Raw genomic sequence first — 144,179 nt, 5'->3', positions numbered from 1 at the left:
CTAGAGCTTACTGAAGAATATGTAATGCTGAGTACATAGATAATGTAACTCAGATCACAGGACACAACTGTCTTCTTAACTCAGATCACAAGACACAAGTGATATACCCAGTTAGTGACTTTTGTGCCTGAAACCAACTTCTGCTCGCTACCATATTTTGCTTGCTTCTGGTACATCCTCAGGACAATGTTTCTCTCCCCCTTTTTAGCTAAACATTTATAAATGAAACCTTCACAAAACCAGATCCAGGCGCAGTATGCCCAGATCTTAACAAACCCCATGGTTTAGAGGGAATGGAATGTCGCTCTTGTGAGAAGAGGAGTGATTATGCATCCTTTAAATAGGCCAGACCGTGCTTAGGAATTAACGGTAGAAGTAAATGCTTAGTCAAGATCCATAAATATTTGCTGAGAATCAGTCAGAGAATCACCAACAATATCTCAGACTATCTTTGAATACCTTTTATAGCTCTTGACTGTTTCTTTTCAGAAACAAAAGTTCCAATGCATTTAGACTATTCCATATATGCAGTCAGACACGTTGCACGCGATGTCTTAACATTCAACACGGCTTTTGCCTGCATTCTTCATGTATTCTCCCTATCATCATTTCCTAAGACCACTGTCGTACCTCCAGTGGTAGCTTGACATCTGGCTCCACTACAGCCAAAACCACAAACACCAGTAGATGGTTACTCCCCCTGTACCACACAACTGTAACACTCATGCTTATCATAATGGGACACACCACATCCATATTTCCTTATGACTGAAGTTTCAGAAGGAAGTAACAATATTGTCCAAGGCAATGTCATGACATCCGATCAGACATTCTTCTGCACACTCAGCCTTGACACACACCATATCATCCCAATAACTAACAAGGTGCCACATAGACCACAAGCTTGATGATTACTTGCAGCGCAAACACAGAGCTCCCCCTGTCATGAACAACCAACTCTCCTCTTGAAACTTGGAGATCACACATGAACATATCCAACACCCCAAAGTTGGACCTTCACAAACTTCCTGATTCAAAGAGAACCCATACCACTTGATGAATGGAAAACATAAGACGCATCTTCATGTCTTCAAGAGCACTCCCTCTGTTAAACCCTCTTGGCTGAACACATCCACACTCTGTGTCAATCTTTCTTCTAGCCAGAACAGAAAGCCACTTCACAAAATGTTCTAACATAAGTTAGGACATCCTTCACAGCATAACAGAGAACACCATCTGATAATCTTCAGATATCACTGAGTCACCAGCTTGATTCAAAACAACCCGGATATACATTCTCATCTCATTACAAGAGATAATCTTCCATAGATAGCTCAGAACTCCTACCACAAGCTCCAAGAGATGAGTAGAAAACACCTCCTTTTGTCTTTAACTTACCTCTTGCATCTGATGTTGGCGTTGCCATTGCCAGAAACAAGATGACAGATGAATAGAAGCACGTCTTCAAAAACCATCATAAAGCCAGAACAATTTTGCTGAATTCCATTTCCTACAATGAATATGAACAGATCACCAACAGGGAAACCACTAAAGAAATACTTGACTCCCTGAGGATGACTCACGAAGGAAATTCACAAGTCAAAGAGACAAAGGCTCTGGCTCTAATTCAGAAGTATGAAGCTTTCAAGATAGAGGACGATGAAGCTATAGAGGTAATGTTTTCTAGATTTCAAACTTTAATTGTAGGACTCAAGATTCTGGACAAAGGCTACACAACTGCAGATCATGTCAAAAAGATCGTCAGAAGCTTACCAAAGAAGTGGAGACCCATGGTCACCGTATTAAAATTGTCAAAGGATCTGCACAACATCAACCTTGAAGAACTCGTTAGATCCCTTAGAAGTCACGAGATAGAACTTGAGGAAGATGAGCCTTAAAGGAAGATCAAATTTGTAGCACTAAAGTCCATATCTAAGAGACGTAAACCATAAAGGAACAAAGTCTTCCAAGCTGAAGAGGAAGACAATGGCGACTCTGAAAAAGAAGACTTTGACGATGAAGAAGAGTTATCCATTTTAACCAGAAGAGTAAAACAACTCTGGAGAAAAAGGAATAATAACTTCAGAAGACCAAGACCCAAGGGAGATAACTCAGAATCAACTTCCAGAGGCAAATCAAACAAAGAGGTAACATACTATGAATGTAAGGAAACAGGTCATTACAGAAATGAATGCTCAAAGCTGAAGAAAGAAAGCTCCAGAAGAGAAAGTTGCAAGAAAAGCTCCTTTAAAGCCAAGAAGGGAATCATGGCCAGCTGGGACGACAGTGGATCTGATTCCTCTGAATCAGACTCTGAAGAATAGGAAAATGTTGCCTTCATGGCTATCACTTCTAGAAACACATCAGATGGAGAGTCTGACCCTGAAGAGGTATTTTCTGATCTTTCTCGCTCTAACCTTGAATCATGCCTTTCTGAATCTTTGAACTCATCTCAAAACCAATTAAGTGATAATGGTTATGATATAATCTTCAATAAAAAAACATGTAAAGCAATTAATCAGAATAATGGAACAGTTCCATTCACTGACAAGAGGAAAAACAACATTTACAAAATAAATCTTTCAGATCTAAAAGATCAAAATGCAAAATGTTTGATGATAAAAACTTTAAAATATATATATGATGACAATAAAGATAAATGACAATAATAAACATGCATGATAAGTTTATACAATGATGATGATGATTACTTGAATATAAATTACAAAGTAACAACATAAAAAATAACAAAGTAACAATGATAAAGTGACAATAACAATGGTTAGTGGTAATTAAAGTTAGTAAACTTGAGTTATGATTAGTATTATGTACAAGTTCAACACTTGAGGATTATCTATCCTTACGTCAAAAGATTCAAAATATGGCGCATCAGGGGATAACTTACAACTTTCAAAATATCACTGATATAAAGTATTGGAGATGATTAAATGATCAACTTACAACAGATTTATAATAATGAAAGTTATGCAAACCCCAAGTCCATCTATCAATAGCTTGACAAAAGGAAGACTAATCCAACTCAAGGGTTTAAGGTTAATGTTTTGATTAAAAGATTAAGTTGTACAAGTTAGAAAGATCAATATACAATATGAACAGGTTAACAATAAGGGTTAGATGGTTAGTATAACAATAATAACAAAATGGGACAAATGAAACCACAATTTAGTAAGTACATAACCAAAGTTTTATTTATGTGTAAAATGATCCAAGTTGGTTGATATAGAGGCAACCTATCTATGCTTCAAAGTACCATGAATGAAGCCTTGATCATTTGTTAGTAGGTTTGCAACATAGAAGGTTCAAACATCCCTAATCAATCCAATATCATGACAACATAGACTTCATTAGCCACTAATGTTCAAGACCTCATAACTCAATGAAAAAGTACTCAAATAAAATGAAACAGAGCATAATAAAATAGTAGAGGCAAAAATAATATGAGTCTATGTTGGAAATATTTTCAAAAAAATAAATATAAGTTAGATGAAAAATAAAATGAAATGGAAAATAAATAGGATAAAAAAAAAGTAAAAGTGAAAGATATAAAAATAGGGACATAATGCATGTGCTGGGGTTAAACCCCTGACCTTGGGGTCATGGGGGATCAACCCCCTCATCCACTGGGACAAGCGCCCACTTGTGATCAGAATGCACACTTATCAAATAAAATATTAAGTCAAACATTAAAATAACATGCGCGCTAAAATGAACCAATCAGGACAATACACGACAAATGTTTGAATTTGAAAATCATGTGTGACAACGGACCTTGTATCATCTTCAACCTCAGAAGACCAAAATCCAAACTCTGAAACTCGTGTTTTAAAAGGGATTCAAACATGGAATCAACCTTCAAACACTTCATCATTGTCCTCTCCACACCCATGAGCCATTGATTGACTCTGAGTGTGGAGTATTTTTCATGAACACACAAAAATGAAATGACCTAAAAATAAAATTAAATGGTTGATATGAAGCAATCAAAGTTTAAACCATGGGGTTAAGCTTCAGTGATTGATTTCGAGTGCAATGGTAACTCATTTGAGTGAAAGGGATGAGTGGAACTACCTGTTCGGAATCGATTTCAGAGTGGTGCTTCGATGACAATGGACTGTTGAAGGGACACCTTCCCCTATTTGGAGGGAGAAATGAGAGGGTTTTGTTCAGAAAGGTGTGAAGCTCAAAGATGACAAAATGAGAGGCTTGTAGAGGAAGCATTGCTGAGGTTCTGACCTAGTTTGCCTCCCCATTTGGTTTTTATGCACTCTAGAATGGAAATGGAGGGGCAATGGTGGTTCAAACATGGTTGTGGTCCCTTTTACTTTTAACCATTTTGGGAAATTTGAAATTTTTGCGCATGGCTCGGGTTCTTTGGTTTGTGACCCTCTTGCATCCAAGTTGACTTCTAAACATATCTCACTATGATATGCAATGTGTTAGAGGTAAAATGGAATTTGAAAAAAGTGATTTGGGGACCTGGTGGATCAAAATGCAAATTCTGGCTGACTTGGCTTGGTTTGTGCATCATGACAATTGCCTGTTTTTGAACTAAGAAATGAAATTAGCTCGTGAAATTTGCATGAAATTTGTGCCAAATGTTCCTTGCCATGTCCTTGATCAGATCCAAAATAAACCAAGTCAAAAGGAGTTGTGGTTTGGAAATGGAAATATGGTAAAGTGGTGGTCTGGTCATGTTTTAGGAAATGCTAGGCATATTGGACCAGCTTGGCCAATGTAAAAATTGAAGTCCTTGCTCAATGAGTTAGGTCTTGGACCTTGAAACAAAGTTGAAGAGGAATTAAATTTGGACATTTGGCTCAAAGAACATCTTGATATCTTGCAAGATGAAAAACTTATGGACTTTGGACCAAATCATAGGCCATTCTTGCCAAAATGTGACCAACCAACATGATCTAAAATCATAGGCCATTCTTTAAGGAACAATGGTGTATGTTTGAAGCTCATGTGATCATATCATGATGTAAAATGAGGCTTGGAGCTTTGTGGAGTGATTTTAGGTCAAGTTCATGGGTAAAATCAAGGCATTGAAAGTACAAAGTTCATGATCAAACCAAGTACTTGTGACATGAGTTGAGTGAGCGTTTGAATGGTGAATTATGGTTGAAACTAACTTAAGTTGATGTTGAATGAGTAGTGGTGCGATAGGATGATCAAATAAAGCAAAGCCAATGATCAAAGGATGCCCAAATCAGGGTTTCTTGAATCATAAGTTTCATCAAGAACCATGGTCAGACAAATTAGGGTTTGGTGATGCAAGGTATGTATTGAGATGTTTAAAAGGATTGGGATATGAACAATCTTTGGATTTTGAGGGTCCTCAATGACACGGTCAAGATTCAAGGTGAACCATGACTTGTACAAGCCAATGAGGGTCAAGAGCTAGGGTTAGGGTCATTGGATGAGTAAATGAATCTTGATATATCTTCAAAGGGGACTCACTATACAAATTGGGTTTGGAGAGTGAGTGAGATGACTTGAATGATCCTCCAAGCTTGTTGGATGCTTGAGGATAAAGATTAGGGTGAAGGTGGCTTGGGCACACCTCAACATGATTAAAGGGTCTTGAGCTTCACAGATGAATCTTATGCCTTTGGTTTGTGGGACATTGTGGATCATTAAGTACAAATTCATATGAGATGACATGTATGGGATGAAGGCTCATGAAATAGGGTTAAAGAGGACGATGTGGAGGTAAGGTAAATTTGAGGGTATGACATATACTTATTCAATATATATTCTTTCTTATAAGTATAACCATTAAAATTTGCATTACTTACCAATCACATATACATGAAAGGTAGTTAAAATATTGAATGAATTAGGATTAGGCCTTAACAAGGGGTCTTGGTTGATGTCTTTGTTCTTTCTAGTTTATCTTCGCTCGATTTGTTTACTCGAATATGTAATACCTAAAAATTTGCCCCCTCATGCATGTATTCATTTTTAGGTCATTTAACATTTCATATTGCATTTCATCATGTCAATTAGAATTAGATCCAAGAAACTTGAATATCATCCAAGACACTTTGTGGGTCCTATCTGGGTGATCAGTCAACACAAGGGAATGGCTTGAGATACTTCCAACATGTGCAAATGGGGCCTATTCATCAGTCAAAACGTTAATCTTGAAGGAGCAAAAGTTTGTTCATGAACTGTCATGTTCGCTAGGAGAAGCCCACGCGTTTCGACAAAAAAATAAATAAATAAATAAATAAATAAAATATAACAAAAAAATCTTGGACTTGGACCTCTCTCTTTTGAGCCCACAAAGTCACAAAAATCAGGTTATAAATTCTAGACTTCCATCTCCCAAAAGACCCTGGGAAAAAGATAGTGAGAGAAGAGCTAACAGAGTTCAGAGCAACCTCCAGAGACTGAAGGGAACTCATCTGCAAAGAGCCAATTCCATCTCATATAAACCCTCAGATTGCTTTGTAAACCCAACCGGGCAATTCAATTTCATTCGATCTCTCCAATCAGGTTTGCCCTATTTCCATTACTCTATGCTTTCAATTTGAATGCTCTGAATGTATGAGGTATTATCGTTAGGTTTTGCATGTGGGCACATGTTTTAGTATGTATGTCATGTCTTGATGTGTGGATCCTTGCCCCTGACTTTGAATTTTGATACCCTTTTGATGCATGTGTTTAACAAGAGGTTTAGGCCTCCTACACTTGGTGGCTTTTTGTGAGCTCTTTTTGTGAATTTTAATGGCATGATTCATGTGGTTACATTTTGATTTGGGGAAAGTCTTTATTGCGCCCCATCTTGTCACTCTAACCTGTTTGTTGAGTTTTTTGTGAGGGCTCACATGACTCTTGAAAGGATAGCTTGCTTGGCATTCCACTTTATTTGTGGGATACCATTTGGAGATTTATTCCGATTACCTGTATTGACTTGCTTTCTTTGATGGTGCCAGCTCGAGAGATCTCTGGGTTTCTTATTTCTTTAGTTGCTGTTACTTGGGATCTTTATCCGTGTGGTAGATCTCTTGATCCTTTATCTTTCCCGTATTTTACCGCTTTCTTAGCTGGAAGACCTCAATAGGAGGCAATGTTTTCTTTTGTTTGTTTACTTTTGTGCCCAAAGACCTCCAAGAAGAGGCATCAGTGCTAAAGACCTCCCTGAAGAGGCAATTGACGGATAAAAGGGATTAGTAGTCAATCCCCCGTTATTCAGTGTGTCGTTCTTTAAGATCACACTACGTGTCGATGCTTCAGAACAAAAGCCCAAGGTCTTTTGTCCGGTCAGTCAGTGGAGAGGGTTCCACCTTTCTGAATCCCCACTTTTTGTCATAAGCTCACCCTGGCCAAGGTTAAGAGCTATGAGGTCTTATCCTCATTACCCTTCTTATCTGCTCACCCTGACGTTCAATGTCAGTGGTTAAGAGCCCATTTGATTACCTATTCCATGGCTTGTTGTAACACCTCAAAATTTGCCCTCCTCTCTTGGGACTAGCATCATCATTGTACATATCATTTTGAGATCATTAGGCATTGCATATTGCATATCATGTGGTTACATTGTGCAAGCTATACTCCCAAATCTTGATCAGAAGATGAGGAAGTCAAGTGCAAGCCTAGGGTTTTGTTGATTGATCATGGGCCATCTGAGGATTGGGCTGTGAATTAGGGTTTCATGATTCTCAATGGATATTGGTCTTCATATTGATTGCAATGATACATCATCATCATCATGTTTGGTTATCATTAGAAGAATCAGGAGATTGAAGAAGATTCCTTGAGATTAGGGTTTTGACCACTGGTCAACCCTAATCAGGTGCATTGGGCCAGTCTGGGCTTGATCAGGAGATGAGGTTTCTGATGATCATTTTGTGATTATATGGTGTTTATTGAGGCTAGGGTTGCACCCTTGAGCCATTTCAGTTGAAGATTGGGGTTCAATTTGATCTGTGCATTGCCAGATTCATCTATCAGATGAAAAGTCAACTGTGGTCAACTGTACAGGATCTGATGGATTTGGAGGTGAAAATGAGTTGAAAACACTTCATTCATGTTGGAACAAGTGTTGAATGACATCTCAAAGCTTAAAAAGGAAGAAAATCAAGTCAGGACAAAAACTGCCAAAAATAGAAAGTGACTTGTAACTGAAGTTTCCAAAAATGGAAAGTTTTGGACCTCAAGGCCACGTGTCCAAGGAAGCTTCAAATGAAAATTTGTTCAATATGAAAGTTGTAGATCTTGTTCTCACCTTTCCAAAAAGTCCAAGAACTTGAAAATCCAATGTGTGGTTTGCAAAATATGGCTCAGTGAATTTCAAAAATGACCCGTAACCAGGAGGCCATAATTTCCACATACTTTGTCCAAATTGCAAGTTCTTTATATGCACAAACTCCATTTGACATGTACTTTGAGGGTGCATCATTGGATTTGTTCAAAAATGGCCAAGGCAAAAAGTCACTTTTCAACTGGACAACTGAATTGGACCAGGGGTAAAATTGTCCAACTCTCAAAATAATTGGAATTTTTGAATGGGACTTTTTCCAACACCTCAGGAATGGCATTTTAAGCTTGTTTGAATCATCACTTTGTGGCCAGAGCATTTGGTTTGGAATGTGGTTTGGAAAATGGAAATGGAAAATTGGACATTTTTGCACACACATGTGAAATTGAGAAATACACCACCAATGGGAATGGGACAAGTTGCATTGGTTCACATGTGTCATTTGGGGATTGCATGAGCTGTCAAAACAGCTGGCATGAGCTGGCATAGTGTAATTACAAATTTGCCCTTGCTTACAAAATTACAATTTCACTTAACATGCCAAATTGCTAATTAAGTGGATTAGTGGAAGATTAAGTATCCATATATATTCATAAACATCTCCTAATCATAACAGAGTCTCACATTCTCCAAAGTTGGATCTAGAACTTTGCATTCTCTCAAGTTTTCATCAAGAACACAAGAACTTCATATGCATCAATCTTCATCATTCCTCAACCAATCTTCACAATTCTTGTTGCATTGAATTCACCTCATCATCTTGTACATCTGTTTTTGGAATTCGAAGGTGGAGAAGGACTGCATCGCGACTGTTCCAAAGCTCACCATCAATGGCAAATCCGAATAGTGGACATTAGAAGCCATGGCAACCGATCTCAAGCTCGTCATTCAACTTCTTGAAGTCTCTTGCTCATCTGTTTGGAGAGAAAAAGCGCGAAGAACAGCTCCATAAGCACTGCCATTTCCAGGTTTGAGCAAAATTCGACTTTCACCATTTGCTTAATAATCATATGCGTTAGAAAGAGCATGAAATGTAGGTTCTGATGATGCTTGTGGTTTTAGAAATAGTGACCTGTAGCGTGAGATATCGTGATTTGAAATTATGAACTCAAACCCTAGATCGAGCGATTCGTGAGTTTTAGGAACTGTTAGTCAAAAGTAGGATGATATTCATGTTCCTCTTGATTAGACGAATCCAACGGTTATATGCACGGTCATTTTCATTGACGTTCGATGTTCTTCATTTTTTTCAATTTCTGGAAATGTGTGTGTTGAAGACGATGAGAGAGTTGAGTTTGATCCAGAATTCTGGTTTGAAAATTCAAACGCGGTGTTTACCGCCCCCGCCCAAACTATTTACCAAAATGCCACTGTTATTTTAATTAATTTTGTTTAAGTATTAGAAAATCATAATGACCTTTAAAAATTCATAAAAAATAGGGAAAAAATCAGAAAATTGTGAAAATAATTTTGTTGACTTTGTCTTTGAGTGTAGGATGTTTTTGACCTATTGGTCAAAGTTGTGCTTGGTGAAAATGTTGTTTGGCTTAGGGTTCTTTAATGAATGTCCATTTTTGATACATTTTGGCAATTTGATCATGAAATGCTCATATCGTAAAATAAATTTGTGCCAATTTTTGTGATGAATCTTGACTGGTTGATGTTCATTTATATGTAAATTTTGTGGATTTTTGATACCTGGCCATTGAGTTATGATTTTTGGAACATAGGTGTGACAATTTGTGTCACACCTCTTGATGTCAACTTTCTGGATTTAATTGAGTGGCTTATACATGTTGGAATTGAGTGAAATTTTGCATGGTGTTTGGTTGACATGTTAGGATACTTGGTGAATTTTTGTGGAATTTTATGCTGCATTTCCAATTTGATCATGATTTTTCATTTCTGGTGATTGAATGTGCAAGCTTGTATGACCTAGGTTGGTAGAATGATTGGGAAATGCTCATGTTGTACTGTATGGTCATGAAATTTGATATGAATGTTGTAGACACATGTTAGGACCTCCCTGTTTTGGTCTCATCCATTTCTTTTTTGTTTTCATTGAGTTATGAATTTTTGAATTGGATGTATGCATTGATGTTGTGAATTGAAGCATGTAATTGTGTCTGTTTTTGTTGATTTTCATTGACATGGTTCCATTTGCCCAATTAAGCTCAAATTTGACATGGTAGACCTTGATTGACCCCTGTTTAGGTGTAATTAATTTGAGAATTTTTGGATGTGTTTTGGTATGGATTTGAATGCAATAATTCTGTTTGTATGCTTGGTGCTTCATTTGAACCGATGTGCCTTGTTTTGTGCATGAATTGAACATAATGGATGATATAGACATGGGACCAATGATGTTTGCTCTTGTTTGATGTTAATTTGAGATTGGTTGATGAATACCTTGCTGTTTAGGTTTTTTTATTGCTTTTGGACCCTAGGCTTGGCCTAGTGGTCTAGTTGCTAATGTTTGCTTGATTTTTCAGGATCAAAAGCATAATGTACATGGAGAATGATCCAAATCAATTTTGATTGATGTAGTTGATGTTTGTACACTAACCTAGCATTGTTTTGTAGGTTGTGAAGCTTGGGCTTAAGCCTTGAGTTTGCCTTGTGTTGTGCAATAGCTTGTATAGTTTGACTGGTTAACTGCTTGTTGTTTATGGTTTGTCTGTCTGAGTATTGACTGTGTTTGATTGTTTCCAGGTACTTTAGTTGCTCAGTTCCTTGCGAACTTTTGCTTTGCTTTGCTTAAGCAACTTGCATTGAGGTAACTTCCTAAGCTTCATGTAGTCTGGAGACCCGGCTGTTACCGGGCCGGGCAAATTGTCTGAAGTCCTCCTTAAGAGGCAATGCTTGTGTATGTTTATTTTTAAGCCCAAGCAGGTAAAGTCCTTCAAGTAAGGCAATTGGTGGAAGTTAGGGACAAGCAGTCTGTCCCCCACTATTCAGTGAGTCTTCTCCTTGCTCCCATTACATGGTTGTAGCATTGAGATCAAAAGCCCAAGATCCTGTGCAGTGCACATTGAGTCAGAGTCATCGAGTATAGAAGGGTTCCCCTATTCTGGACCCATGCTCATTTGTCAGCTCTCCCTGGTTAGGGATAAGAGCTGTGAGGTCTGATCCTCACTCCACCCATCATCTGCTTCACCTTAGCCTCGTAATGGCAAGGTTAAGAGCAAACCCAGCCCGTACAGACGACTTGCTGAGGCAGTCAAACCTGATTGATTGAGCCCCCTTGTTTGGTTATAGTGGGTGCTATGTGAATATCTGATTGTTATGCTTGTGTTGATTGAGATGCCTGTTCTCATTTGATATACTTGTATGCTTGTGTGATTGCTTCTTTCCTGGTTAGGTTAGTTTGCTTATGCAAGTAGGATAGAAAACCGAACTTAGGTGAATGATGCATGACAACATTAGGCTCGAGTCTCAGCTCCCTAGTTGTGTGTCTTTCCCCGGTTTCTGGTTAGCAATTCAGTCCCTTTCAGGGGAACTACATCGCCCTGATCCTCATTCCAGACGAGGTATGTAGGCAGGTGGTCGTGCGAGACCACTCCGGGCAACCTTTTTCTTTTGTTTGTGTTAATTTGTTATCTGATTGTGTGTTCGGGTTCGGATGCTGACGTAAGCCCAGTGATTGGCAGTCGGGCTCCACGTTTGCCCTTTTGAGTGTGTTTTGGTTCGGATGCCGACGTAATTCCATCCAGTGGTTGTCGGGCTCCATGTTTGCCATCTGTTTGATTGTTTGTTTGTTGTTTGGCGTGCGTAAGCCGAACTACAGTGGCTCTGATTCTTGTTCCAGACAAGATATGTAGGCATAAGGTGCGATACCTTATCGAGCTCGTTCCTCTTAACCCCACCTGCGTTCCCCGTGTGTGTGTGATGTTTTAGCAACCTATTCTTTATTCTAGGACGTGGATCCCGTCGAGTACGACGGACGTGAGGGGTGCTAATACCTTCCCCTTGCGTAACCGACTCCCTTACCCTTTCTCTCTGGTCGCAAGACCATTTCCTTTCCAGGTTTCTCTGAGCGTTTCCTTTCCCTATCTTGGGATAAATAACGTTTAGTGGCGGCTCTGTGTGTGTTTTATTTTGAGTCTCGCCGGTTGATTTTTCGCAGGATACGACAGCTGGCGACTCTGCTGGGGACCCATGGATGTAGACCTATGCTGGTCCATCGTCCCTAAGCGAGTCCTTCCTAGCGTTTTAGGATTTGGTTTGGGTTGCTTGTTGTGTGTTATTTATTGCATTTATTATTCTAACCACCGTGTATATATTTGCATTAATGTCTGCATGCATCATACTATCATGTTGTTGCCGTCCTCTATGCAGGTGGTTCCTCTGTTTGGGGTGGGTGTTCTGAGTGGGGCTAAAACCCAGGCCCGAGTATACACCTAGGATTAGTGTGGTCTTGCGTCCCTCACATGTCGGTTGGGCATGATGTTGCGACGTGACATACCACAAGCCGGACGAGGTTCATTTGATAGTGCTTTCCATTGTGGAATATTTCACTCTGGCTTAGTTACTTCATCTGAGCTGTTGACTCTGGTGACAGATCGTTTCCCGGATCTTCGGTTTAGACGATCTTAAGGGAGCTACAATGGCACACCCGAAAGGGCAAACCCATTGAGTATCTCTGCCCGATTGTCGAGACTATTATCCGCCTTAGGATGACCTGTTTAGAATTTACCTGTGAGGGGAGGGTGATTCTTTCAGACGCATGTTCAGATGGTGACTTTTTGTTCCGTGGATCAGAGTTCTATTTATGAGTCGGATTTATGGTCATTTATTGTCGTGACGCCGGAGTGCTGTCCAATATTTATCAGTGGGGATCCGTTTATTTCAGGATTCCCCGGGCCGAGATATTTATCAGTGGGGATCCGTTTATTTCGGATTCCCTGGGCCGATTCAGATGGTGATGGTGTGTCTGCTCAGAGACCAGTGATGATGATGATGTATCTGTCTTCCGTTTATTTCGGAACCCTTGAGTTGGATCTGTGTCTACATATTCCTCAGATGGTTATGATCAGTTCAGAGACCAGATTCAGAGCAACAGATGATCAGACGACTTGGAGGATGGCACAGTGCATTCATTCATGCATCATTCTCATTTTGCATTCATCTGCACCAAACTTACGTCTAGCCATATGGGGAGTATTATGGATTGAGAATCTGGTTGAGAGACATCTGAATGTCAGAATGCTATTGGTGAAATATTATCTGTCTCGATGAAACCAGAATCAAAAGACAGAATCTTCCTCATATGGACAGACGTTGCATTCATGCATATTAACCTGTTTGCTGTTTTGCAGGAATCATTGCTCGTGCTCGCAGAGTCGTACCTTTGCACTCGACCCGTCCTCACAGATATTACACCAGACGCAATACCCCTCGACTGATGGAGCTTCCCAGCGCAGATATTCTCGAGCTAAAGGACAAAATGAATGAGCTGATCAACATCATGCAGGGTTTTGCAGTTGGTCAAAAAGCTTTGGCTGACAAAGTTGAAAAGCTCGAGCGGGCTTCAGCAGCAAACAGTGCTGTTAACCTGGATGGTGTCTCCAATCAGGGGCTGGGTGGATCCAGAGATGGTGAAAAAAGAGAAACAGTTGGTCTGGTGAACAATGCGGGTGGTCAACCTGGGCCGAGTCAGAATTCGAAAGACAATCTTTTGCCTCCGTTCTATGGATTCGATGAAGATCAGGAGGAGGATAGAGAGGCTGATCAGTTCTCGATGCAGAACGAACCGTTTGTGCCTTACAGTGCTCCACCTCAGAACAAGGAGATTCAGCTGCTGGCTGAGAAAATTAAGGTGCTTGAGAGTTATGCCACGCCTGGGGTGGTCAATATGTCTAACATGGGGCTGGTTGAGGGGATTGTGATCCCACAAAAATTCAAGGCGCCCGCATTTGACAAGTACAATGGGAGTTCTTGCCCAGAGACTCACCTCCAAGCATTCGTCCGCAAGATATCTGCATACACGACTGATCAGAAGCTATGGATGTACTTCTTCCAGGACAGTCTGTCCGGGGGATCCTTGGAGTGGTATACCAAGCTGAAATCTGCTGACATCAAGAGTTGGCAAGATCTTGGAGATGCATTCTTTAAACAGTATCAGTTCAATGCTGATATGGCTCCGAGTCGTACCCAGCTGCAGGGTATGTCTCAGAAAAACAACGAAGGGTTTAAAGAGTACGCACAAAGGTGGAGGGAGTTGGCGGCCAGAGTGCAACCTCCTCTTGTGGATAGAGAGATGTCTGATCTGTTCATGGGTACCCTGCAAGGGGTTTTTGCTGAAAGGATGGTTGGTTGTCCGGTAACCAATTTTGCCGATATTGTGGTGGCCGGAGAGAGAATCGAAAGTTGGCTGAAAATGGGGAAAATCCAGGGTGGTATCGCTTCATTATCAGGATCGAAGAAGCCATTCGGGAACGGTCAGCGCAAGAATGAGGGTAATACCAGTGCGGTCTACGCTCAGAGAGGACCCAGTAGGGATCGTTACTTCCAGCACACCGCTGCGGTAACTATTCCTGCTGACAACCAGCCTGCACAACAGCAACAGCAGCGTCAGCCATTCCAGCAAAGGTCTCAGAGGGTAGAATATCCAGTCAGGAGGAGAATGAGTGATCGGCATTTTGACAGGCCGCCTGTGACATATTCTTGCCTATTGAAGAAGTTGAAAGATATGGGGCTGGTACAAGTGAGGACTTTGGCGCCTATGAGACCCGATCAGAGGCCAGCCAATTTTGATGAAAATGTCAAATGTGAATTCCATTCGGGTGCTCCCGGGCACAGTGTAGAGGACTGCAAAGCTTTTAAGCACGTAGTCCAAGACCTGGTGGATTCAAAAGCAATCAACTTCGCTCCATCACCGAATGTCAATGCCAATCCCATGCCGGCACATGGTCAGGCGATGGTGAGTGCAATTGTTGAAGATTCGGATCACGCCTATGCGGTAGGTGAGGGGACTGACAGTAACTGCGGGTTGGATGGTTGGATAAAGCCGTGCGTGCCAGGAAGCTGGAAGGCTTAAGAAAGATCATCACTGTCACTCATCCGGAAGAGTAATGATTTCTGTTTTGGTTTTATCTGCATGAAAGCCATGCGTGTTGCCCGACACGTAATGGTCCATTGTAAGGGCCACCTCATGTTTAAATTTGCATTTTTCTGCATCATTAATAAATGGATGTTTTTCAGTCAAAAAACGGTGTTCCCTGTTTTTCATTTATTTTTGCAGTTTAAAAAACAAATAAAAATGGCAATGTTTATTTTCATTTTTCCCTTTGTGATTTGTCTCGTCCCAAATTCGAAAAATAATTCTCCGGATCTCGTTGATAACAATTTGGTTACCCCTCATATGACTTCGACGAACCGAGCAATCAGGCTGAAGAAGAAGACGAAGAAGATTGGGATCTGCTGGAATTAGCCAGGTTGTTTAAAACATGAGGAGAAGGTGATTCAGCCGCATGCGGAGCGGGTTGAGATTGTTATTCCAGGCACTGCCGAGGTCAGGAAGGAAAAATGGGGGCCATTTCAGAGGCAAACCGAGGGCAGAAGGGTAGCCCTGATACCTTCACCTGGTCATGTCAGGATACGCCAGGGTCAAACACCGATGTCGTTGCTCACAAGCTACCATAGAGAGAAGACTGTCCTCTAAAGAAGCAGAACGCCAGTGCCTATATCAGAGAGCCATGGTGATTTTGTTTCATGATATGATTCATCATGAAATCGAACGCTATGACATGATAGCAAAGTCCCAGACGGAAGAGGGGCATCTGGCAGACCGGGGCAAGTCGGTTGACTGGTTGAGGCAATTCAAACTGAGGTTGAATTCAAGTAAGTGCACTATCAGAGTGCGGTCCGGTAAGATGTTGGGGTTCATTGTAGGAGGAATTGAGGTTGCTCCTGCTTAAAAAAAAAAAAAAAAAAAAAAAAAAAAAAAAAAGTAACGCCTGAACCGAGGAAAAACAGAAAAAGAGGTTCGTGGTTTCTTAGAAAGATTGAACTACCTGTCATGGTTCACATCTCATCTAATAGTCACGGGTCAACCTATACTCAAGATGTTGAAGAGAAAAAGATCAAACGGTCAGGTGAAATAATGATTGCCAAGGGGCATTGGAAAAAATAAAAGAAAGTTGCAGGAACCTCTGATTCTGATACCTCCTGTGGGAGGAGCAATTATCAATTCTGTACTTGACGGCCTCAAGGGGTCTACGAGGTGTATGGGGTCAGCATGACGCGTCTTGTCGAAAAGAGCATGCAATTTACCTTAGCAAAAAGTTTATCGACTGTGAAACAGTACATTCACTGTTCGAAAAAACTTGATGTACTTTGGCATAGGCTGCTCGCCGACTGAGACAGTGTATGCTGGTTCATATCACTTTGTGGATTTCCAAGATGGGTCCGATCAAGTATGGGTTTGAGAAGCCAACATTGACCGGACGGGTTGCGAGAGGAGCAAAATAATGTTTACTGATTTGTGATACTCTCAGAAAGCAATCAAGGAGTGTATCGTCTGATTACGTCGCTCCGCAACCCGTTGAGAGTTATCAACCGATGAAGTTTGAATTCCCTGATGAGGACATCTCGAGGTGCTCCATTCGAAAGATTGAGAGTGACCGATCCCGGAGGAGGGGCCTGACCCCGAATCCGAACGGATTCTGATGTCTGATGGGGGGGTTAAGGTGAATAAGCTTTTGCTTCCTGGTTAGCATTCGGATGCACCGACGATGGTGACTGAATATGAAGCTTGTAGCCCGGGTACCGAATCTCGAGGCGCACATCTACTGGGGCAATTCCTTTCTCATTGGTATATGGGATGGAAGCTGTGTTACCCGTTGAGGTTCAGATTCCCTCTTTGAGAGTCCTGATGGACGTGAAGTTGCAAGAGGCTGAATGGGTAAGGACCCGATATGAAGAGTTGAGCCTAATTGAAGAAAAGAGGCTAGCAGCCATCTGTCATGGGCAGTTATACCAGCAGCGGATGAAGCGTGCTTTTGACAAGAAGGTGCGACCTCGGGTATATCACGTAGGTGATATGGTGCTGAAAAGGATCCTTCCTCCTCAAAACGATCGAAGGGGCAAATGGGCGCCGAATTATGAAGGTCCATTCGTGGTCAAGAAGGTTTTCTCTGGCGGAGCCTTGTTGTTAACGACCATGGATGGCGAAGATTTTCCATCCCCTGTGAATGCGGATGCAGTTAAAAAATACTTCGTGTAAACAGACCCGCTGGACGAAAAGAATAAAATAGTCCAGGCAAAAATGGGCATCCTGGCGAACCAAAAACAGAAAAAAGGTTCGGGCAAAAATTAGGGATATAAATGAAAAATGTACACCCGGCAAGTCGAAAACCTGAGAAGGCGACTTGGGCAAAAAGGGGTATCCCGATGGACTGAAAACCCGAAAGGGCGGTCCAGGCAAAAGAGGGATTGAAACGAACAACTGCGTCCCACATGATCGTTTGCGCTTTGGTTAAAGCATCATGGATAATACCCGGTAGGGATCAATCAGAAACGTCTTTTTCAGAAGGCAGAAAGCATGGAGAGTCTGAGGACATATGGGGTGTAACCGAGTTGGAACTCGATGAGATCACGGGTTTCACATTGCCATTAGGATATATTTTTCCTTTTGTGCGCAATTACCTCTTTTCAGGAATTGCTTCCTTTTGTATTGCTCAATTTGAGCCACACATTTTTCCAATCAATAAAATGCATATTCAGTCAAATAAGTTTGTTTTTGTCTTTCATTACCGCTTTGATTGCAAAAACATCCGGATATTTTTGATAAAGAATTTTGCATTTTAAGACATACAGGTTCCTTCCAATGCATGTTTATAAGATTGAAAGCTTGAAATCTTATTTGGAAGGTTGAGTGACCCAAGTGTTGAAATCTTGACACGCCTGGGGCACGGTTTTATCTGACGGTCTGTTTTGCAGGAATTGTTAGATATTCTTCACTCACTTGCAGGTTGTGATGTGGAAGCTTTGCAATAGATCCCCAGGGAGTTCGCTCAGGCTCAGGGACGAGAGAATATGAAAGGACGACGAAGACATTGAGGCGTACGACGATTCTTGATGATAATCAAGAAGACTCTTCAAAGTCGAAAGATTTGAAAGTTTGTAGAAATTCCCCGCAGAGTCCGACCAGGGACGGGTGCATGAAGGACGGTAGGAAGAGGCGACGAGAGACGTCCGACGACCTTTGGAATTAATCAAGAAGACTCTTCAAAGTCGGAAAATCAAATTTCTGTATAAATCCCAGGAGTACGTCTCTCGTCGAGCGCGGAGCGACTTGGAACATAAGATGATGGAGCAGAAAAGGTCCAGATGAGTCTGGGAGTTCTCAAAAGTGGAAAGCTGATACGAGACTGGAAGGTAGATCCCGTGGTTCGACGAGTCAATGGGTGTTTTGTACCAACTTTTCTCGTTTCCCAGCTAGGTCCCCGAGCAGAGTTATAGGACTAGCTCCCCAGCAGATCCAATGTATGTGGACTTCTCCAGCCGAGTCAGGGTGGTTGTCCCCGGCGGGTTTACGATGGTGTTTCCTCGGCAGCCAGGCCAGAAGGTTGCTACTCCCCGAGTGGAGCGGGTCTTTTTCAGTGAAATATATCTCCAACAGTGTTCATCCTACCAGTGGATCGAGCAAGTTCCCGTAGTGGACGAGTTTCTGCATCCCCCAACTGAGTTGATTTTACCTATGGATTGCATGGGTTGTCCCAGCGGAGTAGTATGCGGTTCCCTAGCAGGGTCAGGATGGTTATCCCCAGCAGGTGATGTATTGATGTTTCCCCAGTTGAGCCTGGAGGTTGCTATTTCCCCTAGCAGAGTCTCTGCGAGTGTTTCCCCAGTAAAGTCAACAGGTATCTGTGAGGGTTTTCTCGAAGCAGAGTCGGGATTGATATCCCTAGCAAGTCAAGACTGTTGTATCCCCACAAAGTGTTGGTGATGCTTATCCCCAGCAGTTTCTCAAGCGGATTGGGTGCAAAGGAGGTTCTTCCCCAGCAAGGGTTGCCTTATTCCCAGCAGCAGTGTTATTCCCCAGCAGGGTGGAAATCCGAGTGGTGACGAGTTCCTCAGCAGAGAGTCTCGTATTCCCCAGAAGAGTCCCTTGAGGGGGATGTTTTTGTTTTTATGCATTCATCATGAAAAAATAGCATGGCATATTGCATAGAAAAATAAATAATCGCGTAGCATTTCCATGTTTATGGAGCATTACGCAGAAAGATCAATCATGCATCATTGCAAGCATCGGCTAGTCTCAAGCCGTGGTTACCGTTTGAGAAGTGGTTTTGCCAGAAAGTGAAGGTGTTACTCCGAGTAGTATAGCCTCATGATTTGATCAAAGGTATTGTCCCAGTGGTACGACACTGGAGAAGAATTCTTCCGTCGGACAGAGATGGAAAGAGGATGCATTCAACACAACCCAAGCCGTGGTTGCCGCTTGAAGATTTGGGTTCATCAGATGGTGAAGATGTTACTCTGAGGGGTTTAGCATCACGACGTCAGATCAGCAATGTTCCCCAGTAGTGCGATATTGGAGGAAATGTTTCCGTCGGACAGAGATGGAAATAATATCAGAAGACGTTACGCGATCAGCGCGATTCAAGCCGTGGTTACCGCTTGAGGGTGTTTTCATCAGACAGTGAAGGTGTTACTCCGAGGAGTCTAGCATCATGGTTTTAATCAAGGATATTCCCCAGTAGTACGATACTGGAGGGTAAGTTTCTGTCGAGCAGAGAAGGGAATGTTAATCAAGAAAGTTTCGGGGTCCAAAAAGAAAAACAAGAAAAAAGATAATCCCCAGCTGAACGCGAGGTGTTTGTCTGCCAGGTTTGAATAGAGAGCAGTCGATTCGGGGCTTGTCATCCTCAGCATGGGTCGTTGTGGCACTCCGGCCAGTTTCTGATTCCCAGATCGAAGAAGTTTCCGATTCCCAGATCGAAGAAGTTTCCGATTTCCAGATCGAAGAGGTTCTCAGCAATCAGGACGAAGAACTTGTGACAGTTTCCGATTTCCAGATCGAAGAAGTTTCCGATTTCCAGATCGAAGAAGTTCTCAACAGTCAGGACGAAGAACTTGTGGCACTCCGGCCAGTTTCCGATTTCCAGATCGAAGAAGTTTCCGATTTCCAGATCGAAGAGGTTCTCAACAGTCAGGACGAAGAACTTGTGGCACTCCGGCCAGTTCCGATTTCCAGATCGAAGAAGCTCACGGTGGTTAGATCGATGCAGCTTGCGGCAATCCGGCCAGTTTCCCGGTATCCAGACCGAAGTGGTATCCAGACCGAAGAGGTGTTCAGACCAAAGTGGTGTTCAGGCCAAGAGAATGAAAAAAGAAGAGAAAAAGTTCTGGGGTTCAGATGCAGAGATCCGAGGATCGTTTGCGCAGAGAAAATTTCCGGGGTTCAAGAAAAGCATACAAATAAGAGAGAATAATAATCCCGAGTGGATGTGTGGTGATCAGACCCTGGTTATCCCTGAGTTACCATTTATTTTGGTATCAAGGTCGACGGTTTAGAGTTTGTTCTTCGCCGATGCTGACAGGCGTTAATTATTATCCCATCAGAGTGCAAATTGTTCGTCTGTTCTTGGTATTCAATCACTCTTCATCCTGATCATCCGAAAGCCGAGGCTATTCGTATCGACAGGTTCACAGTGGATTGAATAGGGGCAGCTGTAACACCTCAAAATTTGCCCTCCTCTCTTGGGACTAGCATCATCATTGTACATATCATTTTTAGATCATTAGGCATTGCATATTGCATATCATGTGGTTACATTGTGCAAGCTATACTCCCAAATCTTGATCAGAAGATGAGGAAGTCAAGTGCAAGCCTAGGGTTTTGTTGATTGATCATGGGCCATCTGAGGATTGGGCTGTGAATTAGGGTTTCATGATTATCAATGGATATTGGTCTTCATATTGATTGCAATGATACATCATCATCATCATGGTTGGTTATCATCAGAAGAATCAGGAGATTGAAGAAGATTCCTTGAGATTAGGGTTTTGACCACTGGTCAACCCTAATCAGGTGCATTGGGCCAGTCTGGGCTTGATCAGGAGATGAGGTTTCTGATGATCATTTTGTGATTATATGGTGTTTATTGAGGCTAGGGTTGCACCCTTGAGCCATTTCAGTTGAAGATTGGGGTTCAATTTGATCTGTGCATTGCCAGATTCATCTATTAGATGAAAAGTCAACTGTGGTCAACTGTACAGGATCTGATGGATTTGGAGGTGAAAATGAGTTGAAAACACTTCATTCATGTTGGAACAAGTGTTGAATGACATCTCAAAGCTTAAAAAGGAAGAAAATCAAGTCAGGACAAAAACTGCCAAAAATAGAAAGTGACTTGTAACTGAAGTTTCCAAAAATGGAAAGTTTTGGACCTCAAGGCCACGTGTCCAAGGAAGCTTCAAATGAAAATTTGTTCAACATGAAAGTTGTAGATCTTGTTCTCACCTTTCCAAAAAGTCCAAGAACTTGAAAATCCAATGTGTGGTTTGCAAAATATGGCTCAGTGAATTTCAAAAATGACCCGTAATCAGGAGGCCATAATTTCCACATACTTTGTCCAAATTGCAAGTTCTTTATATGCACAAACTCCATTTGACATGTACTTTGAGGGTGCATCATTGGATTTGTTCAAAAATGGCCAAGGCAAAAAGTCACTTTTCAACTGGACAGCTGAATTGGACCAGGGGTAAAATTGTCCAACTCTCAAAATAATTGGAATTTTTGAATGGGACTTTTTCCAACACCTCAGGAATGGCATTTTAAGCTTGTTTGAATCATCACTTTATGGCCAGAGCATTTGGTTTGGAATGTGGTTTGGAAAATGGAAATGGAAAATTGGACATTTTTGCACACACATGTGAAATTGAGAAATACACCACCAATGGGAATGGGACAAGTTGCATTGGTTCACATGTGTCATTTGGGGATTGCATGAGCTGTCAAAACAGCTGGCATGAGCTGGCATAGTGTAATTACAAATTTGCCCTTGCTTACAAAATTACAATTTCACTTAACATGCCAAATTGCTAATTAAGTGGATTAGTGGAAGATTAAGTATCCATATATATTCATAAACATCTCCTAATCATAACAGAGTCTCACATTCTCCAAAGTTGGATCTAGAACTTTGCATTCTCTCAAGTTTTCATCAAGAACACAAGAACTTCATATGCATCAATCTTCATCATTCCTCAACCAATCTTCACAATTCTTGTTGCATTGAATTCACCTCATCATCTTGTACATCTGTTTTTGGAATTCGAAGGTGGAGAAGGACTGCATCGCGACTGTTCCAAAGCTCACCATCAATGGCAAATCCGAATAGTGGACATTAGAAGCCATGGCAACCGATCTCAAGCTCGTCATTCAACTTCTTGAAGTCTCTTGCTCATCTGTTTGGAGAGAAAAAGCGCGAAGAACAGCTCCATAAGCACTGCCATTTCCAGGTTTGAGCAAAATTCGACTTTCACCATTTGCTTAATAATTATATGCGTTAGAAAGAGCATGAAATGTAGGTTCTGATGATGCTTGTGGTTTTAGAAATAGTGACCTGTAGCGTGAGATATCGTGATTTGAAATTATGAACTCAAACCCTAGATCGAGCGATTCGTGAGTTTTAGGAACTGTTAGTCAAAAGTAGGATGATATTCATGTTCCTCTTGATTAGACGAATCCAACGGTTATATGCACGGCCATTTTCATTGACGTTCGATGTTCTTCATTTTTTTCAATTTCTGGAAATGTGTGTGTTGAAGACGATGAGAGAGTTGAGTTTGATCCAGAATTCTGGTTTGAAAATTCAAACGCGGTGTTTACCGCCCCCGCCCAAACTATTTACCAAAATGCCACTGTTATTTTAATTAATTTTGTTTAATTATTAGAAAATCATAATGACCTTTAAAAATTCATAAAAAATAGGGAAAAAATCAGAAAATTGTGAAAATAATTTTGTTGACTTTGTCTTTGAGTGTAGGATGTTTTTGACCTATTGGTCAAAGTTGTGCTTGGTGAAAATGTTGTTTGGCTTAGGGTTCTTTAATGAATGTCCATTTTTGATACATTTTGGCAATTTGATCATGAAATGCTCATATCGTAAAATAAATTTGTGCCAATTTTTGTGATGAATCTTGACTGGTTGATGTTCATTTATATGTAAATTTTGTGGATTTTTGATACCTGGCCATTGAGTTATGATTTTTGGAACATAGGTGTGACAATTTGTGTCACACCTCTTGATGTCAACTTTCTGGATTTAATTGAGTGGCTTATACATGTTGGAATTGAGTGAAATTTTGCATGGTGTTTGGTTGACATGTTAGGATACTTGGTGAATTTTTGTGGAATTTTATGCTGCATTTCCAATTTGATCATGATTTTTCATTTCTGGTGATTGAATGTGCAAGCTTGTATGACCTAGGTTGGTAGAATGATTGGGAAATGCTCATGTTGTACTGTATGGTCATGAAATTTGATATGAATGTTGTAGACACATGTTAGGACCTCCCTGTTTTGGTCTCATCCATTTCTTTTTTGTTTTCATTGAGTTATGAATTTTTGAATTGGATGTATGCATTGATGTTGTGAATTGAAGCATGTAATTGTGTCTGTTTTTGTTGATTTTCATTGACATGGTTCCATTTGCCCAATTAAGCTCAAATTTGACATGGTAGACCTTGATTGACCCCTGTTTAGGTGTAATTAATTTGAGAATTTTTGGATGTGTTTTGGTATGGATTTGAATGCAATAATTCTGTTTGTATGCTTGGTGCTTCATTTGAACCGATGTGCCTTGTTTTGTGCATGAATTGAACATAATGGATGATATAGACATGGGACCAATGATGTTTGCTCTTGTTTGATGTTAATTTGAGATTGGTTGATGAATACCTTGCTGTTTAGGTTTTTTTATTGCTTTTGGACCCTAGGCTTGGCCTAGTGGTCTAGTTGCTAATGTTTGCTTGATTTTTCAGGATCAAAAGCATAATGTACATGGAGAATGATCCAAATCAATTTTGATTGATGTAGTTGATGTTTGTACACTAACCTAGCATTGTTTTGTAGGTTGTGAAGCTTGGGCTTAAGCCTTGAGTTTGCCTTGTGTTGTGCAATAGCTTGTATAGTTTGACTGGTTAACTGCTTGTTGTTTATGGTTTGTCTGTCTGAGTATTGACTGTGTTTGATTGTTTCCAGGTACTTTAGTTGCTCAGTTCCTTGTGAACTTTTGCTTTGCTTTGCTTAAGCAACTTGCATTGAGGTAACTTCCTAAGCTTCATGTAGTCTGGAGACCCGGCTGTTACCGGGCCGGGCAAATTGTCTGAAGTCCTCCTTAAGAGGCAATGCTTGTGTATGTTTATTTTTAAGCCCAAGCAGGTAAAGTCCTTCAAGTAAGGCAATTGGTGGAAGTTAGGGACAAGCAGTCTGTCCCCCACTATTCAGTGAGTCTTCTCCTTGCTCCCATTACATGGTTGTAGCATTGAGATCAAAAGCCCAAGATCCTGTGCAGTGCACATTGAGTCAGAGTCATCGAGTATAGAAGGGTTCCCCTATTCTGGACCCATGCTCATTTGTCAGCTCTCCCTGGTTAGGGATAAGAGCTGTGAGGTCTGATCCTCACTCCACCCATCATCTGCTTCACCTTAGCCTCGTAATGGCAAGGTTAAGAGCAAACCCAGCCCGTACAGACGACTTGCTGAGGCAGTCAAACCTGATTGATTGAGCCCCCTTGTTTGGTTATAGTGGGTGCTATGTGAATATCTGATTGTTATGCTTGTGTTGATTGAGATGCCTGTTCTCATTTGATATACTTGTATGCTTGTGTGATTGCTTCTTTCCTGGTTAGGTTAGTTTGCTTATGCAAGTAGGATAGAAAACCGAACTTAGGTGAATGATGCATGACAACATTAGGCTCGAGTCTCAGCTCCCTAGTTGTGTGTCTTTCCCCGGTTTCTGGTTAGCAATTCAGTCCCTTTCAGGGGAACTACATCGCCCTGATCCTCATTCCAGACGAGGTATGTAGGCAGGTGGTCGTGCGAGACCACTCCGGGCAACCTTTTTCTTTTGTTTGTGTTAATTTGTTATCTGATTGTGTGTTCGGGTTCGGATGCTGACGTAAGCCCAGTGATTGGCAGTCGGGCTCCACGTTTGCCCTTTTGAGTGTGTTTTGGTTCGGATGCCGACGTAATTCCATCCAGTGGTTGTCGGGCTCCATGTTTGCCATCTGTTTGATTGTTTGTTTGTTGTTTGGCGTGCGTAAGCCGAACTACAGTGGCTCTGATTCTTGTTCCAGACAAGATATGTAGGCATAAGGTGCGATACCTTATCGAGCTCGTTCCTCTTAACCCCACCTGCGTTCCCCGTGTGTGTGTGATGTTTTAGCAACCTATTCTTTATTCTAGGACGTGGATCCCGTCGAGTACGACGGACGTGAGGGGTGCTAATACCTTCCCCTTGCGTAACCGACTCCCTTACCCTTTCTCTCTGGTCGCAAGACCATTTCCTTTCCAGGTTTCTCTGAGCGTTTCCTTTCCCTATCTTGGGATAAATAACGTTTAGTGGCAGCTCTGTGTGTGTTTTATTTTGAGTCTCGCCGGTTGATTTTTCGCAGGATGCGACACTTGTCTGTCGAGGTTGATATGACCCCTCTTAACTAAAGCTCTACCCATGTATGTTTGAGCCCCCTTGTTGGCGTGTTTACTTTAAGATACATGTTTTGTGTGGTGTGATCGTCTCCCCATAGGGTTGCTAGGCTTCGTATAGTCTCCCGTTTGCATGTCAATTAAGGTAGTGCGGTTCCTTCGTCTAGGACTTCCTTTTTGCATGAGCATCCCTAAAACACCCCAACTCATTGATTTTTCTTCTCCTAAGAACACATTTACTCCTTCTACTACAGGCGAGTAAGTCTCCAAAGGTCGAGCATCCGGTAGATTGCGTAGTAACGTCGTTCACCCCAAAACACAACCCTTACCCCCCGTAGTTAGCCGAACTACGGCTTGCTCTGATTCTCATTCCATATGAGATACGTAGGCAAAAGACGCGATGTCTTAGCGAGCACACTCCTCTTTAACCCCTAGGTAGCCGAGCTACGATGACTCTGATTCTCATATTCAGATGAGATACGTATGCAGTGGATGCGACATCCGTGCGAGTCATTTTCTTTTGACCCCCCTTTTAGTAAATAGTACATTAGATAAACCTACACCCTTTAGACAAGAACAACAAAAATGGATCCCGTAGAGTACTACGGATGTGTAGGGGTGATAATACCTTCCCTTCGCATAATCGGCTCCCGAACCCAAGATTTGGTTGCGAGACCTTGTCTTTTCCTTTCCTTTCTCCCAGGTTTACTTCGAGCGTTTCCTTTCCCTCCTTTGGGATAAATAACGCACGGTGGCGACTCTTCTGTCATATCTTTTTTTCGCCGATTGTTTTTTTTTTCGCATTCTTTTTTCAGGTTGCGACAACTGGCGACTCTGCTGGGGACTTATTTTCCCTAGTGGGCCTTTCCTAGCGTTGTTTGTCTATTGTCTATTGTGTGTTATTTATTTATTGCTTTGGATACTTATCTGCTTGCATTGCATCCTATGTGCGCTTTACTGTCTCATGCATACTGTGCTGGTTGAGTATCTGTTTCACTGTTTGGTGGGAGTCACAAGAGGTAAAAGGCCCAATACATAGGCTATGAGTGAACTTTAGGACACCTAGGAATAGAGTGATTCATGGGAAACGGGTGGTATGGCGCCACTTAGCGGAACATGGTATCGCGAGCAGTTCAGATTCTGATGGGGTATTATCGATGCATACACCTGGTATGCATATGATGATATTCTTGAAAGGATTGTTTATCCTGCGTTTCTCTTGACCTTACCCTGGCCTAGATTACACCCGTGAGTGGGGAGGGAATGAATCATTTACAGGTACTGATGGTGACTTGTTCTGTTGGTGACCGTGTCCTGATAGTGACTTTTGTTTGGTCCTTGTTGGTGACCGTTGGTTCTGAAGTATGGGTTTTAAATTGATGACTGTGTTTTATGGTTCCCGGTTCCGAATTCAAGCTGAAGTTCTGATCCTGTGCCTCGTGATATACAACCAACCTGGTTTTCTGGAGCAAAGTTTTGATCTCGTAGTACATTCTTCAGTGGGTTTCTCTTCAGACAGTGCAACCCAACAGATAATCAAGCATATACAACAACCTTGATTTGCATGTCACTGCATTGCATCACATCATTTGTATTCATATCATTTAACACATGTTTATCCATTTCTGTGGGGTTTATATCTTCTTCTTGATTCTAGTCGGGGTTTTTCTGGTACTTTTTAAAAGGGATATTTTATCTGATGAGAGACTGGAATCAAGGGGGTAGAATACCTTTGGAATTGATAAACATGTCATTGCATTTGCATATTCATTAGCATGTCTTGCATAACAGGTACTGCCGCAGTGTTCTCAGTTGTTTGGTGTTCCACTAGCAGGATAGCTGACTCAGGCATTCACCGGTACGGTACCCGCAGAAACCACCAGAGAGCAATGGAAAGCGTACAAGCAGAGTTCGTCGAGATGAAGATCCGCATGAACCAATTCATGGATGTGGTTCAGGGGGTGGCTCAGGGACAGCAAGAGCTCAGGCAGATGATGCAGAGGAATCCCGCCACTACTCAACCAGAGACGTTGACTGATCCTCCAGCTGGAGAGGTTAACGGACCCAGTGGACCGTGGCCTACCCCGATCCTACATGTCACCTCCGGTCAACAACCCGTCCATGATGACCAGGAGGATCAGTTCCCCTTGCTTCAGGAAGACTTTGGTATGGGTCATGGTATGGACCCTATGTTTCGGAGACTGGAAGAGAGGTTGAAGGCAGTGGAAGGACAAAATCCTCTGGGAGTAGACGTTGCTGACTTGGGATTGGTCCCAGGTGTGAGAGTGCCACCGAAATTCAAGGTCCTGATATTTGACAAATACAGTGGCAAGTCTTGCCCGAAGACCCATGTGCAAGCCTACTTTCGAAAGATGGTTGCATACTCTGATGATGAAAAGTTGCTTATGTACTTTTTCCAGGATAGCCTAGCCGGGGCATCCTTGGAATGGTATATGAGGCAGGACAGAGCCCACATCCGCTGCTGGAGGGATTTGGCTGAAGCTTTCGTGAAGCAATATCAGTATAATACAGACATGGCTCCAGACAGAACTCAACTTCAGAATCTGTCTCTTAAAAGCAATGAGTGCTTCAGGGAATACGCTCAACGCTGGAGGGAGACAGCTTCCCGTGTTCAACCGCCTATGTTGGAAAAGGAAATGGCTAACATGTTCATGAACACTCTGCCAGGACCTTACTTGGAGCGCCTGGTGGGTTGCAATGCCTCCAACTTTGCTGATGTAGTCTCAACCGGTGAGAGGGTGGAGAATTACCTGAAGACATACAAGATCCAGAGTGGAGTTGGATCTTCATCAGGGTTGAAGAAGCCGTTCATTCAGGGATAGAAGAGGAGAGAAGGGGATGCAGATGCCATATCTTCTTATCAGAACAGGGGTAACCGGAGGAATAACTTTCAGAACTATCATCAACAACCGTATGTTGCGACTGTGACCATTCCAGCTGCAGCACCACTACAATAACAACAACCACAGTGTCAACCAGCTCAGTACCAATAGCAACAACCGGGTAACAGACCCACCTATCAACAAAGGCCAAGGACGATGGACTGGCGTTTCGACACTCTTCTAATGTCGTACGCTCAGTTGCTTTCTAGTCTTCAACAACTACAACTTGTGCAGTTATGCACTTTGGCTCCTCCCGTTGGTAGACTCCCAGTGGGTTACGACGCCAACGCTAAGTGTAGCTTCCACTCTGGGGCACCTGGCCACAATATTGAGAACTGCAAAGCTTTTAAGCACGTAGTTCAGGACCTCATAGATTCAAAGGCCATCGACCTTGCATCGGCTCAGAATGTCGTCAACAATCCCATGCCCTAGCATGGTGGTGCGAATGTTAATATGATGGAAGGGGAAGCCAGACCCGTCAAAGATGTGTTGAAGCTGAAGACTCCGTTGTTGGATATCAAGGGCTACTTGTTGAAGGCCGATGTTTTCCCCGGTTGTGGGAAGGGTTGTTTGGATTGTGCTACTCAGAGTGGAGGTTGTTTGAAGCTACAGTAGGGTATCCAGGCCTTGCTTGACAAAGGTATCCTCCAGGTTGAAGATTTGTCTGTCCAAGAGTTTGTGGAAAAGGTTGAGGAAGAAGTGTTTGAAGATGCTACTGATGAATTCGCAGATGTTGTTCCTACTGATTCTATAATCCATGATGATGTATTTAATTTTTCCAATGTGGTTGATTCTGATGTAATTGAACTTGATTCCGATGTTTCGGATGTTTATGCTTCAATGAATAAGATTTCAGAGTATGACTATGATGTTGCTACTATCACCATTTTCTACCCAACTAATTAGATCAATGTACCAGAAGCGCAGCCGGTGCCACCAGCGCGACCGTCCACTATGACTATCACAACCCCTGGTCCTTTACCTTTCACCAGCGAAAGGGCCATTCCTTGGCATTATGGGGGGAGTGTGTACGCGCACGATCATGGGGTAGAACGGCCACTGAAGGTAGAAGAGGGTCAGAAGTCTGAGCTTGAAGTTAAAGGTCCCGCAGTGGACAATGTTGGTGGAATCGAGCGATTCACCAGGAGTGGTAGACTGTTCTCACCACCCGTTACCCAAACTGATAGTGCTGATGCTGCGGCAAAAGCCAAAGGCAAGCAGGTCATGAACGAGGGTGCCTCTGCACCACAGGCTGGTTCTGAGCCTACTTTTGCGAAGGATGTGGACGAGCTTTTGAGAATTATAAAGAGAAGCGATTACAAGGTAGTCGATCAGTTGATTTAGACTCCGTCCAAGATATCCATTCTCTCACTCCTATTGTGTTCGGAGGCGCACAGGGAGGCACTGCTGAAAGTCCTAAATGCTGCATATGTGCCTCAGGCGATCTCAGTAAACCAACTAGAAGGGATCGTTGCAAATGTTCATGCAAGCAATGAGTTAGGTTTTACTGATTCTGACTTAACACCAGCTGGACGCAATCATAACAAGGCTATGCACATCTCGGTGGAATGCAGAGACACCGTGTTATCTCATGTTCTGGTGGATATAGGTTCCTCTCTCAATGTGCTACCCAAGAGAGCCCTGTCAAGGTTAGAAGTGGAGGGTTTGGTCCTGAAGCCCTCAGACCTTATTGTGAGAGCCTTTGATGGGTCTAAGAGGTCGGTGTTCGGAGAGGTAGAATTGCCAATTCTGATTAGATCATAAACTTTCAACACTATCTTCTATGTGATGGATATCAGTCCTTCCTATAGTTGCCTGCTGGGTCGTCCTTGGATCCACAATGCTGGGGCAGTCTCTTCAACTCTACATCAGAAGATTAAATTCCCAGTCAATGGAAGGATTATCACTGTCTATGGTGAGGAGGACATTCTGGTCAGTAACCTGTCTACATTCAAGTATGTAGAGGTAGAAGGTGAATTTCATGAGACCCTATGTCAGGCCTTTGAGGCAGTTCAGATCAAGGACGCAGCTTCGGTAGAAGAAGTTAAAGCGGGTGCCTCTATCTCATCCTTCAAGCAGGCACAAGCCTTGGTAGATTCAGGTGTTGCTCCCGGTTGGGGACGTCTGTTGGTGTTACCAATGAAAGAAGACAAGTTCGGGATTGGGTATCAGCCGACTCTGACTTCTACAACGCCAACACTTCAGACTCGTCAGGGGCCGATTACTTTCTCCAGCGCTGGCGTCATTCAATATGGCCAGGTCTCTGCGGTCAACGATGAAGATGGGGGATAGTGATTGCGACATCGATAACTGGTTGCGTCCGAGGATCCCGGGTGAAGTTCTCCGCAACTGGTCTTCTGAAGAGATTATCCAAGTCACTCTTCTTGAAGAGTACTTTTCTTTGTTTATTCATGCATATCCAAGTCTGACATTCCGCCCAGGGCGTAATGACTCATTATAGGGCTCATCTATGCGAATACTTGCATTTTTTATCATCAATAAAGGACATCTTTTTGCATTCAAATATTTCGTTCACTGTTTTTCCATTTTTGCTGTTTTCAAAAATCAAAAAATATTTGGCAATGTTTTGTTTAGTTTTCATTTTTTCACACTCATAACCACATACCATCACTCATGCAGATGCACATCACCGGATCCTATTGATAACGATTCTGCTATGGCTCGCTTCGACTTTGAAAATCCGATCTTTCAAGCTGAAGAAGAGGGTGATGAAGACTGTGAACTCCCTGAAGAACTTACCAGACTATTAAAACAGGAAGAAAGGGTCACTCAACCGCATCAAGAGTCTGTGGAAATGATTAATCTCGGCACCGAGGACGTCAAGAGAGAAATCAAGATAGGGGCTGCTTTGGAAGATAATATGAAGAAGGGGTTGATTGAATTGCTGCAAGAGTATGTCGACATCTTTGCTTGGTCTTATCAAGACATGCCAGGGCTTGACACAGATATTATGGTACACCGTTTGCCTCTCAAAGAAGGTTGTCCTCCGGTCAAGCAGAAGCTCAGAAGAACACGACCAGAGATGGTTGTCAAGATAAAAGAAGAAGTGCAAAAACAGTTGGATGCAGGGTTTCTAGCAGTCACAAATTATCCGCCATGGGTTGCAAATATCGTTCCAGTACTTAAGAAGGATGGAAAGGTACAGATGTGTGTTGACTATCGGGATCTGAACATAGCTAGTCCTAAAGATGATTTCCCATTACCTCACATCGACGTTTTGGTGGATAACACAGCTCAGTTCTCGGTATTCTCCTTCATGGATGGCTTTTCTGGCTATAATCAAATTAAGATGGCACCAGAAGACATGGAGAAGACAACATTCATAACCCCATGGGGCACCTTCTGCTACAAAGTGATGTCGTTTGGTCTGAAAAATGCCGAAGCAACATATCAACGAGCGGTGGTGACTCTTTTCCATGATATGATTCATCATGAAATCGAGGTTTATGTTGATGATATGATTGCCAAATCTCAGATGGAAGAAGAACATTTGGTGAATTTGCAGAAATTGTTTGAGCGTTTGAGAAAATTCAAGCTGAGGCTTAATCCGAACAAGTGTACTTTTGGGGTGAGATCTGGAAAACTACTGTCATACCCCAAAAATTACCCATCATTTTTCCTATAAAAAAAAAAAAAAACGAAAAAAAAAACGAAAAAAAAAAGAAAAAAAAAATTTAATTAATTAATTAATTAATTAATTAAATAATTAAAATAAATATATAAATAAAATATAACAAATTATTTTGGACTTGGGTCTCCCTCATTTCAAGCCCATTACCCACGAAATTAGTCTATAAATACTGAAGTTTCAGTAGGGGAGTTAGACTTGGAGTTTACACTGGGAGATTCACTGGAGAAAGAAGGAAGAGAAGCAAAACACTCTGAGGTTTCCTTGGAACAAAACCTTGAGGAAAAATAAAGAGAGAGAACAGAGAAGGACGGATAGAAACTTTGGCATAGGAACCCTGCCTACCCGGAGAATTCAGAGTAAAGAAACCCTGAAGGCAGCCCATCTGCACCGAAGCCATCGCCGTCCAATTCCCGCTGCCTAACTTATTCCGATACTACAAGGGTCAATCCCTTCAACCTTGAATTGGCAAACAGGTTTGCGTATCTCTATTGTTTATACTTTCAATTGGCCATATCTACATATATAATGCATCATGATTAAATGTTGATATATAATTTGCTTTCGTATGGGAATTTAAATATGCCTGAATACCCTGAATGTTTGACCATGTTATTCCTGTGATAAAATGCCATAAAATTCAAAGTTCCTAACGTGGGGCTGTTTTCAAATTCAAAATCCGTGGCCTATTCTGTTTTTTTTTTATGTTTTATCATAGCCATGCATTATTCATCCTATCCTATTTATTGTTGTGATATTTCTCCGGTGTAATCTTCGATTGCACCCTGATTTGGTGTTCTGACATGTTTGTTTTTTTGAGTTTCGTAAAGGTTCACATATCCCAGGAAAAGGTTATTGGCTAGGTATTCCACTTTATTTGTGGGATACCCTTGTGGAGTTTCACCCTAAATTAATTTTTAATGTATTAATTTCTAATGTATTAATTTTTTAATATATTATTTTTAATAATTTTAATGTGGAGTTTCATCCTAATTATATAATTAATTGTAAAACTTTGCCTTTGAATAAGTGATCTTGGACCTCTCTTTGTTGCTTTACGATTACGATATTACGGTCATGTCCCGCGAACGTGGGGATACCCTTAGCAAAGACCCTTCGGTTAAATCATCATAAAATAAATTATAGTCCCTCGGATGTTGCCTTCGAATATACAACTTTGTCCCTCGATGACCCTCCGATGTTGCCTACGGTTAAAAGATGATAGTCCCTTCGAATGCTAAGATATCCTCGTAACTGTTGCCTTCAATGACCTATCGATGACCCTACGATGACCCTTAAACATCCAAAGGATAAAACTACTTATTTCTCAATAATAAGGACAGTTTTACCCTCATAAGGATAGGAAATGCTCATAAAGACCTTGGGTCGGTATAACTCTTAATTGCTGGCTCACAACCTAAAACATTTTTTCACACCTCATACCTTTCAAAATACCTTCAGAAAATCACCACTTGGTATACATTCATACTAGAATCATTACCGAGTTATATTTTTCTAAACAATTTTCAAAACTAAACGAGATAATCATTTTGTATACATTCATACAAGAATCATTACAAAGTTAAATTCTCTTTCCAAAAAACAATTTTCCAAACAATTCACAAACACTTTTTTTTTAGACAAAAATAATATAAGTGATCGAGCAATTAAGAGCCCATGGATAACCATGGATACAAAGGGTGCTAACACCTTCCCTTTGTATAATGTACCTCCCGAACCCAAAATCTAAATTAAGGTCTTTCCTGTTCTTTTCCACCTTTCCTTATTGGATAAAAGAAAAGTCGGTGGCGACTCTTGCTAACCGCGACATTGCGATAAAAAACACAAAAAGTCCAGTTCACCGTATGACAGAACTGGCGACTCTGCTGGGGAGTCGGAATATTTAAAAAGAGAGGTTACCTTAAAAACAAGATCACTTATTCAATTTGTCTGATTTATTTTTAAGGGAATGCTTGGGTATGTTATGCTTGAGTGAAAGATCCTACACCCGGATCTAGTGTACCTTAGGTAAGTAGCAAGAGATCATCGCGACTATCCGGCGTATACTGGAATGGTCAAAATGATGGCTACGGTTAATGTGGCACTTTGGATGTCCTGATGTTCCTCATGTTAGTTGAGGAAATATTTGGCATTCGCGTGGTGTCATAAAAGCATTAACCAGACCTTTAGAACCCTAATTGACTCATCCTGGCCATTAGAAAGTAGTGAGATAACTGGCTTCGGTTCCGACTGGAGTTGGTTGAGACTCGATACTACACTCTTTGAGATTGGACTTTAGGGAAGCTTCGGTCAACCACTTGGTGTTGCACTGAAGTGGACTTAAGGAAAGGTCAATGATTTGAGATCCTTCTAGAACCCGGTTACTATTCTAAGACAGGTTGAACCAACCAAACTTCAGTGGGGAGGGTATTTACCTATGGAACTCACGCAAGCCTTAAAACCTAGGAATGATTGTTATGTGACTTGCTTGTGCTTGTTATTTATCTAACAACATGACATCATAACAACATAACATCATAACATCATGGCATTGTACTAACCATTTCAAGGATTTAGGGATTTAACTCTGCTAAAAAAAAAGAAAAAAACAAAACAAAAACAAAAGCAAAAACAAAAGAGAAAAAAAAAAGGCTCTTTTTGTTAGTTTATGCAAAGTTAAATCCCGAAAGTCCTTGAAAACATTTCATACATTGCATTGCATCGCATAACAGGTATTCTAAAGGATCAGTGTTCTCACGATTTTCCTATCAAACAGATTCCAGCAGATTCAAACAGATTGAACAATGGCTCTCGAACAAACTGTCAAAGATCTCCAGGCCCAGAATGCTCAATTCCAGGAAATGATGCTGAGCTTATCTAAGGGGCAGGAAGAACTGAAAGCTCTTTTGATGGAGAAGAAGAAGGACCAGAAACCTGTGGGTTACATCAACCCGGGGAGAAGGCTTAAGAGACAGGTTACAGGAGTCAAGATTAGAATTCCGAAGGATTCAGAAGAGGAGACCGAGAATGATTCGGAAGATGAGAATCCTAATCTCGTCAATTCTGAGGACGACGACGAAGATTATGAACATGAACAGTACTCTCTGAAGGATGATAAGTACAAGTTGCTGGAAGAACGTATGCTAGCTATGGAGGGGCAGAAAGTGCCCGGTCTGGATTTCGAAAACTTGGGTCTGGTCTCTGATGTGGTCATTCCCCGCAAATTCAAGGTTCCCATTTTCACTAAGTATGATGGTGCCTCTTGTCCTCAGATGCATCTAAGGGCTTATGTGAGAAAGATTCAGCCGCACACTACTGATAAGAAACTGTGGATCCATTTCTTCCAAGAGAGTCTGTCTGGCACACAGTTAGAGTGGTATTATCAACTTGAGAGCTCTAACATCCGCACATGGACTGATTTAGCAACAGCTTTCTACAAGCACTACCAGTATAATTCTGAGTTAGCGCCTACTCGGCTACAGCTACAAAATATGACTATGGGCTCTAAAGAAAGTTTCAAAGAATATGCTCAAAAGTGGAGAGATTTGGCTGGCAGAGTCAAACCCCTATGACTGATCGAGAGTTAGTGGACATGTTCATGGGTACACTGACTGGCCCATTCTACAGCCATCTACTGGGAAGTTCCTCGTCAGGTTTCACTGAACTTATCTTGACAGGTGAACGGGTTGAAAGCGGCATTCGAAGTGGAAAGATACAGGCAGCTACTTCTGCAAGCACCAAAAAGTCCTATCAGGGAAAGAATGAATCAAATGCTGTGTACAGTGAGAGGAAGCATAACAAGAAGAATCGTGACCATACTGTTGGGGCAGTTACAATTGCCGCACCGCCATCTCAGAACTTCCAACACAGACAAGACAGGTCGAGAAGACAGTTTACCAAGATCAATATGACTTTAACCCAAGCACTGCAGAGTATGTTAAAGGCCAATTTGATTACCCTCAGAGGCCCTCCTGCAAATCCCAACACTACTTCTCCTCGTTATAATCCCAACGCCAGGTGTGCCTATCACTCCGATAGCCCCGGGCATGATACGAATGATTGCTGGTTGTTGAAGAACAAGATTCAGGATATGATCGACGCTGGAGAAATTGAATTTGATTCTCCGGCGACCCCCAATGTCATCACAGCACCTATGCCTAATCATGACCAGAATGTTAATGTTGTGGACGACAATTCTCACGTTACTGACATTGCTGATTTAGCATCTCCTCTCCTGATCGTTAAGAAGAATTTATTGCAAGCTGGTTTATTTCCAGGTTGTGCTGAAGATTGCGATCTCTGTGTACTCCGACCCAATGATTGTTTGAAGTTGAAGAACGGCATTCAACGGCTGATGGATGATCGTACAATTCTATTTGAAAGGGTTCCTAAGGTGGACAACTCTATTGAAGAGGTATCTGTGATTGCTAGGTCCAAAGCTCCAGTGAAGATTACCGCTACTAGAGTGCCTGTGAAGATTACCGCTGAGCCCAAAGTGGCTCCCCTGATTATTACCGCACCTGGCCCCGTGCCATATTCCTCCAGCAAAGCTATTCCGTGGAACTATGGAGGCGACGTTTACATCCATGGCATAAAGCAAGTTGGTAGTTCTGCTAATCCTAATGATATTGTGGGGACTAGTAAAATTACTCGAAGTGGAAGGATCTTCTCTCCAGAAATCTCACCTCCCGCTCCCGAAATTCGAGGAAAAAGGCCAGTCAATCCTCCTCAGTCAGAGACATCGGTCGAAGTTACTTCTGAAGATGTTGCCAAACAGGAAATGGAAGAGATGCTGAAAATCATCCGTAAGAGCGATTTTGATGTAGTGGAACAATTGGGGCATACTCCGTCTAAAATCTCAATGTTGTCCTTGTTGTTATCCTCTGAATCCCATGCCAATGCATTGATGAAATTCTTGAAGACCGCTCATGTGCCTCAAGAAACATCCGTCGATCAATTTGAACATTATGTTGCTAATTTGACTGTTGACAATGGCCTAGGCTTTTCCGATGCTGACCTGACGCCAGCAGGAAAGAATCATAATAAAGCTCTGCATATCTCCATCGAGTGTGAGGGGATCACCCTGGCTCACGTGTTGATCGACAACGGCTCTTCCTTGAATGTGCTCCCGAAAGCTGTACTCGATAAATTTGACTACAAAGGCATTGAACTGAAACCTAGTGATGTTGTGGTGCGTGCTTACGATGGTGCGAAGAGTGTTGTCTATGGTGAAGTGGTTCTCCTTATCAAGATAGGACCTCAAGTCTTCAACACTACCTTTCACGTGATGGACATTCGTCCCGCCTACTCCTGCTTGTTGGGGCGCCCTTGGATCCATGGGGCAGGTGCGGTAGCTTCGTCGCTTCATCAAAAGCTGAAGTATCCAATAGCAGGCATGGTTGTCACTGTATGTGGAGAAGAAGAGTATATTGTCAGTAGTGTGCAAGCCTTCAAATACGTCGAGATGGATGGTGAATTCTTTGAGGCTCCTTCTCAGTCATTTGAAGTAGTTCCTCCACCCATTCCTGTCCTTAAGCCAACTCCCCTTGTGCCCAAGGTTGTTCGTGCTCCCCCTGTCATGATCTCTCTGAAAGATGCTCAAGCCGCGGTTGAAAGTGGTGATCGTATTGGTTGGGGTCGACTGATTAATGTACCGTACAAGTCTGATAAAGCTGGCCTGGGGTTTAACTCTGGAAAGGTAGTCAAAAATCAGATTAATGCTGTAGAAGATGCTGATAGCGATTGCGACTTGGATAGCTGGATTTTCCCAACAATTGGTGACGGACTCAACAATTGGAAGGCTAAAGACATTATCCCGATTTCCTTTAGTCAGGAGTAATTGTTATTGTTTATTTTAGAGTTGCAAATTTTAATTTTCTTTTACAATTAAACTTCTTAAGGCATCGTGTCTATGCCCGGGGCACGATAGCTAATTTGTTAAGGGTTTTTGTCATTTTCATAAGCATATTTATATTCAATAAATCAATGGACGTTTTGCATTCAAATATTGCGCTCTTTGTCTTTCCTATCATCTTTCAAACAAGCTATGTTTTCTTACACACACGCACGTAACGAATTGCAGATCCCTATCCACTCTGGATCCTGTTGATAATAGTTCTACTACTGTTCATTATGACTTTGAAAATCCGATCTACCGAGCCGAAGATGGAAGTGAGGAAGATCGTGAAGTACCTGAAGAACTTGCCAGACTGTTGCAAGAAGAAAGGACTATACAGCCGCATGAGGAGTCAGTTGAGACTGTAAATCTGGGTACCGAGGTGGACAAGAAAGAAGTCAAAAATAGGAGCAGGCTTGGAAAGCAGTGTCAAAGGAAGATTGATCCAGATGCTACATGACTATGTGGAGATTTTTGCTTGGTCTTACGAAGACATGCCAGGGCTGGATACCGATATAGTGGTGCATCGTTTGCCGATGAAGGAAGATTGTCGTCCTGTTAAGCAAAAGGTTCGTCGCATGCGTCCTGAAATGTCCGAGAAAATCAAAGCCGAGGTGATGAAACAATTTGACGCTGGTTTTCTGGCTGTTACTTCTTATCCTCAATGGGTTGCTAATGTGGTACCAGTGCCAAAGAAGGATGGTAAGGTGCGAATGTGTGTGGATTACAGAGATTTGAATAGAGCGAGTCCCAAAGATGATTTTCCACTGCCACATATTGATGTTCTGGTAGACAACACCGCTCAACACAAGGTATTCTCCTTCATGGATGGATTCTCAGGTTATAACCAGATCAAAATGGCACCTGAGGACATGGAGAAGACTACGTTTGTGACGCAATGGGGCACCTTCTGTTATAAAGTAATGCCATTCGGTTTAAAGAACGCAGGAGCAACATACCAGCGTGCTATGGTGGTTTTGTTCCATGACATGATCCATCACGAAATAGAAGTGTATGTGGATGACATGATAGCCAGATCTCATACTGAAGAAGAACATCTCGATCATTTATACAAACTGTTTGAGAGGCTGAAGAAATACAAGTTGAGATTGAACCCGAACAAATGCACCTTTGGAGTAAGATCTGGTAAACTCTTGGGCTTTATTGTCAGTGGTAAAGGTATTGAGGTGGACCCAGCCAAGGTGAGAGCTATTCAAGAGATGCCAGTTCCCCGTACGGATAAAGAAGTCAGAGGTTTCTTGGGACGTTTGAATTACATTGCCCGATTTATTTCCCATTTGACCGCTACTTGCAAACCCATCTTCAAGTTACTGAGAAAAAATCAAGAGATAATATGGAATGATGAATGTCAAGAAGCTTTCGACAAAATCAAGAAGTACCTCCAAGAACCTCCGATTCTGGTACCACCAGTTGAGGGAAGACCTCTAATCATGTATTTGACCGTTTTAGAAAACTCAATGGGGTGCGTGTTGGGGCAACATGACGAGTCTGGTCGAAAAGAGCATGCCATATACTACCTTAGCAAAAAGTTTACCGACTGTGAAACAAGATACTCACTGCTCGAGAAAACTTGCTGTGCTTTGGCCTGGGCTGCTCGCCGACTAAGACAGTATATGTTGAATCACACCACTTTGTTGATTTCTAAGATGGATCCTATCAAATACATATTTGAGAAACCCGCCCTCTCCGGAAGAATAGCAAGATGGCAGATGATTTTAACAGAGTATGATATCCAGTATACCACCCCAAAAGCAATCAAAGGAAGCGTGCTAGCTGATCATTTGGCTCATCAGGCAGTGAATGATTATCAGTCTATGAATTTTGAGTTCCCAGATGAGGATGTCATGCTTGTTACTGATTATGAAGAACCTGGACCAGAGGAAGGACCTGAAGTGGGATCCCGATGGACTATGGTTTTTGATGGATCGTCTAACGCATTGGGCAACGGTATTGGCGTCGTGATCATTTCCCCCAAGGGTGGCCATACGCCTTTCACCGCTAGACTATGTTTTGAGTGCACCAACAATATGGCTGAGTATGAAGCGTGTATTCTGGGACTCAGAGCTGCTATAGACCTAAGAATCAAGTTCTTGAAGGTGTACGGAGACTCAGCCTTGGTAATCAGTCAGGTCAAAGGAGAATGGGACACTAAACATCCGAATCTCATCCCTTATCGAGAACGGGTATTGACATTAATCCCATACTTTGAAGAGATCACATTCGAACATATTCCACGAGAGGAGAACCAGTTGGCAGACGCATTAGCTACCATGTCATCTATGTTCAGAGTCAGATGGGACAATGAAGCTCCCCGAATTACCATTGAACGACTAGACGAACCAGCATATTGTTATGAACTTAACGCTGATGAAGTAGAAGAGAAGCCTTGGTACCACGAGATAAAAAGATATTTAGAAGCTCAAGAATACCCTGAAGGGACATCCATCAATGACAGGAAATTTCTGAGGAAGTTCTCCGCTAAATTCTTTTTGAGTAATGGAATATTGTACAAACGTAACCATGATTCGACTTTGCTTCGCTGTGTGGATAGAAAGGAATCAGAGAAGATTATGGAAGACATGCACGACGGTATCTTTGGGACTCATTCTAGTGGACATACGATGGCCAAGAAGATTCTGAGATCAGGGTATTATTGGTCTACCATGGAAACTGATTGCCACCATCACTCCAGAACTTGTCATAAGTGCCAGATCTATGCGGATAAAGTACATGTGCCTCCTGCTCCATTAAACGTGTTGACAGTGCCTTGGCCCTTTGCAATGTGGGGCATTGATATGATTGGCGAGATTAAACCTACCGCCTCTAATGGACATCGTTTCATCCTTGTTGCTATTGATTACTTCACAAAGTGGGTGGAGGCAGCCTCATTTGCTTCTGTTACTAAGAATGTGGTGGCACGATTCATCAAGAACAGCCTCATCTGCCGATACGGCGTCCCTGAGAGAATTATCACTGACAATGGCACTAATTTGAACAACAAGATGATTACTGAACTCTGCACGCAGTTCAAAATAAAACACCATAACTCTTCTCCGTACCGGCCAAAGACGAACGGCGCTGTAGAAGCGGCTAATAAGAATATTAAGAAGATTATACACAAGATGACGGTAACATACAAAGACTGGCATGAGATGTTACCATTTGCTCTTCATGGTTATCGTACTTCGGTACGAACTTCGACAGGGGCAACTCCTTTCTCTTTAGTCTACGGAATGGAAGCCGTTTTACCAGTAGAGGTTCAGATTCCCTCTCTAAGGATCATGAAAGAGGCGGGCTTAGACGAGGACGAATGGATTCAGACTCGACTCGATCAGATACATTTGATTGATGAGAAGAGACTTGCGGCTGTATGTCACGGGCAGATATATCAGAAGCGCATGACCAGGGCATTCAACAAAAGGGTCAAGAGACAAGTGTATCAAATGGGCGACTTGGTGATAAAGCGTATCGCCCTACCACAAACTGATCCCAGAGGCAAATGGACTCCCACATACGAAGGGCCATTTGTAGTTAAGAAGGTATTCTCTGGTGGAGCCATGATACTTGCTACAATGGATGGCGAAGATTTCCCGCATCCCGTGAACGCGGACATAGTTAAAAAATACTACGCATGAAAGAGACCCGCTAGATCGACGTATCTAGGCAAAAGTAAGGGCATCCCGGCGAACCAAAAGGGTTCGGGCAAAAATTAGGGATATATAAAAAAATGTACACCCGGCAAGTCGAAAACCTGAAAAGGCGGCTTGGGCAAAAAAGGGTATCCTGGTGGACTGAAAACCTGAAAAGGCGGTCCAGGCAAAAATTAGGGATTAAAGCGTATGACTATGTCCCGTTCTCAGTCAACTTTATCCAAGTTCAAGGGATTGACCAAGCCAATCACTTCTATCCGACAGCAGGGGATGAGATGCTTGAAGACATAATGACAGTAGTAGACTTAAAATCAATAAGACTTTTCTGCATAGCTTTCTCTTTGTTTTTGACAATTTCCTCTTACTAGGATTTCTGTTTCCTTGTACACAAATTGCCTGTTCATAGGCCTCCTTTCAAAATCAATGCAATTCATTTCAAAAAAGATGCTTTTGTTTTACTTTTTCTGTTTTGTTTGCGTAAATGTCCATTGATCTAATTTGAATTAATATGTGCATTTGAATATGATAAATGTTTACCAAAATATATGCGTAGAATAGCAATAGCAATTACTACCCGACTTCAGGATCGAGGAGAAGGTCTAACCATGCTTCCAATGAATCCGCTACCAATTCTACTCCCCCAGCAAGTCTGTTATTCCTCAGAAGAAATTAGCAGTATTCCCCGGCACAGCCAGTTACTCCCCAACAAAGGTTGGCATCATCAGACAGATTGATCATCTCATCCATCCTCAGCCAAGATCTGTGGAATATTTCTACCATCAGACAGAATCAAGAACCCCCTGCCGAGAAAGGGTCATCGTTACAAATATCTCCAATCAGTAGATGGGGATTTATTTTCCCCAGTAGAGTCCCCAAGCAGAACTTCTCATACGCATAACTCATTCATTACATCATTTCACAGCATACGCATGCATACAACATTCGCATTTATTTTAGCATAACACGAAACATCCCATACATCATGACATAGCATGAAGCTAACTTTTCTTTGCAGGTTATTTATCCTCCTGATATAGTCAAAATAAAAGGTTCATTCAGACAGACACCTTTATCAATCACATTCAAGATTCAGATACATATTTCAAATACAGTTCATGGGAACGTTCATTCTGACAACACTTCGATATCCTCCTAACGATGGCATCTTTAAGCCCATCCCAGACATTTATTGCAAGTACAACATATACAGGTTATCAGATACAGCCTAACGTACGGTTCATTCTGATTCAGCCCAACATATGACTTCTTCAGCAACTCCAATGCGGTCTAACGTACGACCCATTTGGACCTTCAAATCCTCAGATGCTGCCTAGCGTACGGTACATTCAGGGGTGTAGTCTAGCGTACGACTACTTTCTTCTTCGGATACAGCCTAACGTACGACTCATTCTGCAACTCAGATACGATCTAGCGTACGATCCATTCTGAACTCCAGCAACTCCAACGCGGTCTAACGTACGACCCGTTTGGATCTTACAACCCTCAAATGCTACCTAACGTACGGTACATTTCTGAAGTGTAGTCTGGCGTACGACTACCGCTTTCATCATCAGATGCGGCCTAACAGACGACTCATTCTGCGACGGTCTAACATACGACCCGTTCGGATGTCCATCCCCTCAAATGCTACCTAACGTACGGTACATTTCTGAAGTGTAGTCTAACGTACGACTACCCCTTTCGTCATCAGATTCAGCCTAACGTACGGTTCATCCTGCAACTCAGATACGATCTAGCGTATGGTCCATTCTGATCCTTTATCCCCAACAGCATATGACACACTCCGACTCCCCAGCGAAGTCGGCAGCCTAATGGATGACTCATTATTCGGTCTAATGTACGACCCAGTGTGGCACCCATGTCTTCAAATTGGCCTAATGTACGGCTCGATCTGAAGCTTTCGTCATCAAACCTCCCGGATGGCATCTTTAAGCCCATCTCCATCAAGACCAACTGTCGATTCTCAAGTGCAAATTTTTGGGGCATTCTAGTGTTCAATAATCTTCCACCTCCAGACCACAAAATGGCATACACGCCATCCTAACTCTCTCGGTTCAAGAATATTGAACAGGGGCAGCTGTCATACCCCAAAAATTACCCATCATTTTTCCTAAAAAAAAAAAAATAAAAAAAAAAAAAAAAATAACGACAAAAAAAACGAAAAAAAAAAAGAAAAAAAAAGAAAAAATTAATTAATTAATTAATTAATTAATTAATTAAATAATTAAAATAAATATATAAATAAAATATAACAAATTATTTTGGACTTGGGTCTCCCTCATTTCAAGCCCATTACCCACGAAATTAGTCTATAAATACTGAAGTTTCAGTAGGGGAGTTAGACTTGGAGTTTACACTGGGAGATTCACTGGAGAAAGAAGGAAGAGAAGCAAAACACTTTGAGGTTTCCTTGGAACAAAACCTTGAGGAAAAAAGAAAGAGAGAGAACAGAGAAGGACGGATAGAAACTTTGGCATAGGAACCCTGCCTACCCGGAGAATTCAGAGTAAAGAAACCCTGAAGGCAGCCCATCTGCACCGAAGCCATCGCCGTCCAATTCCCGCTGCCTAACTTATTCCGATACTACAAGGGGTCAATCCCTTCAACCTTGAATTGGCAAACAGGTTTGCGTATCTCTATTGTTTATACTTTCAATTGGCCATATCTACATATATAATGCATCATGATTAAATGTTGATATATAATTTGCTTTCGTATGGGAATTTAAATATGCCTGAATACCCTGAATGTTTGACCATGTTATTCCTGTGATAAAATGCCATAAAATTCAAAGTTCCTAACGTGGGGCTGTTTTCAAATTCAAAATCCGTGGCCTATTCTGTTTTTTTTTTATGTTTTATCATAGCCATGCATTATTCATCCTATCCTATTTATTGTTGTGATATTTCTCCGGTGTAATCTTCGATTGCACCCTGATTTGGTGTTCTGACATGTTTCTTTTTTTGAGTTTCGTAAAGGTTCACATATCCCAGGAAAAGGTTATTGGCTAGGTATTCCACTTTATTTGTGGGATACCCTTGTGGAGTTTCACCCTAAATTAATTTTTAATGTATTAATTTCTAATGTATTAATTTTTTAATATATTATTTTTAATAATTTTAATGTGGAGTTTCATCCTAATTATATAATTAATTGTAAAACTTTGCCTTTGAATAAGTGATCTTGGACCTCTCTTTGTTGCTTTACGATTACGATATTACGGTCATGTCCCGCGAACGTGGGGATACCCTTAGCAAAGACCCTTCGGTTAAATCATCATAAAATAAATTATAGTCCCTCGGATGTTGCCTTCGAATATACAACTTTGTCCCTCGATGACCCTCCGATGTTGCCTACGGTTAAAAGATGATAGTCCCTTCGAATGCTAAGATATCCTCGTAACTGTTGCCTTCAATGACCTATCGATGACCCTACGATGACCCTTAAACATCCAAAGGATAAAACTACTTATTTCTCAATAATAAGGACAGTTTTACCCTCATAAGGATAGGAAATGCTCATAAAGACCTTGGGTCGGTATAACTCTTAATTGCTGGCTCACAACCTAAAACATTTTTTCACACCTCATATCTTTCAAAATACCTTCAGAAAATCACCACTTGGTATACATTCATACTAGAATCATTACCGAGTTATATTTTTCTAAACAATTTTCAAAACTAAACGAGATAATCATTTTGTATACATTCATACAAGAATCATTACAAAGTTAAATTCTCTTTCCAAAAAACAATTTTCCAAACAATTCACAAACACTTTTTTTTTAGACAAAAATAATATAAGTGATCGGGCAATTAAGAGCCCATGGATAACCATGGATACAAAGGGTGCTAACACCTTCCCTTTGTATAATGTACCTCCCGAACCCAAAATCTAAATTAAGGTCTTTCCTGTTCTTTTCCACCTTTCCTTATTGGATAAAAGAAAAGTCGGTGGCGACTCTTGCTAACCGTGACATTGCGATAAAAAACACAAAAAGTCCAGTTCACCGTATGACAACTACTGAGTTTTATTGTTAGTGAAAAAGGGATTGAGGTGGATCCGGCCAAAGTGAAAGCGATACAGGAAATGCCTGAGCCAAGAACAGAGAAACAAGTTCGTGGTTTCTTAGGGAGGTTGAACTACATTGCAAGGTTCATCTCTCACCTAACAGCCACGTGTGAGCCAATATTCAAGTTGTTGAGGAAAGATCAGGCTATCAGGTGGAATGAAGATTGTCAAAAGGCTTTCAAGAAAATAAAAGAGTATTTGCAGAATCCTCCTATCCTTGTGCCTCCGGTCCCAGGGAGACCGCTGATTATGTATTTGATAGTACTAGACAATTCCATGGGTTGTGTTCTCGGTCAACACGACGAGACAGGTAGGAAAGAGCATGCCATCTACTACCTGAGTAAGAAATTCACAAATTGCGAGTCGAGATACTCGATGCCTGAAAAGACATGTTGTGCACTTGCATGGGCTGCTAAGCGATTGAGACAATACATGCTGACTCACACAACCTTACTGATCTCCAAGATGGACCCAGTCAAGTATATATTTGAGAAGCCAGCTCTCAACAGAAGGGTTGCTCGTTGGCAAATGGTACTGACAGAGTACGACATCCAGTATACATCCCAGAAAGCCATCAAGGGGAGTATTCTATCAGACTATCTTGCTCAACAGCCGGTTGAAGATTACGAGCCGATGAAGTTTGATTTTCCAGATGAAGACATCATGTTCCTCAAGATGAAAGACTGCGAAGAGCCAGTTGTTGAGGAGGGACCTGATCCAGACGAAAAGTGGACTTTGTTGTTTGATGGGGCTGTCAATGCCAGAGGAAGTGGAATTGGTGCTGTTATTACTACTCCGAAAGTGTAGCACCTCAAATTTGCACCTATCATTATGCATACATTTTCATATTAGGTCATAGCATATCATGATCCATTGCATAGCATTTGCATTGTCCCTCAGTTGCCTCAAGAGCAAGCAATCAGAAATTAGGTCAAACTAATCTCCTGATCAGTCAACCAAGCAAGCAAAGGAATTTCTCATTTAAACCAAGGCCTTGGGGTTTGTCCAACAAGTTCACATGACTTGGGGATCCATTTGAAGTATTTTGGTCAAGGATTGAAGGCTCAGAGGTCATCAGTTCATGCCCAGACAGTCAAAAACCCTAGGAAAGTCAACTGTCAGTCAAAGCAGTGGATGGTGGTCATTCTTGTGGAATTTGGGCACCATGATCAACAATCAAGAGTTCATACAACTTGGGACATCATTTGAAGTCAAATTCTCAAGGAATTAGGGTTTGGAATTCATCAGTCAATGCATAATCAGACAAAAACCCTAATAGTCAACTGTTGGTCAACTGTCCATTTAATCAGAGATTTGATGATTGGAATTGGTTTGTGGGAGTTCATTCATGTCCAAATAGTCATCATATACCATGCCAAACACCATCATGGAAGAATTTGGAGCCAGATCATGAATTTCCCAAAACGGAAACTGGGCCTGTAACTGAAACTTGCCATAAATGGAAAGTTTTGATCCTCAAACTTACATCATGATACAAGCCTCAAATGAATTTTTGCCCAACATGAAAGTTGAAGATCTTGTTCTCCCATTTCCAAAAAGTCATAGAACTCTCAATTCCCATGTGTGGTTGGCAAGTTATGATCGAATCGATTTCAGAAAATCTTGAACTTCAAAGGGCCATATCTCCCAAACCGTTTGGCCAAATTTGGTGGGGTTTTTTTCCTACAAACCACATTTTTCATCCTCTTTCCAAAAATATAAATTTCATGACCTAAAACCTTACCAATCAAAATGGCATTTTTGGACCTTTTTCATTTAAATTCAAAGTTTGACCAAGAGTTGACTTTTTGACTCAAACATTTTTTCAACATTTGGCCAATTGGGATAGCTCATAAATATCATTTTAAGTGTGTTTGCAAAGCCAAATTATGCAGAACATGTGAATCTTGTTTGGTTGCTTGAATTACAAGAAAAGTACCCTTTGACCATACTTGCACCATACTTGTTTATGCATCCACCATACCATGGTTTGTACTCTCAAAACAGAAGTTAGCAAGCCATTTTTCTGTCATGTTGAAACCTCATCATGCAGCCATACACCAACAAGTACATATGGCCATGTTAGCATACTTGAATTTTGGGCAAAAGGACATTATTTCAAACATCCAATTGTTGAGCCATACCTTGTACTTACATAGCAGACCTAGTGGCAATGGTGTGCAGCATTGTGTCATGGTTTGGATACACATAGAAAACACACTTCACTCATTCCCTAAAAGCATCACCATGCTGTGCACTTAAAGAAAACACTATGCCTTGTTGAAAGCAGCAGGATTCAGGCCATGTTTGTCTGTCATGACAGTAACAGCAATTAGCAGCATGGCACAAAAACCACTTGGCCAAGGCAAATGAGGCAAGGGCATGCTGATTCAAAAAAGACTTGGCAACAAAAGAACCCTGTCATAAAACCTGCAGCAGCCTCTAACCACCAAAAAAGCTTCACTTTGGATGCATGAACCAAAATCATTCCCAAACCTCCAATGAACAATAACCTGGCCATTTTGATTTGCATTTAAAAAATTCTGCCAAAGTCCATAGTTCCAACAGACTGCATGAAACACTCATTCAAAACCAAACCTAACCTGGCCTTGTTGGTGACTTGATAAAAGCTCACTTTCTGTCAAAACATAATAGAAAAAAAAACCAAAGGGGCTTCATTCATTTTGATTGAGCATTTTCCTCCTCAAATTGAAGCAACAGCAAACAGCATGGAGAGGTTTGGTCTGCTGTCAAAACCAACATGAGGCCATGCCTTGCTTTCCTCAAAAACAGCAGGCATCACCAAACTTGCAGCATCACCATCAAATCCTGCAGCATCACCAAACTAACACAACCAACAAAAACAGACCAAAAATTCACTGAATAGACCCGGCTGTTGCTTTTTGGAGCTGTCAAAAAAAAATACACCTTGCAAGCAGAACTGGGTTGGTTTTTTTCATGACTAGAGAAAACCAACTGAACAAAAACCTCTCCCTCTCTCAATCCATTCTTTGATCATTTTCCTAACACAAGACCACAGACCTTTGGCATTTTCCTCAAAAAACCTATCACAACTTGCCTTGCCTTCACAATCTGCTCACCATTTTGAAACTAACTGCCACAAAACCAACACACTCACTCATTTTTAACCTTGCCCTCATTTTGCCATTTTCTGTCAGCAAGCATAACAAACCACTGCATACAACCCTCACTCAAAAGATCCACTTCACCTTGGCCATTTGGAAAAGTGCTGTCAAGCATCCAACAGCAGACTTGAGCATTCTTTTCTGTCATAACAAACCAACAAAACCAACATAACACTGCAGCAGTTGGGACTTAAGGTCGAATGGAGCAAGTTTGAGCTCAACTTCCTTCATCATCCATCACTTGGAGCTTGGACCTTTGGCTGTTTGAGCTGAATCATCCAAAACATTGTTGCATCTCAGTTTTTCTGCAGAAGTCAAGTAATTTTCGACCCCTTTGTTTTGTTAAATTGTTGCATGTTTTGGAAAGATCTTTGGATGCTGGATTCACTGGTAGCTTTAGTTTTGAGATTGTTTGATTCTATCAAAAGATATGCTGATTTGAAACTTAGTGCTCATGTTGTTTTTTGCTCGAATCCTGTTTGTTCATGTACTTTGATGAAAATGAATAGTGGATTAGGCATGTATGAGGCTTAAGGATCACATTGCAATGTTCATTTATTGTTTCTGAGCATTTTGTTTTTAAGCACATGAATGCATTTTGCTGCTGTTTGAAACCTCCTGACCATTGCCCTGAAATTCATATGTTGATGTTTGTTATGTTTGGTCATAGGTGCTGGTTTATTAATTGATTGTGTGTTAATGAACTTACTGTGCTGTCCCCTGCTGTTCATATGCTGTTGTTGGATTTCATCGAAATTAATTACTTGCTGCTATTTTGAACCTCATGAATACGCTTATAAAATCCATGAGAAATGGTGTGCTGTTGTTTGGTTGCCATTTGCACATTGATGCCATACTGTTACCAAACTGTTTGAAATGTTGCTTGATGATTTTACATGACATGAAAACCCTGCTGCAGCTTAGGAAATCTTGCCTAGAAATCTTCATGCTCATGTTATTTGGTTGTTATGTCATGAAAAAACATTGTTTTACCATGCTGTTATGCTATCAGCCATGATGCAAATTGATGATGAATACATTGATGCCACATGAAAACCTTGCTGCAGTATTTGAAAATCTTTGAACATTTGTCCTGAGATCCATGTGAAACATTGTTGTATGCTGTTGTGATTGCTTGCTCGATTTTGTTTTATGATGAGATAACATGAAATTGATGTTGCAAGTGCCCTGCTGCTGTTATGATGAGCTGCCCATAACTTCCCATGATTTTGGTTGATTGTTGTTGGTTTGTTGTCCATGAGGTGTTGGTATGAGGGACATGCTATTTGCCATGGCTATATGATCTATTCTATTTGAAAGTTGTTGGATTGAATGTTGAATATTGAGGTTGAATGTATGCCCTGCTGTGGCGTATGAATCATAAATGCTGTTAGAGTTTTTGTGTTGCTGTTGTTGCCAATGCTATGATTTAGTTTGTGGTTGTCCATTTGATGTTACTTTGTTTGACTACATGAGAAGCAATGCCTTGGCCATACTGTTAGAAACCCTAGGGTTTTTCCAAAACCAGAAAATTTGAATTTTTGGCTATGCACTGTTCCATTGGCTGAGAGCCAATAGGAACATTTCGTTTTGCCTTGCCAAAACGCTGCAGTTTGGATTAGTGAGCGCCCTATTTACAATTATGCCATGCTGACTTCCTTGTTTGACCACTAGTTCATGTCATTTGTTCATGCTTGTTCCATTATTTCACCAAACTTCAACAATTTATTTTAATTCATTTCAACTCCAAAAATTGTGAAATTTTTCCCTCATACTCATGAATGTGTCTAGAATTTTATTATGAATTTTAATTATTTTTCCATTGGCTGGATTTTTAATGATGATTATTTTCTTGACATGTATGCCAAAATGATACATTGTGCCATTCCTTTTGTGAAATTGTCATATTGCATCCAATGAGCTTGAAATTTTTTGTGGTAAAACTAGACACATTGACCTTAATTTCCATATAAAGTTTGTGCATTTATCATTTGTGGATTGAGAGTTATGATTTTTTGAAGTCATGTGTTGCATTTGGTGTCATACCATGATCATGTATTTTCACAAATTTTGTTCACACACTTCCCCACATCCAAATGACTCCAAATTTTGCATGAATGATCCCTTGTATGTCTAATTGATGTATGATTTTTCTTGGAATTAATCATGCTGTTTTCCATTTGATTGTGAATTTTCTTCCATATGTGGTCATTTGTTGACTTTTTGTGCTATGCCTTGCCAAATCTTTTGTGAAATTCTCAAATCTTATTGTATGACCATGAAATTTCATATGTGATAACTAGACATCTCAAGCTTTGCATTGGTGTTAATCTCATTCATTTCTCTTCTGTTTTCAAATTGATATGATTTTTTGAAGTTGACCCATGCTTGTTGACTTTCACCATGCTTACTTGAATTTGATTTGACTTCCTGATTTTCATTGACTGCCTTCCACTTGTCCAAATGGGATGAAATTTTACATGCTTACCATGCTAGGTGTTAGGTTTGATCATGATTTATTTGTTGATTTTTGGAAAATGTTTAGATTGCTTTTGATGCAAGTCTTGCTGTTGACTTCTATGAGCTTCTGTTTGCCATGTTTTGACCTAAATGGTTCATGAAATGATGATGATGATTGATATGAGTGTGAATCCAATTGGTTGTGTTTTCTAATTGTTTGAACATGATTTTGGATACTTGACCCTTGCTGTTTGGACTTTCTCATCCACTTTTGACCCTAGGCTTGCCCTAGTGGTCCTGTTACTCACCTTTGAGTTTGTGATTTCAGGTTGACCATCAAATGGCCATTGAGACCAATTCTTTTGACTGAGCTTGCTTGAATATTGTGTCTAACCTCTTTGTTTTGTAGGTGGCTTGGCTCACATGCCTTAAGCCTTGTGCCTTGCACATCCATGTGCCTCTAATGGACTGTTGGTTTCTGTTTCTATTTGTTTTGTTTGAAGTTGCATACTAACATCTGCTTGACTGTTTCAGGTGCTTTAGTTGCTTAGTTCCTTGTGAACTTTTTGCTTTGCTTTGCTTGTATAAGCAATTTGCATTGAGGTATGTCTCTTTTACTTCATGTAGTCTGGAAGACCTGGCCTGTTACTTGGCCAGGCAACTGTCTGAAGTCCTCCTTAAGAGGCAATGTTTGTGACTGTTTACTTTTGTCCTTGCATAGAGTCAAAGTCCTCCTAAGTGAAGAGGCAATTGGTGGAAGGTAGGGATATGCAATCTATCCCCCACTATTCAGTGTGTCATCTGCTTTGCTCACACCACTGTGTTGATGCATTTCAGATACAAACCCAAGATCTTGTACAACTGTACAGTTGAGTCAGTTCTAAATGTGTAGAAGGGTTCCCACTTTCTGAACCCACACATTCTTGTCTTGAGCTCTCCCAGGCCAGGGATAAGAGCTGTGAGGTCTCACCCTCACTTCATCCTTTCATCTGCTTCACCTTAGCCCCTCAATGGCAAGGTTAAGAGCAACGTTCACCCAGTTCCAGAGGTTTGTTTGTTGAGGTTGATATGACCCCTTGACTAAAACCTAACCCTTGTTTGAGCCACTTGTTTGTGTATAGCGTGTGCTATCTGTGCTTGTAGGATTGTTTGACTTGCTTCCTGTGCAAGTTAGGATAGTTTGACTTGCTTCCTGTGCAAGTTAGGATTGTTTGACTTGCTTCCTGTGCAAGTTAGGGTAGTTTGACTTGCTTCCTGTGCAAGTTAGGATTAGTTTAGACTTGCTTCCTGTGCAAGTTAGGTTTTGCTTGGCTTGCTTCCTGTGCAAGTTAAGTGTGTGTGGCTTGCTTCCTGTGTGAGCCATACTTAGGATAGGTTGGCCCTTGTGCCACTTAGCTAGAAACCATAACTTAGGGTTGATTTTGCATGACAACATCTAGGCTCGAGTCGTAGTCTCCCTAGAGTTGTGTCTCCCTCTGTTATCTGGTTAGGCTAGATCCTTATCCCTGCGTAGGGGAACTACATCGCCCTGATCTTCATACCAGATGAAGTATGTAGGCAGGAGATTGAGCTGATCTCTCCGGGCGCCTTGTCTTTTCTTTTTGTGTGTGTTGTTTGACCTTTGCTAGGCTCGAGTCCCGTACTCCTTAGTATTTGCTGTCTGTTTGTTTGTGTTTGACAGTTGTAGGCTGAGTCCCAGACTCCCTACTTGTTTTTGTGTGTGTTTAGGTTCGGATGCTGATGTAAGTCCAGTGATTGGCATTCGGGCTCCACGTTTGCCTTTGCCTGTGATTGTTTGTGTGCGTGTCAGCCGAGCTACGAATGCTCTGATTCTTCTCTCGTCCGAGAAGATACGTATGCATAGGATGCGATATCCTAGCGAGCATGTGTCGTTTCCCCAGTCCGAACTACTTGGACTCTGATGTCTGTGCCTGATAGACTAAGTAGGCCCAGGATGCGACATCCTGCCGAGTTCAGTTTCAGTCAGTCTCTTTCGTTTCTTTCAGCCAGTGTGTGTGAATATTTGAGCAGTGTTTAGCAACCATTTTCCTTCCTTTTGTGCGTGGATCCCGTAGAGTACTACGGATGCGTAGGGGTGCTAATACCTTCCCTTCGCATAACCGACTCCCGAACCCATCCTCTTTGGTCGCGAGACCATGTTCTTTCCTAGGTTTACTCTGAGCGTTTCCTTTCCCTCTTTTGGGATAAATAACGCACGGTGGCGGCTCTGTTGTTTCTTTCTTTTCCCGCCGGTTTTTCGCGCGATGCGACAGCTGGCGACTCTGCTGGGGACAATAGAGAAGTTGACCTATGCTGGTCCATCTTCCCTGAGCGAGTCTCTCCTAGCGCTCTTTAGGTTAGGGTTTTGGTTGCTTTGTGCTGTGTTTATTTATTGCATTCATTATTTGCTGTTTGCATTCATTGTCTATTGTTTGCATTTATGTTTGCATTAATGTTTGCATTTATTCATCTGTTCACCTGGCTGGTTGTTTGTTTCTCTCTGTGTGGGGGGAAGAGTCAGTTGAGGTAAAAGGTCCAATACCCAGACCATGAGTGCAATCTAGGATACCTAGGAATAGAGTGATTCATGGGAAGCGGGTGGTATGGCGCCACTTAGCGGAACATTGATATCACGAGCAGTTCAGACCCTGGTGGGATGCTGTCGTTACATACTTCGGGTGTGTATATGACAGTATTCTGCGAAAGGTTATTTATGCTGCGTTTCTCTCAAGCTTTACCCTGGCCTAGACTACACCCGTGAGTGGGGAAGGGTTATTCATTATTACAGGTACCGTTGGTGACTCGGTTCTGTTGGTGACTTGGTTCTGATGGTGACTTTGTGTTCAGACAGTGTTCAGTTGACCTTAAGTTGGATTTATGTTCTGATTTTGACTGAAGCTCCGACCTAGTGATCAGAGATTGCACAACCAGCCAGTCCAGTCTGCATCATGTGCATCATAGCATATTTATTTTTCAAAAGAAACGCAATAAAAAAAAAGAGAGAAAAAAAAGAAAAAAAAACTAATCCCTGCATGCATATCATTTCTCAGGTACATTCCAGAGCTTGTTCACTGATAGAGATGGCAACAGTCCCAGAGTTGAAGCGGAAGACTTGTTCCTACAGCTTTCGCCGTGAGCCTTTGACGTCTCTGATTGAGTTGAGTAACCTTATGACCAGTGGTAACCAGAAGGGGTTTGTTGGCCGGTATGGAGACATCCTGACAGTGTTGAAGACAGTAGTAGATCCGGTGCCGTTGCAGACACTCCTTCAGTTCTATGACCCGGAGCTTAGATGTTTCACGTTCCAAGATTACCAGTTGGCACCTACTCTCGAGGAGTATTCTATACTGTTGAGCATCCCGATTCAGCATCAGGTTCCTTTTTTGGATGTGCCCAAGGAGGTTGATTTCAGAGTTGTTGCCAGAGCTCTCCATTTAGGTATCAAGGAAGTCAGTGATAGTTGGAAGTCTAGTGGGGATGTTGTAGGATTGCCTTTGAAGTTTTTGTTGAGAGTAGCTAGAGAAGAAGCAGAGAAGGGAAGTTGGGAAGCCTTTCATGCTCAGTTGGCCGTCATGATCTATGGGATCGTCTTGTTTCCGAGTATGCCAAATTTGTTGACTATACTGCAGTCAGTATTTTCATTGGAAGAAATCCAGTTCCTACTCTTTTAGCTGACACTTACTATGCTATTCACAGTAGGCATGGTAAGGGTGGAGCTATCAGGTGTTGTCCCACTTTTGCTCAGATGGTTCTTGTCTCTCTTGCCAGTCAGTGGACCTTTTGTGGATGCTCAGAGCACGCATAAGTGGACTCAGAGGATTATGTCCCTTACCTCCTATGATATCAGATGGCGATCTTACCGGATGGATGTGCGTAACGTCATTATGAGCTGTGGAGGATTCCGTAATGTGCCACTCATAGGGACTAGGGGTTGCATCAATTACAACCCGGTTCTTTCTCTTCGCCAGTTGGGGTTTGTGATAAAGGGAAGACCACTTGAGGCTGAGGTAGCTGAAAGTGTGTATTTTGAGAAGCAGAGTGACCCGGCTAGATTGGAGCAGATAGGAAGAGCTTGGAAGTCTATTGGTGTGAAGGATGGATCTGTCTTAGGGAAGAAGTTTGCCGTTGCTATGCCTGATTACACTGATTGGGTCAAGAAGAGAGTGGAAACTTTGTTGTTACCCTATGATAGGATGGAGCCGTTGCAGGAGCAACCACCTTTGATTCTTGCTGATAGTGTGCCTGCTGAGCACTATAAGCAAGCCCTGATGGAGAATCGTCGTTTGAGAGAGAAGGAGCAAGACACCCATATGGAGCTGTACAAAGCTCAAGCTGATAAGCTGCACTTGGCCCATCAACTCAGGGAGGTGCAAGGAGAGGATGCTAGCAGAGCAAGAGGTAAGAAGAGGTCATATGAGGAGATGGAGTCTATGTTAGATGCGGAGCATAGGGAATGTCTGAGGCTGCAGAAAGCAGAAGCCAGTTATCAGAAGAAGATCAGAGACTTGGAGAAGCGACTCAGAGATAAAGACATCCAGTTGAAGAAGGAAGTAGACTTGAGACGGGAATCAGAGGACCACCTTGGAGGAGAAGTCTTGGAGCTGAGAAGACAGTTGAAAGAGAAGATCACTCCTTTACCAGATTGTTCAGAATGCTCACTGTTGATCGACCAGTGCCATTACCTGAAGACCCTCATTCCGGAAGACCGTCTGTCTTAGTTTGTATCTCTGATTGTATTTTGTTGAGAATCACCTCCAGGCTTGTTGGATGGGATTCATTTGCGTGTAAGCCATCTCTTGGATTTTTTTGATGAGAATCACCTCCAGGCTTGTTGGATGGGATTCTTTTTCTTTGTACGTTGTTTATTCAGATATTCTGTTGACATTGGTTGTATGCCTTTTACCTTTATGTATGTATAAGGATGTCAGCATTCCCTTGTATCTGTTTGTTCTCTTGTTGCTGCAGGTTGCCATCTTTTCAGGATGGGTCAGGCTCTTTGAATGCCTGAGAAATGAGCATATCATGTGCATCATACGCATCATTAGCATCATACTCATATCATTTTGCATAACAGGTGTTCTTGGTCGTGACTTCTCACTCTTGGTTCCTGTTCAGGCAGGATAGCTGATCAACGTCCGCACCGCTACTCAACAAGACTGAATCAACAGAGAAGTATGGATCAATTTCAAGCTGAGTTGGCTGAGATGAAGGCAAGCATGGCCCAGTTTATGAATATGATGCAAGGGGTTGCGCAAGGTCAAGAAGCTTCGAGCTATGGTTCAGAGACAAGAGGCTGCAAATCCACCGATCAACCATGCTCCGCCAGAGGGAGGCCCAGTCGATGATAACAATATTGCTGCTGCTGTACCCGTCAACAACTATGCTGTAGGTGATGAGTTAGGGGGTATTCGAATCAACGGTCAACCTATTGTTCCAGATGCCGCTAATGCCAGAGTAGTCCGTGCTCCGGCCCGCAATCCTGTTCCGATTGTTGACAGACAAGAGGATTTGTTCTCTCTGCTCAGTGAAGACGAAGACGTTCTGGGAAGGGTTAATGAGAGAGACCGCAAAGTTGAAGCTCTTGCTGAGAAGATCCGTGCTATGGAAAGTCAGAATTCTCTCGGTTTTGATGTTACCAATATGGGGTTGGTTGAAGGTTTGAGAATCCCTCACAAGTTCAAAGCACCGTCCTTCGACAAATACAACGGTACTTCTTGCCCTCGCACCCATGTGCAGGCTTACTATCGGAAAATCTCTGCGTATACCGATGATGAAAAGATGTGGATGTATTTTTTCCAAGATAGTCTATCTGGGGCTTCTTTGGACTGGTACATGGAATTGAAGAGAGATTCTATCCGCTGTTGGAGGGATCTGGGTGAGGCCTTTTTGAGGCAATACAAACACAACATGGACATGGCACCGAGCCGGACTCAGCTGCAGAGTCTTTGTCAGAAATCCAATGAAAGCTTCAAGGAGTATGCCCAGAGGTGGCGTGAACTGGCTGCTAGAGTTCAACCCCCTATGCTGGAGAGGGAGTTGACAGATATGTTTATTAGTACTCTTCAAGGTGTTTTATGGACCGGATGGGGAGTTGCCCGTTCGGTAGTTTTTCTGATGTTGTCATTTGTGGAGAAAGGACTGAGAGTCTAATCAAAGCTGGTAGGATCCATGATGCTGGTTCCTCGTCTTCATTAAAGAAACCCTTCTCTGGGGCACCTCGCCGTAGAGAAGGAGAGACCAATGCTGTACAGCACAGAGGGGGTGTGTACAGAACAAATGCTAACAGAGATCAATATCGTCCAGTGGCTGCAGTAACCATTCCGGCGCCTCAACCTCGTCAACAACAACAAAGAGTTCAACAACCGCACAACAACAACACAACAACAGCAACGTCCTTATCAGCCCAGACAGAAATTGCAGGCTGATAGAAGATTTGATCCTCTGCCCATGTCTTACACAGAGTTATTACCCGAACTACTCCGGTTGGGGATGATTGAGTTGCGTACGATGGCTCCGCCTACAGTGCTGCCTCCTGGCTATGATGCCAATGTTAGATGTGACTTTCATTCTGGGGCACCAGGCCACCATACTGAGAAGTGTCGAGCTCTCCAGCACAAGGTACAAGATTTGATCGATGCCAAGGCAATCAACTTCGCTCCAGTGCCTAACGTCGTAAACAACCCTATGCCTCAGCATGGTGGGCATAGAGTGAACAATATTGAAGGGAAAGAAGCTGAAGATCTGGTTGTTAATGTTGATGATGTTCAGACTTCTCTGCTAGTTGTAAAGTGCCGTCTGCTGAATGGGGGTGTCTACCCGGGCTGTGATGAGATTGTTTGGGCTGTGCAGAATCTGAGAATGGTTGCGACCAGTTGAGGACCGGTATCCAGGGTATGATGGATGAAGGTGTTTGCAATTCAGTAGGGCTGTAAAGGATCGTGGAACAGCGTCAACTATCACCATTTACTTTAAACCGTCTGAAGAACGTGGACAAAGGGTTGTCAGTGCACCTGCAGCAAATGGTACCCCAGTTACCATTCCCGTGCCTGTAACCATCAGTGTTCCGACTACTACCGTGGCGTCTGGAAGAAGGGTTGTTGAGAATAGTAAAGCCGTGCCGTGGAAGTATGATAATGCTCACCGCAATTACAGAAGGGCTGAAAGTCAGACAAGACCAGTGAATCAAACTCCAGTGACAATTGGTTTACCGAATAGAGTTCCTGCAACTGTTGGTCCGGCTGTGGATAATGTAGGGGGTCCAGGAGGTTTTACCAGAAGCGGTCGTCTGTTCGCACCGCAGCCTTTGAGGGACAATAATGCTGAAGCTCTCGCCAAAGCAAAGGGTAAGCAAGCTGTGGTTGAGGAAGAACCTGTTCAGAAGGAAGCGCCTGAGGGGTCATTTGAGAAAGACGTGGAGGAGTTTATGAAGATAATCAAGAAAGTGACTACAAGATTGTAGACCAGTTGAATCAGACTCCGTCCAAGATTTCTATACTTTCACTGTTGATGTGCTCTGAGGCACACCGTAATGCCTTGCTGAAGATGTTGAATCTGGCTTACGTGCCTCAAGAGATTTCTGTCAATCAACTGGAGGGTGTGATGGCCAATGTGAGCACCAGACATGGTGTAGGTTTCACCAACTTGGACTTACCACCTGAAGGGCGAAACCATAACAAAGCCTTGCACATCACCATGGAGTGCAAGGGGGCAGTGTTGTCTCACGTATTGGTAGACACCGGGTCGTCGCTGAATGTGTTGCCTAAGCAGATTCTGAGGAAGATTGATGCGGAAGGGTTCGTGCTTAATCCCAGTGACCTGATCGTTCGTGCTTTCGACGGATCCAAACGTTCTGTGTGTGGAGAAGTTACCTTGCCTGTGAAGATAGGTCCTGAGGTATTCGATATCATCTTCTATGTTATGGACATCCAGCCTGCCTATAGTTGTTTGTTGGGGCGTCCATGGATTCATGCAGCAGGGGCAGTCTCGTCGACTCTCCATCAAAAGCTCAAGTATGTCTGGAACGGTCAGATTGTGACTGTGTGCGGTGAAGAAGAGATTCTGGTGAGTCATCTATCCTCGTTCAAATATGTTGAGGTGGATGGCGAGATCCACGAAACATTATGCCAGGCATTTGAGACTGTGGCTCTTGAGAAAGTGGCGTACGCTGAACAGAAGAAGCCGGGTGTTTCAATTACTTCTTACAAGCAGGCTAAGGAGGTTGTTGATTCTGGCAGAACTGAAGGCTGGGGCAAGATGGTGGATTTGCCGGTTAAAGAAGACAAATTTGGTGTTGGTTATGAGCCTCTCCGAGCAGAGCAGAATGGTCAAGCGGGTCCGAGTACCTTTACCAGCGCTGGGCTGATGAATCATGGCGACGTTTCTGCAACCGGTAGTGAAGACTGTGACAGTGATTGTGATTTGGACAACTGGGTTCGCCCGTGTGCACCAGGGGGGTCTATCAACAACTGGACGGCTGAAGAAGTGGTTCAAGTTACTCTTCTGACAGAGTAATTTTCTGTTGTTTTGTCATTTTGCATGAAAATCCTACGTTCTGCCCAAGGCGTAGTGATTCATTTTTGTAGGGCCTCATCATGTTTTAATGATTATCATTAATGAAGGACATTTTTTGAACAAATTTTGTGATCCCTGTCTTTCTGTTTTCTGTTTTCACTTTTTTTCAAAACAATAAAAATGGCAATGTTTTTGTTTTTGTGACTTTATTGAACTCTTTTTCTAAAACAAAGCATCAAACATGCAGAAGCGATCTTATGGCATTCACTATGAACAGTTCTGTTAGGGCTCAGTATGATTTCGATAATCCCATCTACCAAGCTGAAGAGGAGAGTGAGGAAGACTGTGAACTCCCTGCAGAATTAGCCAGATTGCTGAAGCAGGAGGAAAGGGTCATCCAACCTCATCAGGAGGAGTTGGAAACTATCAACTTGGGTACTGAGGACGACAAAAAGGAGATCAAGATTGGGGCTGCTTTAGAGGACTCTGTCAAGAGGAGGCTGATTGAGATGCTAAGAGAATATGTGGAAGTGTTCGCCTGGTCGTATCAAGATATGCCTGGATTAGATACAGATATTGTGATGCACCGATTACCTCTTAGAGAAGGATGTCCTTCAGTCAAGCAGAAGCTTCGTAGAACGAGTCCTGACATGGCAACTAAGATCAAGGAAGAGGTTCAGAAGCAGTGGGATGCGGGTTTTCTGGCTGTTACCAGTTATCCACCGTGGGTGGCCAACATCGTTCCTGTGCCGAAGAAGGATGGTAAAGTCAGAATGTGTGTCGACTACCGGGATTTGAATAGAGCGAGTCCGAAAGATGATTTCCCATTACCTCACATTGATGTATTGGTTGATAATACGGCTCAATCCTCGGTATTCTCTTTCATGGATGGTTTCTCCGGATATAATCAGATCAAGATGGCGCCAGAGGACATGGAAAAGACGACATTCATTACACCTTGGGGCACGTTCTGCTATAAGGTGATGCCATTTGGGCTAAAGAATGCTGGTGCTACCTATCAGAGGGCAATGACGACTCTCTTTCATGACATGATGCACAAAGAAATTGAAGTGTACGTGGATGATATGATTGCGAAGTCGCAGACAGAAGAGGAGCACCTGGTTAATTTGCAGAAGCTGTTTGATCGGTTGAGAAAGTTCAAGCTGAGGTTGAATCCGAACAAGTGTACGTTTGGGGTGAGATCAGGGAAGCTGTTAGGCTTCATTGTCAGTGAGAAAGGGATTGAGGTTGATCCAGCAAAAGTCAAAGCTATTCAAGAGATGCCTGAACCGAAAACGGAGAAGCAAGTCCGTGGGTTTTTAGGGAGGTTGAACTACATTGCAAGGTTCATATCTCATCTAACTGCTACATGTGAACCAATTTTCAAACTGCTTAGAAAGAATCAAGCAATCAAGTGGAACGATGACTGTCAGAAAGCTTTTGACAAAATCAAGGAGTACTTGCAGAAACCTCCAATCCTGATCCTCCAGTTCCAGGGAGACCATGATAATGTACCTTCAGTGACTGAGAACTCGATGGGGTGTGTATTGGGACAGCATGACGAGTCTGGTCGAAAAGAGCATGCCATATACTACCTTAGCAAAAAGTTTACCGACTGTGAAACAAGATATTCACTGCTCGAGAAAACTTGCTGTGCTTTGGCCTGGGCTGCTCGCCGACTGAGACAGTATATGTTGAACCATACTACCTTATTGATTTCTAAGATGGATCCAGTGAAGTACATCTTTGAGAAACCAGCTCTCACCGGACGTGTTGCCCGTTGGCAGATGATCTTAACAGAGTATGACATTCAGTACACGTCACAGAAGGCCATCAAAGGTAGTATTCTGTCAGACTACCTCGCCGAGCAACCGATTGAAGATTATCAGCCTATGATGTTTGAATTCCCTGACGAAGACATCATGTATCTAAGATGAAAGATTGCGAAGAGCCTCTTGTCGAGGAAGGACCGGATCCTGATGACAAATGGACACTGATGTTTGATGGGGCTGTGAATATGAATGGTAACGGTGTTGGGGCAGTATTGATCAATCCCAAAGGTGCTCATATACCTTTTTCTGCCAGATTGACGTTTGACGTCACCAACAACGAAGCTGAGTATGAGGCTTGTATCATGGGGATAGAAGAAGCCATTGATCTGAGGATCAAACACTTGACATATTTGGAGATTCAGCTCTCGTGATCAATCAAGTCAATGGAGATTGGAATACGAATCAGCCGCATTTGATTCCGTATAGAGATTACACCAGAAGAATACTGACGTTCTTCAAGAAAGTGAAGTTGTATCATGTCCCCCGGGACGAGAATCAGATGGCGATGCCTTGGCTACTTTGTCATCTATGATCAAAGTTCATTGGTGGAATCATGTGCCACATGTTGCGGTGAATCGACTCGAGAGGCCTGCGTATGTGTTTGCAGCCGAGTCTGTTGTGATTGATGAGAAGCCGTGGTATTATGACATCAAGAATTTCCTCAAGACTCAGGAATATCCTGAAGGTGCGTCGAAGAATGACAAGAAAACCCTGAGGAGGCTAGCTGGAAGCTTCTATTTGAATCAGGATGATGTGCTGTATAAGAGAAACTTTGACATGGTCTTGCTCAGATGCGTGGACAGACCTGAGGCAGACATGTTAATGCAGGAAGTTCATGAAGGTTCCTTCGGTACTCATGTCGGCGGACATGCAATGGCTAAGAAATTGTTGAGAGCGGGTTATTACTGGATGACTATGGAATCCGATTGTTTCAAGTATGCTCGGAAGTGCCATAAGTGTCAAATCTATGCTGATAAGGTGCACGTACCACCAAGCCCTCTGAATATCATGAATTCGCCTTGGCCGTTTGCCATGTGGGGCATTGATATGATTGGGAAGATCGAGCCTACTGCTTCGAATGGACATCGCTTCATCCTGGTTGCGATTGACTATTTCACCAAATGGGTAGAAGCAGCTTCTTATGCTAACGTTACTAAACAAGTGGTTACCCGGTTCATCAAGAAAGAAATCATATGTCGTTATGGAGTCCCTGAGAGAATCATCACTGACAATGGTTCGAATCTCAATAACAAGATGATGAAGGAGCTGTTGTAAAGATTTCAAGATTGAACATCACAATTCTTCTCCCTACAGACCGAAGATGAATGGTGCTGTAGAAGCGGCAAACAAGAATATCAAGAAGATTGTGCAGAAGATGGTCGTTACGTACAAGGATTGGCATGAGATGCTGCCTTTCGCTTTGCATGGGTACCGTACCTCAGTACGTACGTCGACCGGGGCAACCCCTTACTCCCTTGTGTATGGTATGGAAGCTGTCCTACCTGTTGAAGTGGAGATTCCTTCTCTGAGAGTTTTATTGGATGTCAAGCTGGACGAAGCCGAGTGGATTCGAACAAGGTTTAACGAGTTGAGCCTTATCGAGGAGAGACGGCTAGCAGCTGTATGTCATGGACAGTTGTATCAGCGAAGGATGAAGCGAGCCTTTGATCAGAAAGTGCGTCCTCGGACATTCAGATCGGTGATTTAGTTTTGAAAGGATCCTCCTCCCGGTACAGATAACAGGGGCAAGTGGACTCCTAATTATGAAGGTCCGTATGTTGTGAAGAAGGTCTTCTCCGGTGGAGCCTTGATGCTTACAACTATGGATGGTGAAGATTTTCCGTTTCCTGTCAACTCAGATGTAGTCAAAAAATACTTCGCATAAATTGACCCGCTGGACAAAAAAAAAAAGAGGAGTCCAGGCAAAAAATGGGCATCCCGACGAACCAAAAAACAGAAAAAAGGTTCGGGAAAAAATTAGGGATAAAATGAAAAGAATTTGTACACCCGGTAAGTCGAAAACCCGCAAGGGCGGCTTAGGCAAAAATGGGTATCCCGGTGGATTGAAAACCCGAAAGGGCGATCCAGGCAAAAATTAGGGATTAAAGCGAAGACTACAGTCTGAGTTATCTGTACTTCATCGAGCTTTATCGTCTGCCATCTCGAAAGATGTGATCCGTCCAGTCATTCTCCTCAGAAAGCAAGGAACTGGGAGGAAAACTGATGATCTGTGAGTTATAACAGAATTAGGAAATAGTGGATGCCGTGTCCACATTGCCATTAGGATAGATTTTTTTCTTTTTATGCGCAATTACCTCTTTCTAGGAATTGCTTCCTAATGTATTTTGCCTCTTCAGGCACATTTTCAATCAATAAAAGTCGTTATTCAGATAAATAGCTCTCTTGTTTTTATTTTTACTGTTTTGTTTGCAAAATGTCCGAATTTTTGATAAGCATTGCATATAAAAACATGGAGGTTATACAATAACATGCAGAAATGTGAAACATTTGAAAATCATTTTGAATGTTGAGGACACTTGAGCGTACCTTGTCCATGTATCCCCTGGGGGCATTTTGTTGTGCTGTTTGTTTCAGATTGGCATCTGTGAGGACGTTTCCTCAACAGATTTTTTTCCCCAAGCAAGTTTGGAAGCTATCAGAGCTATGTTCCCCTGCGAAGACGTCTGTGGATAGTGCCTTCTATTCTCCAGCAGATCTAAGGATTGCCTATCCCCAACAGGCCGGTATTTGCCAATTTCCTCCCCGAGTGAGGCAGGTTCATCGAAGTTTATCTCCAGCATTTATTCTACCTGTGGACTGAAGGATATCCCCAGTGGAGTTTATATTTCCCCAGCAGCAGTGCTGTTCTTCAACAAAAGTGAGAAATCGCTTTACCATTCCTCAAGCAGAGTTCCCCGCAGAGTATTTCCCCAAGAGGAGTCTCCCCGCAGAGTCAGAGTATCTGATCATTTTGGCTCCCCAGCCAGAGTCTTTCATCATCTTGCATTTTCATGTAGTAATCATTGCATCCTCAAAACCGCGTAGCATTTCCATTCCATATGGAGCATTACGCCATAGAAAAATTCAAACATATGCATTCATGTGTTAACTTCACCAGACCGTATCCCCGGTAGAGGCGGATCATTTCATTCAACATCAGCACCAAGACTGCTACAGTTGCTCTTGACAGCATTCAGATTTGTTTATTCCCCACAGAGATTTATTTCCTCACCCGATGGTGACAGAGGTTTATTTCCTCACCCGATGGTGACAGAAAGTTTGCTTCTCCCCAGTGAGACCCCCAGCAAGTGGTCAACCTTGCCTTAACATATCTAAGATGTCGTTCTCGTGATGCCGGTAAGTGTCATGCCAGCACCCACGTGTGTTTTCTTTGTTTGGTGTCGGTAAACACCCTTGTTTCGGTGTCTGTAAACATCGAGTATTCGCTCCAGTCATCAGTAAATGTCTGGTCATTTTTGATGTCGGTAAACATCATCTTTCGATGTCAGTAAACATCGAGTCTTTTCTCCAGTCATCGGTAAATGTCTGGTCATTTTTGATGTCGGTAAACATCATCTTTCGATGTCAGTAAACATCGAGTCTTTTCCTCAGTCATAGGTAAATGTCTGATAATCCCCAGCTAGAAATCCCCAGTAGAGTCATCTGTAAATGTCCTATTTGGTTTCCAGTTGCGAATATTTACTCCCCAGTCATCAGTAAATGTCTGGTAGTTTTGTTTTGATGTCGGTAAACATCATCTTTCGATGTCGGTAAACGTCGAGTCTCATCCCAGTCATCGGTAAATGTCTGGTCATGCTTTGTCCCCTTGTTGATAAAGTCAAGATCCCCAGAAGTCGTCGGTAAACGTCTTGTCTGGTTATACCACAAGGATTTTGTTCCTCCCCCAAGTGGAGATGCCATCGGTAAATGGCCCCGTTTTCTTCGATATCGGTAAATATCGGATCCCCAGTTACAGTAGCCATCGGTAAATGGCCAGTTTGAAGTTGACATCGGTAAATGTCAAGTTTCTTTGAAGCCACCATCGGTAAATGGTCTTGCTTCCTTATTACATCAATTCGTTTTTCCCAGCAGCCATCGGTAAATGGTCGTGCTGAAGTTGATATCGGTAAATATCAAGTTCTAACCATCGGTAAATGGTTGTTGTTTTTCAGAAGTTTATTTTCCCCAGACGCCATCGGTAAATGGTCGTGCTGAAGTTGATATCGGTAAATATCAAGCTTCCAGTTCTCCAACCATCGGTAAATGGTTTTGCTTTTTCTGAAGCTGTCATGCAGTTTGTCATCGGTAAATGACGTGGTTCTTTGGTATCATATCCAGTCTGTGCAAATTCTACGGTTCTTTGGTATTCAATCCCTGTTTACCCTGAAAGTCTGACAGCCGTTGCTATCATCCGTTCGGGTTCCCAGCTGATTGAATAGGGGCAGCTGTAGCACCTCAAATTTGCACCTATCATTATGCATACATTTTCATATTAGGTCATAGCATATCATGATCCATTGCATAGCATTTGCATTGTCCCTCAGTTGCCTCAAGAGCAAGCAATCAGAAATTAGGTCAAACTAATCTCCTGATCAGTCAACCAAGCAAGCAAAGGAATTTCTCATTTAAACCAAGGCCTTGGGGTTTGTCCAACAAGTTCACATGACTTGGGGATCCATTTGAAGTATTTTGGTCAAGGATTGAAGGCTCAGAGGTCATCAGTTCATGCCCAGACAGTCAAAAACCCTAGGAAAGTCAACTGTCAGTCAAAGCAGTGGATGGTGGTCATTCTTGTGGAATTTGGGCACCATGATCAACAATCAAGAGTTCATACAACTTGGGACATCATTTGAAGTCAAATTCTCAAGGAATTAGGGTTTGGAATTCATCAGTCAATGCATAATCAGACAAAAACCCTAATAGTCAACTGTTGGTCAACTGTCCATTTAATCAGAGATTTGATGATTGGAATTGGTTTGTGGGAGTTCATTCATGTCCAAATAGTCATCATATACCATGCCAAACACCATCATGGAAGAATTTGGAGCCAGATCATGAATTTCCCAAAACGGAAACTGGGCCTGTAACTGAAACTTGCCATAAATGGAAAGTTTTGATCCTCAAACTTACATCATGATACAAGCCTCAAATGAATTTTGCCCAACATGAAAGTTGAAGATCTTGTTCTCCCATTTCCAAAAAGTCATAGAACTCTCAATTCCCATGTGTGGTTGGCAAGTTATGATCGAATCGATTTCAGAAAATCTTGAACTTCAAAGGGCCATATCTCCCAAACCGTTTGGCCAAATTTGGTGGGGTTTTTTTCCTACAAACCACATTTTTCATCCTCTTTCCAAAAATAAAATTTCATGACCTAAAACCTTACCAATCAAAATGGCATTTTTGGACCTTTTTCATTTAAATTCAAAGTTTGACCAAGAGTTGACTTTTTGACTCAAACATTTTTTCAACATTTGGCCAATTGGGATAGCTCATAAATATCATTTTAAGTGTGTTTGCAAAGCCAAATTATGCAGAACATGTGAATCTTGTTTGGTTGCTTGAATTACAAGAAAAGTACCCTTTGACCATACTTGCACCATACTTGTTTATGCATCCACCATACCATGGTTTGTACTCTCAAAACAGAAGTTAGCAAGCCATTTTTCTGTCATGTTGAAACCTCATCATGCAGCCATACACCAACAAGTACATATGGCCATGTTAGCATACTTGAATTTTGGGCAAAAGGACATTATTTCAAACATCCAATTGTTGAGCCATACCTTGTACTTACATAGCAGACCTAGTGGCAATGGTGTGCAGCATTGTGTCATGGTTTGGATACACATAGAAAACACACTTCACTCATTCCCTAAAAGCATCACCATGCTGTGCACTTAAAGAAAACACTATGCCTTGTTGAAAGCAGCAGGATTCAGGCCATGTTTGTCTGTCATGACAGTAACAGCAATTAGCAGCATGGCACAAAAACCACTTGGCCAAGGCAAATGAGGCAAGGGCATGCTGATTCAAAAAAGACTTGGCAACAAAAGAACCCTGTCATAAAACCTGCAGCAGCCTCTAACCACTAAAAAAGCTTCACTTTGGATGCATGAACCAAAATCATTCCCAAACCTCCAATGAACAATAACCTGGCCATTTTGATTTGCATTTAAAAAATTCTGCCAAAGTCCATAGTTCCAACAGACTGCATGAAACACTCATTCAAAACCAAACCTAACCTGGCCTTGTTGGTGACTTGATAAAAGCTCACTTTCTGTCAAAACATAATAGAAAAAAAAACAAAGGGGCTTCATTCATTTTGATTGAGCATTTTCCTCCTCAAATTGAAGCAACAGCAAACAGCATGGAGAGGTTTGGTCTGCTGTCAAAACCAACATGAGGCCATGCCTTGCTTTCCTCAAAAACAGCAGGCATCACCAAACTTGCAGCATCACCATCAAATCCTGCAGCATCACCAAACTAACACAACCAACAAAAACAGACCAAAAATTCACTGAATAGACCCGGCTGTTGCTTTTTGGAGCTGTCAAAAAAAAATACACCTTGCAAGCAGAACTGGGTTGGTTTTTTTCATGACTAGAGAAAACCAACTGAACAAAAACCTCTCCCTCTCTCAATCCATTCTTTGATCATTTTCCTAACACAAGACCACAGACCTTTGGCATTTTCCTCAAAAAACCTATCACAACTTGCCTTGCCTTCACAATCTGCTCACCATTTTGAAACTAACTGCCACAAAACCAACACACTCACTCATTTTTAACCTTGCCCTCATTTTGCCATTTTCTGTCAGCAAGCATAACAAACCACTGCATACAACCCTCACTCAAAAGATCCACTTCACCTTGGCCATTTGGAAAAGTGCTGTCAAGCATCCAACAGCAGACTTGAGCATTCTTTTCTGTCATAACAAACCAACAAAACCAACATAACACTGCAGCAGTTGGGACTTAAGGTCGAATGGAGCAAGTTTGAGCTCAACTTCCTTCATCATCCATCACTTGGAGCTTGGACCTTTGGCTGTTTGAGCTGAATCATCCAAAACATTGTTGCATCTCAGTTTTTCTGCAGAAGTCAAGTAATTTTCGACCCCTTTGTTTTGTTAAATTGTTGCATGTTTTGGAAAGATCTTTGGATGCTGGATTCACTGGTAGCTTTAGTTTTGAGATTGTTTGATTCTATCAAAAGATATGCTGATTTGAAACTTAGTGCTCATGTTGTTTTTTGCTCGAATCCTGTTTGTTCATGTACTTTGATGAAAATGAATAGTGGATTAGGCATGTATGAGGCTTAAGGATCACATTGCAATGTTCATTTATTGTTTCTGAGCATTTTGTTTTTAAGCACATGAATGCATTTTGCTGCTGTTTGAAACCTCCTGACCATTGCCCTGAAATTCATATGTTGATGTTTGTTATGTTTGGTCATAGGTGCTGGTTTATTAATTGATTGTGTGTTAATGAACTTACTGTGCTGTCCCCTGCTGTTCATATGCTGTTGTTGGATTTCATCGAAATTAATTACTTGCTGCTATTTTGAACCTCATGAATACGCTTATAAAATCCATGAGAAATGGTGTGCTGTTGTTTGGTTGCCATTTGCACATTGATGCCATACTGTTACCAAACTGTTTGAAATGTTGCTTGATGATTTTACATGACATGAAAACCCTGCTGCAGCTTAGGAAATCTTGCCTAGAAATCTTCATGCTCATGTTATTTGGTTGTTATGTCATGAAAAAACATTGTTTTACCATGCTGTTATGCTATCAGCCATGATGCAAATTGATGATGAATACATTGATGCCACATGAAAACCTTGCTGCAGTATTTGAAAATCTTTGAACATTTGTCCTGAGATCCATGTGAAACATTGTTGTATGCTGTTGTGATTGCTTGCTCGATTTTGTTTTATGATGAGATAACATGAAATTGATGTTGCAAGTGCCCTGCTGCTGTTATGATGAGCTGCCCATAACTTCCCATGATTTTGGTTGATTGTTGTTGGTTTGTTGTCCATGAGGTGTTGGTATGAGGGACATGCTATTTGCCATGGCTATATGATCTATTCTATTTGAAAGTTGTTGGATTGAATGTTGAATATTGAGGTTGAATGTATGCCCTGCTGTGGCGTATGAATCATAAATGCTGTTAGAGTTTTTGTGTTGCTGTTGTTGCCAATGCTATGATTTAGTTTGTGGTTGTCCATTTGATGTTACTTTGTTTGACTACATGAGAAGCAATGCCTTGGCCATACTGTTAGAAACCCTAGGGTTTTTCCAAAACCAGAAAATTTGAATTTTTGGCTATGCACTGTTCCATTGGCTGAGAGCCAATAGGAACATTTCGTTTTGCCTTGCCAAAACGCTGCAGTTTGGATTAGTGAGCGCCCTATTTACAATTATGCCATGCTGACTTCCTTGTTTGACCACTAGTTCATGTCATTTGTTCATGCTTGTTCCATTATTTCACCAAACTTCAACAATTTATTTTTAATTCATTTCAACTCCAAAAATTGTGAAATTTTTCCCTCATACTCATGAATGTGTCTAGAATTTTATTATGAATTTTAATTATTTTTCCATTGGCTGGATTTTTAATGATGATTATTTTCTTGACATGTATGCCAAAATGATACATTGTGCCATTCCTTTTGTGAAATTGTCATATTGCATCCAATGAGCTTGAAATTTTTTGTGGTAAAACTAGACACATTGACCTTAATTTCCATATAAAGTTTGTGCATTTATCATTTGTGGATTGAGAGTTATGATTTTTTGAAGTCATGTGTTGCATTTGGTGTCATACCATGATCATGTATTTTCACAAATTTTGTTCACACACTTCCCCACATCCAAATGACTCCAAATTTTGCATGAATGATCCCTTGTATGTCTAATTGATGTATGATTTTTCTTGGAATTAATCATGCTGTTTTCCATTTGATTGTGAATTTTCTTCCATATGTGGTCATTTGTTGACTTTTTGTGCTATGCCTTGCCAAATCTTTTGTGAAATTCTCAAATCTTATTGTATGACCATGAAATTTCATATGTGATAACTAGACATCTCAAGCTTTGCATTGGTGTTAATCTCATTCATTTCTCTTCTGTTTTCAAATTGATATGATTTTTTGAAGTTGACCCATGCTTGTTGACTTTCACCATGCTTACTTGAATTTGATTTGACTTCCTGATTTTCATTGACTGCCTTCCACTTGTCCAAATGGGATGAAATTTTACATGCTTACCATGCTAGGTGTTAGGTTTGATCATGATTTATTTGTTGATTTTTGGAAAATGTTTAGATTGCTTTTGATGCAAGTCTTGCTGTTGACTTCTATGAGCTTCTGTTTGCCATGTTTTGACCTAAATGGTTCATGAAATGATGATGATGATTGATATGAGTGTGAATCCAATTGGTTGTGTTTTCTAATTGTTTGAACATGATTTTGGATACTTGACCCTTGCTGTTTGGACTTTATCATCCACTTTTGACCCTAGGCTTGCCCTAGTGGTCCTGTTACTCACCTTTGAGTTTGTGATTTCAGGTTGACCATCAAATGGCCATTGAGACCAATTCTTTTGACTGAGCTTGCTTGAATATTGTGTCTAACCTCTTTGTTTTGTAGGTGGCTTGGCTCACATGCCTTAAGCCTTGTGCCTTGCACATCCATGTGCCTCTAATGGACTGTTGGTTTCTGTTTCTATTTGTTTTGTTTGAAGTTGCATACTAACATCTGCTTGACTGTTTCAGGTGCTTTAGTTGCTTAGTTCCTTGTGAACTTTTTGCTTTGCTTTGCTTGTATAAGCAATTTGCATTGAGGTATGTCTCTTTTACTTCATGTAGTCTGGAAGACCTGGCCTGTTACTTGGCCAGGCAACTGTCTGAAGTCCTCCTTAAGAGGCAATGTTTGTGACTGTTTACTTTTGTCCTTGCATAGAGTCAAAGTCCTCCTAAGTGAAGAGGCAATTGGTGGAAGGTAGGGATATGCAATCTATCCCCCACTATTCAGTGTGTCATCTGCTTTGCTCACACCACTGTGTTGATGCATTTCAGATACAAACCCAAGATCTTGTACAACTGTACAGTTGAGTCAGTTCTAAATGTGTAGAAGGGTTCCCACTTTCTGAACCCACACATTCTTGTCTTGAGCTCTCCCAGGCCAGGGATAAGAGCTGTGAGGTCTCACCCTCACTTCATCCTTTCATCTGCTTCACCTTAGCCCCTCAATGGCAAGGTTAAGAGCAACGTTCACCCAGTTCCAGAGGTTTGTTTGTTGAGGTTGATATGACCCCTTGACTAAAACCTAACCCTTGTTTGAGCCACTTGTTTGTGTATAGCGTGTGCTATCTGTGCTTGTAGGATTGTTTGACTTGCTTCCTGTGCAAGTTAGGATAGTTTGACTTGCTTCCTGTGCAAGTTAGGATTGTTTGACTTGCTTCCTGTGCAAGTTAGGGTAGTTTGACTTGCTTCCTGTGCAAGTTAGGATTAGTTTAGACTTGCTTCCTGTGCAAGTTAGGTTTTGCTTGGCTTGCTTCCTGTGCAAGTTAAGTGTGTGTGGCTTGCTTCCTGTGTGAGCCATACTTAGGATAGGTTGGCCCTTGTGCCACTTAGCTAGAAACCATAACTTAGGGTTGATTTTGCATGACAACATCTAGGCTCGAGTCGTAGTCTCCCTAGAGTTGTGTCTCCCTCTGTTATCTGGTTAGGCTAGATCCTTATCCCTGCGTAGGGGAACTACATCGCCCTGATCTTCATACCAGATGAAGTATGTAGGCAGGAGATTGAGCTGATCTCTCCGGGCGCCTTGTCTTTTCTTTTGTGTGTGTTGTTTGACCTTTGCTAGGCTCGAGTCCCCGTACTCCTTAGTATTTGCTGTCTGTTTGTTTGTGTTTGACAGTTGTAGGCTGAGTCCCAGACTCCCTACTTGTCTTTTGTGTGTGTTTAGGTTCGGATGCTGATGTAAGTCCAGTGATTGGCATTCGGGCTCCACGTTTGCCTTTGCCTGTGATTGTTTGTGTGCGTGTCAGCCGAGCTACGAATGCTCTGATTCTTCTCTCGTCCGAGAAGATACGTATGCATAGGATGCGATATCCTAGCGAGCATGTGTCGTTTCCCCAGTCCGAACTACTTGGACTCTGATGTCTGTGCCTGATAGACTAAGTAGGCCCAGGATGCGACATCCTGCCGAGTTCAGTTTCAGTCAGTCTCTTTCGTTTCTTTCAGCCAGTGTGTGTGAATATTTGAGCAGTGTTTAGCAACCATTTTCCTTCCTTTTGTGCGTGGATCCCGTAGAGTACTACGGATGCGTAGGGGTGCTAATACCTTCCCTTCGCATAACCGACTCCCGAACCCATCCTCTTTGGTCGCGAGACCATGTTCTTTCCTAGGTTTACTCTGAGCGTTTCCTTTCCCTCTTTTGGGATAAATAACGCACGGTGGCGGCTCTGTTGTTTCTTTCTTTTCCCGCCGGTTTTTCGCGCGATGCGACAGAAAGGTGCCCACATGCCTTTCACTGCTCGTCTGACTTTTGAGTGCACCAATAATGAAGCTGAGTATGAAGCCTGTATCTTGGGTATTGAGCAAGCCATTGATTTGAGAATCAAGACTTTGGACATCTTCGGAGATTCAGCTCTGGTGATCAATCAAGTGAATGGTGATTGGAATACTCTCCAGCCTAATCTAGTCCCTTACAGAGATTTCATGAGAAGACTGTTGACTTTCTTCACAACAGTAAAGTTGTATCATATACCTCGTGATGAGAACCAGATGGCAGATGCTCTTGATACTCTATCCTCCATGATCAACGTGATTCGGTGGAACCATGCTCCCAGGATCAATGTGATGCGCCTCGACAGGGTCGCGTATGTGTTTGCTTTTGAACTGGTAGTTGATGACAAGCCCTGGTATCACGACATCAAGCACTTTCTGAAGAATCAAGAGTACCCTGCAGGGGCATCCAACAATGATAGAAAGACTTTGAGAAGATTGGCAGGCAGTTTCTTCTTGAACAAAGACGATGTGCTGTATAAGAGGAACTTCGACATGGTTCTGCTTAGATGCGTGGATAGACACGAAGCAAACATGTTAATGCAGGATGTTCATGAAGGCTCCTTCGGTACTCATGCCGGCGGACATGCAATGGCTAAGAAATTGTTGAGAGCGGGATATTACTGGATGACCATGGAATCTGATTGTTTCAAATATGCTCGGAAGTGTCATAAATGCCAGATTTATGTTGATAAGGTACATGTGCCGCCAAATCCTTTGAATGTGATGTCTTCGTCGTGGCCTTTTGCTATGTGGGGCATCGATATGATTGGAAAGATTGAGCCGACCTCCTCCAATGGGCATCGCTTCATCCTTGTTGCCATCGACTATTTCACCAAGTGGGTCGAAGCAGCATCGTTCACGAATGTCACCAGACATGTGGTTGCCCGTTTCATCAAGAAAGAAATCATTTGTCGCTATGGGATTCCCGAAAGAATCATTACTGATAATGGTTCTAATCTCAACAACAAAATGATGAAGGAGTTGTGCCAGAACTTCAACATTCAGCATCACAATTCTTCCCCTTACCGCCCTAAGATGAACGGCGTTGTTGAGGCGGCAAATAAGAACATAAAGAAGATTGTGCAGAAGATGGTCGTTACGTACATAGATTGGCATGAGATGCTATCCTTCGCCTTGCATGGGTACTGTACTTCAGTACGTACATCGACCGGGGCAACCCCTTACTCCCTTGTGTATGGTATGGAAGCAGTCCTACCTGTTGAAGTGGAGATTCCTTCTCTAAGAGTCCTATTGGATGTCAAGTTAGACGAAGCTGAATGGGTTCGGATAAGGTTTAATGAGTTGAGTCTTATCGAAGAGAAGCGAATGGCATCCATTTGTCATGGGCAGTTGTATCAGAGTCGGATGAAGAGAGCCTTTGATCAGAAAGTGCGTCCTCGATGTTTCCAAGTCGGAGATTTAGTGTTGAAAAGGATCCTTCCTCCTCAGACAGATCACAGGGGCAAGTGGACTCCTAACTATGATGGACTGTATATTGTCACCAAGGTTTTTGATGGTGGGGCCTTAATACTTGCAACTATGGATGGTGAAAACTTCACTTCCCCTGTGAACTCAGACGCAGTTAAAAAATACTTCGCATAAAAAAGACCCGCTGGACAGTAAAAAGAATAGTCCAGGCAAAAAATGGGCATCCCGACGAACCAAGAAAATGAAAAGGTTCGGGCAAAAATTAGGGATTAAAAATGAAAAGATCGTACACCCGGTAAGTTGAAAACCTGAAAAGGCAACTTAGGCAAAAATGGGTATCCCGGTGGATTGAAAACCCGAAAAGGGCGATCCAGGCAAAAGTTAGGGATTAAACGAATGACTGCGTTCTGAGTAGTTCTGAATCTCATCTCGTGTCAATGACTGGAAACTTTTGAAGGATAGGAAACAGTTCAATCACTCTTTTCAGAAAGCTGATCATCTGGAGGATCTTGAAGACGAGCAAGTCATAGCAGAATTGGAACCCAATAGAAATCCATTTCACATTGCCATTAGATTAATTTCTGTTTTAATCTTTTGTGCGATTACCTCTTTCCAGGGATTGCTTCCTGATGTAAATGCCTATTTAGAGGCCATTCAATCAATAAAATCATGTTATTTAGTAGCTCTCTGTTTTCATTTTCATTTTACTGTTTTGTTTGCAAAAATGACGTCCGAATTTTTGATAAACATTGCATCATGAAACATAAGAGATTTACAGGTACATGCGTAATAAACATTTAAAATTGTTGTAAATGTTAAGTGCTTTAGATCGTCTATTCAGAACAGGTACCCTCGGGGCATTTCCTTAAGGTTCCCATCCGATGATCGCGAATGTTTTCCCCCAACAATCGAAGTTGGTATCTTATTCCTGCAGAGCCGATCAGAGCATTGGATTCTTCGATCCCCAGCAGGCTCTCACTACTGTACCTCCCCCAAGCGTTTGTTTCAGAATATACACTCCCCAGTAGAGTTGACAGTGCCAGACTATATATCCCCAGCGGAGTTGACAGTGCCAGACTGTATCTTCCCAGCAGAAGCGGCTGCTCCTCTGGGTTCGATGATCTCGACGCCAGATCCATGGTCTCTTTCCTTGAAGCAGAATCTCGGTACCGTATCGGTGTTTGCTTCCCCTGCTAAGTCGTCTCTCTCGCAGATTATGATTGCCAGAACCACTATCGCTTTCCCCAACAACAGGTTTTCAATGTCGTTCTCTCCCCAGTCAGAGTCTCGGTATTTCGTCATTGCTAGAACACCGTGTGGCGGGTCATTTCCCCATAGAGTTCTTTACGCTGTGCATCTCCAACAGCCTTGTCAGGGTCCAGAAGATGGTGATCATTTCCCCAGCAGATTCCCTTGCCTCGGCTTGGCATTCTACCCAGCATTTCGCATCCCTGCATGTAGAATCATATTGCATTGCATCCTCCCAAATCGCGTAGCATTTCCATTTTCATGGAGCATTACGCCATTGAAAAATTCAAACATACGCATGTAAGCATAAAACATTCTCGGTATCCCAAGTGATAAGCCAGAAGTTGTTTCCAGTACTCAGACTGAAGATTGTTCATGACTTACCTTTATTATCCCCAGCAAGTGTCATTGGCCCATGCGCCGCCTCTATTATCTTTCCCTATTTCTGCCGATGCTGACAGGCATGAAGTTTCCGGTATTCAGACCGAAGTGGCGTTCAGGCCAGTTTTCCGATGTTCAGATCGAAGAAGTTTCTGACATTCAAGTCGATGCAACTTGTGGCATTCAGGTCAGTTTCCGGTATTCAGACCAAAGTGGCATTCAGGCCAGTTTCCGGTATTCAGACCGAAGTGGCATTCAGGCTAGTTTCCGGTATTCAGACCGAAGTGGCGTTCAGGCCAGTTTTCCGATGTTCAAATCGAAGAAGTTTCCGACGTTCAGGTCGATGCAACTTATGGCATTCAGGCCAATTTTCCGATATTCAGATCGAAGTGGCATTCAGGCCAATTTTCCGATATTCAGATCGAAGTGGCATTCAGGCCAGTTTTCCGATGTTCAGATTGAAGAAGTTTCCGACATTCAGGTCGACGCAACTTGTGGCATTCAGGCCAGCCTCTCAGTGTTCAGACCGATATTAATAATCTCATATCTTCCGATGTTCAGATCGAAGTCATTTCCAGTATTCAGACTGATGAGCGGCATTTAGGCCATGGTTATTTCTGTATTACCATTTATTTTGGTATCCAGGTTAACATTCTTTTTCGGTATTCAGACTGACTCTCACTGTACCAGACGAATTCTTCTTTCAAGACCACCTCTTTGCCGATTCTGACAGGCATTGTTACTTCACTTCACTTTAGTGCAAATTTTCGGGCTTTTATTGTATTCAATCCCTCGATATCACGAAAGTGCAAAAGTCGCTGCTATCTCCTTTTCGGGTCTCCAGTTGATTGAATAGGGGCAGCTGTAATACCTCAAAATTTTCCCCCTCATGCATGCATTCATTTTTAGGTCATTTAACATTTCATATTGCATTTCATCATGTCAATCGGAATTAGATCCAAGAAACTTGAATATCATCCAAGACACTTTGTGGGTCCTATCTGGGTGATCAGTCAACACAAGGGAATGGCTTGAGATACTTCCAACATGTTCAAATGGGGTCTATTCATCAGTCAAAACGTTAATCTTGAAGGAGCAAAAGTTTGTTCATGAACTGTCATGCTCGCTAGGCGAAGCCCACGCGTTTCGAAAAAAAAAAAATAAATAAATAAAAAATAAAAATAAATAAAATATAACAGAAAAATCTTGGACTTGGACCTCTCTCTTTTGAGCCCACAAAGTCACAAAAATCAGGTTATAAATTCTAGACTTCCATCTCCCAAAAGACCCTAGGAAAAAGATAGTTAGAGAAGAGCTAACAGAGTTCAGAGCAACCTCCAGAGACTGAAGGGAACTCATCTGCAAAGAGCCAATTCCATCTCATATAAACCCTCAGATTTCATTGCAAACCCAACCAGGCAATTCAATTTCATTCGATCTCTCCAATCAGGTTTGCCCTATTTCCATTACTCTATGCTTTCAATTTGAATGCTCTGAATGTATGGGGTATTATCGTTAGGTTTTGCATGTGGGCACATGTTTTAGTATGTATGTCATGTCTTGATGTGTGGATCCTTGCCCCTGACTTTGAATTTTGATACCCTTTTGATGCATGTTTTTAACAAGAGGTTTAGGCCTCCTAGACTTGGTTGCTTTTTGTGAGCTCTTTTTGTGAATTTTAATGGCATGATTCATGTGGTTACATATTGATTTGGGGCAACTCTTGATTGCGCCCCATCTTGTCACTCTAACCTGTTTGTTGAGTTTTTTGTGAGGGCTCACATGACTCTTGAAAGGATAGCTTGCTTGGCATTCCACTTTATTTGTGGGATACCATTTGGAGATTTATTCCGATTACCTGTATTGACTTGCTTTCTTTGATGGTGCCATCTCGAGAGATCTCTGGGTTTCTTATTCCTTTAGTTGTTGTTACTTCGGATCTTTATCCGTGTGGTAGATCTCTTGATCCTTTATCTTTCCCGCATTTTACCGCTTTCTTAGCTGGAAGACCTCAATAGGAGGCAATGTTTTCTTTTGTTTGTTTACTTTTGTGCCCAAAGACCTCCAAGAAGAGGCATCAGTGCTAAAGACCTCCCTGAAGAGGCAATTGACAGATAAAAGGGATTAGTAGTCAATCCCCCGTTATTTAGTGTGTCGTTCTTTAAGATCACACTACGTGTCGATGCTTTAGAACAAAAGCCCAAGGTCTTTTGTCCGGTCAGTCAGTGGAGAGGGTTCCACCTTCTGAATCCCCACTTTTTGTCATAAGCTCACCCTGGCCAGGGTTAAGAGCTATGAGGTCTTATCCTCATTACCCTTCTGATCTGCTCACCCTGACGTTCAATGTTAGTGGTTAAGAGCACATTTGATTACCTATTCCATGGCTTGTCTGTCGAGGTTGATATGACCCCTCTTGACTAAAGCTCTACCCATGTATGTTTGAGACCCCTTGTTAGCATGTTTACTTTAAGATACATGTTTTGTGTGGTGTGATCGTCTCCTCATAGGGTTGCTAGGCTTCGTATAGTCTCCCGTTTGCATGTCAATTAAGGTAGTGCGCTTCTTTTGTCTAGGACTGCCTTTTTGCATGAGCATCCCTAAAACACCCCAACTCATTGATTTTTCTTCTCCTAAGAACATGTTTACTCCTTCTACTACAGGCGAGTAAGTCTCCAAAGGTCGAGCATCCGGTAGATTACGTAGTAACGTCGTTCACCCCAAAACACAACCCTTACCCCCCGTAGTTAGCCGAACTATGGCTTGCTCTGATTCTCATTCCATATGAGATACCTAGGCATAAGACGCGATGTCTTAGCGAGCACACTCCTCTTTAACCCCTAGGTAGCCGAGCTACGAAGACTCTGATTCTCATATTCAGATGAGATACGTATGCAGTGGATGCGACATCCGTGCGAGTCATTTTCTTTTGACCCCCCTTTTAGTAAATAGTATATTAGATAAACCTACACCCTTTAGACAAGAACAACAAAAGTGGATCCCGTAGAGTACTACGGATGCGTAGGGGTGCTAATACCTTCCCTTTGCATAATCGGCTCCCGAACCCAAGATTTGGTTGCGAGACCTTGTATTTTCCTTTCCTTTCTCCCGGGTTTACTTCGAGCGTTTCCTTTCCCTCTTTCAGGATAAATAACACACGGTGGCGACTCTTCTGTCATTTCTTTTTTTCGCCGGTTGTTTTTTTTTTCGCATTCTTTTTTCAGGTTGCGACAGAATAATCTAGTTTTTTTTTAAATTCTCAAAATAACCTATATTTTAGATATTTTTCCAAAATAACCAACTTTGAAGCATTATTGTCATACTAATTGACGATTTCTCTCAAATTTAAATAGGTGGCGCCAATTGGATTGGCCTCTGCACCTAGTGCTGCCAATTCAATTGGCGTCTATGTGTAAGTTTTAAGTGCAATTGCCAATTGGATTGGCACTAGTGTGTGTTATGTTATTTTTAGTATAAATAGATGTGTGGGGTGATTCATTTTTTCATATCTCTTCTCATTTATTGCAAATATGGTTCATCTTCGTCGTCACAAAAGAAATGTGATTTATTCGAGAGACAAGCCTCCGATGGAGATGCTCATCTAGAACATTTGTAGTTTCAAGCAACTACATAGGGAGTTGATTCGTTGGTTAGACGGAGACATACCTGAAAGTAAAAAAAATAGAAGTATTGAGAGACACGATACCCTACGTGGGTGGGTGCGAGTTAAAAATGATAAGGATGTGATGGAAATGATGTTTGGACCAAATGATATCAGTTTGATTGTTGTAATCAGTTAGAAATATTGTGTTTAAATGGTGTGGTTAAGTATTTTTATCTGTTTTATTATTTGTTGTATGTGTTGTTTATTTAGACTTGTCGTTGTTCGTTTTGTGATATTTGGTTTCTTGTTGGAAAGTGTTGTTGTTTTTAAGTGTGTTTAATCTGGGGTGGTGCTTATTGTTAACATTGTTGTAACAAAAAGTTATTAATATACAAAGTTTAAGGTTACAAAAATTGAAAGGAGAAACTAAATTATGATGCAGAGGGTGCTCTGACATTGGAATAATTTTTCTGATTGTGTCCGGGCTGACGACATATACTACATTATCTTATCATTTGATTAGCCGTATCCATTTTTGTTCTAATACACATGCTATTTTGGCGTACTTTTTTCTTTCTTCGCATCTCATCGTTGTGCCAAATCATGTCCCTTTGATATGGAGGTTAATATTCCACCATTGTTAGCACTGCGAAGCTTTCGTTGTAGATATTCATAATGTTAATGACTTTGTAAACATCAGATAGATGGTTGTAAGCGTCTTGGCGAGTATGTGCGCATGTCACCATGGCTTGGGAGCATGGTATATGGAAGGCTTGGAACTTGCCACAGTTGCACCAACTTCAGTTTAGTCTGACATCATAGGATAAATTTATCCCCCTTCATTGTGGTCCATTGTTTCCTCTACAATCAACAATCATTTAACACCAACCATCCCTCTTACTATAGCCAAGAAGCCCAAACATTACAAAACAAAAACATGCAACAACCAGATGGCTACCAAACACCATAACAACCACTTCAATCTTTCCTCAACAAATCATTCACACCAATGTCATCCTTCAATCGTCCCAGTCGCACCCCAATAACCCAAACAAACCCTGACTACTTTGGCATGGGTCACGAACTCAGCTATGGCAGTATCGCTTCATTGCATACACATTGACTGAATATCTTAGGGAATCTGCTGCAGGTGGTGGTGATGTTCTTGGATCCTCAAATCCTTAAACACCTGGGGTGAATCAACAACATGGCTAGGGCCACGCTTTCAAGTAGCTAAGAGATGTGGAACCGGGGGTCGGTTGGGTCATCCCGATCAACGACATTAGTATTTTTGGTTTTCGTATGTAAACCCAACCTAATATTAAAAATTGCAGGGATAACTAAGTGCTCATTTTGTAATATATTTTAAATCATTTTTTTTCTCTTGGTTATAGAAAGTCCAAGCCACCTTTCTCACGCAGAATGTAGGCAAACATGTGCATAGTCTAAGGACGTGATCATAGATGAGCTTAAGGAATGGGATTGGACTGAGAATGTTAAGTAGGATTCAGTGAGAATATTTTGTGATGAACCAACTACTGAAGTCTAAATAGAAGTTCGACAAGAAGTCAGAGGTGAAGCAGGCCCTAGTAGACCTCAAAGAACAAGACACATGCCTGAAAGGTTACAAGAATGTGTGATTACACCAGATGATGTGGTCAATAAAAAAGGTGAGTTGGCACACTATGCTTTCTATGCATATGTCGAACCTGTCAATGCAGCTGAGTCATTGAAAGATTCGAAGTGGGTGAAAGAAATGATCAAAGAACTAAAGTCAATCGAAGTCAACAACACTTTGTAACTTATCGAATTACCCCAAGACAAGAAGTAAATCGATGTGAAATGGGTATACAAGGTGAAGTCGAATCCCAAAGGAGAAGTGACTCGATATAAGGCGAGACTTGTGGCGAAAGGATTTCTTCAAAAACAAGGAATTGTTTTCGACGAAGTTTTTGTGCCTGTTGCTAGGTGCGAAACAATCAGGTTGGTTGTTGGTCTAGTAAACGTGAATAACTGGAAGATGTTTCAGATGGATGTGAAATGTGCATTCATGAATGGCCCCTTAAAAGAAAAAGTTTATGTTGCACAACCAGTTGGGTTTGTGAAACAAGGCGAAGAAAGAAAGGTGTACAAGCTGCATAAAGTCCTGTACGGACTTAAACAAGCTCCAAAAGCTTGGAACAATAAGATAAATGAATTCTAAGGGAGAAGGAATTTGTGATGTGTACAACTGAACATGGAATATATGTAATAAGAAGCAAAAGTGAATTGCTTATACTATGTCTCTATGTCGATGACTTGTTGATAATAGGTAGCTGCAAGAAGGTGACCGAAGACTTCAAAGATGATCTCAACAAGGATTTTGAAATGTCATATTTGGGTGACATCTCATATTTCCTTGGCATCAAATTCTACAAGAGTGGTAGAGGTTTGATAATGCATCAAAGAAGGTATACATGAGAAGTACTCAAGAGATTTGAGATGCAAGATTGCAACCCAACTTCGACTCCAGCTGAGCTCAGATTCCAACTGTCAAAAGATTCAGATTCAGATAATGTCGGCCCAACCCAATATAGAAGAATTATTGGGACACTTCTATAACTTGTTAACACAAGGCCTGGCTTAGCATACATTGTAGGTATGTTGAGTAGATTCATGCAAGAGCCAAAGGTATCACATCTCGCAACGACGAAGAGGATGCTAACGTATCTGAAAGGAACTCTCGACTATGGAATTCGGTTTCCTGCAACTGATGAAGGAAAAGAATGCAAATTAGTGGGATACACCGACTCAAGGTGTAGTGATGTCGAGGATCGAAAATCCACAGTTGGCTATATGTTTATGCTAGGTGGTGCATCAGTTGCTTAGGGTTTGAGAAAGGAGCCAGTAGTTGTGATATCGTCGTTCGAAGCAGAGTACATAGCTAATTCTTTTTGTACATGTCAAGCAACGTGGATGGTGAATATGGTCGAAGAGATAACTGGGAAGAAAATCACGATGGTAATGAATCATCCAAATGCGCATTTTCCAGCAAATCTTCTGATTTTCAAGAACAATAATTATGATAATTGGTCTAATAAGATAAAGGTTGTGTTCTGTTATCAATATCGTTGGGATCTTGTGAAGGAAGGAGTAACAACGCTTTTAGAAAACGTGACAGATCAAGAAAAGGATGCACATAAAGAATTGAAGAAGAAAGAGTATAAAGCTCTCTTTATAATCCATCAATGTGTTGATGCAGATAACTTTGAAAAGGTTAGGGATGTAGAGTCAGCGAAAGAAGTATGGGAAGTTCTGGAGAAGTCGTTTGGAGGCGCGAAGAAGTTGAAAAGGTTACCACTAAAACTGGTTTAATTCCATGTTATGTAACCGGTTACTCATTTTGATGTAACCGATTACAAGCGCGATATTTTAATTTTTCTACTATTTTACTTGGTCAATTAAGTTCCCAATTATATTGTATCTCATGTATAAGTGTTTAGGATACACACTCATCCATTGTTAATGCAATAATAATCTCTCACCCTCAATTCTCTCTCTCTCTCTCTCTCTCTCAATTCTCCTTTTTCACTTTCCACCTCTAAAGTTTCTCCACCATTATTCACCAAATTTGTGGTCTCTTGTTCCAACATTTGGCATCAAGAGCCTGGTTCAGATCCACAAACACCTTGTGTGCAACATGAATTCTGTCTCCAATGAAAGAATCCCTAAAAACCTACATATCCTTGATACGAAGAATTAAGACAAGTGGTGCAAGCAAATGAAGGTGTTGTTTGGCTACCAAGATGTTCTTGAATTGATCAAGAATGGTGTTACTTCTATTGTTAAAAATGAAATAGGGGCACAACAAGCAACACATAAGGAAGAGAAGAAGAAATACTTTAAAACGCTATTCTTGATCCATCAATGTGTTGATGGCGATAACTGTGAGAAAGTTGGTGATAATGAATCGTCAAAGCAGCATGGGAGATCTTAGAGAAGGTCTATACAAGGGCTGACAAGGAAAAGGTAATGATGTTACAAACTCACAAACGTCAACTCAAATTGATTCAAATGGAGGAAAAGGAGACAATCAAAGATTTCGCAACGAGAATCACTCAGTTGGTGAATTAAGTGAAGGCATGAAGAGAAACTTTTCCATAACAGTATGTTGTCCCTAAAATCTTGCGTTATTTAACACCAAGATTTGACAATATAATTATGGTGATTGAGTAGTCAAAGGATCTTATTGCGATGAGCAAATAGGAGCTGCAAAGTTCTCTTGAGGCTCATGAGCAAATCATGGAAGAGAGGAATAACGATAAGGAAAATACGGAGATCACTTTGCAAGCTCATTTCAATTAGAAGAACAAGAGATCGAAAAGAAAATGGACCATGAATAGCAAAGGGAATTTTCAGAATTTTAGTGGAAGAGAGAACCAAAATTCAAAGAATTCGACATGTCAATGGAGTGAGAGCAGCTATAATAAACATGGTGGTCAAGGAAACTTTAGAGGTGAAAGGTAGAAGTTTGACAAGAGCAATGAGTAGTGTTATAAGTGTAAAATGTTCAGTCATTTTGAAAAAGAGTGCAATGCGAATAAGAAGGAATATCAAGGGGGTGAAGTCAAGGTTGCAAGACAAGAGTTTGATGAAGAGAATACACTCTTGGTCATGATCAAGAAAGGGAATTGTAGCAGCCAACAACTGCGGGACAACAGACGTAGCGGCTCAAACAATGCTAAAAGTTTTAGCTATGGCCGATTGGATGATACGATTAATCGGTTGCACGAAGAGGAAGACGTCATAATGAGTCTGAAAGGAGTTTAATACAATGATGATTGGTATTTGGACTTGGGTTGTTTAACTCATATGACGGAAAGAAAGGATTGGTTTGTCAAAATTAATTGTGCCATGAAGAACAAAGTAAAGTTCACGGATGATACCATTCTAATGGCTGATGGGATTGGTGATGTTTTTATCATGAGAAGGGATGATGGACGTTCCTTGATGAAAGATGTCTTGTTCATTCTTGGAATAAAATGTAACCTTCTAAGTATTGATCAATTTCTTGAGAAGTGCTACAAGATTCACAAGGAAAACAATGGGTTGTGCATTATGAATGCAATAGGAGTTTTGGTTCCTTAAAGCGCCTATGGCTACCAATAGAACTTCAAGGTTGAGTTGAATGTTATGGAGCATAGATGTCTTGCTATTGAAGCAAGTAGAGAAGATTGGATATGGCATTATCGTCTTGGGCATCTCAACTTTAGAGATCTCAAAGAATTGCAAAAGAACGAAATAGTAACCGAGCTACCATCGATCAACATACCGGCTGGAATTTGTAAAGAATGTGTGAAAGTGAAGAAACATAAGGGAAAATTCAGCAAGGATGTAGAACGTAAGACCAAGAATCACCTGGAGGTGGTGTATTCAGATGTGTGTGGGCCGATGCAAGTATATTCTATTGGTTAAAATAAGTATTTTGTCACATTTATCGATAATCATAGTAACTACGAACATACCTAATCAAGAGAAAGGATGAGGTATTCGAAGTGTTTAAAAAGTTCAAGTCCATGATTGAGAGGCAAAGTGGTTAAAAACTCAAAGTGATCAAAACAGATGGTGGATGCGAATATGTCTCAAATGTCTTTGAGAAGTTTTGTGATCAAGAAGGGATTGTACATGAGGTAGTACCACCATATACACCGCAATAAAATAGTGTGGCCGAAAGGAAGAATCGATTGATCATGAACATGGTGAGAAGCATGTTAAAGGGGAAGAACTTGCCGAAAGATTTATGGGGAGAAACGATATCCACCATTTCCAATTTATTGAATAGGTTCCCAAAAAAGAAGCTTGAAAATGTAACACCGTAGGAAACATGGTCGGGATTCAAATCGAATCTGAACCATTTGAGAGTCTTTGGTTCCGTTGCATACCGAGATGTTCTGGGTCAACTTAGAAAGAAGTTGGATGATAAAGGAGAAGTGATGATACTTGTTGGATATGACTCTACCGGTGGTTACAAACTGTTTGATGCATTAAACAGGAGGATCGTGATCATTAGGGACGTTGTAATCGATGAATTGAAGAAAGTGCAGCAGGGTGTAACCGGTTACCAGCAGACGTTAACCGGTTACATGAAGGTTGTAACCGGTTACCAGAAATCTCTAACCGGTTACAACCAAAATTTCCAATTCCGAGGAAAGTGGAAGTTCATAACAACATGTCGTTGAAGCCCAAAAGAGAAGGTATATGTAGAACGACCCCTTGGTTTTGATGTGAAAGACCAAGAGCTGAAATTCTATAAGTTGAAGAAAGCATTATATGGTTTGAAGTAAGCTCCAAAAGCTTGGAATAAAATAATTGATGGTTTCCTAAAGGATGATGGCTTCAAAAAATGTGATTCCGAGCATGAAGTGAATATGAAAACAGATACGAGTGAAGGAGTAATTACCCTTTGTCTATATGTAAACAGCTTATTAATCACGGGCAACAACGAAAAGTGTATTTCAAAGTTCAAGAGTGAACTTATGGAAGAATTTGAGATGACATACATTAGCCTCATGACATACTTCTTTGGCATTGAGTTCCACAAGTCCAAAAGAGGATTGCTCATGCACCAAAGAAGGTATGCTCTTGAGATATTGAAGAAGTTTGAAATGGAGCGTTGCAATGCTGCCATTTCTCTAGTTGAACCAAGGCTACAGTTTTCTAAGAATGATGATGAAAAAGATGTTAATCCAACTCAATATAGGAGGTTGATTGGATTCTTGCGTTACTTGTGAAATACGCGACCGAACTTGGCGTTTAGTGTCGGTATTATGAGTAGATTCATGGGGAGACTGAAGGTGTCTCACTTGGCAGCAGTCAAGAGGATCCTACGTTATGTCAAAGGTTTTGTTGGTTGCGGAATTCTCTTTCCCGTAGCAGATACGAACATAAAATGCAATTTGCTTGATTTTACCAATTCCAATTGGTGCGGAGAAAAGATGATCAAAAGTCTACAACTGGATACATCTTTATGTTCGGTGCGACACCAATCTCATGGTGTTCGATGAAGGAACCGATAGTTACACTCTTATCTTGTGAGGCTGAGTATATTGCGGCTTCGTTATGTGCGTGCCAAACTGTGTCGCTTATGAATCTATTGGAGGAGCTGGATAGTAGTGCGGGTGAGGTTTTCACACTCTTAGTTGACAACATTTTTGCGATTATTCTTCCTAAGACCCCAATTTCACATGGGAGGAGAAAACATATTGAGATGAGGTTTCACTACTTGGGGGAACTTTTTAGTGAAGGAAGGTTAAGATTGAGATATTGCATAAGTGAGGATCAAGTTGCTGATTTGTCGACTAATGGAGTCACAAATGATGTGTTCAAGAGGTTGAAGATGAGAATGAACATGGTAGACTTGCAACATTTGAAATAAGGTGGTGTGTTGATGTTTTTCAAGTAATTCAAGTACTGTAACCGGTTACCACAGGAAGGTAACCAGTTGCAGCAAGGTCAGAGGCTCAATCAAAAAGCAGAAACGAAGAGTTTTCATAGGTGTAACCGGTTACTACTAAAGTTGATTTAATTAATGTCAAGTGTAACTGGTTACTCTTTTTGGTGTAACTGCTTACCTATTTGTTCTAATACTATTAAGAGTGAATTTCCTTTATTGGGTTTGAAGTCCTCAAAACGTAGGTAACGTTGCACCAAACTGGGTTAAGAATCCTTCGTGTTCTTTATTGCTTTATGATTTATTTCCAATTATCTTTTAATATGTTATAAGCTTATTGTACACATTGTCTCAGACATTGTTTCCAACATTTGTCCTAAAAAGAACATAACTTTAGTTTTGGATGACAAGTCTCAACATGAGATTTTATATGGTGAAGAACCAATCTTCATCATGATGAAAACATTTGGATGCTTGTGATATGTATCCAATGTCAATCCTCACAAAAACAAGTTTGATCCAAGAGCCAACAAAGTAGTCTTACTTAGATATAAGTAAGGTATGAAAGGGTACATTACATTAGATACTAATTCCAACTATTTTTCAATTTCCAGGCATTTTCTGTTTTATGAACTTGAACTCTCTTTTCTTACCAAGCATAAATACTTAAACCAAACCAATCAACCATTAAACCACAAAGAACCTGAACATGTTCCAGTTGATGAAATCTCTATTTTTAATCAAAACTAAACCTGTGAAGACAATAATGCTCCTGAAACTTGTGAAACCAATAACTCTCGTGAATAAATTTTAATGCCTCCACAACATATCAGACGGTCCACTAGAATCAACAACAAACCTAGTTATATAAATGACTATGTTTGTCACCCCATCACCATCTAACCTTATCATATAACCTCATATATCAACCACACAAATCTTTCACCATAATATCTTACATACACCTTAGTCGTCACCAATGATTCTGAACCATTATGCTATGCATCTGATAGCAAGGATCCCAAGTGGATAACTATTATGCAAGCCAAAATATATGATCCACGTGCGAATTAGACATGGGATAACACGAATCTACCTCTAGGAGCACCATTAATCACACATTATATGATTTAGGAGCTAGCATCAATATGATGTTGTTATCCATGATGAGAAAGTTGAAGTGTGACGAACCAAAGCAAACACAGATGACCTTGACACTAGTTGATCGCTCGATTACATATCAATATATAGTGCTTGAAGATGTCCTATTAGAAGAAAATAGGAATTTAAATTAAGAGACATGCAAATGGAACTGTGGAGAGATACAAATCTAGACTTGTGGCCTAAGGCTTCACACAAAATTAAGGGTTTTATTATTTTGAAACATTCTGTCTTGTTACTAAAATGTCCACAATTAGAGTTCTTCTTGCTTTGGCATCAATAAAGAGGCAGAACATACATCAAGTGGATGTAAATAATATTTTCCTACATGGGATATCAATGAAGCAGTCTACATGAAGATTCCACAAGGGGTTTAACCACTTAAGCCAAGCTTAGTCTGCAGACTCACAAAATCCCTCTATGGATTGAAACAAGCAAGTAAGAAATGGTTTACCAAACTTACTTCCTTCCTTCTAAAACAAGGTTTGATTCAAGGACAAGCTGATTACACTCTCTTTATCAAGTCCACTAACATTACATTCTTTGCATTATTAATGTGTATCAATGATATATTATTGGAAGATCATGAATTAGCTGAATTTGAGTCATTCAAGGAAGAAATTCACTCAACCTTTTTCATCAAGGACTTAGGAGACTTAAAATTCTTCCCAAGGTTGGAAGCTGCTCAATCATCAAGTGGTATTTCCATCTTTCAGAGAAAATACTGTCTGGAGTTACTTGAAGATTCAGGCATAAGCAATTCAAAGCCAACAAGTACACCTCTTGATCCTACACTAACGTTAAGTGGTGATGACAACCCTAGTTTTGAGAATGTTGGTGATTATAGAAGATTGATTGGTAAATTAATCTAACCACAACCATACCATACATTTCTCATGCTATAAAACAGTTGAGCCAGTTCATGTCATCAACAACTAAAAAACATAATAAAGCTGCTCTTCAAATTGTGAGATATTTGAAAAATGCTCCAGGATGTGAATTACTCTTCCCAAGAAACTCAGCTCTTCAACTGCAAGGATTCAATGATGCAGATTGGAGAGGATGTTTAGAGACTCGAAAATCCATTCCAGACTATTGTTTCTTTCTTAGTTATCCTCTAATTTCATGAAAATCTAAGAAGAAAAGATTTGTGTCATGTTCTTCAGTTAAAGCTAAATACAATTCTATTGTTGCTGCTACCATGAAGTTGTAGTGAATAACTTTCCATATTAAAGGATATTGGTCAAGATCGTATTAGACAAGTTGTGCTCTATTGTGATAGTTAAAGTACTATGCACATAGCTACTAACCCTGTCTTTCGCGAGAGAGTCAAGCATTTGGACATTGGCTGCCACGTTATAAAATTGAAGGTGCAAGAAGGACTAATTGTGAGAGAATTCTTTACTTTGAATTAACTTTTAATGATAGCAAATTGTGTGATCATCATCCAAATGTTGGTTGTGCATTACACTACATGATACATTTGTGTTTTATTATGTTTTTCATCCCACACTATTGTTGCATAACTGTACATATAGACCTACATTGATACTTCCCTTCAAATAACAATTAAAATGCATTTGGTGTCAGTATGCATCAATACATAAGCCTCTGCATCGATACATACAGCATGTGATAAATCACAAAACACTTTTGTTCAGTATGCATCGATGCATACGAGTCATGCATCAATACATGAAAGGCAAAAGACTCTATGCATCGATACACACGATTCCTGCATCGATACATGACTCATTGAAACAGCCTGTGTATCAACACATACGCATCAGGCATCGATACATACTAGTGAAATAATCACATGCATCGATACACACGACTTATGCATCGATACATGATTAATAAATTTCACCAAAATTCACATTACTTATAGTATGCATCGATACACACTCTTATGCATCAATACATAAAACTGTTTTATGTTATAACAGCAACTGTTTTGCAGCATATAAAAGACAGGTTACGACAGCAGACCAAAATAAGAATTCATTGAGGGAAAACAATTGAACACAGATCAAAAGCAGTGTTGGAGCAATTGTTTTGTGAGCACATAGAAACCTGAAAGAGACTTCATCTTCTTCATCTTCTCAATCACTTTTCTTCAAGAACATTTACACATAACCATTATTGTTCTTTGGATTAAAGAAGCATCGAGATAACGTTCAGTGGTACGATCAAGGATCTAGCTGTGGTTTGCAGTGGAACGATCGAGGATCTAGCTGAGTCGAAGATTGAAGGGGGTTTCTAGGAAAAACCTACTGGTTTGTCCTTCAAGAACTGGAGTGTTCTTGAGGGTTTGGGAGTCACATTTGCAGAACATATTCAGCCGCAGCGTTGCGTTTGGAGATCGGGGGATTTCGCAAGCAGGTCGTGGAACCGGTGAATTGTTTGCAACTTTGTGCAGGAAAATCTTGATCGTGCTCAGATCAAGTGAAGGTTTATACAAGAAGAGGTTCTTAGAGTTTAGAATTCTGTCTTTGTATCATAACCTTGTATCAACGGATTCGGCAATAATTGATAATCAAAGTTCTCAATTTCATTTGAAATTGAGAGGGAGACGTACCCACACGCGAGGACGACGTGGGGAACTTCCTTACCAAATCTCTGCGTATTGTATTCTTACCTTACTCCTCTTTACGTTTTTCAAACTGTTTTCGCAATATCAGTTAATGTGTGGTGATTGCTTCTTTTTCAAGACAGCAGTGGCAAAAAAACTTTAATCAAACTCCATTGCTGTTCATTAACGATCACATACACACCAACTGTTTGATAAAACGGTTAACTAGATTTTATTCATTGGAAATAGACTTTAATGATAAGTGCATTCAATTAGTTAAAATTCTTGTGTGAATTGTTTCTGTCATTCTCATTAAAATCCAGCAATTAAACTTGTGTGTCCGGCTTTCTAGTAGCGGTTCAGAATAGACGGAAGTCGATTCGGGACTGATTTTTCCGCCAACTTTGAAAACTCTGACAAAACGTTAAATCCGTTAAATTTTAAAGAGGTGATCTATTCACCCCCCCTCTCGATCACTAGCCACACCGTCTAACAAGTGGTATCAGAGCGCCGGTTCGCTGGTGCTCTGTGGCTGCCTGTAACAGTATGGATTCTGAACCAAAGGGGGCGTATAATAGAGCGCCTATTTTCAACGGTGAAAATTACGGCTACTGGAAAGACTGCATGCGAGTTCATATAAATTCTGTGGATAGGTTAGTATGGGCTGCCATTGAAAACGGTCCTTTTCAAATTACAATGACAAATGCGGCTGGCGCCATAGTACCTAAACCAGAATCTGATTGGAATGAGAAAGATGAGAAAAAGTGGTCGTGTGATTGGAAAGCTCGAAATATAATAATTTCAGCACTTGGTGTTGATGATTATTATCGAGTATCCCATTGCACGACAGCTAAACAAATGTGGGATGCTTTAGAAGTTGCCCATGAGGGTACGACTGAAGTAAAACAGTCCCGCATTAACACACTTAATCAAGAGTTTGAGCTCTTTCGCATGAAACAAGGAGAATCTATCTCCGACATGCAAAAGAGATTCACTCATCTCACTAATAGGTTGAATGCACTTGGAAAACCTGTTTCCAATGAAATTGCTACTAATAAAATTCTGAGGTGTCTTAGCAGGGAATGGCTACCTAAAGTAACAGCTATCAAGGAAGCCAACGATCTAACGACACTTACGATTACAACTCTGTTTGGAAAGCTGGAAGAACATCAGCAAGCATTGGAAAGTCTTGAAAAATATGAGAACAAAAGTAAGAAGGAAAAGGAGAAGAAAAGAGACAAAGAGGGAGAGAAGAAGCCAATAGCTCTTGTGGCCTCTAGCTCTAAGTCCTCACTAAAAGAGCAAAGTGACAATGATTCTAGTAGTGACAAAGATTCGGATGATGAGGAAATGAGACATTTTGTAAGGAGATATAATAGATTCATTCGAAAGAATGGAGTCAAGCATTCCGACAAAAATCTCATGAAGTTTCGAAGACAATCTACAGATTCAAAATATGAAGAGAATAAGAAGAGTAGAGGAAGAGGATCTTGTTTTAATTGTGGTAAATCTGGACATTATAAAACAGATTGTCCTATGAAGTATAAGGATCAAGGAAAAGCTCCACCAAAAGGGTACAACAAACAAAGAAGAGCTTACGTTGCATGGGAAAGTGATAGTGATTCATCAAGCACACAAAGTTCAAGTGATAGTGATGAAACCGCAAATCTGTGCCTTACGGCTCACACCAAAAATCTGTCCTACCACAAGAAGAAAAACAATGACAAAAAGGTAAAACAAGCCTATTACAATAATTTCTCCTCTATGTCTTTTTCGGAACTAAAAATAGCTTTTGAAAAACTGCATAACGAAGCTGTAGATGCTTTTAAAAGACTATCTTCCGACAAACATATTTTCTCATTTTTGGAAGGTAAAGTAAACAAAGCTGAAATTGATTTAGAAGCGTTGAAAGCTAGTATTGCAGAAAATTCAAAAACTATTGACATTGATGGATGTAGTAGAGTTAGGTATTGTGACGCTTGTTATATTTGGCAAAAAGAGGTAAACACTCTTAAGGTCGAATTAAATAAGGCGCTACAACCTAAAGTTACTTATGCCGTTGACTCTAGGTTGTTCAAGAAGTCATTGAATCCTCCATATGCAAAATACTCTTTTATTCTAAAGGATTCAATGAACAAGAAACAACAAACACATCATCATGGTTTATGTCATTATTGTTGTCGTGCTGGCCATACCATTGAGAAATGCAAGTTTAGGAGATTTCTTGTTCCTAAAGGTATTTATCAATGGAAGCCAAAAGGCAACCATGTTAGCACTTACCCACTCGGACCCAATGAAAATTGGGTACCAAATTCTCTCTTTTGATATTGTAGGATGAGTGCCTTGCTTCCGTAGATAGAAGATGGTTTCTTGACAGCGGCTGCTCAAGGCACATGACCGGTAACATATCGCCTTTCATAGACTTCAAAGCAAAGAAGAAGGGATATGTTGCTTATGGAGACAATAACAAAGGAGCTATACTCGGCAAAGGTAGTGTAGGTAATCCCTCTACCACTACTATTTCTGATGTCCATTTAGTAGAGGGGCTTAAACACAACTTGTTAAGCATAAGTCAATTGCGTGACAAGGGTTATAAAGTTTTCTTTCACAAAAACTTGCTGCAAAATTGAACATGTTGAACAAAACATTGTGTTTAAGGGAGTAAGAGTAAATAATATAATAAGCATTTACTTACTGTTGAAGAATCTGTCTATGTTTCTTTTGATGAGTCTTATCCGAAAAATGTCGGAAAAGGTATTTCTTTTGATGACGCAGGTGTATCTACAGAAGACATACTCAAGGAAGCTGTTGAGGAAACTGATCAGTCCAAGACAGCTGCCCATGAGAAGGAGGAAGATACTAGTCATGAAGAAAATGAGGAAGAAAAGACAGCTGATGTGAAGGAGCTTCCAACAGCTTGGAAATCCTCAAAAGACCATCCCATTGACAACATCTTGGGAGACATTTCAAAGGGAGTAATGACCCGTTCTAAGATAAGTAACTTTGCCTTTGTTTCACAAGTAGAACCTAAAAATGCCAAAGAGGCCTTGATTGATGAATTTTGGCTAATGGCCATGCAAGAAGAGCTTAATCAATTTTAAAACAAATGACGTTTGGGAACTTGTCCCTCGTCCGCGAGATCATCATATCATAGGTGCTAAATGGGTTTTTAGAAATAAGCTTGATGAAAACGGAGTGATAACTAGGAACAAGACACGTTTAGTAGCACAAAGGAAAGCACATCCTTTTAGTTCAAGTTTATGTAGACGATATAATTTTTGGTTCAACTAACATACACTTGGTCGAAGAAGTTTCTAAGGTCATGCAGGGTGAATTTGAAATGAGTCTCATGGGGGAGCTAAATTACCTCCTAGGAATGCAGATAAAGCAACTTGATGAGGGTACAGCAGTATGTCAAACAAAATACTGCAGAGAACTACTCAAGCGCTTTGGAATGAATGACTCAAAATCAATTGACACCCCTATGCCTACCAACGGAAATCTGAATAAGGATAAGCATGTTTCTTCTTATTTTTATTATGCCTCACCCTGGTTACTAAGATTCGTTTTAGATGACACTTATCCATCACAAGATTACGCCAACAGAGGTAATATCAATCCTTTCTAAAATTTTCTTACTGCTAAGTGGTTGTGTATGTTAGAACAGATGTTCTTACTCTTGTTAATATAAATGTGATTGCATATATTGTTTGCCTATATTGTTTGCACATTAAAAATCTGACTTATGAATCTTCCTTGGACATACCCATCATGACATAGTGCATAATGCATATCCATACTGCATCAAAAGTCATTAAAAGCTGGTTTGGCATCAGTATGCATCGACACAAAACATGTATGCATCGATCCATATATTCTAGATTTCAATTTCTTTTAACCAACTGGCTCAGGATGCATCGATGCATCCATCGCATGTATCGATACACAGACCTGTTATAAACAAAAATGAATGATAGGCATCGATCCATGGCCATTTGCATCGACACATACTGATGCTATTTGAATTAAATGCATTTCATCTCATGCTGCTCAAGTCATATTTGAACTGTTGCACAATATATGGTTTAGCTTATGTAATTCTTAAACTCGTTCATACTGCTTATATGCTTATAACCTTCTCCTTACTTCTGTTGTTATTACCCTTATTCGTCATTCTTTGTGAATGATTCTTTACTTTGAAGCTTCCTTCTTTGTGATTGATAGCTTGTTATCCATTTTTTTGCCATGTCCTGCTACACTATGCTACCTTGATAGATCTGTTTCTTCCTCTTTTTGATGTTGACAAAGGGGGAGAAAATGCAGATATGCACAAACTCAGGGGGAGTATCACACATCTTGCCAAGAATTTGCCATCATCAAAAAGGGGGAGTTTGTGAGAGAATTCTTTACTTTGAATTAACTTTTAATGATAGCAAATTGTGTGATCATCATCCAAATGTTGGTTGTGCATTACACTACATGATATATTTGTGTTTTATTATGTTTTTCATCCCACACTATTGTTGCATAACTGTACATATAGACCTACATTGATACTTCCCTTCAAATAACAATTAAAATGCATTTGGTGTCAGTATGCATCAATACATAAGCCTCTGCATCGATACATACAGCATGTGATAAATCACAAAACACTTTTGTTCAGTATGCATCGATGCATACGAGTCATGCATCAATACATGAAAGGCAAAAGACTCTATGCATCGATACACACGATTCCTGCATCGATACATGACTCATTGAAACAGCCTGTGTATCAACACATACGCATCAGGCATCGATACATACTAGTGAAATAATCACATGCATCGATACACACGACTTATGCATCGATACATGATTAATAAATTTCACCAAAATTCACATTACTTACAGTATGCATCGATACACACTCTTATGCATCAATACATAAAACTGTTTTATGTTATAACAGCAACTGTTTTGCAGCATATAAAAGACAGGTTATGACAGCAGACCAAAATACGAATTCATTGAGGGAAAACAATTGAACACAGATCAAAAGCAGTGTTGGAGCAATTGTTTTGTGAGCACATAGAAACCTGAAAGAGACTTCATCTTCTTCATCTTCTCAATCACTTTTCTTCAAGAACATTTACACATAACCATTCTTGTTCTTTGGATTAAAGAAGCATCGAGATAACGTTCAGTGGTACGATCAAGGATCTAGCTGTGGTTTGCAGTGGAACGATCGAGGATCTAGCTGAGTCGAAGATTGAAGGGGGTTTCTAGGAAAAACCTACTGGTTTGTCCTTCAAGAACTGGAGTGTTCTTGAGGGTTTGGGAGTCACATTTGCAGAACATATTCAGCCGCAGCGTTGCATTTGGAGATCGGGGGATTTCGCAAGCAGGTCGTGGAACCGGTGAATTGTTTGCAACTTTGTGCAGGAAAATCTTGATCGTGCTCAGATCAAGTGAAGGTTTATACAAGAAGAGGTTCTTAGAGTTTAGAATTCTGTCTTTGTATCATAACCTTGTATCAACGGATTCGGCAATAATTGATAATCAAAGTTCTCAATTTCATTTGAAATTGAGAGGGAGACGTACCCACACGCGAGGACGACGTGGGGAACTTCCTTACCAAATCTCTGCGTATTGTATTCTTACCTTACTCCTCTTTACGTTTTTCAAACTGTTTTTGCAATATCAGTTAATGTGTGGTGATTGCTTCTTTTTCAAGACAGCAGTGGCAAGAAAACTTTAATCAAACTCCATTGCTGTTCATTAACGATCACATACACACCAACTGTTTGATAAAACGGTTAACTAGATTTTATTCATTGGAAATAGACTTTAATGATAAGTGCATTCAATTAGTTAAAATTCTGGTGTGAATTGTTTCTGTCATTCTCATTAAAATCCAGCAATTAAACTTGTGTGTCCGGCTTTCTAGTAGCGGTTCAGAATAGACGGAAGTCGATTCGGGACTGATTTTTCCGCCAACTTTGAAAACTCTGACAAAACGTTAAATCCGTTAAATTTTAAAGAGGTGATCTATTCACCCCCCCTCTCGATCACTAGCCACACCGTCTAACACTAATGAGATTACTTTATATTACCTCAAATTCTCAAGTAGCCGATATATTCACCAAAGCCTCCAACTCTTGACCATTTCACATATTAGTGGTCAAGCTTGATCTTCTGGATATCTTTCACCCTAACAAGAAAATAAGATGAAAATGAGTAACTTGATGTGCAAGTAACCATTGTTCTTCTTAACTTTATTTGTTTTCCCTAGATTTAATTGTTGTATAAATAATTGGTTTTCTAGTTTGGTTAGTTAGAAAGTTTGTTAGGTTGTTAAATTTTTTTTAACTAACTTGTAACTACCACTAGCATCTATATATGATCTATATAATCTATATATGATCTATATAGGGTAGTTAGATTTTCTCTCTCAATCTAATGAATCATTTTGGCTTCTTTCATTCTAAAATTATATTCATTCAATTTACTGCTAATAAATAAGTTACAAAAAATTACATGTGAAATAAATTCTGTGATATTATTTAATTCTACTATTAGAATAAAATATTACTCTCCCTGTCTCACAATAAATGTCCTCTTTCATATTTTTATTTGTCTTAAATTATTTATCTTTTTAAAATACCAATATGATATTTATTATTTATTTCCACTAACATACATTTATTTATTGTATTTTAATCATATAACTATTTCACTATTTATTATTAATAAGGGTATTTTAGTAAATAATATTTGTTTTATCATTGAAATCAACACAATTAATTATCATCTTAAAAAGTGTGAAAACCTCAAAGAGAACACCTATTGTGAGACGAAGGAAGTAGGATATAATATGGTTCCTATACTTTGATGTTTTTTAATTTTTAATCCCTTCATTTTAAAAACCAGATTTCTGATCCCTGAACTTTATATCACTTGAGATTTTGATGGTTCCCCTCCAATTTTGTATACGTGACAATGATGATTGGGACAAAAAAATTGTTTTTGATGAGTTGACAATGATGAGTATGATTATTTATCATTTAATATTTTTTTCTTAGTAAATTAATAATTTTAATTACATTATTTTAAATAATTATTTAGAAATTATTTAATGATAATTTTAAAATATATTTTTTTAGGAAAAAGCCCCATTTGTTTTGATAATTTCTCCAACCCATGATCTGACATCAAACAAAGCTAGTTTATGATATATAAACACTCAAACAAAATCCAAACCAAACAATGTGTTACTTTGAACATACATAATATTGTTGTCGTTTCTTGATTCAGGCATGAACATTGTTTTTCTTCTTTTGTGTCGTATTTTCCAAGCATGAACGTTGCCACCTTCATTCCTCTACACAACATGTATGCTGACATGGGAACAAATAGATTTTGCCTATGAGGTTCGGTTAGAGACAATGTTATTGAAAATAGTAATAGATCAAACAAAAACTGAACCTCTAAAGGCGTGTTATAGAAAAATTCTTAACACTGATATCTTTCCATATATTTGCAGGGCAGTTGTGAGCCAAGTTATAACAAGATACCTACCCATTCTGATTCTTTAGGTGTTTCTGTCCTTTGTGTTAGATCTTATGATAATGCTCTCATCCTTGCAAGGATACATTTCATGGAGTTAGATTCAAAAAATTGAATGCACTAAAGTATTATGGTGCATGCATCATTCTTAATGGCATATGTTATGGTATACTGGTATCTATCTATATATCTCTTTCAATTAATTTTAAGTATCTTCTGTTTTGTGCATGAGATATTCTTATATACATTGGAGTATAAGTAGTTCATTTTTTTAAAACATATTTGGTGCAGGCATCATTCTTCATGGAGTATGTTATGGCATTCGGATGGAATTGTTGCACCTCTAAAAAATGAGAACACGACTTAGCGAAGCGCAATCGCACGCTCACGGGATGGACTGAACAGAGTCACCATCGAACTTTATTTATTCCTAAAAAGGAAAAGGGAAATATCGAAAAACCAAGAAAGAACGACAATGATATTGGTCATCGCAACCAAATTAGGGTTTGGGAGTCGATTATGCAATGGGAATGTATTAGCACCTCTCACGTCTGTTGTAACAAACGGGGACCATTATGTTAGTTGTGCGCATTAGTGTTAGCTTAGAAATGTTTGACTTCTCGAGTTATTAAAAGGGAAAGAAGAATAGGATCAAAAGAAAAGAGAAAATGTTTTTGGATTTTATATTGATGTGCGAAGAAAGGAACTAAACCTAATTTTTTTATTAATGGGCCTGACAAGATTTATAAATCACGTTCCTACGTATCTCCAGGTGCAACAGAGAACTCAAGGCTTACGTAGTTCTGGGAAGAAAATGTTTGTTTGTTGGTCGATTTTAGCGAAAACATTTTTGTGTCTTTTGACAAAAACATTGTTGGCTACCCAAAAGAAGGGGAAAAGGGAATGTTTGCATCACGACCAAATGAATTTACAAATCAACATTCATGGGTTGCGTCGCAAGCTTACTCACACGTTCAGGTGGAGGAAATATTGTTTTTGCATCGTCTGAAGACAAAGTACCTTTCGTTTGAGAAAAGGGTTTCAAGATCAATTGCACAGCGGTGAGAAAAGAGTTTGATTGGTTTGAAGTATTTTTTTGGATGATGAGAGAGTTCGGAGAGGCGAGAACTATATCTCGGTTCCGAACTCTAAGGAATCCGTGGACTACGCCCCACTCCTTTTTCATCTTATTTGAAAAAGAGTTTTGATATTTTTAGATGTTTTTGAAGTTTGGCTTGAGAAAGTGCACTCGAAATTAGTCGAGGTTTATTAAGCGTTGTGGAATTGATTTGAGGATGATGAGTGTTTAGATTGACGAGAACTACATCTCAAATCTTAACTCTCAGGAGATCGTGGACTACATCCCATTCATTTCATCATTTTTATTGGAAAAGTGTTGAATAATGGTTAAGTGTTTTTTATTTTCATTGTGAAAATGGCTTGACGTTGATTTAAGCATTTGATCGACGAATGCAAAATGAGCTTGAATGAAATGGTTTGAAGGTCGAAAAATGGTTGAAAGTGAGAAGTTTGAGAAATTTGGAAGGGTAGAAATGGATTGAAAAGAAAGGTTTGAAATGGTTTGGAGATGTCTTTGAGAAAAATACTCGACGTTGAATCGAATTTTTATTTCTGTTCTTTTTGGAAATTGATTTTATTCTTGTGTTAGAAACTAATTAAACAAAACAATCAAGAAATAAAGCGCTAAAATTATTAACGTCATGGGAGTGGAGGTACATTTTGTCGAATGAGGGATATGAGATAATGAAACTATTAAATCAAAACCCAATTAATAAACGCAGTAAATGAGTGTACGTGCACGAGAAAATGGTCTCATTGTAAGAAGGCCCAAGAGTAAGCCATGTGCATTGGAGATATCAACACAACGTCATATGTACAACACACATTCATCTTAATTAAATAAAAAAAAGTAAAAATGAAGCGTGCACGGATTAAGATCGTGATGCGGGGATGCAAATCAATGTCACAAAGTGAGGTTTAATTCCTATGGAAAAGCAAACAGTATCAAAACCGATATTAAGTAAACCTCACAATCGACAAATAAAATAAGCAAGAAATCGAGAAGTGCAAACAAAACTCTAGGTAATGCGATCAAAGTCGGTTTGTGCGTATCGACAACAAATGAAACATTGTAGGAAAATGTCATAAAGCAGATAAATACAATTGATGGATCGATAAAAAATTGGACGGCATAACGACATGGAAAATGTCGAATCCGCGGATAAAAACCCAATGTTTAGGAATAAAAATAAGTCGAAGATTGGAACAAAACTACACACACATATCAAACTTTATTATTCAACAATGTCACAAAATTACAATTATCGTAATCGAAATAAAATGGAAAAAAATAAACATAAAATTAAATTACAAATAAAGTATAAATAGAGAGAACTAAATGCTACAAGCCCATAAAAAATTACAAATTATTTATTTAAAAAGAAATATCAAACACAAAACAAAAAGTTGTAAAAAAAAGTAGAAAAAACACAAAAATTAAGGTTGTGCGGAACGCAAGGGTCAAACCCAGGTCATGGGGGTTGGGAGACGTGAACCTCAACCAACTCAACCACTAACCTCAATCTGTCAAAACATGACGCCCAATAACATAAAAGGAGAAATCTCCAACAAACTGAAGTAGAAATAAAACACAAAAATAAAGTTAGGATGTGCAGGGATCAAACCCAAGTCTGGGTAGTTAGGAGCCTTTACCATCTCAACCGCTGACCTTAATCTATCAAAAAATGGAAATGAATGATATAAGAAATAAAAAAAACCCATAAATGGGAAAAAAATAAAAGGAAACAAACTCAGACCAAACAATGTCTCTCATGAACAACAACAAACTTTTCAACGTCATCAACCCCAATCTTCAACGAAATGCAATAACACTTAAACGTCTTCCTCCACTCTCATGTTCATAACATGTTAAAACATATTAAATAAATAAATTAAAAAAATAAAACAGAAAAGAAGAAAAATAAATATTGTCCTTTCTCCTTCAACTTACTCTCTCTTAAGTCTTCTTCTTCCTCAGATCCGAGGGATGTTGCGGCGACGTCAGTAGTGTGTTTTTCAGATGTTAAGGAAAGACGAAGGTGGATATGTAGGTGGAGGATGTTGTCTTTCTGGTGGTGATGAGAGCATGTAGGGTGGTGGTGATGAGAGCATGTAGAGTGGTGGAAACTTGAGTTTTAACTGTTGGGTTGTTCTTTGAATGGTGGTGTATTTATGTTATGTGGTAAGGTAGATAATAATGGAGGAAGTTTTGTTTTGCAGAAGGTTGTTTTGGAGATGGTGAAGGTTGGTTAGGTTGAGGAAGGTGAAATCGCGTTTGGAGGTTGATGGAGGTCGAAGTTTGTGGTTGTTTGAAGGATTATTGTTGGTGGTGTAATGGTGGTGTAGTGATTTACGAAGGGAGTTTCATGGTGGTTATTAAGGTGGTGGAGGAAAGAGGTGAGAGTGGTTGAGTGAGGAGCTTGAGTGGTCCGATTGTGTGGGAGTTGGTTCACGGCAGAGGGAAAAATTAAATTAAAATAAAATACATAATAAAAAATAAAATCGAAAGATCGATTAATTCTAGTTAATTATGCCGATCATTTTAACTACAAAATAAAATAAAAGAATAAAAATTGAACAAAAATCAGACGCAAAAGTGCTCGAAAAATTAAAATGACTGCACCACAATGATTAGTGTGAAATAAACTTCTCGGAAACATACAAATTTTTGACAAATTTTAAAATAAAAAATGTCGGATTAAAATGCTCAGAAGGTTCAAATTTTTATCGAAAGAATAGTCAAAAAATTAAAACGAGCACACCAAGTTAAACTACGCGAAACATAGATTAATAAAACTGATGTCTGCAAGCTCGATTTTGAAAATTTTCGCCCGCTAATTTGATATACATTTGAAAATTGATTCAACTGATTTATCTATAGATTAAAAAAAAATTCAATTGACATTCTAGGCATTATGCGTTATGGGATGCATGTTATGAAAAAACTGATATATTTTAACAACATGTGTGGAGAAGAGATATTATATGTTAATATTCTTTAACTGTTTTGTAGAAACGTTGTACTAGAAGAACATTCTTATGGAGCTATTGACTTGATGGCTACTTTTGAGAATCTTCCTAAGAGCAGTTATGCAAATTGTAGTTTCAATGGTGGTAACACAATCAAATTTGAAAATGATACATAGCTGGAACTTTCATTACAAAGAGATTATCCTCGCAACTCATCTAAACAATTTCTTACGCACATGATTACGTTTATATTGTCCCACATCATTTTCTTTAAAAAATTTAATTTATAATGCTAATTCATGCAACAAGTTTTGAATTGAAAAGTGACGACTAAAAAGGTTAGATCCAAAATGTTTCTTTTAAGTATTTTGACTAATTAATTTTAAAAAAATATATAATTTAAAATATTAATTTATTTATTTATTAATAAAAAATATATATTAATTAATATATTAACTCAATCACTAATATCATATAATTAAAAATAATATATTAATTTCAAAGAGAATATTTATTATAAGATGGGGGAAATATGATATAATATCACACGTCTCTTAAAAGTCATTGAAATTATAAAAGAGTTCAAACCTATATTAACATTTTAAAATAACAAATAAAATTTTAATTAGTCCAAACAATATCAATCTAATAGATATAAACACTAGAAAATGACAATTAAACACAATCACATCATCATGTATCTTTTAAAAGATATATTCACACTCTCTATTATTTAATTATTTTACTTATTAACTTATGATTGTGCAACTAAAAGATATATTTTTTAATCATTTAATAAATATAATTAATTTTATTACTTAATACAAATAATTATTAGTTTACGACTGTGCAACCGAATGGTAGTAAAACAATTCATAATTTTTTTATTCAATAAAATTAATAACTTTTTAATGTTCTTATTTTTAACCATCTTGAAATTATCCTTCAAAACTCAAAACCGATGAGAAAAACTTCCATTTGTATGACTCAAACTGCAAAAGAAAAACAAACAAAGAAATTGGATCCACTCAATTTCAAACTATCTTTGTTATAAAGGATATCCTCTCTCAGTCTCTTTTGAAAGAAACCACAAATTTTTGCCTCATAAAAATTGTGTGATTTTAATTTTGGGGATTTGAACAAATGAGTTAAAGATGAATAAATTGTGCAGGTGTCGTTAAGGTTGTGATAATGTCCTCTTTTAATAAATCTGTTGAAGACATTCTTTTACTCTTTCTCTTCTTTTAATTTCTCACCAAAGATGCTCAATGGTTTCTCTCATCTTAAATTACTTATATTAATTGCATAATTATTTATAGCAATATAATAATTGTACTTTCACCCATTTTTTGTCATATGAAATGACACCCACGTGAAGAATATATCTATATACAATAAAAATAAGAAATAGACAAAAACATTGAAATTAAATATTTGAAACATTAACTTTTTTTATATAATACTACATTTGTTCTATAAGTAATTGTTAAATTTGAAGAAAAAATATTCTAAAATAATTTTATTTTTTCAACTTTTAAAATAATATTATTTACACTTTTTCTCAATTATATTCTTTAATTAACATTATATTCATCACTATAACGTGGTTTAAATTTGTATTTATGATAATAATTAACCAAAAGTTAATGGAAAAAATATTAGGTGATTGATTGAAATTTAGTTAATCAAAATGTTCATTCATTCGTCATTGGAATAAATCATTTCAAAGTTAATTCTTTTTATAAAATAATTTATTTTCACTAAATTCGCATAACGGTATATAAAATAAAATTGATATCTAAAAATGATTTGTCCATCATATTAAATCGGGAAAAAAACTAGGAGATATTAGATTTTTCTAAATCACACTATTCATTCACATCAAATTAGAATATCAATAAATTAGAAATTCAAATTTATTCTAATAAACACTTTTAAAATTTCATAAATCCCTCCATTGTGAATTTGACCAGAGGGGAAGCAGTGCCAATCTACACCTTTAAAATTTCATATTTTTATGTTTTTTAGATTTTAGATTTTTTATCCTATAGTTAAAATTTCACTTCACACATATTTCATGGGAGAGAATCTACTCCCGTGAAGTTGGACATTAATAGGGGAGAGTGGACAAAGCATGATATGAGAGAGAAATAAGAGCGTGACATTAATAGGATAGAAAAGAGAGTAAAAAGGCCTAAGAGAGAGAGAGGGACAATTTTATGGGTGCAAACATATAATTTCAGGGGGTTCAAAGTTGAAAAACTTACGAAAATTGATGTATAATTTTAATTTTAGACGGTGCAGTTGCATCTCCTAGTTTGTACGGTTACAAGATAATTTGGCAAGTATTATACTCTTCTAGGCTAATTACATATTCTCAAACTCTAATAAAAAAATTTCAATTCTAAACTATCATATATGATACAAGGAAATAATTCAACTCTTTGATATAGATTTTTAATTCTAAATAATCATATATATTGAGAAATATTTATATATGTAGTAAGTAAATAAATTGAGTTGTCATGTGAGGAATATTATTTTAATTAGTGGTGGTCTAAGTGGAAAAGTTATATTTTGTAAGAACAAATTTAGGTCTATAATGTATCTCTAAAATTTTGATGATAATAAAGGATGAACCAAAAATGGTACCTTAACGAAATTTTTCTAAGTATGCAGGACTCTAATCAAAATAGTCAGATAAACACTCATCAGATACATAATCAAGTTTTGATATACCACTTAGAAGATACGCAAGCAGAATCTCTGACTCTGATCAACACAAACGTAAACTAAATAAGAGACATCATATACTCTGAAGCGGAAGAATTACTCTAGAATCTGAAGTCTTGCGCTCTGATGAAATCAAGTGAAAAGAAGCTCTGAAGACAACCAGCAACAAGCATCTATCGGATGATACTCTTCTGAATAGAGACTCTGAAGTTCGATCCATCTAATTCAGAGTACTTAGTGTAACACCCTTCTAAAATACCCCAATTATTTAATTAAAATAACAACATAAATCAGAGTAATCATGCAGTTAAGGGTGTCACACAATCACTTCACACCAATCACCGTAATATTTAGTCATGCTCATTATTTAATTCAAAACATAAATCTTTGCATAATACGCAGCGGATAGAAATCTCATCAATCATGTAAAACATGTAACATACTACATGTAAACTAGTTCAACAATCGTCAACAACACAATTAAAATGTTCCCTCCCGATGTTACATCTATCAGAGCATGACCCACAAAGGAGACTACACTAGACTCCAAGCATTAGCTTCTACTCAACTCATTGCTCGTTACCTGAAAAATAGTTGTAAGGGTGAGTTCCTCAATCGATATAATAAGCATTATAAAATATCATGTCATGTTAAGTAATTTAACACATTAATCACCCTAATCACATCACACATTCAGTAACGGCACATCAACTCAAACATACGTATAATATTGGAATACATCCATTCATATTATACGCCATACACATATCTTGCAATGAGACTCCATGCATGCGGTACCGACTATTCGTGAACATATAGTTCACCTCACCGATCAAACCCAGATACGGCTACCAAGCCCACTAGTCCCACTCAATTGAGACCTAGTGACTCACTCACTAATTCCTCACCACGGGGATTAGCTACCACCAACTCACTAATTCCTCACCACGGGGATTAGCTACCACCAACTCACTAATTCCTCACCACAGGGATTAGCTACCACCAACTCACTAATTCCTCACTATGGGAATTAGCTACCACCATAAAGACTACAATATGCATGCTAAATCACCTAGCAATGCAAAATCATCAACAATAATCCACAATGGACTTATGCTCACACTCTAAGCCATAAAACAGTCCATTCACAAACACATGCATAATATATACACTCATAGCATTATGCATACCATCATACATCATCAACACATTCATCAAAACATCATATCATGTCAATTAATCAATCACAGTATTAGCACACTCTACTAATACCTACACTGCTCAAAACGGCGGGAATTAATCCCTATTACATCATAGGCCAACATAGGTCAACCCTCAAATAGGCACACAAAATTTAAAACACCAATTTTCCACTCTGCAACAGTGTTAACCGGTTAACGCCCTGGGTTAACCGGTTAACGCAGCACAAACACGCTTCCTGCCCAAAACTTAACAGTGTTAACCGGTTAACGCCCTGGGTTAATCGGTTAACGCAGACAGAACAGCAACATCTCAGCAATCACAACAGTGTTAACCGGTTAACACCCTGGGTTAACCGGTTAACGCAGACAAAACAGCAATTATTCACAATCCAACACAGTGTTAACCGGTTAACACCCTGGGTTAACCGGTTAACGCAAGACAGAAAGCTGTTCCTGCGCTAACACAAGGCAGAATGCAGAATTCTCCGCATTTTCCGCCGTTGGAGGACTTCCGGACCTCCGATTCCAATTCCGTAAAAAGCTATACGTTCGGAAATTCACAACTAACCCAAACACAGATTCAATTACAGTCTAAACATAATTTATCCAACATAATTTCCAGCATTCAAAATCCCAATTAGGGTCAATTCAACGGTTTATCACTACCCATTACATGCTAACCCATAATACCCATTAAACGACGATAAACCCCCCTTACCTGAGTTAATCCGGCGAATCTTTAAGCTTCAGCTCTTCCCTTCTTCAACCTCCTTCCTCTTGCTCTGCCTCTTTGCCCTTTTCCTCTTTCTGAGCCGCTTCTCTGTTTTCACGTGAAAACTCTTTTTACCAAAAAATGGGATTCTTTTCCTTATTTCCAACTTATATATTTTCCAATAATTATTATTCCCAAAATAATAATAATAATAATCCAATAATAAAATAACCCAATTATTTGATTAAATTAATAATATACTATTAACTTAATTTAAATAATTATTTTATTTTATTGGGGTGTTACAACTCTCCCCCACTAAAAGAGTTTTCGTCCTCGAAAACATACCTCAAGCGAATAACTCCGGATAAGACTCCTTCATCTGACTCTCCAGTTCCCAAGTCACATTGCCACCTGCTGGTCCTCCCCAAGCTACCTTCACCAAGGCAATCTTTTTACCCCGCAACTGCTTCAACTCCCGATCCTCGATCCTCATAGGTGATGTTTCAACAGTCAGGTTATCTCTCACCTGTACATCATCTACTTGGACTACATGCGACGGATCATGAATGTACCTCCTCAACTGAGACACATGAAAAACCTCATGCAAATTCGCAAGCGACGGCGGTAAAGCGATACGATAGGCTACCTCTCCTATCCTCTCCAAAATCTGATAAGGACCAATAAATCGAGGTGTCGACTTCTTCGACTTCAAAGCTCGACCAACACCAGTTATCGGAGTAACACGAAGAAACACATGATCTCCCTCTTGGAACTCAAGTGACTTCCTCCTCTTGTCATGATAACTCTTCTGACGACTCTGAGCAATTCTCATCTTCTCCTGAATCATCTTAATCTTTTCCGTAGTTTGTTGAACAATCTCCGGTCCAACCACAGCACTCTCACCGGACTCATACCAACATAAAGGTGTCCGACATCTCCTACCATACAAAGCTTCAAACGGTGCCATACCAATGCTCGAATGAAAACTATTGTTGTAGGTAAACTCAATCAAGGGCAAATAACAATCCCAAGCACCTCCTTTTTCCAAAACACAAGCCCTCAAAAGATCCTCTAGTGACTGAATCGTCCTCTCAGTCTGACCATCAGTCTGCGGATGATATGCAGAACTCAATCTCAACTTAGATCCCAAAGCCCTCTGCAAACCTTCCCAGAACTTCGATGTAAATCTAGGATCTCTGTCCGAAACAATACTCGACGGAATACCATGCAAACTTACAATCTTCTCAATATACAACTCAGCTAATCTCTCTAACGGATAATCCATTCTGATCGGAATAAAATGAGCCGATTTCGTCAATCTGTCAATAATCACCCAAATAGCTTCAAAATTCTTACTTGTCCTCGGTAAACCAGAAACAAAATCCATACTGATACTATCCCACTTCCACTCTGGAATAGCCAACGGTTGCATTAGCCCAGACGACTTCTGATGCTCAATCTTTGACTTCTGACAAGTCAAACAAGAATAAACAAAACTCGCTATTTCTCTTTTCATTCCCGGCCACCAAAATAACTTTTTCAAATCATGATACATCTTCGTAGCTCCAGGATGAATACTCAAGCCACTACGATGTCCTTCCTCCAGAATACTCTTCTTAAGTTCGGTAACCTCCGGGATACACACCCGATTACCAAATTTCAAAACACCATTCTCATCAACTCTGAATTCACCACCTTGGCCTTGATTCACTAAAGTCAACTTATCAACCAAAAACACATCGGATTTCTGACCCTCTCTAATCTCATCCAGAATACCACTCGTTAACTTTAACATTCCCAATTTAACACTATTGTGAGTACTCTCACACACCAAACTCAAGTCTCTAAACTGCTCAATTAAATCCAATTCCCTAACCATTAACATAGACATATGTAATGATTTCCGACTCAATGCATCAGCCACTACATTTGCTTTACCCGGATGGTAATTCAAACCAAAGTCATAATCCTTCAGAAACTCTAACCATCTCCTCTGTCTCATATTCAGCTCTTTCTGATCAAACAAATACTTTAAACTTTTATGGTCACTGAAAACTTCAAATCTTGACCCGTACAAATAATGCCTCCATAACTTCAGAACAAACACCACAGCCCCCAACTCTAAATCGTGCGTCGGATAGTTCCTCTCATGAACCCTCAGTTGTCTCGAAGCATAAGCTATAACCTGCTTATTCTGCATCAACACACCACCCAAACCCAATAATGAAGCATCACAGTAAACCTCAAATGGTTCCGACGAACTCGGTAATATCAGAATAGGAGCAGTAGTTAACCTTCTCTTTAACTCTTGGAAACCTTCTTCACATTTTGAGTCCCAAACAAATGCTTGCCCTTTTCTAGTCAACATCGTCAACGGTAACGCCAACTTAGAAAATCCCTCAATGAACTTCCTATAATAACCAGCCAAACCAAGGAAACTTCGAATCTCAGCAACAGACTTAGGAGCTTCCCACTTAGATACCGCTTCTATCTTAGAAGGATCAACAGCAACACCACCTCTTGAAATCACATGACCAAGAAAACTAACCTCTTCTAACCAAAATTCACACTTGGATAGTTTAGCAAATAACTTCTTTTCTCGGAGAACTCCTAAAACCACTCTCAAATGTTCAGCATGCTCTTCTTCAGATTTCGAATACACCAAAATGTCATCAATAAACACCACAACAAACTTGTCTAGGTACGGATGGAAAATCCTATTCATATACTCCATAAATACTCCAGGCGCATTAGTCACACCAAAAGGCATTACAGAATACTCATAATGTCCATACCTTGTTCTGAAAGCAGTCTTCTGAATATCCTCAGTTTTCACACGTATCTGATGATACCCAGATCTCAAATCTATCTTGCTGAACACACTCGCACCAACCAACTGATCCATCAAATCATCAATCCTCGGCAAAGGATACCGATTCTTGATCGTCACTTTATTCAGTTGCCTGTAGTCCACACACAACCTCATAGTACCTTCTTTCTTCTTAACCAATAACACTGGTGCACCCCACGGTGACACACTCGGACGAATAAATTTCTTATCCAACAGATCTTCCAACTGACTCTTCAATTCAGCTAACTCAACAGCAGACATCCGGTACGGAGCCATCGATATCGGCCTAGTACCAGGTACCAAATCAATCGAGAACTCAACTTCACGCTCTGGCGGTAATTCATTCACTTCTTCAGGAAACACATCAGGAAAATCACACACCACGGCTAGATCGCAAATCACCAGTTTATCTTTAGCCTCCAAGGTCGCTAACAGCATAAACAACTCTGCCCCATCTGCTACTGCCTTATCCACCTGCCTTGCTGATAGAAACAAACTCCTTCCTTCCTCAATCTCAGGAAATATCACAGTCTTATCAAAACAGTTGATAGAAACTCGGTTAAACACCAACCAGTTCATACCCAAGATAACATCGATCTGCACTAATGGAAGACACACAAGGTCCATCCCAAAGTCTCTACCAAAAATACTCAAAGGACAATTCAAACAAACTGAAGTAGTAGTCACTGAACCCTTCGCAGGAGTATCAATCACCATACTTCCACGCATCTCAGATATCTCTAACTTAAGTTTCACAGCACAGTCCAAAGATATAAAGGAATGAGTAGCACCGGTGTCAATAATAGCTACAAGAGGAAAGCCATTAATATAACACGTACCTCGGATCAGACGATCATCTGCAGAAGTCTCAGAACCCGATAAAGCAAAGACCTTGCCTCCCGACTGGTTCTCTCTCTTCGGCTTAGGACACTGTGGGCTAATATGACCCAACTCTCCACAGTTGAAACAAGTCACAGTCTTCGACCGGCACTCTGCAGCCAAATGACCACCTTTTCCACACTTGAAACACTTCCTCACAGCACTGGTACACTCATGGACACGATGTCCAGCCTGACCACACCTGTAACACTTAGCAGGGGCACTAGAGTCTCCCCCACTAGGCCTCTTCATTCCACTCTGCTTCTGGAAACCTTTGCCAGCTGCATACGGTTTTCCACGATCATTCTGATTCTTGCCTTTCCTATCAACTCTCTGCTGATAGCTCTCTGCTCTGGCTTTGGAATCCTGTTCAAAAATCCTGCAACAGTCAACCAAGTCAGAAAACACTCTGATCCGCTGATATCCAATAGCCTGCTTGATCTCAGGACGCAACCCGTTCTCAAACTTCACACATTTTGAAAATTCTCCAGCAGCCTCATCATAGGGAGTGTAATACTTTGACAGCTCTGTGAACTTAGCAGCATACTCAGTAACAGACCTGTTACCCTGCTTCAATTCCAAGAACTCTATCTCTTTCTTTCCTCTGACATCCTCTGGAAAATACTTCCTCAGAAATCTCTCTCTGAACACAGCCCAAGTGATCTCAGCATTCCCAGCAGATTCCAATTCAGTGCGGGTAGCAACCCACCAATCATCAGCTTCCTCTGACAGCATATGCGTACCGAACCTGACCTTCTGGTTATCGGCACATTCAGTCACTCGGAAGATCCTCTCTATCTCCTTCAACCACTTCTGAGCACCATCTGGATCGTATGCTCCCTTGAACATTGGAGGATTGTTCTTCAGGAACTCACTCAGTTGACGAGCAGCTCCCATTCCCACAACATTCGGATTCTCTCCAAGTACTCCAGCTAGCATACCCAGAGCCTCAGCAATCGCAGCATCGTCTCTACCTCTTCCAGCCATCTCTATTCTGAAAACCCAACAAGCTAAAACAATAAGTACTGATAGGGTTACACAACACCTATCCCGTACAGGGGAAACAGAATAATTACGACTCGACTCGACCGACTATGCTCTGATACCACTAATGTAACACCCTTCTAAAATACCCCAATTATTTAATTAAAATAACAACATAAATCAGAGTAATCATGCAGTTAAGGGTGTCACACAATCACTTCACACCAATCACCGTAATATTTAGTCATGCTCATTATTTAATTCAAAACATAAATCTTTGCATAATACGCAGCGGATAGAAATCTCATCAATCATGTAAAACATGTAACATACTACATGTAAACTAGTTCAACAATCGTCAACAACACAATTAAAATGTTCCCTCCCGATGTTACATCTATCAGAGCATGACCCACAAAGGAGACTACACTAGACTCCAAGCATTAGCTTCTACTCAACTCATTGCTCGTTACCTGAAAAATAGTTGTAAGGGTGAGTTCCTCAATCGATATAATAAGCATTATAAAATATCATGTCATGTTAAGTAATTTAACACATTAATCACCCTAATCACATCACACATTCAGTAACGGCACATCAACTTAAACATACGTATAATATTGGAATACATCCATTCATATTATACGCCATACACATATCTTGCAATGAGACTCCATGCATGCGGTACCGACTATTCGTGAACATATAGTTCACCTCACCGATCAAACCCAGATACGGCTACCAAGCCCACTAGTCCCACTCAATTGAGACCTAGTGACTCACTCACTAATTCCTCACCACGGGGATTAGCTACCACCAACTCACTAATTCCTCACCACGGGGATTAGCTACCACCAACTCACTAATTCCTCACCACGGGGATTAGCTACCACCAACTCACTAATTCCTCACTATGGGAATTAGCTACCACCATAAAGACTACAATATGCATGCTAAATCACCTAGCAATGCAAAATCATCAACAATAATCCACAATGGACTTATGCTCACACTCTAAGCCATAAAACAGTCCATTCACAAACACATGCATAATATATACACTCATAGCATTATGCATACCATCATACATCATCAACACATTCATCAAAACATCATATCATGTCAATTAATCAATCACAGTATTAGCACACTCTACTAATACCTACACTGCTCAAAACGGCGGGAATTAATCCCTATTACATCATAGGCCAACATAGGCCAACCCTCAAATAGGCACACAACATTTAAAACACCAATTTTCCACTCTGCAACAGTGTTAACCGGTTAACGCCCTGGGTTAACCGGTTAACGCAGCACAAACACGCTTCCTACCCAAAACTTAACAGTGTTAACCGGTTAACGCCCTGGGTTAATCGGTTAACGCAGACAGAACAACAACATCTCAGCAATCACAACAGTGTTAACCGGTTAACACCCTGGGTTAACCGGTTAACGCAGACAAAACAGCAATTATTCACAATCCAACACAGTGTTAACCGGTTAACACCCTGGGTTAACCGGTTAACGCAAGACAGAAAGCTGTTCCTGCGCTAACACAAGGCAGAATGTAGAATTCTCCGCATTTTCCGCCGTTGGAGGACTTCCGGACCTCCGATTCCAATTCCGTAAAAAGCTATACGTTCGGAAATTCACAACTAACCCAAACACAGATTCAATTACAGTCTAAACATAATTTATCCAACATAATTTCCAGCATTCAAAATCCCAATTAGGGTCAATTCAACGGTTTATCACTACCCATTACATGCTAACCCATAATACCCATTAAACGACGATAAACCCCCCTTACCTGAGTTAATCCGGCGAATCTTTAAGCTTCAGCTCTTCCCTTCTTCAACCTCCTTCCTCTTGCTCTGCCTCTTTGCCCTTTTCCTCTTTCTGAGCCGCTTCTCTGTTTTCACGTGAAAACTCTTTTTACCAAAAATGGGATTCTTTTCCTTATTTCCAACTTATATATTTTCCAATAATTATTATTCCCAAAATAATAATAATAATAATCCAATAATAAAATAACCCAATTATTTGATTAAATTAATAATACTATTAACTTAATTTAAATAATTATTTTATTTTATTGGGGTGTTACAACTCTCCCCCACTAAAAGAGTTTTCGTCCTCGAAAACATACCTCAAGCGAATAACTCCGGATAAGACTCCTTCATCTGACTCTCCAGTTCCCAAGTCACATTGCCACCTGCTGGTCCTCCCCAAGCTACCTTCACCAAGGCAATCTCTTTACCCCGCAACTGCTTCAACTCTCGATCCTCGATCCTCATAGGTGATGTTTCAACAGTCAGGTTATCTCTCACCTGTACATCATCTACTTGGACTACATGCGACGGATCATGAATGTACCTCCTCAACTGAGACACATGAAAAACCTCATGCAAATTCGCAAGCGACGGCGGTAAAGCGATACGATAGGCTACCTCTCCTATCCTCTCCAAAATCTGATAAGGACCAATAAATCGAGGTGTCAACTTCTTCGACTTCAAAGCTCGACCAACACCAGTTATCGGAGTAACACGAAGAAACACATGATCTCCCTCTTGGAACTCAAGTGACTTCCTCCTCTTGTCATGAAAACTCTTCTGACGACTCTGAGCAATTCTCATCTTCTCCTGAATCATCTTAATCTTTTCCGTAGTTTGTTGAACAATCTCCGGTCCAACCACAGCACTCTCACCGGACTCATACCAACATAAAGGTGTCCGACATCTCCTACCATACAAAGCTTCAAACGGTGCCATACCAATGCTCGAATGAAAACTATTGTTGTAGGTAAACTCAATCAAGGGCAAATAACAATCCCAAGCACCTCCTTTTTCCAAAACACAAGCCCTCAAAAGATCCTCTAGTGACTGAATCGTCCTCTCAGTCTGACCATCAGTCTGCGGATGATATGCAGAACTCAATCTCAACTTAGTTCCCAAAGCCCTCTGCAAACCTTCCCAGAACTTCGATGTAAATCTAGGATCTCTGTCCGAAACAATACCCTAGGACCTCTTGTATCTGATGTTGGCGTTGCCATTGTCAGAAATAAGATGACAGATGATCAGAAGCGCGTCTTCAAAAACCATCACAAAGCCAGAACAATTTTGCTGAATGCCATTTCCTACAATGAATATGAAAAGATCACAAACAGGGAAACCGCTAAAGAAGTACTTGACTCCCTGAGGATGACTCACGAAGGAAATTCACAAGTCAAAGAGACAAAGGCTCTGGCTCTAATTCAGAAGTACGAAGCTTTCAAGATGGAGGATGATGAAGCTATAGAGGTAATGTTTTCTAGATTTCAAACTTTAATTGTAGGACTCAAGGTTCTGGACAAAGGCTACACAACTGCAGATCATGTCAAAAAGATCGCCAGAAGCTTACCAAAGAAGTGGAGACCCATGGTCACCGCATTAAAATTGTCAAAGGATCTGAACAACATCAACCTTGAAGAACTCGTTAGATCCCTTAGAAGTCACGAGATAGAACTTGAGGAAGATGAGCCTTAAAGGAAGATCAAATTTGTAGCACTAAAGTCCAGATCTGAGAGACGTAAACCAGAAAGGAACAAAGCCTTCCAAGTTGAAGAGGAAGACAATGGCGACTCTGAAAAAGAAGACTTTGATGATGAAGAAGAGTTATCCATTTTAACTAGAAGAGTAAAACAACTCTGGAGAAAAAGGAATAATAACTTCAGAAGACCAAGACCCAAGGGAGATCACTAAGAATCAACTTCCAGAGGCAAATCAAACAAAGAGGTAACATGCTATGAATGTAAGGAAACAGGTCATTATAGAAATGAATGCTCAAAGCTGAAGAAAGAAAGCTCCAGAAGTGAAAGTTGCAAGAAAAGCTCCTTTAAATCCAAGAAGGGAATCATGGCCACCTGGGACGACAGTGGATCTGATTCCTCTGAATCAGACTCTGAAGAATAGACGAATGTTGCCTTCATGGCTATCACTTCTAGAAACACATCAGATGGAGAGTCTGACCCTGAAGAGGTGTTTTCTGATCTTTCTCGCTCTAACCTTGAATCACGCCTTTCTGAATCTTTGAACTCATCTCAAAACCAATTAAGTGATAATGGTTATGATATAATCTTCAATCAAAAAACATGTAAAGCAATTAATCAGAATAATGGAACAGTTCCATTCACTGACAAGAGGAAAAACAACATTTACAAAATAAATCTTTCAGATCTAAAAGATCAAAATGTAAAATGTTTGATGATAAAAACTTTAAAATATATATATGATGACAATAAAGATAAATGACAATAATAAACATGCATGATGAGTTTATACAATGATGATGATGATTACTTGAATATAAATTACAAAGTAACAACATAAAAAATAACAAAGTAACAATGATAAAGTGACAATAACAATGGTTAGTGGTAATTAAAGTTAGTAAACTTGAGTTATGACTAGTATTATGTACAAGTTCAACACTTGAGGATTATCTATCCTTAGGTCAAAAGATTCAAAATATGGCGCATCAGGGGATAACTTACAACATTCAAAATATCACTGATATAAAGTATTGAAGATGATTAAATGATCAACTTACAACAGATTTATAATAATGAAAGTTATGCAAACCCCAAGTCCATCTATCAATAGCTTGACAAAAGGAAGACTAATCCAACTCAAGGGTTTAAGGTTAATGTTTTGATTAAATGATTAAGTTGTAAAAGTTAGAAAGATCAATATACAATATGAACAGGTTAACAATAAGGGTTAGATGGTTAGTATAACAATAATAACAAAATGGGACAAATGAAACCACAATGTAGTATGTACATAACCAAAGTTTTATTTATGTGTCAAATGATCCAAGTTGGTTGATGTTAGATGCCCAAAAGTGCTTATTTGAGCTATCATATGTGGGCATCTTTCACTCTTTTTCCTTGCTAAAATTGTCAAAACCACATTTGTTTTACATGGAATGCATTACATTGATAAACAAGCTTGGCGCCTTTGATTTGTGTGTTATTGTGCAGGAAAGACATGAACTAATTGAAAATGAAGACACAAGAAAATTGGCAAAGGAACCAAAGAATACAAGCATTTCATCAGCCTGCTCGCTAGGCGAGGCTGTGGCGAAGCATTGGTTCGCTAGGCGAGTTCCAGGCGAAAAGCTCCAGTAAATTGTCAAATTAATTCGCTAGGCGAGCTGAAGGCGAAGGTGGTAGCGAGTTCGTTCTGTTTTGGTGAAAAACGCAGCCAGCACTCACTCGCTAGGCGAAGCTCTAGCGAGTCCCCAGCGAGCATTCCAGTAGCAAAACCTCTCAACCTCGCTGGGGCGAAGGTTGAAGCGTGTCCTTCGCTAGGCGAAGGTATGTTCGCTAGGCGAACATGACAGTTTAGCAGGCCCTGTTTTCTCTGGGCGCAGGGGCCTTATGTGCCCATTTTAGACCCTCGCTAGGCGAGCCATTCTGCTCGCCTAGCGAACATGACAGCCCAACAGTGGTCTATAAGTAGCAGGTGCCACTTTTGAGCATCATACCTCATTTTTACCAACTTTTTCCATTTCTGTACTTTTTAGAGATATTTTTACAGCATTGTTTTGGGAGCTTTTATGCCCTAGTTTTTCATTTCTCTTCATCTAGCAACCATCTTCCACAAAAAGAAGGTGGATTCCCATCCAACTTCGATTATCCGACTTGGATGTTGATCAACCTTCTTTCCTTACTTGCCGACCAAGCTACCATGAAAATGAGTAGCTAAGTCATCCATTTGTCAAGGTTAGATGTAGGTGATTACTAGCTTTGTGTGTAAATGTAAGGATCCTCATATGTAAACTCTTTAACGGTAAATATATGATGAAAACTTTGTTTCTATTTAAAACTCTTTGTGTTGGTTTATGATCGAGAGATGTTTACCGACTCTTGACCTAGGTTTTCATCCAAACTTGTTTGTTAGCTAGAGATAGCAATGAATGATTTTGTTCACCATAAGGTTGAACCAAAAAGTTGTCATTTTGATAGATTGTGTTCGAGAGAAACAATGGATCAAAATGGCAAAACTCACAATGTGTGTTCGAGAGAAACATGTTGAGAGGACTTTGTGAAATAATTTATCATCTAAAGGAGTTTATAAGATTGTTGACCGAGCAAATACATGCAAAGTGATCATTGAAACCTAACTTTGACAATATTTCTCATTTAATCAAACCATAACTTTTACCGCAATTTATTACTTTTTATGCAAGATAACTTGATTAAAACCAAAACCCTATTGTTACATTAAGTTAAGATTAATACAACCATTGAACGGCAGTGATATCTTACAATCTCTGTGGATACGATAACAAAAACCCGACACGAAATATACATTTCAACAGTTGATATAGAGGCAACCTATCTATGCTTCAAAGTACGATGAATAAAACCTTGATCATTCGTTAGTAGGTTTGCAACATAGAAGGTTCAAACATCCCTAATCAATCCAATATCATGACAACATAGACTTCATTAGCCACTAATGTTCAAGACCGCATAACTCAATGAAAAAGTACACAAATGAAATGAAATAGAGCATAATAAAATAGTAGAGGCAAAAATAATATGAGTCTATGTTGGAAATATTTTCAAAAAAATAAATATAAGTCAGATGAAAAATAAAATGAAATGGAAAATAAATAGGATAAAAAATAAAGTAAAAGTGAAAGATATAAAAATAGGGACATAATGCATGCGCTGGGTTTAAACCCTTGACCTTGGGGTCATGGGGGATCAACCCCCTCATCCATTGGGACAAGCGCCCACTTGTAATCAGAATGCACACTTATCAAATAAAATATTAAGTCAAATATTAAAATAACATGCGCGCTAAAATGAACCAATCAGGACAAGACGCGACAAATGTTTGAATTTGAAAAACATGTGTGACAACAGACCTTGTATCACCTTTAACCTCAGAAGACCAAAATCCAAACTCTGAAACTCGTGTTTTAAAAGGGATTCAAACATGGAATCAACCTCCAAACACTTCATCATTCTCCTCTCCACACCCATGAGCCATTGATTGACTCTGAGTGTGGAGTATTTTTCATGAACACACAAAAATGAAATGACCTAAAAATAAAACTAAATGGTTGATATGAAGTAATCAAAGTTTAAACCATGGGGTTAAGCTTCGGTGAGTGATTTCGAGTGCAATGGTAACTCATTTGAGTGAAAGGGATGAGTGAAACTACCTGTTCGGAATCGATTTCAAAGTGGTGCTTCGATGACAATGGACTGCAGAAGGGAGATGTTTGCAAGGCGAGTTAGTGTTTGGGAAATCTTGAGTGAGGTTGAGGGATGGATTCGAGGTGGTTAGTTTAAACTGAAATACCTTGAAACTCAGAAAGAGTATCTCTATTTCTGAAGATGGAAATCGATATTGTAGAAAAATGTATTTGGATTTTCAAGCTTATCTTTCAGATTGGACACCTTCCCCTATTTGGAGGGAGAAATGAGAGGGTTTTGTTCAGAAAGGTGTGAAGCTCAAAGATGACAAAATGAGAGGCTTGTAGAGGAAGCATTGCTGAGGTTCTGACCTAGTTTGCCTCCCCATTTGGTTTTTATGCACTCTAGAATGGAAATGGAGGGGCAAGGGTGATTCAAACATGGTTGTGGTCCCTTTTGCTTTTAACCATTTTGGGAAATTTGAAATTTTTGCACATGGTTCGGGTTCTTTGGTTTGTGACCCTCTTGCATCCAAGTTGACTTCTAAACATATCTCACTATGATATGAAATATGTTAGAGGTAAAATGGAATTTGAAAAAAGTGATTTGGGGACCTGGTGGATCAAAATGCAAATTCTGGCTGAATTGGTTTGGTTTGTGCATCATGACAATTGCCTATTTTTGAACTAAGAAATGAAATTAGCTCGTGAATTTTGCATGAAATTTGTGCCAAATGTTCCTTGCCATGTCCTTGATCAGATCCAAAATAAACCAAGTCAAAAGGAGTTGTGGTTTGGAAATGGAAATATGGTAAAGTGGTGGTCTTGGTCATGTTTTAGGAAATGCTAGGCATATTGGACCAGCTTGGCCAATGTAAAAATTGAAGTCGTTGCTCAATGAATTAGGTCTTGGGCATTGAAACAAAGTTGAAGAGGAACTAAATTAGGACATTTGGCTCAAAGAACATCTTGATATCTTGCAAGATGAAAAACTTATGGAGTTTGGACCAAATCATAGGCCATTCTTGCCAAAATGTGACCAACCAACATGATCTAAAATCATAGGCCATTCTTTAAGGAACAATGGTGTATGTTTGAAGCTCATGTGATCATATCATGATGTAAAATGAGGCTTGGAGCTTTGTGGAGTGATTTTAGGTCAAGTTCATGGGTAAAATCAAGGCATTGGAAGTCCAAAGTTCATGATCAAACCAAGTACTTGTGACATGAGTTGAGTGAGCGTTTGAATGGTGAATTATGGTTGAAACTGACTTAAATTGATGTTGAATGAGTAGTGGTGCGATAAGATGATCAAGTAAAGCAAAACCAATGATCAAATGATGCCTAAATCAGGGTTTCTTGAATCATAAGTTTCATCAAGAACCATGGTCAGACAAATTAGGGTTTGGTGATGCAAGGTATGTATTGAGATGTTTAAAAGGATTGGAATATGAACAAACTTTGGATTTTGAGGGTCCTCAATGACACGGTCATGATTCAAGGTGAACCATGACTTGTACAAGCCAATGAGGGTCAAGAGCTAGGGTTAGGGTCATTGGGTGAGTAAATGAATCTTGATATATCTTCAAAGGGGAATCACCATACAAATTGGGTTTGGAGAGTGAGTGAGATGACTTGAATGATCCTCCAAGCTTGTTGGATGCTTGAGGATAAAGATTAGGGTGAAGGTGGCTTGGGCCCACCTCAACATGATTAAAGGGTCTTGAGATTCACAGATGAATCTTATGCCTTTGGTTTGTGGGACATTGAGGATCATTAAGTACAAATTCATATGAGATGACATGTATGGCATGAAGGCTCATGAAATAGGGTTAAAGAGGGTGATGTGGAGGTAAGGTAAATTTGAGGGTATGACATATACTTATTCAATATATATTCTTTCTTATAAGTATAATCATTAAAATTTGCATTAATTACGAATCACATATACATGAAAGGTAGTTAAAATATTGAATGAATTAGGATTTGGCCTTAACAAGGGGTCTTGGTTGATGTCTTTGTTCTTTCTAGTTTGTCTTCGCTCGATTTGTTTACTCGAATAATCTAGTTTTTTTTTTAATTCTCAAAATAACCCATATTCTAGATATTTTTCCAAAATAACCAACTTTGAAGCATTATTGTCATACTAATTGACGATTTCTCTCTAATTTAAAGAGGTGGCGCCAATTGGATTGGCCTCTGCACCTAGTGCTGCCAATTCAATTGGCGTCTATGTGTAAGTTTTAAGTGAAATCGCCAATTAGATTGGCATCAGTGTGTGTTATGTTATTTTTAGTATAAATAGATGTGGGGTGTGATTCATATTTTCATATCTCTTCTCATTTATTGAAAATATGGTTCATCTTCGTCGTCACAAAAGAAATGTGATTTATTCGAGAGACAAGCCTCCGATTGAGATGCTCTTCTAGAACATCTGTAGTTTCAAGCAACTACATAGGGAGTTGATTTGTTGGTTAGACGGAGACATACCTGAAAGTAAAAAAAATAAAAGTATTGAGAGACACGATGCCATACGTGGGTGGGTGCGAGTTAAAAATGATAAGGATGTGAGAGAAATGATGTTTGGACCAAATGATATCAGTTTGATTGTTGTAATCAGTTAGAAATATTGTGTTTAAATGGTGTGGTTAAATATTTTTATCTGTTTTGATATTTGTTGTATGTGTTGTTTATTTAGACTTGTCGTTGTTCGTTTTGTGATATTTGGTTTCTTATTGGAAAGTGTTGTTGTTTTTAAGTGTGTTTAATTTGGGGTGGTGCTTGTTGTTAACATTGTTGTAACAAAAAGTTATTTATATACAAAGTTTAAAGTTACAAAAATTGAAAGGAGAAACGAAATTATGATGCAGAGGGTGCTCTGACATTGGAATAATATTTCCGATTGTGTCCGGCCTGACGACATATACTATATTATCTTATCATTTTATTAGCCGTATCCATTTTTGTTCTAATTCACATGCTATTTTTGCGTACTTTTTTCTTTCTTCGCATCTCATCGTTGTGCCAAACTATGTCCCTTTGATATGGAGGTTAATATTCCACCATTGTTAGCACTGCGAAGCTTCGTTGTAGATATTCATAATGTTAATGACTTTGTAAACATCATATAGATGGTTGTAAGTGTCTTGGCGAGTATGTGCGCATGTCGCCATGACTTGGGAGCATGGTATATAGAAGGCCTGGAACTTGTCACAGTTGCACCAACTTCAGTTTAGTCTGACATCATAGGATAAATTTGTCCCCCTTCATTGTGGTCCATTGTTTCCTGTACACTCAACGATCATTTAACACCAACCATCCCTCTTACTATATCCAAGAAGCCCAAACATTACAAAACCAAAACAGGCAACAACCAGATGACTATCAAACACCACAACAACCATTTTAATCTTTCCTCAACGAATCATTCACACCAATGTCATCCTTCAATCGTCCCAGTCGCACCCCAATAACCCAAACAAACCCTGACTACTTTGGCATGGGTCACGAACTCAGCTATGGCAGTAGCGCTTAATTGCATACACATTGACTGAATATCTTAGGGAATCTGCTGCAGGTGGTGGTGATGTTCCTGAGTCCTCAAATCCTTAAACACCTGGGGTGAATCAACAACGTGGCTAAGGCCACGCTTTCAAGTAGCTAAGAGACGTGGAACCGGAGGTCGGTTGGGTCATACCGGTCAACGACATTAGTATTTTTGGTTTTCATATGTAAACGCAATCTAATATTAATATAAATATTTCTGATTTCAAATTTTATATTAAACGCCAATTATTATAAAAAAAAATAACATAACACATACTAGTGTCAATCCAATTGGCGACTGCACTTAAAACTTACACATAAGCGCCAATTGGATTGTTAGAACTAGGTGAAGAAGTCAATTCAATTGACGTCACCTCTTTAAATTAGAGAGTAATTGACAATTGGTCTGACACTTACGTTTTGACGTGTTTTTTTAAAAGTGTGGTAGTTTGAGAATTTATCTGAAAATGTGAGTTATTTTGAAAAAAAAACCTTACAATTGACACAAAGTATATCTTTTTATTCTTTAGAATCAGATCATCTCTAAGCCATGGATTTCTAGATTGAGAATTTAAAAAATTTGTATCCTTGACAGTATCCCAATACAGATGATAAGTTGTTGTCACAAAAGACGTGACCAAGACAATTGCAAGCCATATGTGGTTATGTTGTCGGTTATATGTAACTCTCGCCCCTGCAGCCACTATCGTCGAAACATACTTTCCCATGTTAGCCAAATCGTTTACATCACCACCATCGAACCACCGTCTTATACACTTGTAATAAAATTCAACAGCATGTCTGTTATTTGTCGATAACTTACAAAATAAAATAAAAAATCAATGTAACATTTTTTTCAAATTTGAATAACCTTACTTGCAGAGAACGCCAAAGATATGGAAAAAATGAGATGAAATAAGTGATCTCCATATAAAGCCTTCTTGAATGGCGGGTCTCATGATGATGTATTTTGAAAACTTTAACAAAAAAGTTATAATTGGTAGCTTCCAAGTGCCTTAACAGTGGAATCTATGTCCATGACCATAATAAAATTAATTTAACGTTAATAACTAAGATGCATAATAAGAAGAGATGATAAAAAAGAGAAAAAAAAATATAATCACCTGGCTAGCTAATTGGTCTGCCATAAACATGTCAATTAGCATGACCTATTAAAATGAGATTAATAATACTAAGTTTGATTTTCTAAATGTCTCTTATTATAACGAAACAATTGTTCTGATTTGTCTCACGAGGTTGAAATTTACCTTTTAAAATGGAAAACACACTATCAAAAATATATCTCTACACTTAAGTGATGTCCTTGGAGAGAACTCAAATACTAAATTGTAATTGATTCCTGTTCTTTTCCACATGTATAAGTTACATCCATACATAAATAGATCTAAACTTAACAATGCGAACACACTGCACAAAATCATTGTAACTATTAGTACATTTATTATATAAATATTAGTTTACTAAAAATGTCCAAAATTAACTTTTAAGAAAATTATGAAAATATTTATTGTTTATTAAGTGTGTCTTTACTAATTAGTTTTACGGCTTATAATTGTAAAATTTGATCAATTAAAAAAGAAAAAGAAAAAGACAACTTTTTAATAATTTGTTAAGAGTTCATTAGAAAATTTCTACTTAATATATAAATATATAAATGTTGATAATGATTTCGTACCTGAAAATAGGATACATGGTTTTCATGTAAACTGACTCATTAATGGGAGAAAATACGCTGTAGAAATGAGCCAAATATGCATAGACACAAAATAAAGACACGAAACAACCTGTAGACAATCCTACATAGAGAGAGAAAGAGAAACAGTAATATAAAGAGTTAATTATAACATATAAATATATGAAAGATAAACTTTATTTTACAAATAAGATTTTCAACCTAACAAAACATTTCAAATTCAACTCATTAGCTTAGTGAGTATTTGAAATTGCCTAATTACTTGGTTTGGACACTTTAAATCAAGGATATTGTTTCACATAAAACTAACATATATGATTATATTTATTTCTTTCATTTTCTCAAATTAATATCTAACATTTATGTGAACTAAAATTTTACTCGGGTAGGTTTTAATGTTTGTACATGTAGTGTTCATATGAGAAATTAAAAAAAAATACAATACTTGAATTTAAAATGGTAATAAACAAGAAAAAATAAAGAGAGAATCATTATATTACCAATAAAAAAATTGATCATATCTGAATCTTTAGGTTGTCTGAGTCTTAGAAACTTCATTGCCTTTTTTTCTGTCATCCTTGGCGAAGTGTTTTTTGAATATCAATTTCATTTCGTCCATTAGTTTAACAACCTTATATATAATCATAGCAATATATTAGAATTATATAATATAACTTACTATGCATATTATTAAAAATATGTAAAGATTAAAATTTATATAGATAATTAGAATAAATATCATATTATTATTTTTGTAGAACTCAACAAATGCGCTTCTAAGAATCTTCTGGGCAGTTTGAATCATTTTCTTCCGAAGAAAATCTCCGGTTGGATGATTCACTAAATCCTCCCAAAGTAGATTTGTAATGGCAATAAATTCTTAAATTGAAAGTACAAAATTAATAGCAATATAGAAATAGAAATAGTATAAATTTTGTGAAAAAAAACATTTAATTTAGGATCTAACCTAATAAATTTGGATCTTGTGTTGAAGGAGGAACTTTCTCAGCATTATTTGTCGGTTGTTGCTGTCCATTAACAATTTGCTTTAAATCTAACAAGATCTGAAATAGTTTGTTCAATGTATTTCCTCTTTCTAAAAATTCATTCTCTTTTTTGATAAAAAAAAAGTTAACCTTATTTAGCTCATAATCGAGCCTTACAAAAAAACCCATGTACCTATGAAACAATGATAAACATAAAAGTAAATTAAAATAAAAAATGTACAATATTTTTCACATGTATTGTAGGTGTTTAATTGGCTGCATTGTATGGTAAAACACAAATGTCTTGACTGATGTCATGACATGTATATGTAACTACATTGTAGTTACTGCAGGACTAGCTAACACAGGATTATTGAATGCTGTGACATTCATACCTGTCAACAGATACTAAGGAACAGAAACTCTGTTAGAACTTAGTATTCACTTGCAGTCTGGTTATCAAGGAAGAACCAGACCTGGCATAAGGCCTACTGATTGAATGTCAAACTGGATGTTGTGACATTCATCATTGACAGCAGCTACTGAAGATTGGGCAGAGTGGTGTTCTGCTATACTTCAGCATATTAGTTAGTTTGTTCTTCAAGAGAATTACAGAACTAACCTAAGGCCAACTGTGTAAATGTTAAGTTGGACACTTTGACATTTATTAATGTAAGCTGGTACTGTAGTATGGTCATATTGATCATGTACAGGTCAGCAGATTTGTACAGTCTGTTTTCTGGGAAAACAGACTCAGCATATGGACCTTGATGTCAAGCTGAATGTCGTGACATTCATGCCTGACAGCATATGCTAAATTGTAGGTTGTTCAGTTTTCTGTTACAGCTTTCTCAGGCTATTCTTTAGGAAGTCAACAGCTTAGAGAAGATCCAGGAAATCAACAACCAAGCTACATTCAATGAACCTAACAAATAGCCTATTTGTTAGCAACCTAAATATTGAATTTGAGGGAACGTATGTGACCTAAAATTCAGGAAAATACAGGTGCAAAAGCCCAGGTGCTGCAATATAAAAAGGAAGGCATTCCTCCATTCAGTTTCAGGGATTTTGAGGCGTGAAGATTTAGTGTGTCCATCTTACTTCACTGCTGTATTTTTGTGAGTCTAGAATTAGACGTATCTTGTAAGCCAAGTCATTATCAAATAGATGATTGCTTTGGCATAGGGTGTTCATTGAGTTGTAAGTGTTGTGTCACTCAAAGCTTTTAAGCGTGAGTGCTGTGTATCTTGGTTTAAGCTGTGAAGGATAACCAAGAGTTGTTTTTGAAGTGTGACTTCAAAGTGTTTTTAATATCACTGAGGTGATTGAGGGGGAGTGAGTAGGAACTCTGATCTTAGATTAAGATTGAAATTGCATTGGGTAGGGATTAAGTGATAAGTTGTAAACGGGTGAGTTTAGCTTTGAATTGATACTACTAATAGTGGATTTCCTCCCTGGCTTGGTAGCCCCCAGATGTAGGTCATGTTGGACTGAACTGGGTGAACAATTACTTGTGTTATTTACTGCACTTACAATTAAGTTCTGCATAATCCCTGTCTGTGCAGAATTGGATGTCATAACAACCAGTGTGACATCCAAAGTCTGATAACTAGAATTTCAATTGGTATCAGAGCAGGCACCCTGCCTGTGAAGTTCTGGGTGAGATCTAGGGAAGTTACTTTCTAGTACCATGGACAAGGATTTAGGACACTCAAACAGACCACCCATGTTGGATGGATCTAATTATGATGACTGGAAGCCTCGCATGATAGCCTTCTTAAGGTCTCTAGACAGCAAAGTCTGGAGAGCCATCAACAAGGGATGGGAACATCCAACGAGGACTGATGAAGATGGAGTCAGTGTGCAGATTCCTGAAGAAGATTGGGACAAGGAACAAGAGGCATTAGCTCTTGGAAATTCCAAAGCCTTGAATGCACTGTTCAATGGAATCACTAAGAACATCTTCAGGCTGGTGCACCATTGTGAACTAGCTAAGGAAGTTTGGGATACCCTCAAGGTAACTCATGAAGGTACTTCCAAGGTGAAGATGTCAAAACTTCAGATGCTGACAACCAAGTTTGAAAATCTGAGGATGAAAGAGGATGAGACTATTCATGACTTCCACATGAATATTCTTGAAATTGCAAACACCTCTGGTGGACTAGGTGAGAAAATGACCGAAGAGAAACTTGTAAGAAAGATTCTCAGGTCCTTGCCTAAGAGGTTTGCTATGAAGGTCACTGCCATAGAGGAGGCTCAGGACATCAGCAATATGAAGGTAGATGAGCTCATTGGTTCTCTCCAAACCTTTGAAATGGGCTTAGGTGAGTATGCTGAGAAGAAGAAAAGCATAGCCTTTGTATCTAATGCTGAAGAGGAGGCAGAAGAAGGATATACTGGAGGTGATGAAAGTATATCAGAAGCCTTAGCCATGCTTGGAAGGCAATTCAACAAGTTCATGAAGAAGATTGATCAAAGAGGTAGACCCAATGTCAAGAACATCCCGTCTGACATTAAGAAAAGATCAACTTCTGAAGAAAAGTTCAACCATGGGAAGGGAATCCAGTGTCATGGTTGTGAAGGGTATGGACACGTCAGAGCTGAATGTCCTACTTACCTCAAATTGCAAAATAAGGGGCTAGCTATCACATGGTCTGAAGGAGATTCTGAAAGTGAATCTGAAGGAGAATCTGCCAAACATGTCACTGCACTAACTAGTGTGTGTGTCTCTGAAGATGACACAAGTGCAGATGAGCTGACCTTTGATGAACTTGCTACAGCATATAAGAAGCTGTGTACCACCAGTGCAGAAGTGCGTGCACAAGGTGAAAAGCAGAAGAAACTCATCAAGGAACTGGAAGATGAGAGACAGAAACAACTGTCTGCCATAGAAGGGCTGAATGATGAGATAGCCCTGCTGACCTCCAAGCTGAACCAGATGACCAAATCCATCAGAATGATGAATAAGGGAACTGACACCTTGGAAGAAATCCTAAAGGTGGGACAGCAGTCTGGAACCAAATCTGGGCTAGGATTTGGAAAAAGAGCTGAACACAAACGCCCAAAGGCTAAAGTTCAGAAGTTCAAGTAGATGTCAAAACCGATGCCTCAACATCGAGGAGCTAGGATGAATGATCATCAGAAGAGAATATTCCAGAATTGGAGGTGTCACCACTGTGGCAGGCTTGGACATATAAAAGCCTTCTGCTACTGGATTCATGGCTTCCCTAACAGAGCCTCACCTGTCAGACCTAAGCATAACACACACAAGCGATGTGTTCCCATTAAGAAGCAACAATGGTATGCTAGGATAGCACACACTGCCCTAAGGGCTTCTTCCAGAGAAGACTGGTACTTTGACAGTGGATGCTCAAGACATATGACTGGTATGGAAAATCTACTGGTAGACATTCAACCTCACACCACCAGCTATGTGACTTTTGGTGATGGTGCCAAAGGAAAAATCAGAGGTGTGGGCAAACTGGACTGTTCTGGAGTGCCAAAACTGAACAATATGCTGTTAGTAAGAGGACTAACTGCAAACCTCATCAGTATAAGTCAGCTGTGTGATCAAGGTTTTCATGTTCAGTTTACTAAGGAGCAGTGCATTGTGACAAATGGTGATAATCAGGAAGTTATGAGAGGAACCAGGTCCAAAGACAACTGCTATCTGTGGGAACCTGACCTCTCTAACTTTTCCACAACTTGCTCCTCAGCCAAGGAAGAACAGGAGGTGAAGCTGTGGCATAGAAGACTTGGCCATCTCCACTTACGTGGAATGAAGAAGATCATATCCAAGGAAGCAGTCAGAGGAATGCCAAAGCTTCTGATTGATGAAGGAAGAGTCTGTGGAGAATGCCAAGTGGGCAAGCAAACCAAGATGTCACACCCAAAGCTGGGACATTCCACAACCTCCAGAGTTCTGGAACTGCTGCACATGGACCTAATGGGACCTATGCAGGTTGGAAGTCTTGGTGGGAAGAAGTATGCCTACGTGGTGGTTGATGACCATTCCAGATACACGTGGATAAACTTCATCAGAGAGAAGTCAGATACATTTGATGTCTTCAAGGATCTGTGCATACGACTTCAAAGAGAAAAAGACAGTTGTGTGGTCCGGATTAGAAGTGATCATGGCACTGAATTCAAGAATTCCAAGTTTGATGAGTTCTGCTCATCTGAAGGAATAAGCCATGAGTTCTCCTCCCCTATAACTCCTCAGCAGAATGGAATAGTTGAAAGAAAAAATAGAACTATTCAAGAATCTGCCAGAGCAATGATTCATGCAAAGAAGCTCCCTATGCACTTTTGGGCTGAAGCAATGAATACGGCGTGCTATGTTCACAACAGAGTCACCTTGAGAAAAGGAACCTCCTCCACTCTGTATGAAATATGGAAGGGTAGAAAACCCACTGTGAAGTACTTTCATATTTTTGGAAGTAAATGCTACATTCTCACAGATCGTGAGCATAGAAGGAAGCTAGATCCCAAAAGTGATGAAGGCGTATTTCTGGGCTACTCCACGAACAGCAGAGCCTATAGAGTGTTCAACTACAGGACCAATGTCCTGATGGAATCCATAAATGTCATTGTGGATGATAAAGAGGAAGGAACCGATGTCATGGAGGATGTTGAAACATTCCTTGATAGTCCAACTGACAGTCCAGTCAAGCCTGAAGAAGTACAGGAACCTCCTCCTGAATGTGAAGTAGAAGCACCTACCAAAGTGCCATCTATCAGAATTCAGAAAGACCACCCTAAGGATCTTATCATAGGGGATCCCACCAGTGGTGTAACTACCAGGTCAAGAGGAATAAACTCAAATTCCTGCTTTGTTTCCAAGGTTGAACCAAAGAATGTGAAAGAAGCCCTGACTGATGAATACTGGATCATTGCCATGCAAGAGGAACTCGAGCAGTTCACAAGGCATGAAGTATGGGAGCTGGTTCCAAGACCTGAAGGGTCCAACATCATTGGTACCAAGTGGATCTACAAAAACAAATCTGATGAGAAAGGAGTAATTACTAGAAATAAAGCAAGACTAGTAGCTCAAGGATACACTCAAGTTGAAGGAGTAGACTTTGATGAGACATTTGCTCCTGTGGCTAGACTTGAGTCCATCAGATTGCTGTTGGGGGTAGCATGCATCCTGAAGTTTAAGCTATTTCAAATGGATGTGAAGAGTGCATTCTTGAATGGCTACCTGAATGAAGAAGTCTATGTGGAACAACCCAAAGGGTTTTGTGATCCTAACCAACCTGAGCATGTATACAAGCTGAAGAAAGCCTTGTATGGGTTGAAGCAAGCACCCAGAGCTTGGTATGAAAGGTTAACCGAATTTCTGACCACAAATGGATACAGAAAGGGTGGCATAGATAAAACCTTGTTTGTGAAGGATGAAGAAGGCAAAATCATGATAGCTCAAATCTATGTGGATGATATAGTCTTTGGTGGAATGTCAGAACAAATGGTTAAAAAATTTGTTCACCAGATGCAATCTGAGTTTGAAATGAGTCTAGTGGGAGAACTGACCTATTTCCTTGGAATGCAAGTAAACCAAATGGAGGACTCTATGTTTCTCTCCCAAAGCAAGTATGCCAAGAACATAGTTAAGAAGTTTGGTATGGATCATGCCAGGCACAAGAGGACTCCAGCTCCTACTCATCTGAAGTTAACCAAAGATGATGGAGGACCTAGTGTTGATCAATGCCTGTACAGAAGCATGATAGGTAGTCTGCTGTATCTAACTGCAAGTAGACCTGACATTTCCTATGCAGTTGGAGTTTGTGCCAGATATCAAGCAGAGCCCAAGGTGAGTCACTTGAATCAAGTCAAAAGGATCCTCAAGTACATCAATGGGACATGTGACTATGGGATGCTGTACTCACATGGGTCTGAGCCTGTCCTATCTGGGTACTGTGATGCTGATTGGGCTGGAAGTGCTGATGACAGAAAAAGCACATCAGGTGGATGTTTCTTCTTAGGAGAAAACCTCATATCGTGGTTCAGCAAGAAGCAGAACTGTGTCTCTCTGTCCACTGTAGAGGCTGAATACATAGCGGCTGGAAGCAGTTGCTCCCAACTGGTTTGGATGAAACAAATGCTCACTGAGTACAATGTCACTCAAAATGTCATGACATTGTTCTGTGATAATCTCAGTGCCATCAACATCTCCAAGAATCCCATCCAACACAGCAGGACCAAACATATTGACATCAGGCACCACTTCATCAGAGATCTGGTGGAAGACAAGGTGATCACTTTGGAACATGTAGCCACGGATCTTCAACTGGCTGACATATTTACAAAGGCTCTGGATGCTACTCAGTTTGAAAACTTAAGGAGCAAACTGGGAATATGTCTCTCTGAGACATTATAGCAACCACTGATGTTTGGGATAAATTGTTTAATATCTCTGCCTATTAAACGATTTGTACAAGACTATGATTGGTCAACATATCATAGCTATGCTGCGCGCAACAAGGGTGAATACAAGAGGGTAAGGGGACACCCTACAGAGAGAAGGCCTCTGTACCTGCAGGAGTTCAAGGATGCTGTTCATGCAGGAGTGGTTCTGGATGTCAGAAACAACATCATGGCATCTGATATGGTGGTACCTACTGTAAAGCAAAAGTGGGTGATCACTTGATCGAAGCTGTGAAGCAAGATCAAGTGGATGTGAACTTGGTTGAAACTGTGAAGTAAAACCAAGTCTGGAACTCTGTCATTGTGCTCTGCCTATGTTGTTGACTTTGGCAACATTTGTGACAAAAAGGGGGAGTAATAACCACCAATACCCCTGACAAACAGAGTGGGTCTCTACAAACAGACTCTCATGACAGATCTGAAGATTCCCCCCCTGCAGCTGATGTTGAAGTTTAGGTGCAACTTCTAATATATATGTGCTGCTATGTGAAGTTTTCATTTAACTTCCATGTGTGTGAGTGTGCTGCCACTCTGAGTGTATTAGCTAGTATTATTCCGCTGCTATGAACTCTGTTATGGGGATCAAAGTGTTTTAGCCAAAAATTTGCCAAAGGGGGAGTTTGTAGGTGTTTAATTGGCTGCATTGTATGGTAAAACACAAATGTCTTGACTGATGTCATGACATGTATATGTAACTACATTGTAGTTACTGCAGGACTAGCTAACACAGGATTATTGAATGCTGTGACATTCATACCTGTCAACAGATACTAAGGAACAGAAACTCTGTTAGAACTTAGTATTCACTTGCAGTCTGGTTATCAAGGAAGAACCAGACCTGGCATAAGGCCTACTGATTGAATGTCAAACTGGATGTTGTGACATTCATCATTGACAGCAGCTACTGAAGATTGGGCAGAGTGGTGTTCTGCTATACTTCAGCATATTAGTTAGTTTGTTCTTCAAGAGAATTACAGAACTAACCTAAGGCCAACTGTGTAAATGTTAAGTTGGACACTTTGACATTTATTAATGTAAGCTGGTACTGTAGTATGGTCATATTGATCATGTACAGGTCAGCAGATTTGTACAGTCTGTTTTCTGGGAAAACAGACTCAGCATATGGACCTTGATGTCAAGCTGAATGTCGTGACATTCATGCCTGACAGCATATGCTAAATTGTAGGTTGTTCAGTTTTCTGTTACAGCTTTCTCAGGCTATTCTTTAGGAAGTCAACAGCTTAGAGAAGATCCAGGAAATCAACAACCAAGCTACATTCAATGAACCTAACAAATAGCCTATTTGTTAGCAACCTAAATATTGAATTTGAGGGAACGTATGTGACCTAAAATTCAGGAAAATACAGGTGCAAAAGCCCAGGTGCTGCAATATAAAAAGGAAGGCATTCCTCCATTCAGTTTCAGGGATTTTGAGGCGTGAAGATTTAGTGTGTCCATCTTACTTCACTGCTGTATTTTTGTGAGTCTAGAATTAGACGTATCTTGTAAGCCAAGTCATTATCAAATAGATGATTGCTTTGGCATAGGGTGTTCATTGAGTTGTAAGTGTTGTGTCACTCAAAGCTTTTAAGCGTGAATGCTGTGTATCTTGGTTTAAGCTGTGAAGCATAACCAAGAGTTGTTTTTGAAGTGTGACTTCAAAGTGTTTTTAATATCACTGAGGTGATTGAGGGGGAGTGAGTAGGAACTCTGATCTTAGATTAAGATTGAAATTGCATTGGGTAGGGATTAAGTGATAAGTTGTAAACGGGTGAGTTTAGCTTTGAATTGATACTACTAATAGTGGATTTCCTCCCTGGCTTGGTAGCCCCCAGATGTAGGTCATGTTGGACTGAACTGGGTGAACAATTACTTGTGTTATTTACTGCACTTACAATTAAGTTCTGCATAATCCCTGTCTGTGCAGAATTGGATGTCATAACAACCAGTGTGACATCCAAAGTCTGATAACTAGAATTTCATGTATAATTATTGATTTAAGTCAAAAACCTACATTATCTTGAGATAATGGTTGCACAATTTCAGTTTCATAGATTTCTTCTCCACGTCTCCTGTGGTTTTCTTTCTCAGCTGCAACATATAAAAATATATTTAGTCACAAAGAAGATAAAAAATCCACTACATATATGAATTACTAACAAAAAATTACAAAAAATTCAGCCTTATGAAGTATAAGTTAAAAAAAAAATTGTAATTTTTTTTAGTGATTTTGTTTCTCCCTTGAATTGTTTGAATTGAAGATAATCGGTTATCTTGTCTTTTTAAGTTTAAAGTACCTCTTGTATTTTTTTATATGAAATCCTTACTTATAAAAAAAAGTAAAATTAAGATAATGTGTGTTAATTCAAATTAAACTTTCCTAACCACCCTTTTAAACCAAATGATACAAATTATCCAAGCCAGATGGATTAAAGTATACTCCCTTCTTATAGACAATATTTACATAATAGAAAATGATAGACATATCCACTTATGCAATACTCTACAAACTTATCAGTAAGATTCTTTTAGCATGTGTAAGAATCCTCTTTGTTAACATGTGGATTAATTACGTAGTTATTCAAGACACTCAAACTATACTTAAAGCTTGTTTCTATAAGATAAAACCTTAAACCCTCGATATCCTAATTTTAAAATTTCCACAATATTAGTCCAACTTTAAATTAAAGAGTTATATCCTTCATTGTGAATCTTATTTGTGCAATTGCGAGCAGATGGTGCTCAGTTTTTATATAAAAAAACATATCCAAATTAACATTCATTATGTAATGACGCTGCAGTTTAAAAGAAAACAAACATTAATTTATATTGGCGCAATACATTCTTGTAAATCTGTTCCATACCTAATAGTTATATATTGGCCCTCTCTTCTCTATAATAACTCACTCTATGTCCCTTCCATCAGATGCATGGTTGCAGAAAAGGGAATTTTTTTGATGAAAATTAACAATAACAACAACAACTTATTAATCACAAGAATAAAAATACCTTAATGATATTGTTAGTAGGTGAGAGGCTGGAGGTGACTTTCTTCATAAGAGATGAAACAGAATTGAAAATCGGATTTCCATTGAAGTTGTTGTCATTTTGGTTTGAACTTGAAGTCATTGACAACTTCATTATCTTTATCAATTTCTTCAGTTGCCGGTAATTCATGAACTCATCCTTCCATTCTTGTATCATTTGAGCATCTAGCTCCTTTGCAAACTTCACCATTACAAGTGGGGAGACGAGGTGATTCGTGTTTGTGAGAAGAGAAGAGACGAATGAGAAACAATATAGAGAGAAGAATGGTGGAATACTTAGAAATAAATGATTTGGAACTTATGCTTTTTGGCGTGTAAGACTATTTCTAAAATTTTCTGTATTTGGCATTCTTATACCTGATTGTTTCTGCTCTTTTTCTAATAATTATTTATTTTGCCTTTTCAATAAACAATAATAACTATAGTCCAGAAATTAATGTTGTATACTAGTAGTAATTTAATGACTATTATCTCTTTAGTGAATTACATCCGATTCATTTTTTTACAAAATTAAAATACTATTATTCACTCGAGTATGTTAAATATATATGTAATAGAATGATTAATAAAATCGATGAAAAAGTACATTATTTGTTTATAATTCATTTTATTGAAACGTTAATGATTTACTTGGTGATTTTACATGTAAAAATATTTATAAAAATAATAATTAGAAAGCACAATTGATAAATATCAATTACACATTAAATAAAAATCAAACACAATTTAATATTTTTTAAATTAAATTTATCATAGATTAGAATGAATAAATTATTATATAAATAGTAAATAATCAACTTGCTGAGAAAGTCTCTAATACCATAGATTAGGAGTAAATTATTATAGAAATAGTAAATAATCAACTTGCTGAGAAAGCCTCTGGTTCTTTTTAAACTCTTGAAATTGTTAATAATATGGAAAAGAAATATAACAATTCTTCTTATTTCCTTAATATCAAGCTGACCAATATATAAAAGCATTTCAAGCCTGGTTGAATTGTAATTCCTTGTTTCGAATCAGGTTGTTCGACAGAAGTAAGAAAGTGTCGAACTACTTACTGTGTTGAGTAGTATTAGTGTCGAAGTGTCGAAACATGTTTCACACAGAAATTCGACTTAGGCCTAATTTTTAGTAGTGTTAACTATTTTGGATTTTTATAGTTTTGGGTCTTGGCTTAGTGAGAAAGTTAACATAAATGTATAAATAAAAGGAGTAAACATTATTCTTGTAATGAAATGATTGTTGTATTCATAACATTGTATTCACAGAATTTCGCAGTTGCAAAGTGAATAAGAAGTTTTTCCACAGGTTGTGGGCAGAGAGAAACTCTGCAAAAAATTCTTCTTCTCCTTCACCATTCTTTCTTTTCTTTATAAATTGATTGTTCTTCTCTTTTCATTGTTATTGTGTGGGTGATAACAATCTTGTTCATCAAGATTGATTGAAATTCTCTATAGGTTATGGTGGATTTCCAACATCTGGTATCAAGAGCCCCGGTTTATGCGATTCGTGGGAAGAAAATCACGATGACAATGAATCATGCAAACGAGCATTTTCCAGCAAATCTTCTGATTCTCAGGAACAACAATTATGAGAATTGGTGCAAGCAGATAAAGGTTATGTTCTGTTATCAAGATCTTTGGGATCTTATGAAGGAAGGAGTAACAACCCTTGCAGAAAAAGCAACAGATCCAGAAAAGGCTGCACATAAAGAATTGAAGAAGAAAGATTATAAAGCTATCTTTATAATCCATCAATGTGTCGAGACAGATAACTTTGAAAAGGTTTGTGATGTAGAGTCAGCGAAAGAAGCATGGGAAATTCTGGAGAAGTCGTTTGGAGGCGCGAAGAAGGTGACAGAGGTGAGGTTTCAAACTCACAAAAGGACGTATGCTTCAGATGGAAGACAATGAAAGCATAACTGATTTCTTCACCAAGGTTACGAAACTGGTGAATCAAATCAAGGTATGTGGAGAAGTGTTGACATCAAGATCTGTTGTTGGAAAGATCTTGAGGTCGTTGGCTCCAAAGTTCTACCCCGAGGTAGTAGCCATAGACGAGTCGAAAGATTTGTAAAAACTGACAAAGGAAGAGCTTCATAGGACGCTTGAATCTCATGAATAAAGAATGAATGAAAAAGCTGCAGGAAAGTCGAAGAGTGATACAGATTTGCAGGCGCAATCATCAAATGAAAGGAAAGGAAAAGGAAGTTGGAATGACAATAAAGGTAGAGGAGGCTACAATAATTCGACTGGTCGAAATCAGCAAAAAGGAAACCGGTTGAATCAGAGAAAACCCTGGAACCAAGGCAATCAAAGAGGTGGTGCTGTAGGTAGAGGAAAATGTGGTGGTCAAAAGCTAGACAAGAGCCACATTCGGTATTACAATTGACAGAAGTATGGTCACTATTCTAGTGATTGTCCACAAAAGAAGAAGAATTAAGAAACTTATGCAAAGTTGGCGAAACATGAAGAAGAAGAGACGTTGTTGATGGTTACAACGAGAGATGAAGAGAGATTCAAGGATCAGTGGTACTTGGACTCAGGATGCTCATCACACATGTCTGGAAGGAAAGATTGGTTTGTCAACCTAAAACCCTCAATGACGAACATGGTGAAATCTGCAAATGGAAACACTCTAGCAGTTAAAGGTGTTGGTGATATTCTGATTATGAGGAAAGATGGAAAGAGGTCAGTAATTTCAAATGTGTTATACATACCAGGCATGGACATCAATTTTCTCAGCATAGGCCAATTAGTCAAAAGAACTACAAGGTGTCGATCGAAGACAAGATGATGAAGATTCTCGACTCAAATAGAAGGTTGATCTTAAAGGCTCCAATGTCTCATAATAGAACCTTCAAGATTGAGCTTAATGTGATGGAGCATTAGTTCCTTGCAACAACAGCTAGCAAAGATGAATGGATATGGAATTATAGACTTTACCATCTCAATTTCAAAGACATCAGAGATTTGAAGAGAAGAAACATGGTTTCACGATTACCAAAAATCGACATTCCAAATGAAGTGTGTGAAGAATGTGTGTAGGCGAAGCACCACAAGAACATCTTCAGTAACGATGCAAGAAGCAGGTCCAAGACAATTTTTAAAGTCATATACTCTGATGCATGTGGTCCTATCCAGGTGGATTTGATTAGAGGTAACAAATATTTTGTTACATTCATAGGTGATTTCAGTCAAAAATTATGGATTTACCTGATCAAGAAGAAAAGTGAAGTGATTGAGGTATTTGCCATGTTTAAATCTATGGTCGAAAGACAAAGCGGTCAAAAGATCAAGACTATGAGAACTGATGGTTGTGAAGAATATGTGTCGAAATACTTCGATGCATTATGTGTGAAAGAAGGGATTGTGCCTGAGGTGGTGCCACCCTACAATCCACAGTGGAATGGAGTCTCATAAAGGAAGAATATAACCATCATGAATATGGTTAGAAGTATGTTGAAAGGAAAGCATAGACCCAAAGAATTATGGGGAGAAGTTGTGTCGACTGCAACATATATCCTAAACAGATGTCCAACGAAGAAGCTAGAAGGAATCACGCCAAAAGGATGGTTGATTGGTGTCAAGCCTAGCTTGAGTCATCTAAAGGTGTTTGGATCTATAGCACATAAGCATGTGCAAGATCAATTGAGAAGAAACCTTGATGATAAGTCGAGTCAGATGATCCTGATAGGATATCGTTCGACCTTAGGATACAAGTTGTTTGACCCACTAAACAAGTAAGTGGTGATCAACAAGGACGTGATCATAGATGAGCTTAAGGAATGGGATTGGACTGAGAATGTTAAGTAGGATTCAGTGAGAATATTTTGTGATGAACCAACTACTGAAGTCTAAAGATAAGTTCGACAAGAAGTCAGAGGTGAAGCTGACCCAAGTAAACCTCAAAGAACAAGACACATGCCTGAAAGGTTGCAAGAATGTGTGATTACATCAGATGATATGGTTAATAAAGAAGGTGAGTTGGCACACTATGCTTTCTATGCAGATGTCGAACTTGTCAATGCAGCTGAGTCATTGAAAGGTTCGAAGTGGGTGAAGCAATGATCAAAGAACTAAAGTCGATCAAAGTTAACAACACTTTGTAACTTGTCGAATTGCCCCAAGACAAGAAGTAAATCGATGTGAAGTGGGTATACAAGGTGAAGTTGAATCCCAAAGGATAAGTGACTCGATACAAGGCGAGACTTGTGGCGAAAGGATTTCTTCAGAAACAAGGAATTGACTTCGACGAAGTTTTTGTGCCTGTTGCTAGGATCGAAACAATCAGGTTGGTTGTTGGTCTAGTAAACGTGAATAACTGGAAGATGTTTCAGATGGATGTGAAATGTGCTTTCCTGAATGGCCCCTTAGAAGAAGAAGTTTATGTTGCACAACCAGCTGGGTTTGTGAAACAAGGCGAAGAAAGAAAGGTGTACAGGCTGCAAAAAGTCCTGTACGGACTTAAACAAGCTCCAAAAGCTTGGAACAATATGATAAATGAATTCTAAGGGAGAAGGAATTTGTGATGTGTACAACTGAACATGGAGTATATGTAAGAAGAAGCAAGAGTGAATTGTTTATACTATGTGTCGCAACGCGAAAAACAACCAGTGGGAAAATACAGAACCGCCACCGACGCTATTCATCCTATGACGGAAAGGGAGCGCAGGACTAACCTAAGAAAGGGAAAGGAACGGTCTTACGACCAGAGATTACAAGGTACGGGAGTCGGTTACGCAAGGGGAAGGTGTTAGCACCCCTCACGTCCGCCGTACTCGACGGGATCCACGCTCAAAAGATAGCTCAAAGGAAAGGAATAGGTTGCTAATAAACTGCTCAAAGAAACTGCACAAACTGGAACAATAAACGGGTGGGAAATGAAAGAAAATGGAGGAAGTGGACTCGGCAGGATGCCGCATCCTGGGCCTACGTAGTTTGTCAGAAACAAACATCAGAGTCAACGTAGTTCGGGGAAAGGGGACATGCTCGCTAGGACATCGCATCCTATGCCTACGTATCTTCTCTATCCAGAGGAGAATCAGAGCACTCGTAGCTCGGCTAACGCACGCCGAAACAAGACACCGAAAAGGGACGCTGAGACGTCAAAAGAAACACCCAACAGGAAATAGAATGCCAATACATGGACTTACACCCGACTCCCAAAAATAACAAACAAGGAAACAGAATGCCAATGCATGGACTTACATCCGACTCCCAACAACAACAAACAAGGAAATAGAATGCCAATACATGGACTTACACCCGACTCCCAACAATAACAAACAAGGAAACAGAATGCCAATACATGGACTTACACCCGACTCCCAACAATAATAAACAAGGAAACAGAATGCCAATACATGGACTTACACCCGACTCCCAACAATAACAAACGCTAACCAGCGAACACCATAGAAAAAGGTTATCAGAACGAACCCCAACAAAGTAATCAAGTACCCAAAGATGAACCCCAAAGATGAACCCCGAGTGAAATACCATCATCACAAATGAACCCCGAGATGAACCCCAATGTGAAATACATCACAAACGAACCCCAAGATGAACCCCAATGTGAATGACAACCGTCATAAATGAACCCCAAGATGAACCCCAGTGTGAAATACACTCGTCACAAATGAACCCCAAGATGAACCCCAATGCGAATGACAACCGTCATAAATGAACCCTAAGATGAACCCCAATACGAATGACAACCGTCATAAATGAACCCCGAATAATAACAGATAACTAAAGTGAACCCCGAAATGAACCCCAATATGAACCCCAAAGAATGACAACCGTCACAAATGAACCCCGAGATGAACCCCATATGAACCCCAAAGAATGACAACCGTCACAAATGAACCCCGAGATGAACCCCATATGAACCCCAAAGTGACTAACAGTCATCACAAATGAACCCCAAAGAAATACCATCATCACAAATGAACCCCGAAATGAACCCCGAACGGATAACAGGTAACCAAAGTGAACCCCAACTGATGAACCCCGAATAATAACAGAATAAATCCCCAAGGTATGACCATGCAACACACATGCTGATCAAACGGGTACTCACACCAAAGCCAACAAACAAAGGGTGAACACACACGCAAACAAATAAAGAAAGAAAGAAAGGTTGCCCGGAGAGATTGCGCTCAACCTCCTACCTACGTATCTCATCTGGTATGAGAATCAGGGCGACGTAGTTCCCCTTAATAGGGGTAAAACACTCTCCTAACCAGAGACCAGGGAGATAACAAACTAATAGGGAGACTAACACTCGAGCCTAATAGTTGTCATGCAATCAACATCCCTAAATTGAGGTCTCTAACAAGAACTTGACTCATCCAGGTCGCGAGTCAACTCAAGTCTAAACTCTACATACGTTCAACTTCCTCAGAAGTTAATCGTACGACTCCTACAAAAAAGGAGATGAGAAGAGGAAAGCAAATAAACACACCAACACAAGTGAACAAGCATCACACACTATATCCATACAAGATTCCCAAACAATGGGTGGGCTTTAGTCAAGAGGGGTCATGTCAACCTCGACAAACAAGCCAAACTGTAAGGGTTAATCTGTAGCTCTTAACCACTAACACTGAACGTTAGGGTGAAGTTGATCAAAATGGTAATGAGGATGAGACCTCATAGCTCTTAACCCTGGCCAGGGTGAGCTCATGACATAGAAAGCGTGGGGATCCAGAAAGTGGGATCCTTTTCCACTTGACAGACTCTGGACAAAGATCTGTGGCACATGTTCAGAAGCATCAGCACGTAGTGCGAGCATAAAGAACGACACACTGAATAACGGGGGATTGACTGCTGATCCCTTTTATCCGTCAATTGCCTCTTCTCTTGGAGGTCTTATCATAACACATGCCTCTTCTTGGAGGTCTTTGGGCACAATTGTAAACAAGCACAAACAGAGCCTCTGAAGGAGGACTTGCCAGCAAAATGCCTGCCAAAAAGGTGACAGGACTTCAGACTACATGGAGTAAGAAGCTAACTACCTGAGTGGTGTGTCAACCACAATCCAATGCTCAAGCAAGAGCTAAAGCAAGCAAACAACTAAGGTACCTGTACAAAGACTAAACAGTTAGTACTTCAGTCATAAAACCAGACAACAAGCAGTGAAACCCTCTATCAGTTGCACAATCCAATGCATAAGTGCCCTAGCACTCAAAGGAGCTCATGAGCTCACCACCTCAATCAAGACCCTACAACACAAAATAGGTTAGTACTCAATGCATCTCACAAGGTGAGAACAAACCCAATCATCAATGATAAGTATTGAAATTCTAGTTCTCAGACTTTAGATGTCACACGGGTTGTTATGACATCCAATTCTGCACAAACAAGAATTATGCAGAACTTAAAAGTAAGTGCAGTAAATAACACAAGTAATTGTTTACCCAGTTCAGTCCAACATGACCTACATCTGGGGGCTACCAAGCCAGGGAGGAAATCCACTATCAGTAGTATTAATTCAAAGCTAAACTCACCCGTTTACAACTTGTCACTTAATCCCTACCCAATGCAATTTCAATCTTACTCTAAGATCAGAGTTCCTACTCACTCCCCCTCAATCACCTCAGTGATTACTACCTTTAATCAATATTAAAGACAACTTTGAAGTCACACTTCAAACAACTCTTGATTGTGCTTAACAGCTTTAATCAAGATACACAGCACTCACGCTTAAAAGCTTTGAGCGACACAACACTTACAACTCAATGAACACCCTATGCCAAAGCAATCATCAACGTGATAATGGCTTGGCTTACAAGATATGTCTAATACAAGACTCACACAAATACAGCAGTGAAGTATGATGGACACACTAAATCTTCACGCCTCAAAATCCCCGAAACTGAATGAAGGAACGACTTCCTTTTATATTGCAGTACCTGGGCTTTTGCACTTGTATTCTCCTGAATTTAAGGTCACGCGAGTTCCCATAAATTCAACATCTAGGTTACTAACAAATAGGCTATTTGTTAGGTTCATTAAATGTAGCTTGGTTGTTGATTTCCTGGATTTTCTCTAAGTTGTTGAATCCCTGAAGAATAGCCTGAGAAAAAGCTGAAACAGAAAACTGAACAACCTACAATATAGCATATGCTGTCAGGAATGAATGTCACAACATTCAGCTTGACAACAAGGATCATATGCTAAGTCTGTTTTTCCAGAAAACAGACTGTACAATTTTGCTGACCTGTATATGACCAAAATGACCATACTACAGTAACAGCTTACATTAATAGATGTCAAAGTATCCAATTTGACATTTACACATTTGGCCTTAAGTTAGTTCTGTTATCCTCTTGAAGAACAGACTAAGCAACATGCTGAAGTATAACAGAACACCACTCTGTCTACTGTTCAGTATATGATGAATGTCATAACATCCAGTTTGACATTCAGTCAGTAGGCCTTATGCCAGGTCTGGTCTTTCCTTGATAACCAGACTGGAAATAAATACTAAGTTCTAACAGAACACCAACTGTTCTATTCCTTAGTATCTGCTGACAGGTATAAATGTCACAGTATCCAGTTTGACATTCAATAAAACCTGTATTAGCTAATCCTGCAGTACCTACTCAAGTGTGTCATGACATCAGTCAAGACATCAGAGTACAGTTAGATATTCTAACTTACAATGCAGTCACACATACACACCATGTCATGACATCAGTCAAGACATTAGAATCCAGCTAGTGTTTTACCATATAATGCAGCTAATTAAACACCTACAAACTCCCCCTTTGGCAAATTTTTGG

At 39.8% G+C, this 144,179-nt stretch overlaps 1 pseudogene; it reads right to left on the bottom strand.

Annotated features, from left to right (window-relative positions):
- Positions 1–68,453: 68,453 nt before the first annotated feature.
- Positions 68,454–135,578, bottom strand: LOC127122110 (phosphate transporter PHO1-like; annotated as a pseudogene).
- Between the last annotated feature and the right edge of the window lie 8,601 nt (positions 135,579–144,179).

Source organism: Lathyrus oleraceus, chromosome 2, assembly GCF_024323335.1.
Source record: "Lathyrus oleraceus cultivar Zhongwan6 chromosome 2, CAAS_Psat_ZW6_1.0, whole genome shotgun sequence".
NCBI lineage: Eukaryota > Viridiplantae > Streptophyta > Magnoliopsida > Fabales > Fabaceae > Lathyrus > Lathyrus oleraceus.
The sequence above is the reverse complement of the archived record's forward strand: the minus strand, read 5'-3'. Positions and strand labels throughout refer to the sequence as shown.